We start from the raw sequence: 144,179 nt of genomic DNA on the forward strand, positions 1-144,179 counted from the left end.
TGCCAACTTACAACTAAATCTGATGGGGGTGCGATGGGGAGGTTCCCTTGTCAGCATGTTCGGTCAGAGAGGCGGTGGCCCCTTGTAATAAAAAAAACTGAGTAAATGAATCAACGATCAACTTGAACGGATGCCGTCCGCTCATATCAAACGCAACGAACAACACCGAACAAAATGAAAAAAAAAGTGATTATCGTTCGAGATCCATAAAACGATCGTGTATGAGGCGACGGCTCGAGTCTTGCTCATAATTAAATGCTGATCGACTTTTTTCATCACAGGTCATATTATTTACTTTATATGACATTTGAGATGTAATATAATGAAAAAAAGAAACATCTGTATTTGCATGAAGTTACAATTCATGTTTTCCATGTCTGTATGACAAATCCATCCTGCAACGTGTGATCTCAAGGTTCAAAATCGTTCAAATGGCTCTGAGCACTATGCGACTTAACTTCTGAGGTCATCAGTCCCTTAGAACTTAGAACTAATTAAACATAACTAACCTAAGGACATCACACACATCCATGCCCGAGGCAGGATTCGAACCTGCGGCCGTAGCGGTGGCGCGGTTCCAGACTGAAGCGCCTAGAACCGCTCGGCCACAACGTCCGGCCAGTAAATAGTCAAATAACATACGAAATTGGCTATGACTTCATGAAAATGCACGTCTTTCTTTCATTATATTACCTCTCAAATGTCATACCAAATAAATAATGTGGCGAGGGATGAAAAAAATTGGAATAAAAAGTGAGTAGTAACGAGATTCAAACCGTCGCCTCGACTACGGCCCATTTGCTTCGCGCGTACGCTAACAAGTTTACGTTTTGGGATCGGCACCTACACACAGATACATCACTTGCATAACAGAAGCGTAAAACTTCGATTGCGATTTTCTCTGAACTGCCAGAGTAATGCACCTTACTGCTTGCATAGTATGTTGTTTTTAGGGGACGCAACCATGACCAGCTTAGAGTGAGAAGTGATGACACTTTCTGCAGGACCTGACCATCATTTTGCAGAACAATGCTCAAGCTCGTACAGTGCAACTGTTACTGATTTGTTTGACTGATGGGGCTGCCAAGTGCTACACCACCTACTGCACTCCCCTGAGTTAAGCCGTCGCCAAGTTCAACTCGATTTCTAAACTGAAGGAAACACTTCACGGCATTCGCTTCACAACTGCTACAAATTCGTCGGGCAATAGACCGCGCCGCTCGAACTGTCAACACAACTGGCACTGCTAAGAGTATCCTACGACTTCCACATCGCTGGCAACGGGTTACACACAATGCTGGTGACTATTCTGAAGGTCAGTAAAACTTTGAAACACGTGTCTACGTATTTTGTAAGAGCTGTAAATAAATAGTCGCCACTAATAAAGTTCCAACCCCCGTCGTATTAACTGAGCTACAGTCTTTTTGAAACTTTAGAAGCCGTTCCTGAAAATTTACATTTTCTGTTGCATTTTTCCCTAAATCTCAGAAACCACTTCGAGTAGAAAAAAAAAAAAAAATGATTCAAATGGCTCTGAGCACTACGCGACTTAACTTCTGAGGTCATCAGTCGCCTAGAACTTAGAACTGAACATGACACACATCCATGCCCGAGGCAGGATTCGAACTTGTGACTGGAGCGGTCGCTCAGCTCCAGACTGTAGCGCCTAGAACCGCACGGCCACTCCTGCCGGCTTCCGACTAGGGTATTCAAATTTGCAGGGAGTAATAACATGCATATCCTGAGTCTACTGAACTAAAAGAAGAACATAATGTTATGTATAATTAAGATTATTTAGGTTAACCTATAAAAAAGTACACACAATTTTAACCGTGCAATTAAAAAATTGTATTTCCGAAAGCAGTGGCTGAAATGCAATTATTGTAGTTCAGTAGACTCAGAACATACAGTTTAATGTCCTGTAAAAGTTCCATGTCAATGGCTAGAGTGGTTCCTGAAATACAGGGAAGCCAAGTCACTAAACTTAACATTGGCGGGATAGGACGTTCCAACTCTCCTTAACGGCCCACTGAACATGTACAAAGTTTGAAGTAAATCCGTGATCCCAACGCCGTGGCTTCCCCTTGTTGATACAAACCATATCAGTGACACATCAGCTGTGGTAACAGAGAGGAGGTACGAAGGAAGGAAATTTTCGAGGGAAGGGATATGACATACACACGTAAATCCATCTCGCTATCTATTTCTGTCTCTTTCAGTAGCCGTGCATAGGATACAAATGCTACTCTGGGATGACGAGGTTAGCGCAAGAGAGCAACTGGTGCCGGGCCGCATCCACCAGACAGAAGACTGATGACTCAAAAAAGGAAAAAAAGGAATAGATTCCAGGGGGGGGGGGGGGGCAAACACGCTCCTCTGCCGCCCACCTCCCCCTCCCCCCAACCCAGCCACCCTTGCAAATGTCTGAGGGTGCAGACGAAAACCCGATGATGTACGCGTGACAAAAGCGCATGTGTTGTGGCAGTTGAATGCTCTACCAGCGAGCACTAGGGAAGCAGCTGAAAGCATGCCTGCCGACAGACGTAACCTGCTGCGCAGTAGTTCAGTTCTCGGCTCGCCTCGCCTCGCCTCGGCTCTGCTCGCGTGTGCCCGCCACGTGACGCGACATGCTGCACTGGCGCTCGCTGTGGTCTGTGCCGCCGACTCGAGATATTGATTGCACCCGCTCTCTGGGCATACGGCGCGACCGCTTCGCTCTGATCAGAAAACACTGTCCAATTGAGAGGTGGCCCCGCTGGGGACCGACGCCACGGCGCTGTGCTTTCAGAAGAATCCCAAGTTTGTAACAACCAACTGTCACAAGCAGGGCCGAATTTACAATCTCTGGAGAGACCTCCAAAGATTGAACTTGCGGTGCGGGCTCTATAAGCAGAAACTAATAAACATCCCACGCCGATCCTTTAAACAATCGATCTTAAACAGTCCCATTACCTTACACTTGAGGTAACGCGTTAAATATCTGACGTTAAACACATAAGCGAGAAAAGTTTAGCTACATTACATGACTCCTGTATGGACGACATAGTAACAAGCATACCTGGCGTAGAGAAATAACTGAGAGAAATGAAAGCAAATAAGTCAGCAGGTCTGGGTGGTGACCCAGTTCGATTTTATAAAGAGTACTCTATGGGATTGGCTCCGTATCTAGCTTGCATTTACCGTGAATCTCCGCCCGGCACAAAGTCCGGGCGACTGGAAGACAGCGCACGTGACTCCAGAATGTAAGAAAGGTAAAACAACGGACCCACAAAATTACGGACCAGTATCTCTAATTTCAGTTTGCCGCAGAACCCTTGAACATATTCTCAGTCAGAATATAATAAACTTTCTCGAGACTGAGAAGTTTATGTCTACGAGTCAGCAAGGTTTTAGAAAGCATCGCTCGTGCGAAACTCAGCTTGCCCTTTTCTCACGTGATATACTCAGAACTACGGATGAAGGGTGACAGGCAGTTTCCACTATTTCTAGACTTCCGGAAAGCGTTTGACACGGTGACCCATTGCAGGCTGTCAACGAAGATACGAGCACATGGTACAAGTTCACAGAGCGGCTCGAAGACTTCTTAAATAACAGAACCCATTATGTGAGACCTTAACTTTTCTCGGAGAATTGAATGTTCAAATAACTTACGGGTTTGCTGCCGGGTGACGTCGTCGACCACCGCCGATATTTCGACAGGAGCACACCCTGCCATTCTCAAGGCACAAATGCAAGGAGGAAGAAATATGCAAGGGAATTTAATACCTCGGTTCACAGAGGAGAAACAAGGAAGATACCACACACAGAACAACTGTCAACACAAACAAAGGTAACCAACATCAGAAATATCGATAGTGACTATTAATCAACAGGTGAAGTGGCACTAATTCTGTCCCTCTCTTTTTTGATGAGAGACAGAGGCGGATTCCAAGCAAAATTTAAACAAAATCCACCTTCTCTGTTTATAAGGTTGCTTGATATTTTGATTTCAACATCTTCCTTAATAACACTATCCCAGTAGCTGGACGTGCAAGCCAGAATCTCCGTGTTGTTGTATTCCATAGGATGACCGGTGTCAAGGCAATGTTCTGCAATAGCGGGTTTGCTCGGCTGTTGTAAGCTTGTGTGACGCTTATGTTCAATACACCGATCTTCCACAGTCCTGATTGTCTGACCAATATATGACATGCCACAACTGCAAGGAATACGTCAGACACCAGCCTTACGCAAACCAAGATCATCTTTTACGGACCGCAACAGGGCCTTAATCTTAGAATGTGGTCGAAAACCTGTTGACTAATAGTCACTATCGATATTTCTGATGTTGGTTATCTTTGTTTGTGTTGACACTTGCTCTGTGTGTGGTATCTTCCTTGTTTCTCCTCTGTGAACCGAGGTATTAAATTCCCTTGCACATTTCTTCCTCCTTGTGTTTGTGCCTTGAGAAAGGCAGGGTGTGCTCCTGTCGAAATATCGGCGGTGGTCGACGACGTCACCCGGCAGCAAACCCGTAAGTTATTTGAACAGAACCCATTATGTTGTCCGAAGGCGAGTCTTCATCAGAGACAAAAAGGTGTCGTCAAGAGTGCGCCAGGGAAGTGTGAAAGGACGGTTGTTATTTCTAAATACATCAATGATTTGGCGGACAGTGGGTATCAATCTGCGGTTCTTTGCTGATGATGCCATGATTTACGGTAAGGTGTCGAAGTTGAGTGACTGTTGGAAGACACAAGACGACATAGACAAAATTTCCAATTGGTGTGACGAATGGCAGCTAGCTAGCCCCAAACGTCGAAAAATGTAAGTTATACGGTTGAGTAGGAAGATCAAACCTGTAATGTTCGTATACAGTATTACTTGTGTCCTGCTGGACACAGTCAAGTCGTTTAAATATCTGAGCGTAACGTCGCAAAGCGATATGACGTGGATCGAGCATGAGAGAACTGTGGTAGGGAAGGCTTCGACTTCACTTTACTGGGAGAATTCTAGGAAAGCGTGGTTCATCAGTAAAGGAGACCGCATATAGGGCGCTGGTGCGACCTGTTCTTGAGAACTGCCCGAGTGTTTGGGATCCGTACCAAGTCGGATTGAAGTAATACATCGAAGCAGTTCAGAGGAGTGTTGCTAGATTTGTTACCACTATGTTCGAACAGCACGGAAGTATTACGGAGATGCTTCGGGGACACAAATGGGAATTCCTAGAGGGAAGGCGACGTTCTTTTAGAGAAACACTACTGAGAAAATTTAGAGAATCGGCATTTGAAGCTGACTGGCAAACGACATACACTACTGGCCATTAAAATTGCTACACCACGAAGATGACGTGCTACAGACGCGAAATTTAACCGACAGGAAGAGGATGCTGTGATATGCGAATGATAAGCGTTTCAGAGCATTCACACAAGGTTGGCGCCGGTGGCGACACCTACAACGTGCTGACATGAGGAAATGTTCCAACCGATTTCTCATACACAAAGAGCAGTTGACCGGCGTTGTCTTGTGGAACGTTGTTGTGATGCCTCGTGTAGGAGGAGAAATAAGTACCATCACGTTTCCGACTTTGATAAAGGTCGGATTGTAGCCCATCGCGATTGCAGTTTATCGTATCGCGACGTTGCTGCTCGCATTGGTCGAGATCGAATGACTGTTAGCAGAATACGGAATCGGTGGGTTCAGGAGGGTAATACGGAACGCCGTTTTGGATCCCAACGACCTCGTACCACTAGCAGTCGAGATGACAGGAATCTTATCCGCATGGCTGTAACGGATCGTACAGCCACATCTCGATCCCTGAGTCAACAGATGGGGACGTTTGCAATACAACAACCGTCTGCACGAACACTTCGACGACGTTTGCAGCAGCATGGACTATCAGCTCGGAGACCATGGCTGCGGTTCCCCTTGACGCTGCATCAGAGACAGGAGCGCCTGCGATGGTGTACTCAACGACGAACCTGGGTGCACGAATGGCAAAACGTCATTTTTTCGGATGAATCCAGGTTCTGTTTACAGCATCATGATTGTCGCATGCATGTTTGGCGACATCGCGGTGAACGCACATTGGAAGCGTGTATTCGTCATCGTCATATTGGCGTATCACCCAGCGTGATGGTATGGGGTGCCTCTTGTTCGCATTGACGGCACTTTGAACAGTGGACGTTACATTTCAGATGTGTTACGACCCGTGGCTCTACCCTTCATTCCATTCAATAGGTCCTGTAATTCTTCTTCACTTTCACTAAGGACAGCAATGTCATCACCGAATCTTAACACTGATATCCCTTCACCTTGAATTTAATTCCACACTTGAACCTTTTATTTCCGTGATTTCTTCTTTCACTTATAGATTATTCTCTCTTTGTTCTTTCACATATTATATATCACCCGTCTTTTCCTATAGCTTACTCCTATTTTTGTCATTATTTGGAACATCTTGCACCATTTTAGATTGTCGATGCTGTTTCTATGTTGAGAAATCCCCTGAGCTTGTCTTGATCTTTCTTCAGGCTTGCTTCCCTGATCAATCGCAGCGTCACAGTTGTCTCTATGGTGCCTTTATCTACCCTAAAGCCAAACTCATCGTCATCTGACATATCCTCAGTTTTCTTTCCGAGTCTTCTGTCTGTTGTTCCTAACTTGGATGCATGAGCTGTTAATCTGGCTGTGCGATAGTCTCGCTCTTATTTGTTCTTGTCATCTTCGGGATTCCATGGATGATATTTTCTGAAAGTCATATGGCGTGTCGCCAGTCTCAAGATTCTACATACCAACTTGAATATTCATACGGTTGCCACGTTCCTCAAAGCTTATGGCGATTCCGATGGAATGATATCAATCCCTTTTGCCTTATTTGATCTCAAGTCTTTAAGAGCTCTTTTAAAGTTTGACTAATACTGAGTCCCGCATGTCTTCCACGTCGACTCCAATTTCTCCTCAGACAATCTTCCCTGCCACAGAGGCCTTCAGTGTACTCTCTCCAGGTTTCTGCTCTCCCTCTGCCTTTAGCATTGGCATTTCCATTCCACTTTTAACCTTACCATCCTTGATTTTAATTTCGCCGATCGTTGTTCCAGTTTTCCTATGTGCTGAGTCAGTCCTCCCGAAGATCAATTATTTTTCGATTTTTTACTACTTCCCTGCAGCCATTGTGTCTTGGCTGGCCTGCATGTTCTAATTATTTCATTCCTGTTGGGTTACTTTAGTCCTGTCTTTCCCTGTACATTTTTGTGCTGTCTTCTTTCATTGATCTACTGAAATGTTTCTTCTGTTACCCAAGGTTTCTTCGCAGTTACCTTCCCTGAACCTATGTTTGTCCAACAGTGACTGCCCTTTTTTAGGGATGACCACTCCTCTTCAACTGAACTGCCTACTCTGGTATTCCTTAACGGAATATCCACATCCTTAGCGAACTTCAAATGCATCTCATTATTTCTCAGTAGTTTAGTATCCCACTTCGACTCTGATTCTTCTGGACGATTCTCTTGAACTTCAGTCTGCTCTTCATCGTTACTAAATTGTGATCTGTATCTTGGGTCCATATTTCTTGTTCATTATAGAATTTTCCCGTATTCTACTGAATCGCAGATCTGGCATTTCCAAGTCCGACGAGAACTGCCATTGCTTTTAGCTATCACTATACGACTTGGACTTACTTGTGTGTCAACTTTTCACGAGAGATTATGCCGTTTCGTAGGTGCGGCAGCAGTTTCGGCGCTGTCTTACATTTGCGACTTTACTGCGGATTAAAGTGTCAAACTGAGCGGACAAGGACCTTCCTAGTACAGTCCTAGTTCAAACTGAAAGTGGTTTTGTGTGGTTTTCCTCATTCATCTAGTTGAATACTGCCCCTGGATTATACTTTAAGCAAACACCCGAAACGTAGCTTTCGTATGACGTTATGTTGAATTTTCATGTTGTCTGTCAGCATAAAAAAGTAGAAGGCATCAAAGTAATCCAATAAATTCATTAACATGATCAGAATAAATGTGCTGTAAGCAAAGTCTTCTACATTGTATCAAATTTGTGTTAATTGATATTTTCAGGATTACATCTTGTTTTTCCGTTTTGCAGATTATATTAACCGATGGTACTTTCTGCTTATTGATTTTCTTACATCTAGAAATATTTTTCCTGTTATTGTAACTGTTTTCTATTTATGATTAATAATTTTTAATGTCTGCCTGTGAATATCTTCTGGCATTATTATCTAACCCGAGATGTATGCTTGATATATTCGTATGAGGATGTAGTTTCAGGACATTAACTCAGAAAAAGTGGCATCGATAGTCATATTCATAATACGAGTATATTGTAGTGTCCCAGCCGCTCCCTGCCACCATAGTTGCGGCAGAGTGCCGATCTTCATAATACGAATATATTGCAACATCCCTGCCACCATTGGAAATTTTGCAAATTTGTGGTAAGGTCTTATGGGACCAAACTGCTAAGGTCATAGGTCCCTAAGCTTACACACTACTTAATCTAACTTTAACTTATGCTAAGGACAACATACACACACACGCCCGACGGAGGATCGAACCTCCAACGTGAGGAGCCGCGCGGGGTGTCCGAGCGGTTCTAGGCGCTACAGTCTGGAACCGCGCGACCGCTACGGTCGCAGGTTCCAATCCTGCCTCGGGCATGGTTGTGTGTGATGTCCTTAGGTTAGTTAGGTTTAAGTAGTTATAAGTTCTAGGGGACCTATGACCACAACAGCAGACTGAGATTCATTGGAAGAGTCCTAAGGAAATGCAATCCGAAAACAAAGGAAGTAGGTTACAGTACGCTTGTTCGCCCACTGCTTGAATACCGCTCAGCAGTGTGCGATCCGTACCAGAATGGGTTGATAGAAGAGAGAGAGAAGATCCAACGGAGAGCAGCGCGCTTCGTTACAGGATCATTTAGTAATCGCGAAAGCGTTACGGAGATGATAGATAAACTCCAGTGGAAGACTCTGCAGGAGAGACGCTCAGTAGCTCGGTACGGGCTTTTGTTGAAGTTTCGAGAACATACCTTCACCGAGGAGTCAAGCAGTATATTTGTCCCTCCTACGTATATCTCGCGAAGAGACCATGAGGATAAAATCAGAGAGATTAGAGGCCACACAGAGGCATACCAACAATCCTTCTTTCCACGAACAATACGAGACTGGAATAGAAGGGAGAACCGATAGAGGTACTCAAGGTACCCTCAGCCACACACCGTCAGGTGGCTTGCGGAGTATGGATGTAGATGTAGATGTAGATGCTCAGAGCCATTTGAACTCAGACCGTGGCTTGCGGAGTATGGATGTAGATGTAGACATAGATGTAGACGATCAGAGCCATTTGAACCCAGACCGCGCGGCTACCACGCGGGGCTCCTGCCATCATTGTTGCTGCAGAGTGCTGAGTTGGCATTGTGATCAGAGCGTCGAGTGTAGTGCATGCCCGGAACCGTCAGTAGTACAGCGGTATCTGTTACAACATTTATTGGTCGAGCAGAATTTACAGAGGTATAATGTCTTCAGAGATATAGTCGTCGGCCGAGCACGACAGCAGCGTGCCGTAGATGAGTCCTGATGCCAGTTGTCGAGTTACGACGTCGTTGCCGCAGGTGAGCGCCACGGCCGCATGCTGTATTGGCAGTTGATGGCACGGCGAGGTAGCTGCTGCCTGACGTTTTGCGATGATGCGGTACGCCTACCACCTCAGCGCTCTCAAGGACAGACCGTCATGCGCTCAGATGGAGACTGCCACCTATGGTCCAGGATGCCAGTTGTCGTGTGAAGACTACGCCCTGATCACTCACCATACATCGACCGAGACTGCAGCAGATTCTCGCTAGTTGTCCAGGAGGCTGTGCAGACATGCAGTCACACCCGGCCAGTGTGAAGATGGCAGCTTGCAGATCATCTGTAATGACCCAGTCTTCTCATCCTTGATGACCCAGTGGGCAGCAGTAGCGAACCAAACGGCTGTGCTATGCATCAGGTTGGCTGCCTCTCTGTGTTGGAGTCAGCAGGCAAGTAGCAGACTGGCCGTCATCGATCAGCATGCTGTGGTTTCACTGAAACTCAATAGACAGTCATTCTCGCTGGTTTTTGCGACGTGAACAGAACGGCAACATGACAGAATGTGTTCTTGAGCTTCGAAAGCGTCTCTATTTAACTGGTCGAGACCGCACCTATGAGTACAGAAAAGGAAATGTTGGCAATGACTCTACATCTACATTGATACTCCGCAAATCACACTTAAGTGCTGGCAGGGGATAACACAAGGCAGAGTGTGACACATGTAACAGCGTACTTGTGTTGCTATTTATATACAGGGTGATGAAAAAGTCAGTATAAATTTAAAAACTTAATTAACCACAGAATAATGTAGATAGAGAGGTAAAAATCCACACATGCTTGGAATGACATGGGGTTTTATTAGAACAAAAGAAAAACAAAGTTCACAAAATGTCCGACAGATGGCGCTGGACAGCAAAACTGCTACTGTGATGGGTGAGAGGTACGCCGATATGTTACAGAATCGCATCATCCCCAGCCCGGCTGATAAACACCTGCTGGAACGTACGATGTTATGCAGGATGGCGCTCCACCCCATATTGCTAGACGCGTGAAAGATCTCTTGTGCCCGTCGTTTGGTGATGATCGTGTGGTCAGCCGCCACTTTCGTCATGCTTGGCCTCCCAGGTCCCCAGACCTCAGTCCGTGCGATTATTGGCTTTGGGGTTACCTAAAGTCGCAAATGTATCGTGATCGACCGACATCTCTAGGGATGCTGAAAGACAACATCCGACGCCAATGCCTCACCATAACTCCGGACATGCTTTACAGTGCTGTTCACAACATTATTCCCCGACTACAGCTATTGTTGACGAATGATGGTGAACATATTGAGCATTTCCTGTAAAGAACATCATCTTTGCTTTGTATTACTTTGTTATGCTAATTATTGCTATTTTGATCAGATGAAGCGCCATCTGTCGGACATTTTTTGAACGTTTGTTTTTTTTGGTTATAATAAAACCCCATGTCATTCCAAGCATGTGTGTCAATTTGCACCTCTCTATCTACATTATTCCGTGATTTATTCAGTTTTCAAATTTATACTGACTTTTTGATCACCCGGTAGATGGAAGTTTAAGATAAAACAGACCATGCTTCATTAAAATGATGTATGTGCGCATTTGTCCACATATGTCAGACCCATCAGTGCTCCTTGCCTTGCTGCAGTAATTTCATTACTGGTTTGAGTTACTGAGCTCTGTATTTCCTGTCTAGGTTTGATTTTGAACCAGCACTTGGTTGGTGAAGTTAGATGGTATTATCTCACAGTGCCTTGTCAAGTAGCACAGCAGTGCTTGCAATTCTGTCTACCCCGTTCCAAGGTCTGTTACTTTGGGAGTACACCTTGTTAAAATTACCACTGGCACACCAGTCCAGCATCTACATCTACATCTACATTTATACTCCGCAAGCCACCCAACGGTGTGTGGCGGAGGGCATTTTACGTGCCACTGCATTACCTCCCTTTCCTGTTCCAGTCGCGTATGGTTCGCGGGAAGAACGGCTGCCGGAAAGCCTCCGTGCGCGCTCGAATCTCTCTAATTTTACATTCGTGATCTCCTCGGGAGGTATAAGTAGGGGGAAGCAATATATTCGATACCTCATCCAGATACGCGCCCTCTCGAACCTGGACAGCAAGCCACACCGCGATGCAGAGCGCCTCTCTTGCCGAGTCCGCCACTTAAGTTTGCTAAACATCTCCGTAACGCTATCACGCTTACCAAATAACTCTGTTCTGAATTCGCGTATTAGAACCTTAACGATATTTTAAGACTGCACAATAAACTTATTCTACTGCACAACATCCCTCCCCTATTTCAAAAAATTCGTGTCGAATTTAGCACTTGCATATCCCCTACATTATTTATTAGATCTGCTTGAATTATTGTAATAATTGTATATGGTGCAAAACTTTGTTGCTCTTTGGGACTGGCCTACATGGATCGTTTCCTAATACTGTATCATCATTTTAACATTTGAGCCTCTTTGCACTTGCATTCCATTATCCTATTTTCCTTTACATACAAGTTATACTAACATACAAGTTTGCTATTCTGCATTTCTCGGTTTATGCTAGTTAACCACTCAATGGATCTTTTAGTCTCAAAATCATTTTAATGAAGCGTGGTCTGTACAGATTTTACACTTCGATCTTTATAAATAACAACACAAGTACGCTGTTCCATGTGCCACCCTCTGCCTTGTGTTACCCTCTGCCAGGTACTTCAGTGTGATTTCCAGAGTATCGATGTAGATGTAGATGCAGAGTCACTGCCAACATCTCCTTTTCAATAGTGGAGTAGCTGCGTTCCACTTTGTTCAATTGCCTTGAAGCTTACGCTACTGGATGCCCATGCTCGTCAATGTTCTGGCTAAAAATACAACCAACCGCTCTATTGCTAGCGTCACAGGAGGTGATAAACCCCTTCTCGAAATTAGGAAAGACTGATACCAGATCAAAAATTAATGTTGCTTTCAATGTCTCAAACGCTGTCTCGTATTCTGCTGACCAGTGCAACTTCATGTCCTTCCTCAAGAATCGATTCAAGGGTTCTGTGACCTCTGCAAAATTCAGAAAATATGCACCTACAAACACATCATGTAGAAGCCAGAAAATATCGCCTTTTTTGCTTTGTCCTTAGTATGTAGTTTCCCCTCTACGTGCCAAGTAACATAGAAAACGTATTTACTTGTTACACTACTGGTCATTAAAATTGCTACACCACGAAAATGACGCGCTACAGACGCGAAATTTAACCGACAGGAAGAAGATGCTGTGAAATACAAATGATTAGCTTTTCAGAGCATTCACACAAGGTTGGCGCCGGTGGCGACACCTATAACGTGCAGACGTGAGGAAAGTTTCCAACCGATTTCTCATACACAAACTGCAGTTGACAGGCGTTGCCTGGTGAAACGTTGTTGTGATGCCTCTTGTAACGAGGAGAAATGGGTACCATCACGTTTCCGACTTTGATAAAGGTCGGATTGTAACCTATCGCGATTGCGGTTTATCGTATCGCGACATTGCTGATCGCGTTGGTCGAGATCGAATGACTGTTAGCGGAATATGGAATCGGTGGGTTCAGGAGGGTAATACGGAACGCCATGATGGATCCCAACGGCCTCGTATCACTAGTAGTCGAGATGACAGGCATCTTATCCGTATGGCTGTAACGGATGGTACAGCCACGTCTCGATCCCTGAGGCAACAGGTGGGGACGTTTGCAAGACAACAACCATCTGCACGAACAGTTCGACGACGTTTGTAGCAGCATGAGCTATCAGCTTCGAAGACCATGGCTGCGGTTATCCTTGACGCTGCATCGCAGACAGGAGCGCCTGCGATAGTGCACTCAAGGACGAACCTGGGTGCACGAATGGCAAAACGTCATTTTTTCTGATGAATCCAGGTTTTGTTTACAGCATCAGATGGTCGCATCAGTGTTCGGCGACATCGCAATGAACGCACATTGCAAGCGTGTATTCGTCATCGCCATACTGGCGTATCACCCGGCGTGATGCTATGGGGTGCCATTGGTTACACGCCTCGGTCACCTCTTGTTCGCATAGACGGCACTTTGAACAGTGGACGTTACATTTCAGATGTGTTACGACCCGTGGCTCTACCCTTCATTCGACCCCTGCGAAACCCTAGATTTCAGCAGGATAATGCACGAACGCATGTTGCAGGTCCTATACGGACCTTTCTGGATACAGAAAATGTTCGACTGCTGTTCTGGCCAGCACATTCTCCAGATCTCTCACCAACTGAAAACGTGTGATCAATCGATTTTGACCTGAAAGTCGCTCGTGTAAAACGGTCGTTAAGGTGTATGACAGGACATAACCGACGGAAAAAATGACTACACCAAAAAGTAATTAATGTAGAGTAATGAAATATTGGTATCCATTTGTCTAGATAACATATTTAAGTGATTAATACGGTGTCACCGCCAGACACCACACTTGCTAGGCGATAGCCTTTAAATCGGCCGCGGTCCGTTAATATACGTCGGACCCGCGTGTCGCCACTATCAGTGATTGCAGACCGAGCGCCGCCACACGGCAGGTCTAGTCTAGAGAGACGCTCTAGCACTCGCCCCAGTTGTACAGCCGACTTTGCTAGTGATGGTTCAGTGTCTACATACGCTCTCATTTGCAGAGACGACGGTTTAGCATAGCCTTCAGCTACGTCATTTGCTACGACCTAGCAAGGCGCCATATTCAGTTACTATAATTACTTCAAGAATGTATTCTGAACAGATAATATTGTGAATCATGTACCGTCAAGAGCGACGTTCATCATTAATGGATTAAAGTTAAGTATCAAACTAATTACGTCCGCTTTCTGAATTCTCATTCCTTGTCATGTTCCAGACCTCACATCAGTATAGTTTTTCCCTCCTCACGCCAGCCTGCGTGAGCTAAAACGCGTGCATTTCGGCCTCCACTCGTAACACGGTGTTGGCTCTTCTGCTAACACAAAAATTAACATCGCAAGATCACAGGTTAATGCAAGCGCGATATAAGCCATTGCAAATGTGAAATGCTGGTACGTTAATAATTGATGTAAACGCCAGAAAGTTGAGTGCACGCATGGAAACGTGCACTTGGTCGGTCAATATTGAAACGGTTACTGCTGGTTGTGGATGACGCTGATGATCGAGCAGGCCAAGACGCATTTTGACACACTCTGGAGGCTGTTGGGTTATAACATCGGTATGTGGGCGAGCGTTATCCTGTTGGAAAACACCCTGTGGAATGCTGTTCATGAATGGCAGCACAACATATAGAATCACCAGACTGACATACAAATTTCTAGTTAGAGTGCGTGGGATAGTCACGAGAGTGTCTAGCTGTCATACGAAATCGCACCCCAGACTATGACTCCAGGTATGGGTCCAGCGTGTCTAGCAGGTCCTCAATTGGCCTTCTTCTAGCCAACGCAGAGCCAATACTGGCACCGAGGCAGAACCAGCTTTCATCAGAAAACCCAACAGACCTCCACTCATGAGCTCTCTCTTGACACCATTGAAGCCGCATGTGGCTGGGATTTTGTGTCGGTGGAATGCACGCTACAGGGTTTCCGGCTGAAGCTGTCCTTGAAGTAACCGATTTGCTGCTGAAGATGCGTGATGCGCCAGAGTCGTATGCCGAACACGATGGTCTTCTCTCTCCGTAGTGCCAAGTGACCGTCCGGAATCCGGTCTTCTTGCGACCGTACATTCTGGTGGCCACCGCTGCCAGCAATCATGCACAATGGCTACATTGCTGCCAAGTCTTTCTGCAGTATCGCAGAAGGAATGTCCATCTTCTTGTAGCCCTATTACACGATCTCGTTCAAACTCAGTCAGGTGCTGACAATGGCGTGTTGGTCCCCTTAAAGGCATTCTTGACCAATAGCAATTCACCACGTCCACCCTCAAAGGTACGAACGCTCACGGCCGTTACAGCATGCATTTACAGCCAACCTGGTTTGCTTCCTCATAGCGGCGATACTAGCGCCACTCTTATGCGACTGGCGCGAAATTTGAACAGACATTATATTTCAGATGTAGAAACACGCCTTCCGACTTTCATATATGTCGCTTGACTCCTTCTTGGTTTTGCGACTTTTTCCCGTCAGAGTATTTCTGGTACCCAAACTTATCTTCGATTTCTGTTGTGTTCGGGAATAGTGTGTGGGAAAAACCACTATTGGGGCGCCCATGTGTGATCTTCAGCCGCGCGGGATTAGCCGAGCGGTCTGTGGCGCTGCAGTCATGGACTGTGCGGCTGATCCCGGCGGAGGTTCGAGTCCTCCCTCGGGCATGGGTGTGTGTGTTTGTCCTTAGAATAATTTAGGTTAAGTAGTGGGTAAGCTTAGGGACTGATGACCTCAGCAGTGAAGTCCCATAAGATTTCACACACATTTGAACATTTTTGTGATCTTTAATTCAATAGTTTCCCATCGCCATTTTGAAAGATTCATGTTGGAAGGAGTAATGTCGTATCTGACTCTTTTTACGAGATACACTACGGAATTTCTACAGTAAACCTCTGCGTGCTGGACAACACCTCTCTAGTAGCGTCTGCCACAAGAATTGGTTGACCATGTACGTATCACTCTCGCGGTTATTAAACGGACCTGTGTCGAAATCCGCCGCTGTTCTCTGGATTTTCTCTACCTCATGTAGTAATGCCACCTGGTTATCGACACAGACTGGCGAGCAATACTCAATATTCGGTCTAACGTGCGTTTTGTGAGTCATTTGTTTGATTGCTGAATTAAATGTTCATAGGGCTTTTCGGAATGAAACTCAACATTGCATCTGCTTCTCCTACAACTACTATTAAGTTATCATTCGAGTTTCATAGTACATCTGTACTGATACGTAACGGCATACTCCATGCTCGATCTGCTCAGAGTACATCATGAAACATCAGTTGCACGCACAATTTTAAAACTGTGATTTTTGCGCCATTTGGTTGATACAAATTGACACGTATGAGCTTCTGGCTATGGAACGCGGTGCAGAATTCAAAATTTCAAAGACGAAATACCTCATACATTTGTTACGTCTACAATGACAATATACTAGTAACTTTACTCTGAACCCTCAAGCAGACGTTAAGTATTGCTTGGTTTTGTCTCGAATTTGTTTTTCCGGCAATGATAGTTGCCCGTTAACAGCGATATACAGCCGTATTGGTCGGTTTTTTTTATGAAAAGTTGGCCGATTTGCTCTTCTTGTGTGCGTTAACTGAATGCAGTCTGTATCTACTTGACTACACTGCAATTCACGCATAAGGCCAGGTTCTCATTCACAATGATCGAGAATTCGACTTTTTGTTTATTGCATTTTTAAAAGGTAAATGTGTCTAGGATGGCGGGACGAAAAGACTTTTTAATGCTTCCGTTAAAAAAGTTTTTACAGCCCATTGTTCGAAGCAGTGTCGCAGCCGCCGTATGACGCTCTCAGCCGGAGACGCCCGGCTCAGGTGGAAAACCTGTCGTCCCGTGACGCGCGTTCACAAAATGATTTATACTGCAATATGCATGCAAACATAAGCTGACGAACAAATGTGCAGGATGCCGAACGGAGCATCTCCAGTTCAGCCAGATCGACTTCTATCCTTAACAAGAACGAGGGAATTGCTCTCCAGGAACAATTCAAGTTAGAAGAAGGGTTGATATACGGTTCTGGAATTTCGGACTAAACGTAATTAACGAAAACACTTTCTTTAGTCAAAGTTTGCTCAAAATTTTTGGTCCGCCATATCGGATTACCCATTTTGAATTTTGAAAATCTAACTTCAGAATTGTGTTCAACGACATCAGAAACATATAATAACATGTAGTTTTTATGCAAATTGAACTAATAATACACATTAAGTACTTTTTCTCGAGAAACGATTTTTCAAAACTGCGTGCAACATAAAATAAAAACGGTTCGACCTATCAACATCTATCTTTTGGGAACTTATACCTATAATATATGAAATTTATCAATATAAACTATTTTTTGTAAAGCCGTAAAGAGTAAAACTAATCCCCAAAAATCGAACTCAGAGTTCGAGTTAGTACCATTTCGTTTAATTTAAGGCTATTTCATTGTGTTTAGGTAATAACTCCCATAAATTTAATGTAGTATCGACTGATTTTATCCATTTTTGATTTTAGATAACCCCTGAGGGGTTACACTGCACGCGCATTTTGCCTTTTATTTGAAAATTTAAAATAAAGTTCAAAGTATGAGCAGTCATAATCTCCAAACATATCTTTTATATGTCTTCTCATTGTCTCAAAAAATTTTTGCAAACGTTGCCTATTACTTATTTATTTGGATGAGAACCTGGCTCATAAGTGCCTGCCAGAGCTGTTCCGACAGTAAACACAGATGCGTGCAGGGATGCCAACATTTCGCTCCAACACACCATTGGTTCGAAATTAGGAATGTTTCGGGATGATTTGAACAGAACTCGTACAAGACCACCAATCAAAGTCAGACTAAATACAGCAGAATAACTACATAAATTCGAAGATAAAATGCCAATACAGACACTGTTAGAAAGGGAACAGATGACAGTAGCTTGGTGACCACTCATAAATATCTGACCGAGGCACTCTGTGACAGCTTAACAGCTCACACCTAATATATTGGGAAAAAATCTTAATCACAAACCTCAATCGCTTCACTGTCAGTTGAAATAGAGGGCAGGTCCAGTGGGAACCACAAAATCTGTCCTCAGGTCGTCACATAAAACACCCTCAATTAAAATATGTCGTATCGGCAGCTGTTTTTCACGTCTGTGACACAGAGGGGGGCTCCTCGCAATGTAAGAGAAAGCCCTGTGTCACTGAGAATCGTTCTACACTAAACCTTCTAAGGGCGAGTGGAAATGAAATGGAAATGAGCGTTTGGCGTCAGTGGCCGGGAGGCCCCTCGCGGGGCAGGTCCGGCCGCCATAGCGCAGGTCTTATTACATTCGGCGCCACATTGGGCGACCTGCACGCCGGATGAGGATGAAATGATGATGAACACAACACAACACCCAGTCCCTGAGCGGAGAAAATCTCCGACCCAGCCGGGAATCGAACCCGGGCCCAGAGAACGGCAATCCGTCACGCTGACCACTCAGCTACTGGGGCGGACTAAGGGCGAGTGAGAGAGGACAAGTCGCTCTCTCACTTATTTCCATATTCAGTGCCATTCTTTGATGTTGTTATTACACCCCAGACATTTTCTGTGATCTGGCGACCGCTGCCAATTGGTGGGGCCTTCTGTGACCGTCAAGTGCGATTTCCATTACAAGGTTGCTGTTTTCCCCTGTTGAAATACATTTGGTGAACACAGGTACATTACACTGGCGTGCACATAAGAATTACTGGCGTTAAATACGTTGTAGATTAGTAAATTTTTGTGTGTTGTTTGCTGGTATTTTCATTTATTTGCTGTCATGACTTCTGTGTCCGTTTGTTGATTGTTCCTGACGGATAACGGCGTTGTGTTGAGGCTCATGTATGTTATCGTAGATTAGTATTGGTTTTATTTGAACCGCATTGTCGGGAATTCTGAATAAGTGGCTCGCTAGAGATAATTTCAGGATAGAATTTTGTCGTATTGCAAAGAGTAGCAATTGCAATCTCTCGGGAGTAGGAATTTGAATGCATGCTTACTAGAAGCAGGCACGTTTTATCCAAGGTAGTGAGAGTATTCGAATCTCGTTACAAATGGATCAACGTTGGACCGGTAGCGTTGATCGGGAGAAAATTGCGGAGAATTATCAGTCGAATGTAGTAACTAATCTTGCGGGTATGCAGAACACAGAATTTTCTCATTATGATGAGGTGAAACGTCCCCTTTGAACAATTATACATGACTGTGCTTAAACTGACACACAATATTTTTTAGCGCAACGCAATCTGACTATCAAAAATCCCTACAAAAGAATGGCCCTGACTAACATCAACCTGTACCTTTCACAAATCACTTACCTCACAAAAATCTTCGTTACTCAAGCTACTGCAATACAGCGAGCGCCACTACTGCCAGCTAAATAAAAGATTCAAACTACTGAAGGCACTAACTACTGATAGGCATAGTTAGCAACTGAAAGATGTTAATAGAGAACAAACAATGTATTTACCTTAACAGTCATAATATATATAGTAGCTCATGACATCCAGTGTTACAAATTTCAAAACTCCGCCATCTCTCTCCCCACAGCCACCACTGCTGGCGGCTCACCTCCAATTGCGCAACACTACGCGCTGTTAACATCCAGCTGCCCAACACTACAATGGCAGACAACAATGCTAACTAGCCACAGACTGCACACAGCACAGCCAGTGATTTTCATACAGAGCGCTACGTAACGTTGCCAATAAGAAAATATAAACAGCCTACTTACATAGCCCCCATGCTCCCCACAACAAAGTTTTATAAATTGTTTTGGGCAGTGGCCAATAATGATTTGATAAAATTTTTCATAATTACAATAACAAAGATATGAAATGCACACACTTATTAATACAATGTTGGTCAAAAGCTAAAAATTTCTCACAGTCCACAAAGACAGTCCTGATCATTCATCACAGTAAAACTGCCGTTTCTTTTATCAAAGTCTGAGCAGTAAAAGACAATGCACATGGAAGTCGTGGATGTCCATGCAGTCTTGAAGTAGTGTTGTCCTTCCAACGGAAAGACAGTGCTGACTCTTGACATGCTGACAGGTAATGGGCGACAACAGAGCAAACCCACAGCAGAGTCATTCGACGTTTTGAAGAATATTGGTAGGTAGGTCATCACAGAGCAGACCCACTGTAGTCCTGGTAGAGAATATGGTATTGGTGGGCCACCAGAGGCGCAGACCCACTGCAGTCCTTGTAGAAATAATGGTATTGGTGGGTCATCAAAGGTGCAGACCCACTGTAGTCCTTGTAGAGATGGCCAGCAGCCATCTGTTGTGACTGTGCAGGTGCACAGTCACCATTGAAGAGTCTTGCGGACAATATAGCAAATCCATAACCACCACTTGTGCACTCACAAAGTTTTTGGAATTGTCCTTAGAACCAGCAATGCTGTTATCCAGTCCCTTGCTGAATTATTAACACACGTGTAAACACTAACAGTCCCTACTTCTCACATATTGTCCATATACTATGAACAACAGAAACGTGTGCAGTGAAATGTAACTTACAAGTTACTTAATTTGATGAACTGGTGTCAATTACAATTTTATAACATAAAAATACAATAACAAAGGTACAAAATACATCATTAAAGAACATAACAATACAGATAACATTTGCAGTACAGGCTTTACAAAAGAATCGAACTAACATATACATCAGTGTTACAGGAATTATGACATAAGTAAATACATAAAAGATCAGAGCAACTTTTGAAACATCAACTTTACACATGAGCATTAAAACAAAACAGAATAAATAATGTCTAAGCATATTTACAAGGTAAATAACATATTATTAATGCCAATTATATTTGAGGATAACAGTATTCCTCATCATAGTGAATGTAGCTTAGTATTAGAAGAAGAAAAAATTCTATGAAACTACACAGAGACAGGAAGAAAACAAATACACAAGGGTACACAAACACATAGTGGGATATCACAAAAGGAAATGACAGGGTTCGTTTTCAGTGTAACATTTGGTACTGCAGTCCAACCCAAAACTTCATTCCATAGATCTTTCGTCTTATTTCGATATTTGCTCCAGCCAAAAAAATCCTATCCAAGCATGCTTTCTGTATTTCTCTCGTATAACCTCTCAGTGCATTTCTTCAAATTCATCGCAACTCATTCTCTTATAGGCTACCCCCTCTTAAGCTAACTTAAATCTACTGAGCTCAGATGCTAAACTAAGGGACGAGGCAATGCAGCAGCACAAAACAATTAACACAAACAGCAATGACAAAAAAATTCAAATTGGCAAAGTAAGCAACAATATTACAACTAATATAAGGCAATGAGCAGCAAACAAGAAAAATAAATCAGTAGTAAACTGGCTTAGCAGAGTAACACAAAGTCAAATTCAGTAACACTAAGCCTGGCAAACAGCAGCAGCAAATGAAATAACTTATATCTAAACATGACATAGCTCAAGCAGAAAAAAACATTACACTAAAGACAACAATGCAGACAAGGGAAATGTATATTCACATCTTAATGTCTATGTAATTAAAGTGGTGCACCACAAGAAGTTATTCTACCAAAAAAATTACCAAGTAGTTGAAAAGAAAATTCCGTATGCAATTCCTGTGAAGGGAAATGTCTTTGTGCTCCCCCATTTTTGGGAAATGTTTTACAAAATTAGTATTTACTGGATCTGTAGACAGAAAATATTTATATTAGTACATCTATAAAATTCTATTTTAACCAATTCTGCAGTGCAGCTAGAAACTAGATATTAAAAAAATGAAAATATGTACAAAGGAAGGCATGAAACATCATTCATTAGCCATATGGCATTTCATAAGGTAGTAAAAAATCTCTCAACTATAAAGTCAGTAGTCATAATCAGGTATATAGACATAAAATATTTCTCGTCATTTCATTAGGCATTTCAGTAAATCATAAATTAAGAGCTCCACAGTGTGATCATATGTTTTCAAGTTTGAGCGTGTCGTATTTGGGACGCTTTCTACAAAGGAATGTCAATAGCGAGGATAAGGGCCTCCCTTTTTTTTCTACCTGTGCCTCTGAAAACGCACGCACTAATGGCTTTTTCTCCAGGCGTCTGACGCAGCTGGGTGCCCACGATGCATTACGTGCAGGTGGTCACTTAACTTTCTTACGGAAATATTTACGACAGCAGTTTCCGCTACAGTGACAGTCTCATATACAAAATTTCACGGGTCGAGAATTTGCGTTGCAAATGTGTAGAAACAAAATCTTATGAATATAACAGTGCCAAAAAAATTTTCGCCGGCATTGTGATACATTCACGCATTTACACACATTTCGTAACTCTTAAAGTACGATTCTTGGTTTCCAACATCCTTTTTCACAACTCAGAGTCCCTAACCACTATTCATTACTCCTTACATTATTACACATATAAATATTCGTTGACACGTCAATCTTGCGACGACACTTCAATATTTCATCATAATAAATACATAGCATAATCAAATTCCTCATATAACATCAGCTTATTGATCATAAACATACCGCAACAGCATAATACACATAGTCATCGTAATAATAACATCATAACACCTCAGTCAACTCTCAAAATCGTCGTAGCTTCCTCCAATAATTTCAAAACCTAAAAAAATTCTCTGCTCATGTCAAAAGTGTCATCTGCCTCAAACGTACTTTAAAAATCGTGATCCCATACCAAATATATCATTCAAAGCCCTCATAGTATCACAGTGGTTCTGACAAAATATGAACAGTTCACAAAGTACAGACAAAATACAGTTTCATAAGTGTGAAGTTACCCAACTGTGTAATTACGTAAACATTTGTCACTGATGTAATAAAAAAATGTTTGTTTCTCTGTTAAATAATCAGATAGCTGTGTAATTCTGTGTTAGAGAAATATGGTAACGACGTGTAAAGTTGCAGAAGCAAATGCCATATTAGCTAGCGCTCCTTGTGCTTGCCAAACACATGGTACACAAAGTAGGCGTGTACCCCCTGAGGATTAATGTAATTATACCCTCAGGTGTTACAGATTACAAGAATGGAATGAAATGTATTACGGAAAACCTTTGTATCATTGTACTTCAAATAAAAATAAATGATTTAGTACAAAATTAATCACTCAAATACGTGTCTTGTAGCGCTAAATGTGCGTCTTGCTGTAAGATAATCTCTGTGGAAGTGCCGTAGTTATTGTCCTTCGAAAGCTAAGTTCTGCAGAAGTCAATGTACTTACCTCATAATAAACAAAAGTGTAATGCTTTGCGTATAGATATCTTAGTTATTACGCTTATTGTTGTGATGAAGAAATTACTGTGCTGTAACGTATTGTTGTGCTACGGAAAAGGCTGTCTCATTGTAGCTATACCAAAAAAGTTACTACTAAAACATGTTTTACTTTCCAGAATAATACAGAAAAACTGTGCAGATATGAAACAGAAACACCGCAAAAGCAACATTGTAAATTGTCACTCATTAGTAGCGTCGTGATAAACTCGTGTAGCTGTCACATAAACTAACCACTGTGTCATCTGGTATCTCACAGAAAGTACCTTAAATCCAGAATGTATTTTCAAGTAAACCAAAATGTTGCATTAGAATCTCATTAGCAGTACCAGTATATGTTCTAAGTATGTGAGCCTTACAGTCGTTACGTAATCGTGCAACTAACAAGCAAGAATGTACACACACAATAACACTGTGTCGTCTGTTCGCAATAGCAATGCATTCGTAATTTCTGTTTAAATAAGTTCTCTTGGTTCTTGACTGGAGATTTAACTTCAAACATTGTTGAAATGTTAACAGTTTGTAAGTCTAACGAAGCGTACTAGTAACGTGAAGTGAAAAGTTTTATGGCAAAGACAAAGTTAAAAAGCAGATTATCTTTCAATAAACGGTTTTACATGTGAAATGTGGTGTAACCCTTTGCTCTTCCTAGTACGCAGACTTTCAACTTTAACGCAATTGTCATGTGGTATACATCGGTAAAGGATACTGGAATTTTTCTCAAGGTTAGCGTCTATGTTATTTTTCCCTGCGCCAGCGGGCGCATGTGGCTGCCTGCGGTGTGAGTCATTGTCTGTTTCTTTGTTGGCGCGCGTCGTTACTGGGATTTGGAGACCTAACTTCTACAAATTCACCGTGACGAGAGGAGCCTGCCGTGTTTAAATCCCGCCAGTTCTGATGCAATTCAGGTTTGTCGTTACGATCATATCGTCTGTCGTCATGTCGGTAGATTCCATAGTTTCTTTCTTGTCGGTTAAGTGGTGGAGAATTTCTCCCTGAATCGTAACTGCGCGCTGGACTGTTGCGTCTGAAGTTATTCTGTCTCCCGTGATAATAATAGTTCTGGTTGCCAAATTGTCTGTATCTCTGATTATCTCTGTGATAGTCATTACCGCGGAGAGGTGATCTTTCCCTGTAATTATTACTACTCTGCCAACGGTTGTCATACGGGTGGTGTCTGTTTTGGTCACGATTTACGTTATAAGAATAGCCTTGTCGTGTATTATTTCTGTCATCGCGGAATTGTGACAGATGTGACCTGTAACTGTTGTGCTCCTGTTTTCGCGTTCCGCGATTGTCAGTGTCAATTTCCAGTTCTTGTAACAGTCCCTGGAAAGCTTCAATGTCGTCTTTGCAACGTCCTGCCAAAATAATATGCCGTAACTGTTCAGGTAATTTGATTAAGCAAATGCGGATGAGTTCTGAGGGGCTGTATGGGTTTGACAGGTACTGATTCTTGTGCAACATGTCTTCAAAATATTTCACAAGACTGGAAAATTCAGATTGTTCGAAATGTTTCATCATTATGATGCTATGTTTTACTCGGTCTTGTGTAGCTTGAGACCAATACGCTGAGAGGCAGGCATGATAAAATTCTCCTTCACTGTGACAATCGTGAATGACCGATCGCATTCTTACAGCTGGTTCATTCTCCAAGTAGCCACACATAAATTCTAACCTGTGCTCCAATAACCAGTTGGGAGGAAAACAATGAGGAAATTGATGAAGCCATGCTTGTGAATGAATGTCGTTGTCAGAATTCTTAAATGTTTTGAATTTACGTGTAGTAATGAACAGCTTATAGTCGAAATCATCGTGTCGGCGAGTCGCACATCGCTCATTGTTACTTCGTTTCGGCGGTTCCATCTCAAAATCCAATGCGCCTTGCCAATTTCTTTCATAATTTCCGAAGTGTCCTGTGTTCTTATTTTGTGGTTGTTCCGTATTTCTATGTCCCTCTTCCCGTACTGGAGCGCGAGTGTCCTCTGAAATATGTAATTCTTGTATTACCTGCGTCAACTGACTTTGTACTTCCCGGATTTCTCTTTTGTTCTGTGTATTGATTTGATTTTGATTTTGTTTGAATTTTCTACGCTCGTCGTCACTATTATTTCTCAGTTTACTTTGAAGCCTAGTGTTACGTTTTTCACACGCCATTATTGTCACAATATTTCACACGATAACACAGAAAAGCACAATTTGAAGAGCAAAAATAAGAGAACACATTAACATAGCACTGAAAATAATAAGTAGTTAATTGCAAGCGCAGCTGCGAAATACTTGGTGCAAATCTACATGCATGCCACAACTGTTTTACTGTACAACAATGAAAGACTGCAACTACAAAGGAGATTCTCTCTACAATTACGCACTAGCAATAAACAATAGCTACACTAATTACACAAACTACAAGAAAAAATCAGAAGATTCCAGTGAGGTATCCTCGGCTAAGGGTCGACATATGAAACGTCCCCTTTGAACAATTATACATGACTGTGCTTAAACTGACACACAATATTTTTTAGCGCAACGCAATCTGACTATCAAAAATCCCTACAAAAGAATGGCCCTGACTAACATTAACCAGTACCTTTCACAAATCACTTACCTCACAAAAATCTTCGTTACTCAAGCTATTGCAATACAGCGAGCGCCACTACTGCCAGCTAAATAAAAGATTCAAACTACTGAAGGCACTGACTACTGATAGGCATAGTTAGCAATTGAAAGATGTTAATAGAGAACAAACAATGTATTTACCTTAACAGTCATAATATATATAGTAGCTCATGACATCCAGTGTTACAAATTTCAAAACTCCGCCATCTCTCTCCCCACATCCACCACTGCTGGCGGCTCACCTCCAACTGCGCAACGCTACGCGCTAACATCCAGCTGCCCAACACTACAATGGCAGACAACAATGCTAACTAGCCACAGACTGCACACAGCACAGCCAGTGATTTTCATACAGAGCGCTACGTAACGTTGCCAATAAGAAAATATAAACAGCCTACTTACAGAGGTAATTCAGTCAGGCAATGAGACCGAAGGTGGAACCGCAGCAGCCAGCTGCGGTGGGCGAGCGGTTCTAGGCGCTTCAGTCCGGAACCGCGCTGCTGCTACGGTCGCAAGTTCGAATCCTGCCTCGGTCATGGATGTGTGTGCTGTCCTTAGGATAGTTAGGTTTAAGTAGTTCTCAGTCTAGGGAACTCATGACCTCAGATGTTAAGTCCCATAGTGCTTAGAGCCGTTTTGGAACCGCAGCACTGCGCCATATAGGCTCTGCAACACTGCAAGACGTACGGTTAGTGAAAGTGGCAGATCAGACTCACAAACAAAACGACGCAGAGGCATGGAATCGCGTTCATCAAGTCCTAGAGGTATTAGCGGAGGATCTCAACTTGAGGCCCTCGTGTCCGCAGCTCGTGGTCGTGCGGTAGCGTTCTCGCTTCCCGCGCCCGGGTTCCCGGGCTCGATTCCCGGCGGGGTCAGGGATTTTCTCTGCCTCGTGATGACTGGGTGTTGTGTGATGTCCTTAGGTTAGTTAGGTTTAAGTAGTTCTAAGTTCTAGGGGACTGATGACCATAGATGTTAAGTCCCATAGTGCTCAGAGCCATTTGAACCTTTTTTTGAGGTCCTCGTGCGATTCATGTAGGAAGAGGGGAGGAAGAGGGAGGAGATAGAGAAGATAGCCACGAATGAGATGAAGGAATTAACGACAAAGGAGATGAGGGAATTAGTCACTAAGGAGACGAAGGAGATACGGTTGGTTGCTGAATAGCTTGTTGAAAGTAAGGAGCAGGTTAAGAAAGAAATCGCGAGTGTTGAGGAAGAGGTAGAAAATGTCAAGGAAACGTCAGCACAGATGCGAGAGGTCGCGGACGAGACAATACGCGATGCCAGGGAGGCAAGGTTAGTAGCCCAAGGTGCACGCAAGTATGTTTTATTAGCTAAAGAACAAGTAAAACAGGTGAAACCGGAAATGTACAAAACCAAAAAGGTTCTTGCCACGCTCCAAAATCAGGGAAGAAGGATCAGCCAGTAAATGCAGGAAAAGTTAGCAGGAACGTAAAGCGCATCGACCAGATCGAGGACAAACAGGCAGAAATGTCAGAGGTCGAAGAAGAGCAGACACGGATCACCTAATAGCAAAACGAGCTGGCAAAAGACGTAGAGCAAGCACGTGAGCGCGTTGCGCAGCTAGAATCACAGTCTGGTACAGCAGCACTCCCTCGTTATCGGGTAGGGAGAGAAGAGCATGTATTACGGCATTTCGACATGCATTATTAGGCTACTTCAGCGGCAGAAAGGCGAATGCCGCAGGAGAACTATAAGCCGCCACAGGGAGCACGAAAGGGTGCGTATCATCGGTGATACAAAGTATGGTAGAAAACGAACCAGAACACAATTTTGTTCGTCTTCGGCGAACGGAAACATTAGTCCGTAACGCTATTTTGTCGAAAGTCGACATGTTGAGAAACGTGGCTGTTGTACTAAGGTTTATACACTCCTGGAAATTGAAATAAGAACACCGTGAATTCATTGTCCCAGGAAGGGGAAACTTTATTGACACATTCCTGGGGTCACATACATCACATGATCACACTGACAGAACCACAGGCACATAGACACAGGCAACAGAGCATCCACAATGTCGGCACTAGTACAGTGTATATACACCTTTCGCAGCAATGCAGGCTGCTATTCTCCCATGGAGACGATGGTAGAGATGCTGGATGTAGTCCTGTGGAACGGCTTGCCGTGCCATTTCCACCTGGCGCCCCAGTTGGACCAGCGTTCGTGCTGGACGTGCAGACCGCGTGAGACGATGCTTCATCCAGTCCCAAACATGCTCAATGGGGGACAGATCCGGAGATCTTGCTGGCCAGGGTAGTTGACTTACACCTTCTAGAGCACGTTGGGTGGCACGGGATACATGCGGACGTGCATTGTCCTGTTGGAACAGCAAGTTCCCTTGCCGGTCTAGGAATGGTAGAACGATGGGTTCGATGACGGTTTGGATGTACCGTGCACTATTCAGTGTCCCCTCGACGATCACCAGTGGTGTACGGCCAGTGTAGGAGATCGCTCCCCACACCATGATGCCGGGTGTTGGCCCTGTGTGCCTCGGTCGTATGCAGTCCTGATTGTGGCGCTCACCTGCACGGCGCCAAACACGCATACGACCATCATTGGCACCAAGGCAGAAGCGACTCTCATCGCTGAAGACGACACGTCTCCATTCGTCCCTCCATTCACGCCTGTCGCGATACCACTGGAGGCGGGCTGCACGATGTTGGGGCGTGAGCGGAAGACGGCCTAACGGTGTGCGGGACTGTAGCCCAGCTTCATGGAGACGGTTGCGAATGGTCCTCGCCGATACCCCAGGAGCAACAGTGTCCCTAATTTGCTGGGAAGTGGCGGTGCGGTCCCCTACGGCACTGCGTAGGATCCTACGGTCTTGGTGTGCATCCGTGCGTCGCTGCGGTCCGGTCGCAGGTCGACGGGCACGTGCACCTTCCGCCGACCACTGGCGACAACATCGATGTACTGTGGAGACCTCACGCCCCACGTGTTGAGCAATTCGGCGGTACGTCCACCCGGCCTCCCGCATGCCCACTATACGCCCTCGCTCAAAGTCCGTCAACTGCACATACGGTTCACGTCCACGCTGTCACGGCATGCTACCAGTGTTAAAGACTGCGATGGAGTTCCGTATGCCATGGCAAACTGGCTGACACTGACGGCGGCGGTGCACAAATGCTGCGCAGCTAGCGCCATTCGACGGCCAACACCGCGGTTCCTGGTGTGTCCGCTGTGCCGTGCGTGTGATCATTGCTTGTACAGCCCTCTCGCAGTGTCCGGAGCAAGTATGGTGGGTCTGACACACCGGTGTTAATGTGTTCTTTTTTCCATTTCCAGGAGTGTAATTTATAAAAAACAGCTACCAGCCACATGTATGGTTTAAAAGGTTTATTATCTTCAGACCATGACCGGTTTCGGATTTTTCTTTACTAATCCATCTTCAGATGGCAGTTACAAGCATTCTAAGTTGGACCTAGTTTTGTTTTTGTTATTCGTTTGCTGCATAGCTATGTAGTTCTGCCTGACGAAATATTCGTGCGTTTATGTTTTCGAGCGCAAGCTTAATACACATTTCAATATGCACTATGTGAGTGCTATTCCAGTCAATGGACGTCACTTTTAACCTCATCATCTTAATTACACACGCAGCACACACGAATAACGTTTACAAAACGTGGCCCAGCTTCATATTACAAATATGTAGTGATATGTAGTAACAGCTGGTAGCTGTTTTTTATATATTATAAACATTAGTCCGTGAATCTGACGACACAAGAGGAGGTCCTAACAGTGGACAAGGATCGTTTGGACGCCGATTTGTGGAGACGTGTGCTGCAGAAACGAGCGAAAATTCGTTCGCAGGAAATGTCGAACCATTCGACCGCAAACATTTCTCATTCATTCGAAATTTCCAAGTGTACAAAGAGAATAACAATACATTAAAAGTTGGATAGCTCAGCACGATAAATTGCTACCAGAATCGTGGCCACTGAAATACGAGCTGGAATTTATCAGCGGATTTTTAGAGGGTTTCTATCGCGCAACACATGCGCAGTGTTGCGGAGTGTTGTCGCTCATACAAAGAGTTCAAGAGCAATTACCTTAACACATATTGGTCGCAGGACACGCAAGAAAGAATCAAGCTGGAGATTGTGCTGGGCAAAGGCCTAAAAGCGTCAGTATTCCGTAGTCCGGTGAATTTCTTTGAGTCGCTAGTTTAGAAGAATCGGTTTTTCGACCAGCCGTACAGTCCCAAGGAAATTATGAGGCACTGCTACTTCAGATTACGTCTGACTACCAACAGCTCCTCAACGGACGGTGCAACGATTCCACTGAACCATTCGAGAGCGCGCTAAGCGGATTAGGCTATGTCAGCGAAATACAAGACGCAAGAGACAGGAAGAGAAACAACGACCGCAACCGGCAAGGTTCGTCAGGAAGGAACGACCACAGATGAAATGGGGGAAAATATCGAGTACAGAGAAACAACAACTCGAAATACAGAGGAGAATAACTAGCCGCCGTGGGAGAGCAAAGGCAAACGAGGCAATTACGGCAAAAATTACAACGAATGGCAAAATGGAAACTGGAGAGAACCACAAAATCCAAACCAGTTCCAGCAGGATAATGGAGAACCAAAGCAGCAAAGAAATATCTGGTAGAACGCCAGTCAATGTCAGCAAAATAGTCAACAAGATCAAAATATCCAGATTAGGCCACTTAACCTGTCACGTGGGAGCCGGCCATTGTGGCCAGGCGGTTCTAGGCGCTACGGTCTGGAACCGCGCGACCGCTACGGTCGCAGGTTCGAATTCTGCCTCGGGCATGGATGTGTGTTAGTCAGGTTTAAGTAGTTCTAAGTTCTAGGGGACTGATGACCTTAGAAGTTAAGTCCCATAGTGCTCAGAGCCATTTGAACCATTTTTTTGTCACGGGGGAAATGTATTAGAAGTCTAAACAGAAACTGACGCTCAGCTACTGTGGACACAGCTCTAAACAGGTTCGCAGAAACCATTGGAAAGAACATCAACATGTTAGAAGACACAAGAGAGCTTTTGTGTGAGGAAAAATAAGTCATGGGTTCAAATGGGTCCGAGCACTATGGGACTTGACATCTGAGGTCATCAGTTCCCTAGACTTAGAACTACTTAAACCTAACTAACCTAAGGACATCACACACATCCATGCCCGAGGCAGGATTCGAACCTGCGACCGTAGCGGTCGCGCTGTTCCAGACTGTAGCGACTAGAACCGCTCGGCCACCTCGGCCGGCGAAAATCACTGGTGCACCGAGAGGAAAGCACACAGAGGTGCAGCTACAAACGCGGTGAGTGTTCAGCTGCCATGGGCACACCTTGGAAACGAACTTTCTGGTCGTCCCTTCGTTGGCAATGTAAGAAATATTCGCCATGGATTCCCTGAACCAAAACCAGGCCGTATTGGATGTGGGACGAGGAGAGCTCATATTACAAAAAGATGGCATCATGAAATTACATTTGCTGATCACGCAATAAATGCGCAAATTCCTGCCGAATGCCTCAAATTACACCACAAACCGGAAGATAGAAATCAATCGTGGAGTCATGGGCGTAGTCGCACCGCACAAGAAACAAACAAATTCGACGGGAGGTGCGCTGTGCTACTGATAACACGTTAGGGAACTTCCAACGCAAGATAAGGAGGATCTGGAAGAAACATTACTTGAAAACGCTGACGTATTTCTACCGAAAACAGGATGAGTCCGAGTGCGTGAGCACACAAAATTCTTCGTGCTACCTTACCAAATTCCACTCGCCTACCGCCATAACGTTTTCTTAGGGATCTAGAGGACGCTAAACGACAGCATTGAATCTGTAACCTCCATCTACAACAACTCGCTCACGGTAGTAGAAAAGTACGACGGCTCAGTCCCTTTGGTGCTGGATGTGATGAAAATGCACAGATAAACAAATGATTACAATTTCAGAAAAAATGGATGATTTATTCATGAGAAAGAGCTTCACCAACTGGGCAATCAATAAAACTTTGGTCCACCTCTGGCCTCTACACAAGCGGTTATTCAGCTTGGCATTGATTGATACAATTGTTGGATGTCCTGCTGAAGGACATCATGCCAAATTCTGTCCAATTGGCGAGTTAGATCGTATAAATCTCGAAACAGTTGGACAGCCCTGCGCGTAATGCTCCAAACGTTCTCAACAGGGGAGAGATCCGGCAACCTTGTTTGTGGTAGGGTTTGGCAACCACGAAGACGAGCAGTAGAAACTCCCGCCGTGTGCAGGTGGTTCTTATCTTGTTGAAACGTGTGCCCAAGATAGCTTGCCATGAAGGGCAACAAAACAGGGCGTAGAATATCGTCAACGTAACGCTGTGCGTAATGGTGCCGAGCATGACAACTAAAGGAGTCCAGTTATGAAGAGAAATGATACCCCAGGCGATGGTATCGCACCGCTCTCCGGGACGTCTCCAAATACTTCTTCAGCCTGGAATCTCACCGACTGGAGAAGATCTTCAGCAATGGTCCCGTTTCGAATTGAGCCCTGATGACCAGCGGAAAAGTGGACAAAGGTGTTCCCTCAAATCACTAATTAAATTGTTGTTACTTAGTCTGATTGTTGTTGTGGTCTTCAGTCCTGAGACTGGTTTGATGCAGCTCTCCATGCTACTCTATCCTGTGCAAGCTTCTTCATCTCCCAGTACTTACTACAACCTACATACTTCTGAATCTGCTTAGTGTATTCATCTCTTGGTCTCCCTCTACGATTTTTACCCTCCACACTGCCCTCCAATGCTAAATTTGTGATTTCTTGATGCCTCAGAACATGTCCTACCAACTGGTCCCTTCTTCTTGTCAAGTTGTGCCACAAACTCCTCTCCTCCCCAATTCTATTCAATACCACCTCATTAGTTATGTGATCTACCCATCCAATCCTCAGCATTCTTCTGTAGCATCACATATCGAAAGCTTCTATTCTCTTCTTGTCCAAACTATTTATCACCCATGTTTCACTTCCATACATGGCTACACCCCATACAAATACTTTCAGAAACAACTTCCTGTCACTTAAATCTATACTCGATGTTAACAAATTTCTCTTCTTCAGAAATTCTTTCCTTGCCATTGCCAGTCTACATTTTATATCCTCTCTACTTCGACCTTCATCAGTTATTTTGCTCCCCAAATAGCAAAACTCCTTTACTACTTTAAGAGTCTCATTTCCTAATCTAATTTTCTCAGCATCACCCAACTTAATTATACTACATTCCATTATCCTCGTTTTGCTTTTGTTGATGTTCATCTTATACCCTCCTTTCAAGACACTGTCCATTCCGTTCAAATGCTCTTCCAAGTCCTTTGCTGTCTCTGACAGGATTACAATGTCATCGGCGAACCTCAAAGTTTTTATTTCTTCTCCATGGATTTTAATACCTACTCCGATTTTTTCTTTTGTTTCCTTTACTGCTTGCTCAATATACAGATTGAATAACATCGGGGAGAGGCTACAACCCTGTCTCACTCCCTTCCCAACCACTGCTTCCCTCTCATGTCCCTCGACTCTTATAACTGCCATCTGGTTTCTGTACAAATTGTAAATAGCCTTTCGCTCCCTGTATTTTACCCCTGCCACCTTTAGTATTTGAAAGAGAGTATTCCAGTCAACATTGTCAAAAGCTTTCTCTAAGTCTACAAATGCTAGAAACATAGGTTTGCCTTTCCTTAATCTTTCTTCTAAGATAAGTCGTAAGGTCAGTATTGCCTCACATGTTCCAATATTTCTACGGAATCCAAACTGATCTTCCCCAAGGTCGGCTTCTACTAGTTTTTCCATTCGTCTGTAAAGAATTCGCGTTAGTATTTTGCAGCTGTGGCTTATTAATCTGATTGTTCGGTAATTTTCACATCTATCAACACCTGCTTTCTTTGGGACTGGAATTATTATACTCTTCTTGGAGTCTGAGGGTATTTCGCCTGTCTCATACATCTTGCTCACCAGATGGTAGAGTTTTGTTAGGACTCGCTCTCCCAAGGCCGTCAGTAGTTCTAATGGAATGTAGTCTACTCCCAATTACTTTCAAGCAACTAAACTTTTTTTTGTCAAAACGAGACCTTACGTTGCTCAATTTGATACCTCAATTGTTCATGTATCCTTCTTCGTTTAGCTATAAGAAATTGGACAAAAATCATTTGAGTATTTTGAGCGAGTCTTATTTTCACTCCTCTCTAACATTTAACTAAAATGTGGTCAGTTATTTCTTTAGCCAGGACGATTTTTTTCGAAGCGTGAGAGTGAAATTTATGTCTCATTTGGAAGCTGTTATTTTTTCTGACTGAAATTTCAGCTTCCAGTTTGGTTCACGGCTTATTTTTGTGTGTTTTATTGTTCACGAGAGGTACGTCTGTCCTCCAACACGACACTGAGAAAGGAAGTTAACGATGTTGACTTCCTGCTGTCAAATGCTTTTGTTATAGGGGAAATGGCTGTCGTCGGTTCCGGGAAGTCAGTAATACCATCTGCGGCTATGATTCAGTTTCGTCACTTCACTGCAGGCCATTTAAGTCGCTGGAGTTATCGGTGAACGGCTACGGTTGCGCAGCAAACTGCAGTCCTGACATACAGCTCTGAAATATACGTCCACTTACTAACACAGCTGTTTCCAACTACGCTCGGACACCTCAGCCCTTATCAGTCCTCAACCTTGAGCTAATCAAATCAGAAGTTACAGGGACTGTACATTTTTTAAAAATAATAACTCAAAACTCAGTTTTGCATTCACGTCGAGCTAACTGCGTTTCGAATTAACGCATATAAACGTAAAATGTGTATTCGAAGTGGACTGTGCTGAGTATTCGGTGAATTATCATATTTAAGCAATTTTTGTTATCGCTTTAGAGCTTCACGATGTATTGTAATATTCACATTCTTAAGACTGAGTGGTTAGGTCTAGTGACAAGGGCGCTAGACGTATATTCAAAGTTCAAAATCACCCTGCGGATCTTCCAGATTCGTGGCACTAAAAGACACATCTTCAGGTGAACATATGATTATCCAATAGTAAAGGACTAAATACAGCTGAGTCGTTATTGATATCCAAGATGACTACTCATAGCTGTGGTTGCCCTGCCTCCAAAGTTGTCTGCTTCCAGATTACCTTAATACTTTGAGGTGAATGCCGGGAAGGTCGCTGCAAGTCTCCTGCTCCATCAGCGTCTGATCCTAGCTTTCCACCAGCATCATCGAAAGTCCATTATATTCATAATTCTGATTAGAAATCTTTGAGTTTTTAACCTTAGTATCCAGGATTTTCAAGTCCCTTTTCGGGCGCAAATTATATAACGAATATTTCGAAGGCCATGTTTGTAACTATCGAGAATAAAATCTGTCACCTGATAAAATAGTATCGATGGAAAGATACTCGACACTGAAGTAGTTTGCATCGTATTGTTCGCGTCCTCAAGATCTGAGGTTCGTCTCCTTCCAACTGTATACGACGCTTTGCATTTAGATGCTGCAAATGAAGCTGTACAGTACCCACTTTGCTAAAGATATTGTGCTTTCCACTCACTAACCTCTGATAACGGCGCACACTACAACAGCCGTGCTGACTCACTTTTGTGTTGTGAAGGCTAAGCTGGCTTGCGTATTTTTAAAAATTACGTCGGCCGAGTCTTATGCTCATAAGACTGTTCGGCATTTAACAACTCTACACCCCTCTATGTCTTTGTTACCATACCGTGTATCTACAGTATGTCATCATCATCATCATCGTTGTCATCACCACCACCACTCAGCTTAAGACCTGTTTCACTGTTCCTTCTTCGAGGGCAATTATCCTCCCGTCTGATGGCTTTTACTCTAGTAAAATCCTTGAAATTTTAGATAATTGTCCAGGAGTGATATAAAAACTCAGCACAAAACGATATCAACAGGAAGATTCGCCCATGACACTGCTATCGTCGGTAGAGATGAGGGAGACATATGGGATAAGCTGAGAGGAATGAAAGGCATAATAAAATAGACTGACAGTAAACTGAAGAAAGACGAAAGTAGAGACAAACTTACCAACGTTGGGATCATGAAGTAGAAAAACTGAAAGAATTCTGCTAGCTTGGGAGCAAAATAAGAAGAAGTAAGGGGAATACTGGAGCTGACCAGGATGGGCAAACAAGCCACTTATCGCCAAAAGGAACTATTAGTATCAACCATTGAGATCTTATAAGAGAAAGGAACTTCTGAGAATGTGCGGCTGCAGCATAGCGTTGTATGAAAGTGAATCATGGACAGCCAGAAAATCTGAAATGAAGAGAATTGGTGATGTGGTGTTACAGAAGTGCGCTGAGAATTAAGTGGCTGTAAGACAGAAAAGAGGAAGTCCTACGCAGGAAAGAAATAAATGGAAAACAACGACGAGGAGGAAACAGAATGAGTGAAAAGTGACATAAGTCACGGAAATAACTTGCATGGTACTAGGGCAGAAACGCTATGGGAAGACACAGGCTGATTTTTTATTTATTTTTTTTTTATTTTTTTGAGTAATCAGTCTTCTAACTAGACTGGAATGAGATTTTCACTCTGCAGCGGAGTGTTCGCTGATATGAAACTTCCTGGCAGATTAAAACTGTGTGCCCGCGAAAGGCAAAAGTCCCGAGTTCGAGTCTCAGTCAGGCTCTAAGTTTTAATCTGCCAGGAACTTTCAGTCTTCTGACTAGTTTGATGTGGCCCACCACGAATTTCTATCCTGTGACAACCTCTTTATCTCAGAGTAGAAATTGCACCATACATCCTCAGTTTTTATCTGGATGTATTGCAGTGTCTGCCTTCCCCTACAGTTTTTGCACTCTACAGTTCCGTGTAGTACCAAGGAAGGTGTCCTATCATGCTGACTCCTTCTCCTTGTCACTGTTTTCATATGTGCCTTTCTTCGCCGATGCTGCGGAGAAGCTCCTCATTCCTTGCCTTATCAGTACATTGCATTTTCGAGATTCTTCCGTAGCACCACATCTCAAATCCTTCGATTCTCTATTCTTTCAATTTTCCCACTTGTAATGACTCACTACGGTACAGTTCTGAGCTCCAAACGTACGTCAGAAATTTCTTCCTCAACTTAAGCCCTATGTCTGACACCAGTAATGGGCAGGAATGACCTCTTTGCCTCTACTAGTCTGCATTTTACGTCTTCCTTGCTTCGTTCTTTATGGGTTATTTTGCTTCCAACGTGGCAGAATTACTTACCTACGTCTACTTTGTGACCATCAATTTTAATATTAATTTTCTCAGTATTCTCATTTCTGCTATTTCTCATTACTTTTGTCTTTATCCAATTTATTCTCAATCCATTAAACATGTCGTATAATTCGTCTTCACTTTCGCTGAGGACAGCACCTTTGTCAATGAATCTTATCATTGATATCCTTTGACCCTGAATTTTATTCGCACTCTCAACCTTTGTGTTACTTCCATCATAGCTTATTCCATGTACATATTGAACAGGAGGGGAGAAAGACTGAATCCCTGCCTTATACCCTTTTTAATTCGAGTACTTAGTTCTTGGTTTTCCAGTCTTATTGTTACCTCTTAGTTCTTGTACATGTTGCACATCGCCCGTCTCTCCATATAAGCCGTCCGGAGTGGCCGTGCGGCTCTAGGCGCTACAGTCTGGAGCCGCGTGATCGCTACGGTCGCAGGTTCGAATCCTGCCTCGAGCATGGATGTGTGCGATGTCCTTAGGTTAGTTAGGTTTAAGTAGTTCTAAGTTCTAGGGGACTGATGACCTCAGAATTTAAGTCCCATAGTGCTCAGAGCCATTTGAACCATCTCAATATAGCTTACTCCTGTTCATCTCAGAATTTCGAATACCTTGCACCATTTTACATTGACTAGGTCGACAGTTCCTATAAACGTGTCTTTGGATATAGCAATGCAAGCAATCGAGAACTTTGGGTGTAACTGCTATCTGAGTTGAAGAGGTTCGGACAGAAGAGGAAACAGTGGCAGGTCGCATCGAACCAGTCAGAAGACTGATGACTCAGAATAAGTTTTGTATTTTATTATCATTACTGGAAGCATGTAGTTCCTTCCACGTATTGTTACTTCATTTTTTTCACTACAAGTAGCCTGCCTCAGGTCTTAATTCAAATGTTATCTCCCACATAAGCACATAGTCTTCGTTTTTATTACGAAAACCTTTACTTTAAAATATTTGGCTGTGTTTTCACTCGCTTTCGCTGAGGACAACAATGTCATCGGTGAATACTATCATTGATATTGTTTCATAGGGACAGACGGGTAATATACAATATGTAGAAGAGCCCCGAGAGAGTAATAACAGTGGACTACCAAGAACGAAGTGCCGGAATTAAAAAGAGTGTAAGACAGGGATGTAATCTTTCGCCCCTACATTTCAATCTGTACCTCGATGAAGCAATGATGGAAACAAAGGAGTGGATTTAAAATTCAAGGCGAAAGAATATCAATGATAAGATTCGCTGATGACATTCGCCATCCTGAATGAAAGTGAAGAAGAATTACATGATCTGGTGAATGGAATGAACAGTCTAATGAGGACAGAATAAGCATTGATAGTAAATCGAAGAAAGACGAAAATATTGAGAAGTAGCAGAAATTAGAAGAGCCAGAAACTTAACACCAGGATTGATGGTCACGAAGTAGATGAAGTTAAGGAATTCTACTACCTAGGCAGCAAGATAACCCATGACGGACGGAGCAAGGAAGACGTCAAAAGGAGACTCGCACTGGCAAAAAGGGCATTCTTGGCCAAGAGAAGTCGACTAGTATCAACTTGAGAAAGAAATTTCTGAGAATGTACATTTGGGGCACAGCATTGGGTGGTAGTGAAACACGGACTGCGGGAAAACCAGAACAGAGGAGAATCGAAGCATTTGAAATGTGGTGCTGCAGACGAATGTTGAAAATTATGTGGACTGATAAGGTAAGGTGCTCGACAAACACAGCAACAGTTGGATGCAATGGAACAAAATCTAAAACAGTCACAGCAACAAATGGAACAAAATCAGAAACAAATTAAAGAAACACTTCAACAAACAGGTGAAGATTTAACTACTGAGTTACATAACATCGATTCGAAATGTCAAAAAGTCTGTAATGACGTAAAAAACACAAATTTGTGAGCATTTTCAACCTATTTTTTCGCGGCATGAAAATGCTTTAGAGAATCACGAAGCACCCACAAAAGAACTGCAAACTATTGTTCATGAAAATCATGAGACCTTGCGGGCTAAAATTGACTCAGTTGCATCTGCCAATTCGGTTACGCTACTTGTAAAAACTTAGGAAAGCTTAAAGGACGCAGTAGATACTCTGAAAATTGGTTCAGAAAGACACATGGAGGGAATTAATTCATTATCAGATAAAGTAGGCGAACTTTCGAATCAGGTAAATAATTTCTCTACGAGGGCAGGTGATAATCTGAATGACACAAGACCGGTAATCTTTAATGACACTGAGGAGTACGAACGAATTAGGAAATTCAAACAAAACCAGAATCAGATTAATACCCAACACAAAAGAGAAATCCGGCAAGTACAAGAACAGTTGGCACAAGTAATACAAGAATAACGTATTTCAGAGGAGACTCGCGCTCCAAGACGAGAAGAGGAACTTAGAAATACGTAAAAGCCACAAAATAATAACACAGGGCATTTCGGAAATTATGAAAGAAATTGGCAAGGTGCGCCGAATTTTGAGATGGAACCGCCGACACGACGTAACAATGACAGATGTGCGACTCGCCGACACGAAGACTTTGACTATAAGCTGTTCATTACTACACGTAAATTCAAAACATTTAAGAATTCTGGCAACGACATTCATCCACAAGCGTAGCTTCATCAATTCTCTCATTGTTTTCCTCCCAACTGGTCATTAGAGCACTTATTAGAATTTATGTGTGGCTATTTAGAGAATGAACCAGCTGTAAGAATGCGATCCGTCATTCACGACTGTCACACTGAAGCAGAATTTTATCATGCCTTCCTCTCAGTATATTGGTCTCAAGCTACTCAATATCGTGTAAAACATAGCATCATAATGATGAAACATTTCGAACAATCTGAATTTTCCAGTCTCGTCAAATATTTTGAAGACATGTTGCACAAGAATCAGTATCTGTCAAACCCATACAGCCCCTCAGAACTTATTCGCATTTGCTTAATCAAATTGCCTGAACATTTAAGACATATTATTTTGGCAGGACGTTGCAAAGACTACATTGAAGCTTTTCAGCGACTGTTACAAGAACTGGAAATTGACACTGACAATCGTGGGACGCGAAAACAGGAAAATAATCATTACAGGTCACATCCGTCACAATTCCGTGACGACAGAAACAATAACTGGACACGACAAGGCTATTCTTACAACGCAAATCGTGACCAAAACAGACACCACCCATATGACAATCACTGGCAGAGTAATAATAATCACAGGGAAAGATCACCGGTCAGCAGGAATGACGATGACAGAGATACTCAAAGAAACAGACAATATGGGAACCAAAATAATTATTATCAAGGGAGACAGAATAACTTCAGACGCAACGGTCCACCGCGCAGTTACGATTCCGGGAGAAATTCTCCACCATATGACCGACAAAAAAGAAACTATGGAAACTACAGACATAACGGCACACCTGAATGTCATCAGGGCAGGGCCCTCTCGACAAGATGAATTTGTAGAAGTTAGATCTCCAAATCCCAATAACGAGGCGCGCCAACAAAGAGACAGTAGGCAATGACTCACACCGCTGGCAACCACAAAACGTACTTATGAAGCTGACGACATAAGCTCCCGAGGCTAGTAATTACGTAAAGATGGAAGACATTAGGGACATCTTACTCCAGGAACACGACGTAAAACATAACAACATTGCATATCCTGTAATTCACATTATAGTAAATGACGTAAAATTTACGGCAGTACTTGACTCTGGCAGTCCCATTTCAGTAATTAGTGAAACAGCCTTTAGCAAATGCAACAAATCGAACGATTGCCCCACACTTCCGTTACGTAAGATTAAATTACAAGGCGCAGTCGTTGGAAAAAGTGTAGATGCACGCCAACAAGCCAACTTAATTTGTCAAAGCTACAGTTTCTCTATGAACTTTCTTGTTGTTTCATTACTGTATTATTATATTGGGAGTAAACTTTTTGAATGAATACAAAGCAATCTTAAACTTTCACGATGCTGAAATAAGTTTAGAGAAAGAATGTAAGTCAATAGCTTTGAAATTTGAAGATTGGCTCTCAAACCATGACGAGGAAATTAATCGGCTTTTCCTTCTGTTAGACAACAGTTCGGAATTTTCGACGTAACTTGACACTAACAATCACTCTGCAAGTATTGACAGGGATGATATCGACGGCGTATTTGTTACTAATGAGTTCATTCAGAATAAAAATCAAACAATTGATAATTGTAATGACACTGATAGGCAGGACCTTATTGAGATTTTACAAGCACATTCCACAGTTTTTACTCACAAAACAGGAACAATCAAGGGATTTCAATACCAATTTCGTGTTCGTGAGCATACTAAATTTTGTGTTAGACCATACGTAATTCCGGCATATTATAGGGACCGTGTTAGAACAGAAATACAATCTACGCTTGACGAGGGCATTATTGAGCCTGCAGTAAGCTCATACAACAATCCATTTCATGTTGTTGAGAAGAAAAATGGATCGATCAGGCTTGTCTTAGATTCGAGACAAATCAATACCATCATTATTCCTGAAACAGACAGGCCGCAAACGTTGGAAGAACTTCTTCAAAATTTTAATGGTGTAAAAGTGTTGTCTTCCATTGATCTCAGATCCAGCTTTTATCAGATCGAACTTCATCCAGAATGTAGAAAATACACAACTTTTTTTTGTTTCGGCGTTTGCTCTCAATTTCGAAAACTTCCTTTTGGTTTGAACATTTCTTCGGCAGCATTCATTCGTGGGCTAAATTCCATATTACCTGAGTTCTTAAAACGTCACATCACCTTACATGTGGACGATATTCTGATAGCAGAAGCCTCATGGGAACAACATAATCGCATCCTCAACAGTGTGTTACGTATTTTTGCAGAATCTGGAATTACAGTTAACTTGGAAATGTCTGAATTCGGTAGGACAAAGGTGAAGTTTTTGGGACACATTATTTCTTCTGAAGGCATTCAGCCGGATCCTGAACAGTTAGAAGCAATCAGAGCCATTCCAGTTCCATCCACAAAAAAACAAGTCCGCAGTTATCTAGGTCTCGTAAATTTTTACCGTCGTTTTCTGAATATGCAAATTCTAGTACCACCAAAACTTTGTTCTCTCATTGGACAAAATACTATTTGGAACTGGTACGAACAGGCTCAGTTGGAATTCTATTCTTTGAAAGAATCGCTACTTAACGCGCCAATACTAGCTCATCCAGATCTGTCACAAGATATCTGCCTTAGCACGGATTCTTCTACAGTCGGTCTTGGTGCCCATTTATTTCAAGAAGCCATAGAAAATGACACTACTGTTCAGAAAACCATTGCTTTTGCTAGCCGATTGCTAACAAAATCTGAAAAAAATTATTCCGTTACTGAATTAGAAGCTTTAGCTATCGTTTGGGCATTTAACAAGTTCCGTTTCTTTCTTTCTGGTAAGCACGTGAAAGCATACCGTGATCATCGCACATTACAATTTCTTATGTCTTCAAAATTAAATCATGAGGTTAAAACGTTGGGCATTGTTTCTGCAAGAGTTCCACTTCACAATAGTCTATACTCCCGGCAAGGAGAACATTGTTGCGGACGCACTGTCACGCGCACCGGCTGGGCTTGAGAAAAGTAACACAGAAGGCAACCTCGAGAAAAATTTCAGTATTCTTTACATCCAGGAAGTCGCCTTGGAAAACTTCATCACCACATCTTTAAAGGACATTGCTCATGAACAAGATTAAGATCCTATTTGTAAAGACATCAAAAGTAAATGGCATGAAAAGACACACACAGATTCGGCATTATTATCTGCTTAGAAACAACATACTCTTCAAATGCTGCACTGTTGATGACAAGCTATGGGTACTTTGCATTCCTGACGAATTTGTTAATAAGCTCGTCTGGTGCATTCATTTCAGCTACGCACATTTTGGTCCAAGAAAATGTTATCATATTCTTGTTATTTTAACGCTATGGAAAAGAGCATTCGAAGAGTCTTGTCTATTTGTAAACTTTGTCAAAAAGCTAAACCATCTACCATCTCACATCGTGCTCCGTTGTTTCCTATCATTCCTTCTAAATTAAAAGAACGTGCTGCTGTTGATCTCTTGGGACCCCTTGTCAGAACATCGAATGGATTTTCGTACGTTCTAGTCGCTGTTGAACTTACTTCCAAATTTGTTTCCTTCGCACCGTTACGTAAAGCCATGGGACGGTCTGTATCCAACGCCTTTGTTAAAAATTTCTTACGTGAAGTTGGACACGTTAGTAAAGTCATTTCAGATAACGGACCGCAATTCAGATCTGCTGTTTGGTCACTCATGCTTCGGAATCATAAAATCAAACCTGTTTTCATTTCATTGTACTCACCACATTGTAACCTGTATGAACGGATTATGAAAGAAATCAATAAGCTATGTAGACTTTATTGTCACAGAAAGCATCAGTATAGGGACAGATATTTACACTTATTTCAAAACGTGCTGAATGAAATGCCTCATGACTCCACTGCTTCACCACCTATTCTTGTTCTGAAGAATGAAGAACCACCGAACAGAATCAGAGAGCTTGTGCCTTTTCCGAATACACATAAACTTCGACACAAAGACATAATTGATTTGGCTATTAAAAATTTAAATTCTGCTGCAGACAAAACGAGAAAACCACACGGTAAAGCAAATGTAAAGAAACTATATATTGGTCAGAAAGTTCTCATTAAAGCCCATTCATTGTCACATGAGAAGAAACACTTGAGTCATAAATTCTTTCTGGTTTACAATGGACCTTACAGAATCCGACATATACCACATGATAATTGCGTTGAAGTTGAAACTCTGCGTACTAGGAAGAGTAAAGGTTTACACCATATTTCACATGTAAAACCGTTTATTGAAAGATAATCTGCTTTTTAACTTAGTCTTTGCCATAAAATTTTTCACTTCATGTTACTAATACGCTTTGTCAGACTTACAAACTGTTAACATGCAACAATGTTTGAAGTTAACTATCCAGTCAAGAACCAAGAGAACTTGTTTAAACAGTAATTACGAATGCATTGCTATAGTGAACAGATGGCACAGTGTTGTTATTTGTACATTCTTGCTTGTTAGTTGCACGATTACGTAAGGAATATACGGCTTACATACTTAAGAGCATATACTGGTGATGAGATTTTAATGCAACGTTTTGGTTTACTTGAAAAGACATTCTTTATTTGAAGTACTCTCTGTGAGATTAAAGATGACTTAGCATTTGGTTTCTTTGACAGCTACACGATTATATCACGACGCCACTAACGTGTGACACAATTTACATTGTTGCTTTTGCGGTGTATCTCTTTTATATCTGCACAGTTTTTCTGCATTATTCTGGAAAGTAAAACATGTTTTAGTAGTAACTTTGTGGTATAGCTACAATGAGACAGCCTTTTCCGTAGCACAACAATACATTACAGTAAAGTACTTACTTCGTCATGGCAATAAGCGTAATGACTACGTTATCTATACGCAAAACATTTCACTTTTGTTTATGATGAGGTAAGTAAATTGACTTCTGCTTACGGTGGACAATAACTACGACACTTCCACAGAATTATCTTACAGCAAGACTCACATGTAGCGCTAAAGGACACGCATTTGAGTGATTAATTTTTGTACTTAAAACATTTATTTTTAAAAATTTTTTAATCACAAAGATGCAAAGGAAGTTTTCGGTGATACATTTCATTCGATTGATGTAATCTGTGACACCTGAGGGTATAATTACATTAATCCTCAGGGGGGTCCACGATTACTTTGTGTACCATGTGTGTGGCAAGCACAAGGAGCCCTAGCTAACACGGTATTTGCTTATACAACTTTACACAACTGTACCATATTTCTCTAACACATAATTACACAGCTATCTGAACATTTAGCTGAGAGAGACAAACATTTTTTTACTACGTCAGTGACACATGTTTACGCAATTACACAGTTGGATAACTTCACACTTATGAAATTGTATTTTGTCTGTACTTTGTGAACTCTTCATATTTTTTCAGAACCATTGTGACACTATGAGAGCTTTGAATGTCATATTTGGTAAGGGATCATGATTTTTGAAGTACGTTTGAGGTAGATGACTTTATTGAAGGTTTTGACTTTATTGAAAGAAGCTGCGACGATTTTGAGTTGTGATTGATCTGTTATGATATTATTACGACGACAATGTGTATTATGCTGTTGAGGTATGTTTATGATCAATAAGCAGATGCTATATGAGGAATTTGATTATGCTACGTATTTATTATGATGAAATATTGAAGAAGTGTCGACGAATATGTATATGTGTAATAAAGCAAGGAATAATGAGTAGTGGTTAGGGACTCTGATTTGTGAAAAAGGATGTTGGAAACCAAGAATCGTACTTTAAGAGTTATGAAACGTGTGTACATGTGTGAATGCATCACAATGCCAGCGAAAATTTTTTGGACACTGTTATATTTATAGGATTTTGTTTCTGCACATTTGTACCGCAAATTCTCGATGTGTGAAATTTTTTTATATGAGACTGTCACTGTAGTGCAAACTGCTGTCGTAAATATTTCGGTAAGAAAGCTAAGTGACCTTGACGTAATGTGTTGTGGGCGCCCAGCTCCGCCAGTCGCCTGGAAAAAAAGCCATTAGGTGAAAAAAAAGGAGATTATTAACCTCCCTTATGACATTCCTTTGTAAAAAGCATTGCAAATATGACACTCTATTGCTTGGAAACATATGATTATACTGTGGAGCTCGTACTTTGTGCTACTCACTGAAATGCTTATGAATTGATGGGAAATATTCTTACATCTGCACACCTGATTATGACAAGTGTCTTTCTGCGAGAGATGAGAGAATGTCTACTGACTTATGAAATGCCACATGGCTATTGAATGATGTTTTTATACTTTGCTTTGTACATAGTTGCTTATTTCATTTGTATCTGGTTTCCAGCTATGTTGCAGCATTGCTTTTATAAAATTAAATTAAATGCATTTGCTAATGTGAATACTTTCTGTCAACAGATCTATTAAATAATAATTTGATGATCCACATTCTTAAAAAACGAAGCACTTGGAAAGGAAAGAACAATAAGAAGGGACTAATAACAGTAACTGCATACATAATTTTCTTTTCAACTACTTGGTAATTGTTTTGTAGAATAGGTTGTTGTGGTGCACCACTTTAATGACATAGACATTAAGATGTGAATAGACATTTCCATTATCCCCATTGTTGTCTTCAGTGTACTATTTTTTCTGCTTTTGGGTTTGTCATATTTAGATATAAGTGATTGCATTTGCTGCTACTAATTGCCAGGCATAGTGCTACTGAATTTCACTTTGTATTACTCTGTTAAGCCAGTTTTACCACTGATTTATTTTTCTTGTTTGCTGCACATTGCCTTATATTAGTTGTAATATTGCATTTACTTTGCTAATTTAGATATACTGCTGCTTGCTTTGCCAACTTGCATTTTTTTGTCATTGCTGTTTGTGTTAATTTTTTTTTGCTGCTGCATTGCATCGTCCCTCAGTATATATATCTGAGCTCAGGAGATTTAAGTTAACTTAAGAGGGGGTAGTCTATATAAGAGATTGAGTTATGAAGAATAGGAAAAGAATCCATTGAGAAGTTATACGAAAAAAATTTGGGCCAAAATGAGTATTGCACAATGAGAAATAATTATTTTGAAAGAGGATATGAACAAAACAGTAGGCTTTAGGGACAACAGGTTTGGATAGGATTTTTTTTTCAGGAACAAATGTTGAAATCAGAGGAAAGATTTGGGTTGGACTGCAGCACCAAATGTTAAACTGAAAAAGAACCCTGTCCTTTCCTTTTGTGTTTGTGTACCCTTGTGTATTTGTGTTTTTCCTGTCTTTATGTGTTTAGCTAATAAGATTTATGTTGTATAATTTTCTAATACTAAGCTACATTCACTATGTGAGGAATACTGTTATCCTCAAATATAATTTGCACTAATAAAATGTTATTTACTTTGTAAAGATGTTTAGACACTATTTATTCTGTTTTGTTTTAATGCTCATGTGTGAAGTTGATGTTACAAAAGTTATTCTGATCTTTTATGTATTTACTTATGTCATAACTCCTGTAACACTGATGTATATGTTATTTAGATTCTTTTGTAAAGCCTGTATTACTACAAATTTTATCTGTATTGTTATGTTCTTTAATGATGTATTTTGTACCTTTGTAATTGTATTCTTATGTCGTAAATTTATAATTGTATAGAGCCAGTTCTTCAAATTAAGTTTCATTTCAATGCACACGTTTCTGTTTGTCATAGTATATGCACAATATGTGAAAAGAAAGGGGCTGTTAGTGCTTGGACGTGTGTTGATAATTCAGCAAGAGACTGGTTAACAGCATTGCTGGTTCGAACGACATACCAAAAATTTTGTGAGTGCACAAGCGGTCGTTTATGGACTTGCTATATTGTCTGCAAGACTCTTTAATGGTGATTGTGCATCCGCACAGTCGCAACAGATGGCTGCTGGCCATCTCTAAAAGGGCTACAGTGGGTCTACACCTTTGATGACCCACCAATACCATTATTGCTACAAGGACTAAAAACTTCGACTCACTCTGCTGTGGGTTTGCTCTGTTGTGGCCCATTACCTGTCTGCATGTCAAGAGTTAGCACTGTCTTTCCATTGGAAGGACAACACTACACCTTCAAGACTGCATGGAAATCCACTACCTCCGCGTGCATTTCCTTTTACTGCTCAGACTTCGCGAAAAAAAACTGCAATTACTACTGTGATGAATGATCAGGGCTATCTTTATGGACTGTGAGAAAATTTTAGCTTTTGACCAACACTGTATCAATAAGTGCGTGCATTTGATATCTGTGTTACTGTGTTATCAAATCATTATTGGCCACTACCCAAAACAATTTGTAAAATTTTTTGTGTGGAGCAGGGGGCTATGTAAGTAGGCTGTTAAGGTTTTTATGTTGGTAACGCCACGTAGCGCTCTGTATGAAAATGACTGACTGTGCTGTTTGAAGTCTGTGGCTGGTTTGCATTCTTGGAATATTTGCTATTGTAGTGTTGGGCAGGTGGATGTGAACAGCGCGTAGCGTTGCGCAGTTGGAGGTGAACAGCCAGCAGTGGAGGATGTGGGGAGAGAGATGGCAGAATTTTGAGAGCGGACGATCTGGACGTGTGTCCATCAGAAGGAGTAAATTTGTAATACTGGATATCATGAACGGATATATATAGTAATAATCTTTTTTTAGCTGGCAGTATTGGCGCTCGCTGTATTGCAGTAGTTCGAGTAACGAAGGTTTTTGTGAGGTAAGTGCTTCATATAAGATATATGTTTTTGTTAGTCAGGGCCATTTTTTGTAGGGATTATTGAAAGTCAGATTGCATTGCGCTAAAAATATTGTGTGTCAGTTTAGTATTGATCAGAATAAGTAAAGAGAGAAATGTCTGAGTACATTCAGTTCTGCTCAGCTGTTTGAAAATCAAATAACGTAAGAGGTTTATCAGGACAGTAATTCATAAATTTTTCTAAGGAGAGGTTTCAAGGAAAAGAGGAGGATCTGTGCAGAATCGGAGAGGAAAGGGATCTGTGGAAAACACTGAAAAGAGGAAGGGACAGGATGATAAGACATCTCTTAAGACTTCTGTGAATGACTTCCATGGTACTAGAGGGAACTGTAAAGGGCAAAAAGTGCAGAGGAAGACAGAGATTGGAATACATCCAGCAGATAATTGAGGATGTAGGTTGCAAGTGCTACTCTGAGATGAAGAGGTTGGCACAGGGCAAGAATTCGTGGCGGGCGGCATAAATCCAGTCAGAATACTGCTGACTCAACAAAAATTTCATTCTGAATGTTAATACCACTTCTGGACAATAAATTAAACTGGAGAGAGCATGTTTAGCGTGCGGTCAATAACAGAATTCCGAAGATTTTGCTGGAATGTAAGGCCCTAGGACTACACATAGTGAGAGGGGCCCAACCAGCCGGCGCCACAATTTCCCGTGAAGAAGGAAGACGCCAACAGGCCTAAACCTCAGTGATGGCGACATGCTGTAGTTAACACTATGCGATAACAAAGACTTCCAGTGGTGAAGCGTAAACTGGATGCGGAACAGGCAAACCTACCCCATACGACTCGGTCGAAGTAATTAATTCTTGCAAATGCACGGCCGGTAGCAAGTTCTTTGGCTCGCCTTAGAATATACTGGAATGTGGTTAATCACCGAGGAATGCATCAAGCAGCAACCCGTCTCCAGACAAGAATACTGTTCGTTCTCAGCTTGCGAAAGACTTAGAACTTTTCTCAGGTACGCCTTGAATATCCAGTATCCATGTCCATATCTAACTAAATTTATAAATGCGAAAATACCTCTGTCTGTTACGCTTGATATGGAGATAAGTTGAACGCTAAGGAAGAACATAGGCTACATTAGAAAGTGTGTAGTACAATATATTTATTGATCTGAAGAACATAACGCGAAACATGGGATAACAATTACCCTTTGAAAGAGTTATTTACTCTTTGACTTTTGAACTTCGTTATATTTGTGAAAATGCTTTTATTGTTTGATCCGTTCTACATAATACGATTCAACGTAATGAATACAACGTTTATACACACCTCTACATGTTTAATCCATACTGCCATACATATATCAGACAAAAACACGTCAAAATTTAGCCACTGAGCGTCAAGCGTCCTTCTTTGTTGCGTTCAAATCTCTGTTTACTGCTCGAGGTCATGCTGTTAGCGTTGCTGTTCAACGATTGTGGGTCCTGGGTTCAACACCCACCCGGTTCGGTTTTTTCCTGCACGCGTCTGGATGTGTGCGTAGTCCTCGTCATTATTTTACCATCATCGACGTGCAAGTCAGAGAAGTGCCGTCGTACAAAAAGACTTGCACCAAGCTTCCCAGCCGGCCGGAGTGGCCGAGCGGTTAAAGGAGCTACAGTCTGGAACCGCACGACAGCTACGGTCGCAGGTTCGAATCCTGCCTCGGGCATGGATGTGTGTGATGTCCTTAGGTTAGTTAGGTTTAAGTAGTTCTAAGTTCTAGGGGACTTATGACCACAGCAGTTGTGTCCCATAGTGTTCAGAGCCATTTTGAACCAAGCTTCCCAGTCAACAAAGCCATACGCACATTTCATTTCGTTCTGCAGACACACGAGCGCCGCCTTGGGTAACAGCTAGAATGCAATGCTTTATACAATCCTCGACATGTTTAAAACGTGCCAATTCATACTTCCATACTAACGTTATAAACGCGATAGTGACTCTGTCTGTTACGTTTTCACGACTAAACCGCTGAACCGATATCCCTGATGAGCAACACAGGCAGCTTTACAAAGTGTGTAATACAAGACATTTATTGATCTGAAGAGCATAACACGAAATGTGGAACAATAATTACTCTTAGAAAAAGTTTTTACTCTTTTACTTTTGAACTGTATCGTATTTGTGAAAATGCTTTTGTTGTTTAACATGTCCTACGTAATACGGTTAACGTAATGAATATAAAGTTTAGACTCCGCGAAGTGTTAGTCCGTACTTCCACACAAGCCTGTTTCGTTTTAACCGCTAAGGGTAAGGCATCTGACACGCTTGAAGAACCACATTTAAATACTGCACCATGGAGATACGCTGTACTTTTACATGTAGAACGTGGTAGGCTTTTAATGAGGCTGGATTTGATTATGATATGCGAGCGTAACCGCTGATAACAGGCACACACGTGAGAACAGATGACGCCAGAGCACGTACCAATATTAGACAGAGCGATTTTGTTCCACCCTATGCGAACTCTAGGGATTGATCGATGAGAGGATACGGAACAAAAAAGGTCTAATGAAGTTATGTCCGGAAATGCATGGTTTCCATGCTAGAGACCATTTATTCAACCATACTTTGTTACAGAGACTGTGGTCTAATATGCGCTGTACCATGCCAAAAATGGCTCTGAGCACTATGGGACTTAACTTCTGAGGTCATCAGTCCCCTAGAACTTAAAACTACTTAAACCTAACTAACCTAAGGACATCACACACATCCATGCCCGAGGCAGGATTCGAACCTGAGACCGTAGCGGTCGCGCTGTTCCAGACTATAGCGCCTAGAACCCCTCGGCCACCCCGGCCGGCTACCATGCCAGTTAGAGCATGTGCTGAAACTGGTTTCCATGTGCCTCAACGCATGCGTGTACGCGGTGCAGCATGTTCTGTCTCACATGTTCACATCGGCCAGGCTTCATCCGAACAGTGTCAAAAGCAGCATGAATACGCTGCTCCAATGTCTCCACATCTGGAATGGGCTCTGCATACATCATACTTTTGAGATGTATCCATAGCCAGAAACCGCACGGGTTGAGATCCGGTGAACGAGCAGGCCATGCAACTGCAGTCCCTCTTCCGATCTATCGACTACGGAAGTTACGATTGAGATGCGTCCGGACGTTAACGGCGATGTGGGCTGGAGCACCATCACGTAGCAGCGACATAACCCTTCGAATCATCAATGGCACTTCTTCCGGCATGGGAGACAAAGTCACCCGCAAGAAACGTCGATAGTTCCGGCCCTTTAGGCGACGTGGCAGGAAGACTGGTCCCAAAATACCGTCGCCAATTACCCCGGGTCACACATTCCATCTGCACCGATGCTGAAGATTCGCTGTCACCATACCATGGAGGTTCTGCATACTATTCCACAGATGACTGTTATGAAAGCTGAAGATACCACTCCGCGTAAAGATGGCCTCATCTGTGAATACGATGCAGGACACACATCCCAGAATCGTGGTTGGCTGTTGAAGAAGCCAGTGGCAAAACTGCTCCCGATGTGGAAAGTCTGTCGTTAGTAATCACTTCACACGCTAAAATGATAAGGGTAGCAACAGTTGTGAGAATGTTCCACACGGCCGTCTGGCTTACCCTGTACTGGCGGGGCAACTGCATGGTACTCACACGGCAGTCGCCTTCCACTGTGTTAGTCACATTTTCCTCCAAGTCTGGTTCAGAGCATTTCGGCTACGTTCTTCATGATTTCCTGCTTCCTGAAACGACCCTGTCTTGAGACAAACGGCGAAAGATTTTGCAAACATTGAATGCTGTGGTGGTTGTCGGCAGGGATATGTCTCCTGATACCCCCCCCCTCCCCCCCTGCCCCAGTTGCCATTTGCCTTTCCGTAAGTAAATACCATTTCTTTCGGCAAGCTCTCGATTCGAATGCGAAACCATTGTGTACAACGCTGTGTCACATCCCCTACAAGATGAGTCAGCAAGAGAAGTGAATGGGACATAACACTACCAGTTACTATGGCAGAAGAGGGTGCTAAGCATGACATATGAGGAACAGTACCACCTTCTACGAGGAAACCATGCATACTGTAACTGTGGTTGCATGGTACTGTGCATATTAGCCCGCAGTCTCTGTAACAAAGTACAATTGAATAAATGGTCTGTAGCATGAAAACCATGCATTTGTGGACATAATTTCATTAGACCTTTTTTGTTCCGTTTCCTCCCACCGAACAATCCCTAGAGTTTGTAGATGGTAGAAAAAACCACCCACTGAAAATTGCGCTGCACCGAACCAGAAATTGCGTATTTTCTTTCTTCGTCGACTTAGTATGTTTCTAACTCCTTCACACGGAAGCAGCTGGACGGATTTGAATGAACTTTGGAAATGAGATCGCCTATACCCTCGATTAACACATAGACTACCTTTTATTGCAAAAAAATCTCTGTTCCCATGGCATGGTCAACGAGACTACGGTTCCCATGGGATGAGTAACGTGACTTAAGTCATCCATGAAAGTTAACCATCCGCAGAATGCATTGAGCTTAGAGCAGAGATTAGTTTTTGACTGTTTTTGCAAGTGAAATACGTAAGTATATAAATGTAGGAGAGCAAGAAATATCATTGGTGAAAGCGTATGCACATGAAAATATGTCATAGCACATGGATGCACCAAGATTGTGCAGTGACGCTATGTTAAGTATCACAGAGCTGAGAAGACATATCGTGCAGGGCACCATCATCACCGGCGGAGGGAGCCAAAGGAGAGACGGTATTGCTATCATGAACTATCATCCGAACAAACTTGTCTTTCCAGTTCAGAAGCATGCAGTTCCCTTTCAAAGTGGATGTTTTTCACACGGACAGCTCTAAGTGGGCTGTTCGCGTGCACCGAGAGCCATGAATCTCTACATAATTGGAGAAAACAAGAAATATCGGTATAATCATCTTGATGTTGAAGCTCTTTCGTCTGTGTTTGCTTTAACAGTGACATATGTTTTTGAGTGGGGTCCGCCATCTTGTTTTCACACCTTCTACTGTTCCACTGTCCGCCATCTTGTTATCACAGCTGATAGTGACAGTTACAACTCAAAACACTGAACTTGGCAATGAAGAAGATGACGAAAAAAGAAACTGTAAGTGAAACATAGTGTATACAGACACACACACACACACACACACACACACACACACACACACACACACTTACACACACACACACACACACACACACACACAAACAAACTTTCACATAAATTATTAATCTCAGGCATAGCCACAACAGTTTAGAAATCGTAATTTTGTGTAAATATTTTTCCTACATTAAATTGTATACAGTTGCAGGTGACAAACTGTAAAGTAAAACAGACACTATAAAAACGTAATACAGCAGGAAAACCACACCACGTGCTAAGAAGGTATGAATGCACACTTTTATGTGCTCCTCAAAAACCTGTAATTACTATTTAGAAACTAGTATTTGTATTTATTTAGACAGTAAAGAACATTCCTTATCTTTAACAGTCATAACAATAAAAAAAGCACTGATGATGTTGCAACTGCAGTGGGACAAAAACAAAATAGTGTTTTACTAAAGGTGGACCCCACTCAAAAACATATGTTAAAGAAGTATCGGAACGTTGTCTACAGAGACGTCTTACAGCACATTTCTGGCTCTCGCTACACACCAAGGTAATTATGATCTTTTCCGCGCTAGGCATCTCGCAGACAGTCTTGAAATGATTTACTCCCTTCCCTGCCACGTTTTTTAATTCACTACTCAGTTGCGTAAAACTGTTTCCCTTAAGTAAACCAGCAAGTTGTGAGAAACACGTATCTTCTCCCTTCGTCTCAAAATTGGTGCTTTACTAATATTTTCGTTGTCGCGCGGTTTGCTAGGCCACAAGGGTCTCGCTCCTCATTTCCTCCAGGAGATAACTTCTGTGATAACGCATACGCGTGGATGGTGAGTTTCGGCATTAATAGTTCTTTGTAATTAACTGTTTAAACACGGGTAACATCGCGGGGCGCAGCCAGTGTTTTATAAGGTCGTCGGTCTGGAGTGGATTAAAACTATTCATTGTCAGTCCCTGATTTGGACGGTCTCTCTATTTACGAAACTCTGTAAGTGACCTCTTTACCACAACGAATGTCGGCGGCAGTTTCTTTTTCTGCCATGAAATGACCCAACCACCTGTTGTGACGTTTCTGGTCACTTTGTTTTGGAACTGTGTTTCGAAACGAGACTGAGACTCGGACCTTACTCTTCGCGGGCAATGCTCTGATCTTCTATCTGGGAACGACTCACGACCCGTTCCAAAACAGTCCATTCGCCAGTGTCTCCCTCCCTCCCTCCCTCCCACTCTCTCTCTCTCGCTCTTTCTCTCTCTCTCTCACCCTCACCACCTAAACGTCACGGAAACTTTCCTGGTACACCTTTTTGTACTATCCTTCCTGGAAGAAAGTATATTGCTGAGAATTGGCTTAGCAGTAGAATAGGAGGTTGTTTCCAGACTTATACATTCTGTTTTGTTCATCTAGTCTGCCTCATAACTTGCTCAGATACTGTCGTGTGCTCTCTAGCACTGGCGGCAGTTCCCATTATCACGAGACAGCTTCCCACATCCTATGTCATGGAAACAGGAAGACCTTCACGTGGGATAGCTCTTCACGTATCAGCACCGACTAGTAGATGTAATGTGAGGATAATTTGAGTTCCAAACCTGTGTACTTCACATGGTCATTACACTGTCAACTCATAACTGCCTCCAGCAACTCTAATTGGGGAAGTAATCTTCAAAATTAACAATTATGAAAGTGTCTTAACTGAAATACAAATGGAATTTGAGACGGGGTTACCTCAAGAAGATACAAAATTCAACAGAAACACTCATCGATCATAGAGGTTACAAATACTTTCTGTAATGTTAACATAAAAAAAACCATGAACCATAGACCTTGCCGTTTGTGGGGAGGTTTGCGTGCCTCAGCGATACAGATAGCCGTACCGTAGGTGCAACCACAACGGAGGGGTATCTGTTGAGAGGCCAGACAAACATGTGGTTCCTGAAGAGGGGCAGCAGCCTTTTCAGTAGTTGCAGGGGCAACAGTCTGGATGATTGACTCATCTGGCTTTGTAACACTAACCAAAACGGCCTTGCTGTGCTGGTACTGCGAACGGCTGAAAGCAAGAGGAAACTACGGCCGTAATTTTTCCCGAGGGCATGCAACTTTACTGTATGGATAAATGATGATGGCGTCCTCTTGGGTAAAATATTCCGGAGGTAAAATAGTCCCCCATTCGGATCTCCGGCTGGGGACTACTCAAGAAGGACGTCGTTATCAGGAGAAAGAAAACTGGCGTTCTACGGATCGGAGCGTGGAATGTCAGATCTCTTAATCGGGCAGGTGGGTTAGAAAATTCAAAAAGGGAAATAGATGGTTAAAGTTAGATATAGTGGGAATTAGTGAAGTCGGGTGGCAGGAGGAACAAGACTTTTGGTCAGGTGAATACAGGGTTATAAATACAAAATCAAATAGGGGTAATGCAGGTGTAGGTTTAATAATGAATAAAACAATAGGAATGCGGGTAAGCTACTACAAACAGCACAGCGAACGCATTGTTGTGGCCAAGATAGACACAAAGCCCACGCCTACGACAGTAGCACAAGTCTATATGCCAACTAGCTCTGCAGATGGTGAAGAAATTGAAGAAATGTATGATGAAATAAAAGAAATTATTCAGATAGTGAAGGGAGACGAAAATTTAATAGTCATGGGTGACTGGAATTCAGTAGTAGGAAAAGGGAGAGAAGGAAACGTAGTAGGTGAATATGGATTGGGGATAAGAAATGAAAGACGAAGCCGCCTGGTGGAATTTTGCACAGAGCACAACTTATCATAGCTAACACTTGGTTCAAGAATAATAAAAGAAGGATGTATACATGGAAGAATCCTGGAGATACTGACAGGTTTCAGATAGATTACATAATGGTGAGACAGAGATTTAGGAACCAGGTTTTAAATTGTAAGACATTTCCAGGGGCAGATGTGGACTCTGACCACAATCTATTGGTAATGAACTGTAGATTAAAACTGAAGAAACTGCAAAAAGGTGGGAATTTAAGGAGATGGGACCTGGATAAACTGAAAGAACCAGAGGTTGTACAGAGTTTCAGGGAGAGCATAGGGGAACAATTGACAAGAATGGGGGAAAGAAATACAGTAGAAGAAGAATGGGTACTTTTGAGGGATGAAGTAGTGAAGGCAGCAGAGGATCAAGAAGGTAAAAAGACGAGGGCTAGTAGAAATCCTTGGGTGAGAGAATAAATATTGAATTTAATTGATGAAAGAAGAAAATATAAAAATGCAGTAAATGAAGCAGGCAAGAAGGAATACAAATGTATCAAAAATGAGATCGACAGGAAGTGCAAAATGGGTAAGCAGGCATGGCTAGAGGACAAATGGAAGGATGTAGAGGCTTATCTCACTAGGGGTAAGATAGATACGACCTACAGGAAAATTAAAGAGACCTATGGAGAAAGAGAACCACTTGCATGAATATCAAGAGCTCAGATGGAAACCCAGTTCTAAGCAAAGAAGGGAAAGCAGAAAGGTGGAAGGAGTATATAGAGGGTCTATACAATGGAGATGTACTTGAGGACAATGTTATAGAGATGGGAGAGGATGTAGACGAAGATGAAATGGGAGTTATGATACTGTGAAGCGTCTGATAAAGCACTGAAAGACCTAAGTGGAAACAATGCCCCGGGAGTAGACAACATCCCATTAGAACTAATGATAGCCTTGGGAGAGCCAGGCCTAACAAAACTCTACCATCTAGTGAGCAAGATGTATGAGACAGGCGAAATACCCTCGGGCTTCAAGAAAAATATAATAATTCCAATCCCAAAGAAAGCAGGTGTGGACAGGTGTGAAAATTACCGAACTATCAGTTTAATAAGCCACGGCTGCAAAATACTAACACGAATTCTTTACAGACGAATGGAAAAACTGGTTGAAGCCGACCTCGGGGAAGATCAGTTTGGATTCCGTAGAAATATTGGAACACGTGAGGCGATACTGACCCTACGACTTATCTTAGAAAATAGAGTAAGGAAAGGCAAACCTACGTCTCTAGCATTTGTAGACTTAGAGAAAGCTTTTGACAATGTTGACTGGAATACTCTCTTGCAAATTCTGAAGGTGTCGGGGGTAAAATACAGGGAGCGAAAGGCTACTAACAATTTGTACAGAAACCAGATGGCAGTTATAAGAGTCGAGGGGCATGAAAGGGAAGCAGTGGCTGGGAAGGGAATGAGACAGGGTTGTAGCCTCTCCCCGATGCTATTCAATCTGTATATTGAGAAAGCAGTAAAGACAACAAAAGAAAAATCGGAGTAGGTATTAAAATCCATAGAGTAGAAATAAAAACTTTGAGGTTCGCCGATGACATTGTAATTCTGTCAGAGACAGCAAAGGACTTGGAAGAGCAGTTGAACGGAATGGAGGGTATAAGATGAACCTCAACAAAAGCAAAACAAGGATGATGGAATGTAGTCGAATTCAGTCTGGTGATGCTGAGGGAATTAGATTAGGAAATGAGACACTTAAAGAAGTAAAGGAGTTTTATATTTGGGGAGCAAAATAACTGATGATGGTCGAAGAAGGGAGGATATAAAATGTAGACTGGCAATGGCAAGGAAAGCGTTTCTGAAGAAGAGAAATTTGTTAACATCGAGTATTGATTTAAGTGTCAGGAAGTCGTTTCTGAAAGTATTTGTGTAGAGCGTAGCCATGTATGGAAGTGAAACATGGACGATAATTAGTTAAGACAAGAAGAGAATAGAAGCTTTCTAAATGTGGTGCTACAGAAGAATGCTGAAGATTAGATGGTAGATGACATAACTAATGAGGAGGTATTGAATAGGATTGGGGAGATGAGGAGTTTGTGGCACAACTTGACTAGAGGAAGGGATCGGTTGGCAGGACATGTTCTGAGGCATCAAGGGATGACCAATTTACTGCTACGGTCGCAGGTTCGAATCCTGTCTCGGGCATGGATGTGTGTGATGTCCTTAGGTTAGTTAGGTGTAAGTAGTTCTAAGTTCTAGGGGACTGATGACCATAGATGTTAAGTCCTATAGCGCTCAGAGCCATTTTTTTAATCACCAATTTAGTATTGGAGGGCAGCGTGGAGGGTAAAAATCGTAGAGGGAGACCAAGAGATGAATACACTAAGCAGATTCAGAGGGATGTAGTACGTACTGGGAGATGAAGAAGCTAGCACAGGATAGAGTAGCGTGGAGAGCTGCTTCAAACCAGTCTCAGGACTGAAGACCACAACAACAACAACAACAACATAACAAAGGGATTATTCAGTACATTAGAAGGGACGCTCTGAGAAACGTGTACCATCGCTGTCCTAGATTTAAATGGTAAATTAATACAGTCTGTGTTGACAAATAGAGGGCCCGAAGAAGGTTCGGTGTTCCATCTACTCTTTTGAGGGCGATGCAATGTGATAGTAAGACTCCCTTCGCGGATGGCGTCACGCTTTTAGCCTGATGATCTACAAAAAGGAATTTTCTTGTTGAAAGGGATATGTAAATAATACATTACTTAAAGACATCAAAAAGAGAAACTAGAAATGTGACTTTTAAGGGAACAGGCCTCATAGAAACAATATGTTTTATTGATAATGGAAGAGAATAGGGTAAATTTAACTGTCTAAATTGTGACATTATAGCCGACCGTTATGGCCAAGCGGTTCTAGGCGCTTCAGTTCGGAACCGCGCTGCTGTTACGGTCACAGGTTCGAATCCTGCCTCGGGCATGGGTGTGTGTGATGTCAAAATGGTTCAAATGGCTCTAAGCACTATGGGACTTGACATCTGAGGTCATCAGTTCCCTAGACTTAGAACTACTTCAACCTAACTAACCTAAGGACATCACACACATCCATGCCCGAGGCAGGATTCGAAACTGCGACCGCAGCAGCAGCGCGGTTCCGGACTGAAGCGCCTAGAACAGCTCGGCCACAGCGGCCAGCATGTGTGATGTCCTTAGGTTAGTTAGGTTTAAGTAGTTCTAAGTCTAGGGGCTGATGACCTTTGATGTTAAGTCCCATAGTGCTTAGAGCCATTTGAACCATTTTTGTGACATTATATTTACGAATCGTAAAGATACAGAGAAACGCCAACTAAAATTCACAAATAAACTGGAGAATAAAAAGTTTTCTGCCATTGTCATAAATTTTATGCTTTATGTGTGTAGTTTTCTCATAAGCAGCCTTTTTCGCTATACTGTTTTGATCAGGACAGACCCACCTTGTGTTCTCCTCTTTGCCAATGACCCAGTGGCTAAGGGGTGGAAATAGGAACTATTGTACGAGCCAAATGTAACACACTTGTCATGAGAATGAGAAAAAAATGTATCTGTGTTTGTACATAACTGAGAAGGTATTCTAATAGCACAGAATTATGCTACTTGCCGCGTCACCGCAAAAAATAATGAGACGAATTAGAAAATCAGTGCTTTATTAAGAACGTTCGAAGTGCCTTACCAGGAAACTGAATGGTCCTAAGTGCCAATAAGAAAGATATACAAGATGATTCTTGCAAAGAAGGGAAAAGCTACTAGCGACTGCTAATAACGCTGTTTATTTACACAAATAGTACTCTTACCGGTTTCGAACAGGCAGATTGGCTCTGAGCACTATGGGACTTAACATCTATGGTCATCAGTCCCCTAGAACTTAGAACTACTTAAACCTAACTAACCTAAGGACATCACACAACACCCAGTCATCACGAGGCAGAGAAAATCCCTGACCCCGCCGGGAATCGAACCCGGGAACCCGGGCGTGGGAAGCGAGAACGCTACTGCACGACCACGAGCTGCGGACGAACAGGCAGATTCATATTAAGGCGGTTGTTGACATCTATGATAAACTTGGTGTTGTTTACATTTGTCAGTGGCTGTTTTTTTCGTAACAACGAACAGGAAGAAAATTTTTGTTCCAAGTGTTATTAATACTGACGCACATCTGTATCCAACGGTCGTAGGCCCAACAGACCTCGCGCTGCTTCCACAAACTGCCTCCATTCCTTTCTGTTTTGTGTCCGGTCTCTCCAGGAGTCTTCAACCAGAGCTGCCAGGGTCTTTGCCGCGTCGTCCATCCAGCTCTGCGTTGGTCGTGCTATGGGGCGTCTGGTGTTTGGTTTGCAAAAAATGGTTCAAATGGCTCTGAGCACTATGCGACTTAACTTCTGAGGTCATCAGTCGCCTAGAACTTAGAACTTCTTAAACCTAACTAACCTAAGCACATCACACACATCCATGCCCGAGGCAGGATTCGAACCTGCGACCGTAGCGGTTGCTCGGTTCCAGACTGTAGCGCCTAGAACCGCACGGCCACTCCGGCCGGCTGTTTGGTTTCCACTCAAGTGCTTTCTTCATCTGCCTTTCTTCTGAAATACGGGCTACACGGCACATGGCTCATCCATTTGATTCTTTTACGTTTCAGCTTTTGTAGGATCGTTGATTGCTGCATCAAGAGGTAGATTTCCTCATTCTTCCTCATTCTCCATTCCCGTTTATCAGAGATCGGTTCCCCATGTCTTCCTCATTACTCTTCTTTCAAATATATATTTTTTTTCCTTTTCTTGTTTAGTCATGCTCTAGGTTCCTGAACCGTACGTGACTTCTGGGCATATCACTGCTTTACATACTCTCATCGTAGTGTCCGCTCATACTGATTCTGTGCTGACGGTCTCCCTGAGGGAATACATGCATCTCATTCCCACTGCCATTTTTTCGGTCATGTCCGTTTATATGCTGTTGTTGCTGTTAAACCAAAATCCAAAATATTTGAAGTCATGAACTCTCTTGAACTTCATGCAGTCCATCTCAACAAATTCTTGCTGCTCTTGTCTTCTTCGTAATTGCATGAACTCTGTTTTGTCTTGGTTTATCTTTAGCCAAAACTTCTGTGCGTAGACCGGCCGGGGTGGTCGAGTGGTTCTAGGTGCTACAGTCTGGAACCGTGCGACCTCTACGGTCGCAGGTTCGAATCCTGCCTCGGGCATGGATGTGTGTGATGCCCTTAGGTTAGTTAGGTTTAAGTAGTTCTCTGTTCTAGGGAACTGATGACCTCAGAAATTAAGTCCCATCGTGCTCAGAGCCATTTGAACCATTTTCTCTGTGCGTAGTTGTCCATTTTTTGGTACATTTCATTCAGCTCGTTAATACTGAAGTAGTACGTTTTATCTGAGACAATACAAGCACAGAAATACAGCATTAAGTTTTTAACTGGTAGAACTGTAGTCAACAAAAACCATTTTTCATATCTTTTACATATTGGAACTCCAATGAGAAGCACAGCTCAGCGCAAGGGCCATGCGCCATTTACTAACGCATGTTTGAAAGATATCGCCGATGGTTTGGCCCCTGGATCTAGCGACATACAACAGAGTGACGAGAACACAGAATTTCTGAAAATGCGTTTTATAAAAAAAATGGCACTTAGAATGTTCCCCATTTCAATTACTTGAAAACAGAAAATGACCTCCAGTTTGCAATACATCGCCTAAATGAAATTCGTAAGAATTATCATCTAAAATTTTCAGTAGATCAAAGGAAAATACAATCAGTAGGACAAGCGTCACATTTCCACCTGTTAGACTGCGAAATGAAAACGTCATCACTGATGAACTAAGTCAGTTTCAATTGATATGTGGAACAATCTGCAGAACTGGCTGACAAGGAAGGATGCAAAGCTAATATTTTGGAAAGTAGTGGCTGTTCTAAAATGTGCAAGCCAATCTTGGACATTAACAAAGAAAGACAGAGGAAGAATACACTCGGCTGAAACGACATTTTAAAGGGATATTGAAGGTTGTGTCCTCAGACATCAACTACAAAACTGTATTATAAGAGAAGAACGTAGTATTTAATTTATCGGGTGGGCGAGAAGTCCCCGTACTCCTAGTATCGAATGCTAATTCATCTGATTTGTTTTAACCCAAATACTTTCTTACGGGTTAAGTGTCCAGTATGTACGTATGTCCCCATCATGCTGTTAACACATTTCCATTCGCCTCCATGTTCTTTTTGACATATTTTTCAGCATGTCCTGTGTTACGGTGCGAAATGCATCTTCAACAGCATTGCGCCGTTCTTCGTTCCTAACATAACGCCGTGCAGATGCTTGCGCATTAATGACTCCCCATGTCGAGTTGTCACGTGTGGTGAGGCCAGGACCTCTTGGTGGCCATTTCAAGGGAGTTGGTGTTGCTGATGAACCACGACACATCTTCCGTCCTGCAAAGAGTTCATTTAGGAGCTCGTGCACTGCAAGACGTAGTGAGGAGACCCTCCGTCTTGCTGCAACCGTATGCATCTGTGAGGCCCCTTTCCTCGGGCTGAGGTAGTAACCATGTTTGTAACATATGTAAACAATTTACGCCATTCACAGTCCCTTCAAAAAAGTACCATCGAAGCAGATAATCTCAGCGCTGCCTATATCATTACGTGAGACGGGTTCCTTTCTAACTAGTGTGTGTAATGAGGATTCTCTTTGGTCCATACGACAATATTTCTAGAATGTGAGCTGCGATAAATGGCATGTCCATCTGGAAATATAGCCCTGACACGGTTCACTGCATTTGGAAATTGAGTTAACAAACCACAGCATGCTAAAACGCGTTCATTCCGGTCTGTACCGGATAACTCGTTTATGAATGTGGGTCTGACCTCAAAGCCTTTTCTTTCATGTGATCTCGTAATTTTGTCCTCGGTATACCGAGTTCAGAACCACGCTTACGTGCCGATTTCAAAGAAGATAGTTCAATCGAAGTAGAGACTCTGACACATGTTTGCCGGCCGGTGCGACCGAGCGGTTCTAGGCGCTTCAGTCTGGAACCGCGCGACCGCTACGGTAGCAGGTTCGAATACTGCCTCGGGCATGGATGTGTGTGATGTCCTTAGGGTAGTTATGTTTAAATAGTTCTAAGTTCTAGGGGACTGATGACCTCAGATATTAAGTCCCATAGTGCTCAGAGCCATTTGAACCATCTGACACATGTTTCTTCTCGTGTCTTCTTCGTTCCACTCCGTGTCCTGTCTTTAACATAACCAAAAGCAAAAGCACGTCTTTGCCAATTCAGAAGTGTTGCTTTTCGCGGTGGAGCCTTATTAAATCTATCCTGAAGTGGTTCCATAATGCAGGCCGAAGTGGCCGTGCGGTTAAAGGCGCTGCAGTCAGGAACCGCAAGACCACTACGGTCGCAGGTTCGAATCCTGCTTCGGGCATGGATGTTTATGATGTCCTTAGGTTAGTTAGGTTTAACTAGTTCTAAGTTCTAGGGGACTAATGACCTCAGCAGTTGAGTCCCATAGTGCTCAGAGCCATTTGAACCATTTTTTTGGTTCCATAATCTGTCTCATTCTATGCCCTCTGTGTTGTCGTTCGTGCATCCACATACTTTTCACTAAACGCTGCTCAGTTATGCAACTATGACCGCTCACATCTGCCACGGCTACAAATTAAAGCTCAACTGCGACTGCGAAAACATGTAAACATGAAGGTATAGGTTTCTTGAAATTACTGCAAGCAGCCGCCTTTTGTTTTGTTCTTCAGTTTTTTTATTTATATTTTTTATTATTATCGCTGTATTTTATTATAATCACTGTAAGAAAAGCAACAAAATCTATCTCATAAAGTGAATAATTCTCGCCACACTCAGCGCTTACATGTTTGGTTTATACATCTTGTCACAGCTACATGACTCCCACACTGCTGCAGGCAATTAATGATGATGAAGCGCTAGGCGGTTCGAAACCGGTTATGGAACAATACAAACAAACTGAAGAACAAAGCAAAAGGCGACTGGTTGCAGTAATTTCAAGAAAACTTTATTCCACACAGTTGCAGTGTTCCTCATCCATAAGGGATAAAAGCTTTATGTAAACACGAATTCTAACAATTGATTTCAACAATTGATAAGAAGTAACATAACTGCCAACGTGCGTAATAACACCTGATACAAACTAGCGGCTACAGCGGAACGGGGACTTCTCGTCCACCCTGTATAAATGAAAAACTCTTCAAGGATGCGTAGGATGGAAACAACATGTCATTAGAATACTGTAAGACAGATTAGTTAAACAAGTAATTAATTATAAATCAACATCAAAGACGTGTAGGATGAACGACAAACAGATGGCTTCAGTGAAAAAATGTTCAAATGTGTGTGAAATCTTATGGGACTTAACTGCTAAGATCATCAGTCCCTAAGCTTACGCACTACTTAATCTAAATTATCCTAAGGACAAACACATACACCCATGCCCGAGGGAGGACTCGAACCTCCGCCGGGACCAGCCGCACAGTCCATGACTGCAGCGCCCAAGACCGCTCGGCTAATCCCGCGCGGTTGGCTTCAGTGAAGACGGAACTGGCTGTTGGCCTACTCCATGAAGTGGAGAAGAAGACTCTTTTGACCACAGGGAATTCCTGCATACAGACAGCTGCACAATGGACCTTAAAGAAAACCTGCATTCTCACTGCGTTTCAGCCGAGCGCAGCCTCTCCAACTGTGGGCGAGACAATGCGGCTAGTCTGCGAACATGCCCCGGCGGGGCGTTTCAGGTGTAGGCCGTGCGCGCAGGAAAAAGGTCGTCAGCGCGGAAAATTGGCCTTGACTTCCATCACAGCGGCGACAGTCGAGAGTTTCATCGGCTCTTTTGTGCCGCAAAACACTGAAGACATTCCTAGCAGCGGTTGCTGGGGTTCAACATTACCAGCTGACGAATGCTAGCTCCAGGTAATGGCCCGTAGTTACGCCAAGCAGTGTGGAACAGGGAACTGCGTCCTGTCCATTGTAGGAAAAAGGGACGGCTATGTCGTCCCAGACAATATGAAACAACCTCCACAAGACGAATTAGTCCTCTAGGCAGCCATTACGAAGAATGGGACAATTTCATTACAGTAATGTTGCGAGTAGTTGTCAATGAAAACCGAGGTGTGCTCTTTCCCCAGTCCTCCGCTGTCATGAGCGTGCGGCTAATCTGTGATGACGTCCCTGCTAACGTCACAAGCGAGACGAAAACAGGAAGACACCGCACAGTGACGTAGTCCTCCGAGTAATCGCCATTAAAGAGAAACCCCGGGGCGAGAGTGTCCGTCCTTGCACCAGCTGACGCCTTTCTGACAGTCAGCTGACTGCGGCCGACCTTGACTCTAGCTGCGGCAATCGATGGCAGGCCGCGAGGCGCGCGTGCGTGGGTGGAGGCCGCCGGCAGCGCCGGTATGGATCGCAGCCGCGGCACGGATTGCCGCTGCTGTACTCGCTTTCAAAACACTTCTCCTAGTAAGACTACATCTACATCTACATCCATACTCCGCAAGCCACCTGACAGTGTGTGGCGGAGGGTACCTTGAGTACCTCTATCGGTTCTCCCTTCTATTCCAGTCTCGTATTGTTCGTCGAAAGAAGGATTGTCGGTATGCCTCTGTGTGGGCTCTAATATCTCTGATTTTATCCTCATGGTCTCTTCGCGAGATATACGTAGGAGGGAGCAATATACTGCTTGACTCCTCGGTGAAGGTATGTTCTCGAAACTTCAACAAAAGCCCGTACCGAGCTACTGAGCGTCTCTCCTGCAGAGTCTTCCACTGGAGTTTATGTGTCATCTCCGTAACGCTTTCGCGATTAGTAAATGATCCTGTAACGAAGCGCGCTGCTCTCCGTTGGATCTTCTCTATCTCTTCTATCAACCCTATCTGGTACGGATCCCACACTGCTGAGCAGTATTCAAGCAGTGGGCGAACAAGCGTACTGTAACCTACTTCCTTTGTTTTCGGTTTGCATTTCCTTAGGATTCTGCCAATGAATCTCAGTCTGGCATCTGCTTTACCGACAATCAACTTTATATGATCATTCCATTTTAAATCACTCCTCATGCCTACTCCCAGATAATTTATGCAATTAACTGTTTCCAGTTGCTGACCTGCTATATTGTAGCTAAATGATAAGGGATCTTTCTTTCTATGTATTCGCAGCACATTACACTTGTCTACATTGAGATTCAATGGCCATTCCCTGCACCATGCGGCAATTCGCTGCAGATCCTCCTGCATTTCAGTACAATTATCCATTGTTACAACCTCTCAATATACTACAGCATCATCCGCAAAAAGCCACAGTCAACTTCCGATGTCATCCACAAGGTCATTTATGTATATTGTGAATAGCAACGGTCCTACGACACTCCCCTGCGGCTGCTCCCCAAAACATCCATGATACCGAAAACATCGGTCACCAAAGTCCCAACTCGCACTTTCCTAGCATGACATCTGGGGAAGCCACGCAACAAGGCTATGAGGTGGACGCATATCTCGATGTCGGGAGAGGATCTAACTCGGCACCGCACCAATGCTTATTGGAAAATGTACTATCATAATATACTCTCTAAGACAAAAAAGGCGACGGACCACGAACGAATTATCCGAATGAGACGGAAATGGGTAGTTGTGATGTACACGTACAGGCAAATAAATGATTAAAATTTCAGAAAAATCTGATGATTTATTCAAGAGAAAAAGCTTCATTATAATGCGTTTGTCCACCTCTGGCCCTTATGCAAACAGTTATTCGGCTTGGCATTGATTGACAGCCCTGCTGGATGTCCTCCTGAGGGCTATCGTGTCACATTCTGTCCAATTTGCGCCTTAGATTGTCTAAATCCCGGGCTGGTTGGAGGGTCCCGCCCATAGTCCTCCAAAGTTTTCATTTGGGGAGAGATCCGGTGATCTTGCCGACAAAGGCAGGGTTTGGCAAGCAAGAATACAAAAATGGTTCAAATGGCTCTAAGCACTATGGGACTTAACATCTGAAGTCATTAGAACTACTTAAACCTAACTAACGTAAGGGCAACACACACATCCACGCCCGAGGCAGGATTCGAACCTGCGACCGTAGCAGCAGTGCAGTTCCGGAATGAAGCGCCTAGTGCCGCTCGGTCACAGCGGCCGGCAAGAAGACATGTAGTAGAAACTCTTGCCGAGTGCAGGCCGGCATTATCTTGCTTAAAGGTAAGCCGAGGATGGCTAGCTATGAAGGACAACAAAGCGCGGTGTAAAACACTATCGGTGTACCACTGTGTTGTAAGGGTACCACGGATGGCAACCAAAGGTGTCCTGCTATGAAAAGGAATGGCGCCCGAGGCCATCACTCCTGCTTGTCGGGCTATATGGCGTGCGACAGTCATGTTGGTATTCCAACACTGTCCAGGCCGTCTCCAGACACGTGTTCGGCCTGGAATCTCATTGGCGGAATCTCATTCACTGGAGTAGGATTGACTTCAGTGATGATTCCCGCTTCGAACTGAGCCCCAATGACCAGGCACCAGTCACCCTTATAGCACAGTGGTGTGATGACGATATCCTGCCCCCTGTTTTGTTGCCCTTTCCAGACCCTATCTTGGCCAGCAAACTCGCCGGATCTGTCCCCAATTGAGAATGTTTGAAGCATTATGGACAGGGCCCTCTAACTAATTAGGGACTTTGACGATCTAACGCGCCCCGTCGGACAGAATTTGGACGATATTCCTCATTAGAACATTCAACAACTCTATCAATGAATGCCAAGCCGAACGGCTGCTAGCATTAGGGCGAGAAGTGGATCATCACATTATTGACTTGCTCAATTTGTGAAGCACTTATTCTTGAATGAATCATCCAATTTTTCTAAAACTGTGATCATTTGTTTGTCTGTATATGCACACCACATTTACATATTTCCGTCTGATTCCTATACTTCCTTCAAATGGCTCTGAGCACTATTGGACTTAAGATCTGAGGTCATCAGTCCCCTACGCTTAGAACTATTTGAACCTAACTAACCTAAGGACATCACACACCTCCATGCCCGAGACAGAATTCGAACCTGTGACCGCAGCAGCAGCGTGGTTCCGTACTGAAGCGCCTAGAACCGCGCGGCCACAACGGCCGGCGTATACTTCCTTCGTGGTGCATTTTTTGTGTTAGAGTGTGTTGTAGAGCACAAAAAACTTGTAACTAGATTGAGTATGTAAAGACGGTCCTTAACGTACTCCCAACAAGGGGTTACATCAGGCGGCCTATTGGACCGTGGGAACAGAGCCACTACGCCCAATCCAGCGATGCGGAAAAAAACGGCTCACACAACTTTGTCTGTGCCACTGCACAGAAACATTAACCTTCGGCGAATCTCGTTCTAGAGTCAATATTTCATGAAGGATTTTCACCGCACCGTCTCTCACATTGTGGCAATTAACCTTTCCAGATAAATAGAAGGTTGCTTCTTCGCTGAATATCTGCTTGGAGGCGAAATGTTCGTTCTCAAGGGCTTTTGCATTGTGATGCAAAATTGAACTCACCGGCATAATATTCCGGTTTTTAATTGTTGCACGAGCTGCGAACTTTACTGTCTGAAATGTAATCGTTGACGCAAAACCTTCCACACTGTTTCCTGCGGTATTTCAAGTTCGAGTCTTGTGCAGACCGCTGATTTTTTTGGACTGCGCACGAAGCTTTTCCTCACCGTCTCCACGGTTGCAGCTGGCACACTTGGTCGGCCGCTACTTTCCTGTCTGCAGAGACAAGCAGTGTCCATAAACAGTCGATACCAACGTACAACGCTCTGTTTACTAGAAGGTTGTCCTCCACAATTCCTTCCGAATGTACGCTGCATTGTTGCAATAGATCTCGCACATTCCAAAACACAACAACTCTTTTCTTGTTTCGTAGCCATTTTGTCAAGGCACTGTACTCATAGCGCCAGCTGGTGAACGCAATGCAAACTCGTCGATTACGAACTCGATTAATTGATCTGTCACGTTTGTACATGTAATCGCTGCTTTGGAAAATACAGAACTCCGAAAACGAATGACTCATTTATTGTAGCCGTGTAAAACTGGACCGGAAAGTATTTCGCATTCCTCGAGATAGGAAACTCAATTTACATAATCTGCACCTGGGCGTGGACGGTGTAAATTGGATAGCCTGAGTATTGGGCAAAGTTGCTCTCACGCAACTTAAAAATTACTATTTTCTGCGACATTTTTCAAAATTCGACCTTGGATGGCCACTCTCCTACTCAGCCGTTTTCTGCTCTTTCTGGGCCGGCCGGAGTGGCCGAGCGGTTCTAGGCGCTTCAGTCTGGAACCGACGGTCGCAGGTTCGAATCCTGCCTCGACTATGGATGTGTGTGATGTCCTTAGGTTAGTTAGGTTTAAGTAGTTCTAAGTTCTAGCGGACTGATGACCTCAGATGTTAAAAGTCCCGTGGTGCTCAGAGCCATTTGAACCATTTTGTTCTTACTGGTGTAAAATTTCTGGATAGTTTACATCATTGGTAGACACCGTGCTAGGTTATGTGAGCATCAGTTAGTGTTCTAGCAGTCTCTTTCGATTTTGTACGGTTTTTTTTTATCCTGTGTAACGAAAACTGCTTACAAACAAAAGAGGAAGTCTCGACGCTGAGCTGTTTTACAAATGTATCAGTGAATTCTTACCTGGAGCATTGGAAATCGACTGATAATTCATGGGAAGGCTGGACAGACAAACAGTCCAGAAGAATAAGAGAACAGAAGATGCTGTGCCAGTGAATGACGTACGAAGTGACAGTTTTGGTCACGGACAGAGTAGGGGCCAAATGGGAGGTGTAGGCTTTGTCCTCAGTGGTATTCGACTGGAAAATGTGGAACGTTCTGCACTTTGTACCACATGACATACTGTAGAATGCTACCTTTTTTTCCGCCGCATGAGCAAGAGTGTACTATTTCATGTTAGAGCACTCACGCGCCTTTTACGGCAATGTTGATTGCAGGCAACATACCGTGTTTTGAAAAAAAAATGTATTAAAATTGTTCACATGACCAAAACAGTAGTGTGCAAGTTACTTACTATATGTGCGAACATATAGTAACTTAATGAATGTTAATGAGTAATGTGGCCTCCGTTTACTGTACTAAGCTTCTGAACACGTTGTGGCATAAATTCGACCAAAAACAAACAAACACCTACCGAAGAGGCCTCCAAAGCCCAACATACAGACCGGCCGCCATGTCATCCTCCGTCCATAGGACTCACATGCGGATACAGAGGAGCATGTTGTCAGCACACCGGTCTCCCGGCAGAATGTTTCGTAGTTCGTCGTCATGAAACCACACTTTTACCACGTTTGCTAACATGCATTCTTTTGCTGAACAGTCCATTTTACCAAGATGCCACTTCATAAAATTCCACAAATTCTCGATGGTCTTTAAGTCTGATGAATTACCAGATCATTGAAGCGCTAGTGTTACTAGTGTTGTCTTCTTCCATGAATGTCTTGACTGATTTAGAAGTGTAACACGGGGGTAGATCATACTGAAATGTTCCTCCACCATCTGTAAAGGTCTGTAGGAATGGCACAGTCCTGCGCCTAAGGATTTCCATGGATTTGTTTCCGTTCGTCACGGCATCAACTGGAACTAGTGCCCTAGGGCCACTTGCAGTGAAGAAATCTCAAAGCATTTTTTTTTTTTTTTTTTTTTTGGGAGGGTATTTTACAGTCTGTTCACGATGCTCAGCTCTCATTGCCCTAGGGGAGCTTCGCCTGACAACCCTTGCTTTGTACTTCTTAAGTAATAGAACCCAGTACGTTGTCCTCGGTGGTGAGTGTTCATGGGAGGTGAGGGTATCATCTGGAGTGCCCCAGGGAAGTGGGGTAGGTCCGCTGTTGTTTTCTATCTATATAAATGATCTTTTGGATAGGGTGGATAGCAATGTGCGGCTGTTTGCTGATGATGCTGTGGTGTACGGGAAGATGTCGTCGTTGAGTGACTGTAGGTGAACACAAGATGACTTGGACAGGATTTGTGATTGGTGTAAAGAATGGCAGCTAACTCTAAATATAGATAAATGTAAATTAATGCAGATGAATAGGAAAAAGAATCCCGTAATGTTTGAATACTCAATTAGTAGTGTAGCGCTTGACACAGTCACATCGATTAAATATTTGGGCGTAACACTGCAGAGCGATATGAAGTGGGACAAGCATGTAATGGCAGTTGTGAGGAAGGCGGATAGTCGTCTTCGGTTCATTGGTAGAATTTTGGGAAGATGTGGTTCATCTGTAAAGGACACCGCTTATAAAATACTAATACGACCTATTCTTGAGTACTGCTCGAGCGTTTGGGATCCCTATCAGGTCGGATTGAGGGAGGACATAGAAGCAATTCAGGGGCGGGCCGCTAGATTTGTTACTGGTAGGTTTGATCATCACGCGAGTGTTACGGAAATGTTTCAGGAACTCGGGTGGGAGTCTCTAGAGGAAAGGAGGCGTTCTTTTCGTGAATCGCTACTGAGGAAATTTAGAGAACCAGAATTTGAGGCTGACTGCAGTACAATTTTACTGCCGCCAACTTACATTTCGCGGAAAGACCACAAAGATAAGATAAGAGAGATTAGGGCTCGTACAGAGGAATATAGGCAGTCATTTTTCCCTCGTTCTGTTTGGGATTGGAACAGGGAGAGAAGATGCTAGTTGTTGTACGAGGTACCCTCCGCCATGCACCGTATGTTGGATTGCGGAGTATGTATGTAGATTTGGATATCCTTGAACAATGAAATGTGACTCATCACCGAAAATTACATGTTTCCAGTCATTGGAGGTCCAAGATTTATCCATATTGGCTCATGCGAACCCTTTTTTGTTCATGGCAGGTGTTAACAACTGCTCGTTTATTGGATTTTGTGCCTGCCGCCCACAATCAAGAAACGTACGCCATATCGTTGAAGAGTCGATTTCAACCCCAGTAGCCAATAAATCTCTCTATCTCTCTGAAGGTCTTTACTTGTCTTTTGAGGATGAATTCTACTGTTCCTAAGTAGGGTTTTTTCCGTCATGCTGGTGCTTACTGGTTTTCACCAAATCTGCCTTTTCTATTTGGAAACAATGAAACAGAATCACTATATGCGATAGTAAGTCTGGAAACACCAGATTTTCCCACACCAACAACAGAGGCTATTCTCCTGTAGTCGTAGATATGCGCTCATGTAGAGCAATTATTTTCGCCCACTTCTTAGGTGAATTCTCCTTTTAAACACCAAGTTTTCCTGTCGAGAACACAGAAACAACACACCCTGTTGCTACACGTACACTGATCAGCCACAACATTATGACCACCTACCTAATAGCCCTTACGTCCACCTTTGGCACGGATAACAACGGCGACGCGTCGGGGCATGGAAGTAATAAGGCACTGGGAGGTCTCTGGAGGGAGTTGCCCCAATCTGCACACGCAAGTCACCTAATTCCCGTTAATTCACGGGAGGGGGGCGATGAGCTTTGATGCCACGTTCAGTCACAACCCACATGTGGTGGATCGGATTAAGATCTGACGAACTGGGGGGCCAACACACGAATCAGAACTCACCACTGTGTTCTTCGAAACACGCTATCACACCCTGGCCTTGTGACATGGCGCCTTACCTTGCTGAAAAATGACACTGCCGTCGCAAAACATGATCCTCATGAAGGGGTGCACGTGGTCTGTAACTAATGTACGATACTCGTTGGCCATCGTGATGCCTTGCACGAGCTCCACAGGACCCACTGATACCTATGTTTATGTTCCCCAGAACATAATGGAGCCAGCTTGTCTCAAGCAGCAGTCCCCCTCCCATCGGCATGACGAAGAAGGTATCGTGATTCATCAGATCATGCAACGCTCTGCCATTGCGCCAACGTCCAGTGCCAATGGTCATGTGTCTATTTCAGTCGTATTTGCCAATGTCGTGGTGTTAACATTGGCACATGAATGGGTTGTCGGCTGCGGAGGCCCATCGTTATGAGCGTTCGGCCCCCCTTGCGATCAGACGCACTTGTACTCTGCCCAGTATTACGAGGTGCATTCAAGTTCTAAGGCCTCCGATTTCTTTTCTCCGGACTGGAAAGAGATAGAAACATGCGCATTGTTTTAAAATGAGGCCGTGTTCATTGTCAATATGTCCCAGAGGTGACAGCACCGTACGGCAGATGGAATTTTACCGCCAGCGGCGAGAATGAGAACTGTTTTAAATACTTAAAATGGCGACGTTTTCCTTACTTGACAGCGTGCAATCATTCGTTTTCTGAATTTGCGTGGTGTGAAACCAATTGAAATTCATCGACAGTTGAAGGAGACATGTGGTGATGGAGTTATGGATGTGTCGAAAGTGCGTTCGTGGGTGCGACAGTTTAATGAAGGCAGAACATCGTGTGACAACAAACCGAAACAACCTCGGGCTCGCACAAGCCTGTCTGACGACACGATCGAGAAAGTGGAGAGAATTGTTTTGGGGGATCGCCGAATGGCTGTTGAACAGATCGCCTCCAGAGTTGGCATTTCTGTGGGTTCTGTGCACACAATCCTGCATGACGACCTGAAAATGCGAAAAGTGTCATCCAGGTGAGTGCCACGAATGCTGACGGACGACCACACGGCTGCCCGTGTGGCATGTTGCCAAGCAATGTTGACGCGCAACGACAGCATGAATGGGACTTTCTTTTCGTCGGTTGTGACAATGGATGAGACGTGGATGCCATTTTTCAATCCAGAAACAAAGTGCCAGTCAGCTCAATGGAAGCACACAGATTCACCGCCACCAAAAAAATTTCGGGTAACCGCCAGTGCTGAAAAAATGATGGTGTCCATGTTCTGGGACAGCGAGGGCGTAATCCTTACCCATTGCGTTCCAAAGGGCACTACGGTAACAGGTGCATCCTACTAAAATGTTTTGAAGAACAAATTCCTTCCTGCACTGCAACAAAAACGTCCGGGAAGGGCTGGGCGTGTGCTGTTTCACCAAGACAACGCACCCGCACATCGAGCTAACGTTACGCAACAGTTTCTTCGTGATAACAACTTTGAAGTGATTCCTAATTCTCCCTACTCACCTGACCTGGCTCCTAGTGACTTTTGGCTTTTTCCAACAATGAAAGACACTCTCCGTGGCCGCACATTCACCAGCCGTGCTGCTATTGCCTCAGCGATTTTCCAGTGGTCAAAACAGACTCCTAAAGAAGCCTTCGCCGCTGCCATGGAATCATGGCGTCAGAGTTGTGAAAAATGTCTATGTCTGCAGAGCGACTACGTCGAGAAGTAACGCCAGTTTCATCGATTTCGGGTGAGTAGTTAATTAGAAAAAAAAAATCGGAGGCCTTAGAACTTGAATGCACCTCGTACAGTCTGATGTTAGTTCTTCCACAGTTCGCCGCCTGTCCTTTTTTACCATTCTGCCCAGCCTACGACGCCCGACATATGTAATGCCCTACCTCACGACGTCTGGATGTGGTTTCAACTTGGTTTCGCCACGTGTTGAAGACACTCACCACAGCATTCCTCGAACACCCGACATGTCACGCAGTTCGTTCCATTTCCGAAATGCTCGTGCCGAGCCTCCGGACCATCACTATCTATCTTCGATCAAACTCAGATAGCTCGCGCGCGTTCCCCATTCCATACAGACACCACGCTCATAGATGCACCGTGCGTATGTCGGACTAGCAGTCATTCCTCGTCAGGTGATACTGCTATCGCCTGGACGGGATTTATAGATGGTAGGTCGGTGGTCATAATGCTCTGGCTGATGAGTGTAAAAGCACTCAGCTGAACTGCAGGGGACCAACAATTGTTTTTCATAGTCCAGGCAACAATGGTCTACCTAGAGTCCAGCAACTGGGCGTATAAAATTCGTTGCAGTTAACCAACTTCAGTTCCTTGTAAAATATAAACCTGTCCCAGTAAATTTGCACACTTCTGTAAATATTTTTCCTTCATAACTTTTCAGTGTCTGCCAAATCAAGGGTTAATGTGATGAAATATTTTACTCAACAGTTTTATTTTGACCACCCTGTAGCATTTGTAGACTTAGAGAAAGCTTTTGACGATGTTGAGTGGAATACTCTTGCGGATCACTTGCATCGCATCATGCTTGAAGTCTCCCCCTATGGCATCTTCCAGCAGGATAACTGTCGGTGTTACAAGGTTAGAATGGTGCTACAGTGGTTTGATGGACGTTATAGTGAACTCACACTGATGTCTTGGCCAACAAATGTCCCTGATCTGTACCCACTGGAACACACATTGGGCGCCATCTGTGTGCCTGTAAACCACCATCCCATAATTACCGAGAATTCCTTGAGCTGTACATGGACATGTGGGGCCATACACTATGTGGTCAAAAGTATCCGGACACCTGGCTAAAAATGGCTTACAAGTTCGTGGTGCCCTCCATCCCTAATGCTGGAATTCAGTATGGTGTTGGCCAACCCTTAGCCTTGATGAATGTTCCACACTCGCAAGCATACGTTCAATCACGTGCTGGAACGCTTCTTGGGGAATGGCAGCCCATTCTTCACGGTGAGCTGCACTCAGGAGATGTATCGATGTCGGTCGGTGAGGCCTGGCACGAAGTCGGCGTTTCAAAACATCCCAAAGGTGTCCTATTGGATTCAGGTCCGGAGTCTGTGCAGGCCAGTCCATTACAGGAATGTTACTGCCGTGTAACAACTCCGCCACAGGCCGTGCATTATGGACAGGTGCTCGATCGTGTTGAAAGACGCAATAGCCATCCCCGAATTGCTCTTCAGCAGTGATAAGCAAGACGGTGCTTAAATATCAATGGAAATGAAAATGTCGTGTGGCTAGGGCCTCCCGTCGGGTAGACCGTTCGCCTGGTGCAGGTCTTTCGATTTGACGCCACTTCGGCGACCTGCGCGTCGATGGGGATGAAATGATGATGATTAGGACAACACAACACCCAGTCCCTGAGCAGAGAAAATCTCCGACCCAGCCGGGAATCGAACCCGGGCCCTTAGGATTGACAGTCTGTCACGCTGACCACTCAGCTACCGGGGCGGACAAAACATCAATGTAGGCCTGTGCTGTGATAGTACCACGCAAAAAATAAAACAAGGGGTGAAAGCCCCCTCTATGAAAAACACGACCACACCATAACACCAGCGCCTCCTAATTTTACTGTTGGCACTACACACCCTAGCAGATGACGTTCACCGGGCATTCGCCATACCCACACCCTGTCATCGGATCGCCACAGTGTGTACCATGATTCGTCACTCCACGAACGTTTTTCCACTGTGCAATCGTCCAATGTTTACTCTCCTTACACCAAGCGAGGCGTCGTTTGGCATTTACCGGCGTGTGTGTGGCTTATGAGCAGCCGCTCGAGCATAAAAGCCGTTTTCACACGTCCCCCCCCCCCCCCCCCCCGCCCCCTAGCTGTCATAGTATTTGCAGTTGATCCTGATTCAGTTTGGAATTCCTGTGTGATGGTCTGGATATATGTCTGCCTATTACACTTAATGACCGTCTTCAAATGTCGGCGGTCTCTGTCAGTCAACAGACGAGGTCGGCCTGTACGCTTTGGTGCTGTACGTGCCTCTTCACATTTCCTAGGGATGGACCTAGGGATGTTTAGGAGTGTGGAAATCTCGCGTACAGACGTATGACACAAGTGACACCCAATCAACTGACCGTGAGTTCCGCGGAGCGCCCCATTCTGCTCTCTCACCATGTCTAGTGACTTCTGAGGTCGCTGATATGGAGTACCTGGCAGTGGGTGGCAGCACGATGCACCTAATATGAAAAAAATGTATGTTTTTGGGGGCGTCCGGATACTTTTAATCACACAATGTAACTCTGGAATCCTGCCAAGGACTTGTAGAATCTAACCCAAACAGCATCTCAGTTGTGCTGTGTTTGGAAAGTGGAGCAATACGCTATTGAACAGGTGGTTATAATGTTTTGGCTCATCGGTGTATATGTATTAGATTTGGTTGAAGTCTTTCCAGGGATTTAGGACGAACTTTTTACCGGTGGCTTTGCCCACATACACGAATATATTTCACGTATATTTAAAATATTTTACATGTATTTGTACACATATATCACCTGTATCTCTAGCGAATTTCCCCCTGCAGTTTCATTTTCATGAATCTCAATGTTTACGGCGGCGTATCTCCTGAACTGTATGCTCTACAATGATATAATTTTGCAGGTACATCCAGTGCTACATGTTCCTGCTGTCTCCGAATGTGTTGTGAGTAAAGTTAGTAGTAAAGAAGTCGCTAATTGAAACGTCTTGCATGGTGCGGCAGCTTTTCGCTCTTCTCAGCGTTCATGACGTCGTATCTCCTGAACTAAGTGTACATTTTCTGGTACACTCAGTGGTATACATGGACATTATCTGCAATATGTGTCACGAATACAATTAGTAGTACACAAGTAACAAATTAAAAAGTCATGCTTTATGTGCCAGATTTACTGCATGAACAGCGGAAAGGCAATAGGTGGTAAAGTTTTTTCCGTTCATCAGTTTGTGACGGTGTCAGCGAAAAAGTCTCGCAAATGTTTGAAATTAAGTGGCGATCTTCTTGAGGACAATATTATAGAAATGGAAGAGAATGTAGATGAAGATGAAATGGGAGATATGATACTGCGTGAAGAGTTTGACAGAGCACTGAAAGAACTGAGTCGAAACAAGGCCCCGGGAGTAGACGCCATGCCATTAGAACTAATCATAGCCTAGGGAGAGCCAGGCCTAACAAAACTCTACCATCTAGTGAGCAAGATGTATGAGACAGGCGAAATACCCTCAGACTTCAAGACTAATATAATAATTCCAATCCCAAAGAAAGCAGGTGATGATAGGTGTGAAAATTACCGAACTGTCAGTTTAATAAGCCACGGCTGCAAAATACTAACACGAATATTTTACAGACGAATGGAAAACCTGGTAGAAGCCGACCTCTGGGAAGATCAGTTTGGATTCCGTAGAAATATTGGAACACGCGAGGCAATACTGACCCTACGACTTGTCTTAGAAAATAGATTAAGGAAAGACAAACCTACATTTCTACCATTTGTACACTTAGAAAAAACTTTTTGCAATGTTGACTGGAATAGTCTCTTTCAAATACTGAGGGTGGCAGGGATAAAATACAGGGAGCGAAAGGCTATTTACAATTTGTACAGAAACCAGATGGCAGTTATAAGAGTCGAGGGGCATGAGAGGGAAGCAGTGGTTGGGAAGGGAGTGAGAAAGGGTTGTAGCGTATCCCCGATGTTATTCAATCGGTATTAAAATGGTTCAAATGGCTCTGAGCATTATGGGACTTAACATCTGTGGTCATCAGTCCCCTAGAACTTAGAACTACTTAAACCTAACTAACCTAAGGACATCACACACATCCATGCCCGAGGCAGGATTCGAACCTGCGACCGTAGCAGTCGCGCGGTTCCGGACTGCGCGCCTAGAACCGCTAGACCACCGCGGCCGGCTTCAATCGCTATATTGAGCAAGCAGTAAAGGAAAGAAAAGAAAAATTTGGAGTAGGTATTAAAATCCATGGAGAAGAAATAAAAACTTTGAGGTTCGCCGACGACATTGTAATTCTGTCAGAGACAACAAAGGACCTGGAAGAGCAGCTGAACGGCATGGACAGAATCTTGAAAGTAGGATATAAGATGAACATCAACAAAAGCAAAACGAGGATAATGGAATGTAGTTGAATTAAATCGAGTGATGCTGCCGGAATTAGATTAGGAAATGAGACACTTAAAGTAGTAAAGGAGTTTTGCTATTTGGGGAGCAAAGTAACTGATGATGGTCGAAGTAGAGAGGATATAAAATGTAGACTGGCAATGGCAAGGATAGCGTTTCTGAAGAAGAGAAAATTGTTAACATCGAGTATAGATTTAAGTGTCAGGAAGTCGTTTCTGAAAGTATTTGTATGGAGTGTAGCCATGTATGGAAGTGAAACGTGGACGATAAATAGTTTAGACAAGGAGGGAATATAAGCTTTCGAAATGTAGTGCTACAGAAGACTGCTGAAGATTAGATGGGTAGATCACATAACTAATGAGGTGGTATTGAATAGAATTGGGGAGAAGTGGAGTTAGTGGCACAACTTGACAAGAAGAAGGGACCGGTTGGTAGGACATGTTCTGAGGCATCAAGGGGTCACAAATTCAGCATTGGAGGGCAGCGTGGAGGGTACAAATCGTAGAGGGAGACCAAGGGATGAATACACTAAGCAGATTCAGAAGGATGTACGTTGCAGTAGGTACTGGGAGACGAAGAAGCTTGCACAGGATAGACTAGCATGGAGAGCTACATCAAACCAGTCTCAGGACTGAAGACCACAATAACAACATTTGTTGCAAGTCTCTAAGTGCTCATAATATCAAACACTGTACGAATAAAAGTACGGGTATTATCGCGTCGTGTGTTACACTGCCTTTTCACCCCTGCAGAGGTGATTTCCAGACAGTAAGTGATACATGTATCAAGTGCTGCGGAAATTGGTTCAGTGGTTTAGTAGGAGATATGGAACATAGACACACACATATTAATGTACCTCCACTTTCATTATATGTATGGATCCCCAATTCTTCCCGGACGTGGTCGTTTTCTATGTGGTCCCTCCTTGATCAAATTCTGACAGTTCTTAAAAAACTCATTTTTGCTGACTGTGTGCTATTGTTATTTCTCCTCTCTCGATCCAATATTCGCTGCCATAGAATAGTATAGTCACTGCAATTTTTTATTAGTTTCAATTATGTATTTTTTATAACTTTGTTTTTTAAAGTTCTCTTCATAGTTCCAGATATCTGTTGAAACTTGTGGTTTTCTTTTCTATGTCTTTGTCTATATCCAGACTTATGTCACTCCCTAAATACACTCCAGGACAAAAAATAAAAGGCATACCACAAAGAAATTATACGAACGGGTTGCAAATCGGTATATGTGATGTACATGTACGGACAAACAAATGATTACAATTTCAGAAAAATTGGATGATTTATTCAACAGAAAGAGCTTCACAAATCGAGCAATTCAGTTACGGGGGGGTTGGGTTGGGTTGTTTGGGGAAGGAGACCAGACAGCGAGGTCATCGGTCTCATCGGATTAGGGAAGGATGGGGAAGGAAGTCGGCCGTGCCCTTTCAGAGGAACCATCCCGGCATTTGCCTGGCGTGATAAAGGGAAATCACGGAAAACCTAAATCAGGATAACCGGACGCGGGATTGAACCGTCGTCCTCCCGAATGCGAGTCCAGTGTGCTAACCACAAGTCAGTTATGCTTTGGTCCACCTCTGGCTCTTATGCAAACAGTTATCCAACCTGACACTGATTGACAGAATTTCTAGGTATCCTATTGGCGGAGATCACGCCAAATTCTGTCTAGTTGGTGCGTTATACAATCAAAATCCCGAGCTGGTTGGACGGCCCTGCCCATAATGTTATAAACGTTCTCAATTGGGGAGAGAGAATCGGCAATTTTCCTGGCCAATGTATGGTTTGGCATGAACGAAGACACGCCGTGTGTGATTGGGCATTGTCTTGCTCATGTAAATCGAGCATGGCTTGCCATGATGGGCAACAAAACGGATATAGAATATCGAGAGTTTCTACTTCTTGTCCTCGTTCTTGCCAAACCCTATCTTGGCCAGCAAGATCGCCATATCTCTCCTCAGTTGAGAACGTTTGGAGCGTTATGGGCAGTGCACTCCAACCAGATGATCTAACGCACCAGTTGAACAGAATTTGGCATCATATCCCTGAGGGGGACATTCAACAACTCTATCAGTCAATGTCAAACCGAATAATTGATTGCACAAGGGTTGGACCAACGCTCTATTGACTTGCTCAATTTTTAGAGCTCTTTCTCTTGAATAAATCACACATTTTTTCTGAAATTGTAATAATTTGTTTGCACATGTACATCGCATCTGCCGATATCCGTCCCATTCTGATAATTCGTTTGTGCTGCAAGCTCTTTTTTTTTTTTTTTTTTTTTTTTTGTTTTAGAGTGTATCTGAAACTGGACACCTGCTCAAGTACCTTGTTTTCGATAACAATCGTAGATCGAACTGGGAATTTTCGGTAGTGGGCTATAACTTTTGTTTTAGTAGCAGATATTTTTAGATTGTAATGTTTTTCCCAACTCATATAGCTTATGCACAGAGTACAATATTGTTAAGGCTTTCGTGGCCAGTTGTTGACAAACTGCCTGTTGGCTTCTGTCTCGAGTTGTTTGGCCGACGTTCATCAAATGATTTTACTTACGTTTCGCCAGCACGAGTGGCTGGCATTGTCAAAGCTTCACCCTCCATTGCCAGTGGTGACGCTTTGACAATACCAGCCACTCGTGCTGGCGAAACGTAAGTAAAATCATTAGATAAACGTCAGCCGAAGAACCCGAGACAGAAACCGATAGGCAGTTTGTTATACACAGAGTGTTCGAAGTTTACCTCTGTATTTTCTGATACAGTTACATCATCTGCATACAGCACTGCATTTACATAGATGATCCTTTTCAGCTGTATGTCTTCGTGGACTCCATTCTTCCAGTTTCTTATTAGATCTTCAATATCGATGTTAAAGAGAGCCAGTGACATACTAAATCCCTGCGTTGACACGTTGGTTTACTATTACCTTAGCTGTTTTTGAAGTGACTATATTTATAATTATTTTGGTGTCTTGACATATGATTATTATTACCTGTATAAGATGCACGATGTATCCTCGCTTGTGCATTATTCTTGGAGACATGCATGATACACACGGTGCTGTCTTACGATGAATTTATTCACTATCGATTTCGATCCACAGTGGAAAAATATCTACTATGACAACTTCACATATCATGCATGCTTTTTAACCAGTTACAAGTTTTCATGTTTTCAATGTTTTCTGCTTGCTTACACTGGTGTTATAACGTGAAGTATCATTTTCTGTCGTTCTCAAGTCAGCAATGGCATATAATTTTCTGGTTAAATAGCGTGTATGACATGTGAAGTTCTTACAACAGATATTGTCACTATGAAGAAAGTCCACGATCGAAATCGGTTGTGAATAAATACGTTGTAAGACCCCACAGTGTGCGGCATGCATTTCTCCAAGTATATCGATAGTTTTGACAGTCGCCTGAAAAAAATGTTTGTCCATTATTGTCCATAGTCTATTTCTAATGACGAGAGTCAAAAGCTTGTTCGAAGTCAATGAAAACAACGTGGTTTTCTAAATTGGCTTCTCGTCATTAATCTAAAATTCTCTTGGTGCTAAAAATATTTCCGCTATGCGTGCGTCATTTCCTAAACCCGCTAAGCTATTTCACCAAACATGCATGTGTTATTACGTTCTAGCGATTGGTTATTATTTCTGAGTAAATTTTATCTACTGTATTCGAGAGACTTATCACCCTGTAATTGTCACGCGCATTTCTTTGGCTTTTATAAAAACTGAACTTACTTCAAGAGTAAAGAAAATTTAAAATTGTCAATAACTTGTCAATAAATTGCTACCGTTAAGCCTCCAAACGGATGATAGCCTGTACAGCAGTGACTCAACCTAAATTATGCAGATGAATTTCATCACCTCATCACAGTTTCCAGGTCCAGGCTGAGTGTTTTTGGAACACAAGTCTCGCCACCCAGTCCTGTTTTCCCACCATCTTTCTGTGTTCTCTCTGGTCCAGTCATCGCCTCTTTTTTCAACACCCTCCTCCACACCTTTCAGCCACCTATCCCTCGCTCTTACTCTCGGTCGTTCCCTTCGCATCTCCAGTTCATGCATCCTATTGGGACTCCTCTTGTTTTCCATTCTCTTTACGTGCTTTGATGTTTCTATTCTGCTCTGCTAGGGTTTCTCTTTCACTATTTCCCTTACCCTTTCACTCCTCAATCTATCTCTCCTTGTTACTCCTATCCTACTTCTCAGGAACTTTATTTCACATGTCTGCAAACTATTTGCATCTTTTTTCTTCATTACCCACGTTTCAGAAGCATAGGTCAGTATTGGGATGTAGTAACTTTTCTATGTATTACTTCTTTGCTTTTTTTGTAGGACGTCTTTGTTCCACACCTGACTCATAGCACTTCGCAGAACTGCTCTGCCTATCTAACACGTTCCCTGATCTCTTTCTCATTTCTTTTGTTTTCCTCTGTTACTGTTCCCGAGTACCTGACACTTTCCACCTTCTTTAATTGTCCACCTCCAATCTTTATTCCGCTAGTTGGTCTATATTTCTTTCCACTTTCTACTTCATTCACACCTACTGCAGTCCCTCCTTCCATGTTGTCCAGTGCTATTTCGTTTTCTTTCTGTGTCAGGTCCCCCCGTATATCTACCTCCTTTTAGTCTATTATCCTCATCTCCAACTACGTTCGGATTTAGGAAGTGCTCAAGATACTCCTTCCACATTATCTTCAGCCTCTCTTTGGTATTACCCTTTTCTCATTTTTATCCATCATTGTCGCATCTTCTCTCTTCTAAGCTTCATCATAATTGTAATTCTGAATCGAAAGAGGAGTGTGGAATGAAGATTCTTTGAAACCAATACCATTCTCAGCAGCTCTTTACAAAATTTTCAACTATTTAAACCGGGAAGACGAAGAAGGAGTCATACCGGAGCTATTTTCGTTTTGTTAGTGGCAGTGTGAATGCGATAGAATTTAATTGACCAGTTCAGAAACTAAGACTGGAAATCAGGTATTGTTTACGAGTACATCTTCTGGCCATCGCTCAGAACACTAGTTGTAACTAGACGTTTAAACGAAGCAGTGGTTTAGAAGGGAGTGCGACAACCTACCCCATGATATTCACTCTGTAGAACGAGCAAGCAGTAACGGAATTTGGAGAGGGAATTAAAGTTCAGTCTCAAGAAATAAAAACTGTGAGGTTAGGTAACGACAATGTAATTCTATCAGAGATGGAAGAGTAGACGAATGGAATGGAGAGTATCTGGGAAAGACGTTATACAATGAAGAGCTCCCGCGAGCACGCAAAAGTGCCGCAACACAACCTGGTATAAACTCGACTTATGTCTGAAGGAGTGCTGGAGGGAACTGATACCATGAATCCTGCAGGGCTGTCCATAAATCCGTAGGAGTACGAGGGGGTGGAAATGTCTTCTGAATTGCACGTTGCAAGGCATCCCAGATATGCTCAATAATATTCATTTCTGGGGAGTTTGGTGGCCAGTGGAAGTGTTTAAAACTCAGAAGAGTGTTTCTGGAGCCACTCTGTAGCAATTCTAGATGTTTGGGATTCACATTGTCCTGCTGGAATTGCTCAAGTCCGTCGAAATGCACAATGGACATGAATGGATGCAGGTGATCAGACAGGATGCTTACGTACGGGTCACCTGTCAGAGTCGTATCCAGACGTTATAGGGGTCCCACACCTCTCCAACTGCACACACCCCACACCATTACAGAGCCTCCATCAGCTTGAAAGTCCTCTGCTGACATGAAGGATCCATGGATTAATGACGTTGTCTCTATACCTGTACACATCCAACCACTCGATTCAATTTTAAACGAGCCTCGTCCGACCAGGCAACATTTCCAGTCATCAACAGTCTAATGATGGTGCTGATGGGCGCAGGCGAGGCGTAACGCTTTGTGTCGTGCAGTCATCAAGGGTATACGAGTGGGCCTTCGACTCTGAAATCCCATATTGATGATGTTTCGTTGAATGGTTCGGATGCTGACACTTGTTGATGGCCCAGCAATGAAATCTGCAGCAATTTGCGGAAGGGTTGCACTTCTGTCACGTTGAACGATTCTCTTCAGTCGTCGTTGGTCGCTTTATTGCAGGATCTTTTTCCACCAGCAGCGATGTCGGAGATTTGATGTTTTACCGTATTCCTGATATTCACGGTACACTCGTGAAATGGTTGTACGGGGAAATCCCCACTTCATCGGTGCCTCGGAGATGCTGTGTCTCATGGCTCGTGCGCCGTTTCTAACACCACATTCAAACTCACTTAAATCTTGATAACCTGCCATTGTAACAGCAGTAACCGATTTAACAACGCCGCCAGACGCTTGTTGTCTTATATAGGCGTTGCGAACCGCGGCGCCGTATTCTGCCTGCTATTTTGGCAGCAGAATAATACGTGATAGTCGAAGCAAACAGGATATAAAACACGGAATGGCTATAGTACGATATGTATTTGTGAAAAACAGGAATTTGTTAACATCTAATATACGAGGTGCGGCTAGAAAAAAACCGGACTGATGCTGGAAAAAACATTTATTTACAATTATTTACAATTTCATGTTATCTCCTTCAATGTACTCTCCTCCTCGGTTTCTACACCGCTCCATACGAATTTTCCACTGTTCATAGCAATGCTGCAGATCATTTTCGGTAAGTCCATACATTACTTCCGTCGCTTTTTCTTTTACTGCTTCAACAGTCTCAAATCTAGTTCCTTTCAAAGCTGACTTGACTTTAGGGAAAAGAAAAAAGTCACAGGGGGCCAAATCAGGTGAGTAGGGTGGATGATCTAAGATGGGAATGTTGTGTTTTGCCAAAAACGTCTTCACTGACAACGCACTGTGAGCTGGGGCATTGTCTTGGTGAAGGATCCATGACTTTTTTCTCCACAAATCGTTCCGTTTTCTCCGTACTCGCTCACGTAGGGTAGCCAGGACGCTAATGTAGTAATGCTGATTCACTGTTTGTCCCTCTGGTACCCAATCAATGTGCACAATCCCTTTGATGTCAAAAAAAACAATCATCATTGCCTTGAATTTCGATTTTGACATTCGTGCTTTTTTTTGTCGTGGAGAACCAGGAGTTTTCCAGTGCATCGATTGGCGTTTAGTTTCGGGATCGTAAGTAAAAAACCGCGATTCATCGCGAGTAATAACATTTTGTAAGAAGGTGGGATCACTTTCAATGTTTTCCAGGATGTCAGAACAAATCATTCTTCGGCGTTCCTTCTGTTCAATTGTGAGACACTTTGGAACCATTTTTGAACACACTTTGTTCATGTTGAAACTTTCATGAAGAATCTGCCTAACACTTTCCTTGTCAACTCCTGTTAACTCAGACACTACTCTGATTGTTAAATGGCGATCTTGTCGAACAAGTTTACCGATTTTTTCAATGTTTGCATCAGTTTTTGCTGACAATGGTCTGCCAGTGCGAGTGTCATCACTGGTGTCTTCGCGGCCATCTTTAAATCGTTTAAACCACTCAAACACTTGTGTTCGCGATAAACAATCATCGCCGTACACTTGTTGTAACATTACAAACGTTTCACTTGCAGATTTTCCTAGTTTGAAACAAAATTTGATGTTAACACGCTGTTCTTTCTGTACACTCAACATTTTCCGACGCACAGACAAAACGTCAACTACTTAAAACAGACGCCACGGGCAGACTGAGTGCAGGAGGCAGATGAAACTCGAGCAGTAGGCGGAGCGAGAGTCACGTGACAGGCCACACGACTTTCAGCCTTATTGCATTCGTTTTATTGTTTCACCAGTACTAGTCCGGTTTTTTTCTAGCCACACCTCGTAAATTTAAGTGTTGGAACGACATGTGTCCAAATGGTTCGAATGGCTCTAAGCACTATGGGACTTAACATCTGAGGTCATCAGTCCCTTAGAGTTAGAACTACTTAAACCTAACTAACCTAAGGACATCACACACATCCATGCCCGAGGCAGGATTCGAATCTGCGACCGTAGCAGCAGCGCGGTTTCAGACTGAAGCGCCTAGAACCGCTCGGCCACAGCGGCCGGCTCTGAATGTGTGTTTCTGTAGTGTAGCCTTGTACAGAAGTGAAATGTGGGCGACAAGCAATCCACGCAAGAATAAAGTACAGGCTTTTTAAATGTCTTGCTATGGAAGAATGCTGAAGATTAGCTGGATAGAACTGACTGCTAATGTGGAGGTACTGAATAGTATTTGGCAGAAAAAATATTATGGCACACTTTGATTAAAAGAAGAGATCGGTTGATAGGGGACATCCTGAGATACCAAGGAATCGTCGTTTTTGTACTAGAGAGAAGTCAGAGGGGAAAAAATTATAGAGGGAGACTTAGCTTGAATATGCTGAGGTGACAAAAGTCACGTGATACCTTCCGATATCGTGTCGGACCTCCTTTTGCCCAGCATAGTGCAGCAGCTCGACGTGGCATGGACTCAATAAGTCGTTGGAAGTCCCTTCATAAATAGTGAGCCGTGCTGCCCCTACAGCCGTCCATAATTACTAAAGCGTTGCCGGTGCAAGGTTTTCTGCACGAACCACCTCTCGATTATGTCCCATAAATATTCAGTGTGATTCACGTCAGGCGGTCTGGATGACCAAATCATTCTGTCGAATTGTCCAGAATGCTCTTCAAACCAGTCGCGAACAACTGTGGGCCGGTAACATAGAGCATTGTCATCCGTAAGAACACCATTGTTGTTTGCGAACATGACGTCCAAGAATGACTGCAGATGGTCTCCAAGTAGCCAGATTTAACCATTTCCATTCAATGACCGGTTCAGTTGGACCAGAGAAAAGTCCATTCCAAGTAAACACAGCCTACACCATTATGGAACCACCACCAGCTTGCACAGTGCCTTACTGACAAAAAATGGTTCAAATGACGCTGAGCACTATGCGACTTATGAAGTCATCAGTCGCCTAGAACTTAGAACTAATTAAACCTAACTAACCTAAGGACATCACACACATCCATGCCCGAGGCAGGATTCGAACCTGCGACCGTAGCGGTCGCTCTGTTCCAGACTGTAGCGCCTAGAACCGCACGGCCACTGCCGGCCGGTGTGGCCGTGCGGTTCTAAGCGCTTCAGTTTGGAACCGCGTGACCGCTACGGTCGCAGGTTCGCATCCTGCCTCGGGCATGGATGTGTGTGATGTCCTTAGGTTATTTAGGTTTAAGTAGTTCTAAGTTCTAGGGGACTGATGACCACAGAAGTTAAGTCCCATAGTGCTCAAAGCCATTTGAACCATTTGAACCAACACGGCCACTCCGGCCGGCCCTTGCTGACAACTTGGGCCCACGGCCTCATGGAATCTGCGTCACACTGGAATCCTTCCATCAGCTCTTACCAGCTGAAATCGTGTCTCATCTGGCCAGGCCACTGTTTCCCAGTCGTCTGGAATCTAATCGATACGGGCCACGGGCCCAGCCGAGACGCTGCGATGTCGTGCTGTTAACAAAGGATTCGTGTCGATCGTTTGCTACCATAGCCCATTAACGCCAAATTCGCCGTACAGTCCTAACGGATACGTTCGCCGTGCGCCCCACATTGATTTCTGCGGTTATTTCACGCAGTGTTGCTAGTCTATTGGCACCGACGACTCTACGTAAACACTAATGCTCTCGGTCGTTAAATGAAGGCCGTCAGTCACTACATTGTCCGTGGTGAGAGGTAATGCCTTAAATTTGGTATTCTCGGCATACTCTTAACACTTTGAATCTGGGAATATTGAATTCCCCAGCGATTTCCGAATTGTAATTATCCATACGTCCATAATCACGTCGGAAACATTTCATGTAAACCATCTGAGTACGAATGACAGCTCCGCCAGTGCACTGCCCTTTTATACCTTTTGTGAGAGGTAAGACAGATACTGCCTATAGGAAAATGAAAGAGACCTTTGGAGAAAGGAGAACCACTTGCATGAATATCAAGAGCTTTGATGGAAACCCAGTTCTAAGCAAAGAAGGGAAAGCAGAAAGGTGGAAGGAGTATATAGAGGGTCTATACAAGGGCGATGTTCTTGATGGCAATGTTATGGAAATGGAAGAGGAGGTAGATGAAGATGAAATGGGAGATATGACACAGCGTGAAGAGTTTGACAGAACACTGAAAGACCTAAGTCGAAATAACGCCCCAGGAGTAGACAACAATCCATTACAACTACTGACAGCCTTGGGAGAGCCAGCCGTGACAAAACTCTACCATCTGGTGAGCAAGATGTATCAGAGAGGCGAAATTCCCTCAGACTTCAAGAAGAATGTAATAATTCCAATCCCAAAGAAACCAGGTATTGACAGATGTGAAAATTACCGAATTATCAGTTTAATAAGTCACAGCCGCAAACTACTAGCGCGAATTCTTTACAGACGAATGGAAAAACTGCTATTGGATCTGTATCTTGAGCAAGCAGTAAAGGAAACAATAGAAAAATTCGGAGTAGGTATTAAAATCCATGGGGAAAAAATAAAAACTTTCAAGTTCGCCGATAACATTGTCAGAGACAGCAAAGGACTTGGAAGAGCAGTTGAACGGAATGCACAGTGTCTTGAAAGGAGTGTATAAGATGAACATCAACAAAAGTAAAACGAGGGTAATGGAATGTAGTCGAATTAAGTCGGGTGATGCTGCGGGAATTAGATTAGGAAATGAGACACTTAAAGTAGAAAAGGAGTTTTGCTATTTGGGGAGCAAAATAACTGATAAGGGGCGAAGTAGAGAGGATATAAAATGTAGACTAGCAATGGCAAGGAAAGCGTTTCTGAAGAAGAGAAACTTGTAACATCGAGTATAGATTTGTCAGGTCTTTTCTGAAAGTACTTGTAGGGAGTGTAGCCATGTATGGATGTGAAACGTGGACGATAAATCGGCTAGACAAGAAGATAATAGAAGCTTTCGAAATGTGGTGCTACAGAAGAATGCTGAAGATTAGATGGGTAGATCACGTAACTAATGAGGAGGTATTGAATAGGATTGGCGAGAAGAGAAGTTTGTGGCACAACTTGACTAGAAGAAGGGATCGGTTGGTAGGACATGTTTTGAGGCATCAAGGAATCACAAATTTGGTACTGGAGGGCAGCGTGGAGAGTAAAAATCGTAGAGGGAGACCAAGGGATGAGTACACTAAACAGACTCGGAAGGATGTAGGGTGCATTAGGTACTGGGAGATAAAGAAGCTTGCACAGGATAGAGTAGCATGGAGAGCTGCATCAAACCAGTCTCAGGACTGAAGACCACAACAACAACAACGCGATACTACCGCCATTGCATGACTTTTGTGAGCTCAGTATACTGTAAGTAGGTTCACACGGATGTAGGTTGCAATAGTTATGCAGAGACGAAGACGTTTGCACGGGGCAGATTAACGTGGAAAGCTGTATCAGTTCGAAGTTTCGGATTGAAGACCACAAGAGTAACAACACTGATTACTGTCGGACCTTCGTTAACACGTATAAAGCCTTTGTCGTGACTACTTTTCCTAGCCTAGTCCCACTGAATAAGTCATTTACACTCCTTTCCCTGCCGATACTGATGCCCCTAGTTGACACTCTGGCAGCTGTTCGTGTTTCGATCTCTGACCGACGTTCTGACCTCCTCATTCCAAACGTCCGCTGCGACGCTGCCGACACCGGCCCTGTGAACCATATAAAACTCGGCCCACCCACTGGGAGCCCCAGCCGCTATCAGCGTGCCGCAGAGGTGTGTGTGCCAACTGCGATCACACAGCACGCCAAGCCTGCCCACGACGCTGGCCGCAGTTCCCAAGCCGTGGCATATGGCGGCCACACATCATACGCTCTGTATCCACGCAGCAGCTCTTCCCCTGGGTCTTCATCTGAATTAGTTTTCATATTTCTGTTCACCACTTTCTGACGTCACAACCCTCACTATCACGGCTCACTCATTTCTGTATAGATACACAAAATACACTCACGGAATAAAAATCGCAACACCAAAAAATAATTAATGTAGATCGATGAAATTTCGGAAATACATTAGTCTAGGTAGCAAATGTAAGTGATTAACATTGCAAGATCACTTGTAAGCCCGAGGTAAGCAATTGCAAATGTGAAATACATTAATAACTGGTGTAACCGCCAGAACGTTGAAAGCATTGTGTTTTACAGGTGCCGGATTTCGGATTGTGGGATGGAGTTCCATGACCGTTGCACTTGGTCGGTCAACACAGCGACTGTTAATGCTGTTTGTGGATGACCCCGGAGTTGTCATCCGACGATGACCCATACGGGCTCGATTGGAGACAGATCTGGTGATCGAGCTGAACAAGGCAACATGTCGATGCTGTGTAGGGCGTGTTGGGTCACAACAGCGGTGTGTGGGCGAGCGTTATCCTGTTGGAGAACACCCCCTGGAATGCTGTTCACAACTGGCAGCACAACTGGTCGAACCACAGATTGACGTACAAATTTAGAATAAGAGTGCGTGGGATAGCCACCAGAGTGCCCCTGTTGTCATACGAAATCGCATCCCCGACCGAACTCCAGATGTACGTCCAATGTGTCTAGCCCGAAAACAGGTTGGCTGCAGGTCATCGGAGTGGCCGAGCGGTTCAAGGCGCTACAGCCTGGAGCCGCGCGACCGCTGCGGTCGCAGGTTCGAATCCTGCCTCGGGCATGGATGTGTGTGATGTCCTTAGGTTAGTTAGGCTTAAGTAGTTCTAAGTTCTAGGGGACTGATGACCTCAGAAGTTAAGTCCCATAGTGCTCAGAACCATTTGAACCATTTTTTTGCAGGTCATCAACTGATCTCTTCTTAACCAACACACGACCATCACTGGCACCGAGACAGAACCAGATTTCATCGGAAAACACAACAGACCTCCACCCTGCCCTCCAATGAGCACTCGCTTGACATCATGGCGGCGGTTTTGGGTCAGTCGAATGCACTCTACAGAGTGTCTGGCTTTAAGCTGTCCTTGAAGTAACCGATTTGTAACAGTTCGTTGTGTCACTGTCGTGCCTACTACCCCTCATATTGCTGCTGCACATGCAGTACCCCGGACACGATGGTCCTTCCTCTCGGTAGTACCACTTGGCAGTCCAGAACCCGGTCTTGTTGTTGTTGTTGTTGTTGTTGTTGTGGTCTTCAGTCCTGAGACTGGTTTGATGTAGCTCTCCATGCTACTCTATCCTGTGCAAGCTTCTTCATCTCCCAGTACCTACTGCAGCCTACATCCTTCTGAATCTGCTTAGTGTATTCATCTCTTGGTCTCCCTCTACGATTTTTACCCTCCACGCTGCCTTCCAATACTAAATTGGTGATCCCCTGATGCCTCAGAACATGTCCTACCAACCGATACCTTCTTCTAGTCAAGTTGTGCCACAAACTCATCTTCTCCCCAATCCTATTCAGTAACTCCTCATTGGTTATGTGATCTACCCATCTAATCTTCAGCATTCTTCTGTAGCACCACATTTCGAAAGCTTCTACTCTCTTCTTGTCCAAACTATTTATCGTCCATGTTTTACTTCCATACATGGCTACACTCCATAGAAATACTTTCAGAAACGACTTCCTGACACTTAAATCTATACTCGATGTTAACAAATTTCTCTTCTTCAGAAACGGTTTTCTTGCCATTGCCAGTCTACAGTTTATATCCTCTCTATTTCGACCATCATCAGTTATTTTGCTCCCCAAATAGCAAAACTCATTTACTACTTTAAGTGTCTCATTTCCCAATCTAATTCCCTCAGCATCGCCCGACTTAATTCGACTACCTTCCATTATCCTCGTTTTGCTTTTGTTGATGTTCATCTTATATCCTCCTTTCAAGACACTGTCCATTCCGTTCAACTGCTCTTCCAAGTCCTTTGCTGTCTCTGACAGTATTACAATGTCATCGGCGAACCTTAAAGTTTTTATTTCATCTCTATGGATTTTAATGCCTACTCCGAATTTTTCTTTTGTTTCCTTTACTGCTTGCTCAATATACAGATTGAACAACATCGGGGAGAGGCTACAACCGTGTCTCACTCCCTTCCCAACCACTGCTTCCCTTTCATGCCCAACGACTCTTATAACTGCCATCTGGTTTCTGTACAAATTGTAAATAGCCTTTCGCTCCCTGTATTTTACCCCCGCCACCTTCAGAATTTGAAAGAGTGTATTCCAGTCAACATTGCCAAAAGCTTTCTCTAAGTCTACAAATGCTAGAAACGTAGGTTTGCCTTTTATTAATCTAGCTTTCTAAAATAAGTCGTAGGGTCAGTATTGCCTCACGCGTTCCCATATTTCTACCGACCGTATATTCTCTTGACCACAGCTACCAGCAATCATGTACAGTGGCTAAATTCCTGCCAAATCTTTCTGCGGTGTCGCAGAAGGAACATCCAGCTCCTCATAGGCCTATTACACTCAGTAAAGGGTGTCTTTCTCGCCTTAAAGGCGTCCTTCACTAAAATCAATTCCGCACGTCCAGTCGCAAAGGTACCCAACTCTCACGACATCTACAGCGTGTGTTTAAAAGAAATCCGATTTGCCTCCTCATAGTTGCACCACTAGTGACACTCTTATGCGACTGGAGCGAAATTTGAATAGACGTCATATTTCAAATGTAGATGCACACCTATCATCTTTCGTTTATGTTGCACAACTGCTTGGTGCTGCGATTTTTTTTTTTCCCGTAAGTGTATATTTACATGCGTAGAGTGCCACCACAAATTACACTTTGTCCAGAAACTAAACAAAACTAAACAAGTAAGTGTTGCTTAGCTACTAGCGAGATGTTAACAACCACGACTGCCAGTCCTGTAACTATGTCCGTTACGAAGATATGAAGAACGAAGATACGTCTTTTTTCAAAGGGTACCCTACCGTCTTCATTTGGAAATCCAAGTTGTCCCCTCAAGACCTGCTCAAAAACGTATCACAAAGTACCGTTCACGCAAATATGACGGTATTGAAATCGTAACAAAACAAGGACTTTGACTCTCTTCTAGAGTACACAGTGCAGTACGTAACATCCTCTTGCTGGAGCTGACAGCAAACAAATAGAAATAAAAGGAAATTGCACGCCATTCATTTAAACTCATTTATCTTGACCGTACCAAATGAGCAGCATTTCTCTCTCTTCTTCGTGGGAGTACATCATACTCACACATACCTTCAACTGGAGACGGTTGGCTGAATGACTGGTGTACATTTTCCTCTTGTTTTCATTCGTTTACTGTCAGCTGCAGCAACTGGGAGAGTTACGGTACTATCGATAACTGTACTACCCCCTAATAAGACAGCGACAGAATCTTAAGCATGGCTGAGGCAGCAACTGTGCAAATGTAATATGTGGGTTAAATACACCATCCAGTTGCGGAAGGTAGTAGTCTTCTTCAGAAGTCTTATAGCGTTTTAAATGCTGATCGTGATGTGTCGCCAATAGGCTTAATCATAATTAAAATTGACAAGAAGGCTGTTTTTACGACTTTCAGTTTTAATTATAACTAAGCCAATTGGCGGCTCATCATGATCAGCAAGTAAAACGTAATAAGAATTCTGAAGAAGGCCCATTCACATGGGTTGAAACCGATGTCAAGAACTATGGACTACTACCTCTCGCAACTGGAGGCTGTCTTTGTTCCATATATTATAGTGGTAGTTAATTTTGTGTGACATAATGTTTACGTGAATGGTACACTGTGATACGTTGTTGAGCACGTCTTGAGGAGGTGCATCACCAAATAAAAAAATACAGGGTTCTGTTAAAAAAAAAAAAAACACGTACTGCTGTTCATATCTTTTTAAATGAACAAAGTTATGAGAAAATAAATCATGCTCGACAATATTCTCCTGGTAGCTAAACAACATTTGGTTGATTTTTTTTCAGAATACAGGACAAATAATTATTTGGGGTGGTTAAGACAATTGGGACACATTATATTTAAAGGGTGTAGCAGGTATAAGTGCAGATATTTTGATACGTAGTACCTTAATGTGTACACACATCAGTGTGTCGGTTGTTATTCTCTGCGACGAATAGTCTTCCCACAAACGCGTCACATAACTTACGACCTGATGTTTTCCGCACGGTCGTAACGGCACCGCTGAGTGGAGTGCGCCTCTCACCATGAACTAACTAATCTGCGTCCACACTTCAATACCTGACCCGCTGCAATAAGCATTAATGGCTTCCTCGTGTCACGCGTATGTAGGGGTAGTATCCAACCTAAAAACATAAGACTTGTAATACCCATAATTATTATTAGCCTGCAAATGAAATAAATACTGATGTAATGTTGTTCAGTACACCTTGCTCAGACATCAACGGAAATATCTACACTTACCCGTAACACCTTGTACGAGGATTGGAACTTTAATAGTAGCTCGTAGGTTATGTTCCAAAGATTAACAGCATAGAGACAGAAGTTATGACACTGGAGGACCTGACCATCATTTTACGGAACGATGATCAGGCACGTACAGTGCAAGCTGTTACTGATTTGTTTGACTGATGGGGCTGCTAAGTGCTATACCACTTACTGCACTCCCCTGACTTAAGCCCTCGTAAGTTCAACTCGATTTCTAAACTGAAGGAAACAGTTCACGGCATTCGCTTCTGAACTGCTACAAATTCGCCGGGCAATAGACCGCGCCGCTCGAACTGTCAACACAACTGGCACTGCTAAGAGTATCCTACGACTTCCACATCGCTGGCAACGGGTTATACACAATTCTGGTGACTACTTCGAAGGTCAGTAAAACTTTGAAAAGCCGGCCGAAGTGGCCGTGCGGTTAAAGGCGCTGCAGTCTGGAACCGCAAGACCGCAACGGTCGCAGGTTCGAATCCTGTCTCGGGCATGAATGTTTGTGATGTCCTTAGGTTAGTTAGTTTAACTAGTTCTAAGTTCTAAGGGACTAATGACCTCAGCAGTTGAGTCCCATAGTGCTCAGAGCCATTTGAACCATTTTTTGAAACTTTGAAACAAATATCTGTGTTGTACGAGCTGTAAATAAATAGTTGCCACTATTGAAGTTCCAACCCTCGTATATTCACTGCCTGACAAAAAACCTGAAGCACGCAGAAGACATTGTCGTGTGCCAGTGTAACTTGGTACATGTACACACCATCAGCGGATACGTAACTGATTAGAACTGCAGCTCTGTGTGACGGGTAGAATGACCACCAGACTGGATTAGTACTGTACATGTTTAGTGTTGTTACTGGGTCTGGTAGGGTATGCATTGGGTGGGAATAGAACCCGCATCTCGTGGTCGTGAGGTAGCGTTCTCGCTTCCCACGCCCGGGTTCCCGGGTTCGATTCCCGGCTGGGTCAGGGATTTTCTCTGCCTCGAGATGGCTGGGTGTTGTGTGCTGTCCTTAGGTTAGTTAGGTTTAAGTAGTTCTAAGTTCTAGGGGACTGATGACCATATATGTTAAGTCCCATAGTGCTCAGAGCCATTTGAACCATTTTGGTGGGAATAGCATCAAGTCCTCGGTGATCAAAGTGAAGGACACGGAGATGCCACATACTCGTGTGTAAGAGCGATTTCAGCATCTGACAGTGTTTGGAAAGGCTCTGATTATGGGTCTCCATTTGGTCAGATTGGTGACTCTAGCAATATCCTGACTTGTTGGGCATTTGGATGTGACAGTAGCCCGCTGTTGGACTGCATGGGAACGCGAAGGCAGGCATACTCGTCATCAACGTTCTGGTCGACCACTTCAGACTACTCTTTAAAAACTCGCTCAGTGAGCAGGCCAGACCTCAAAATATTTTCAAGAGGACATGTAACCCGTTCGCATCTGTCTCTGCCAGCGGAAAACATGTAATGGAGTTTCTGTTACATTCTGTACCATCCTGTGCCATTGGTTAGAAACTAGCAGCAACCTGACCGGAGAATTACCGTCTCTTGTGTAGACTGCCGTTAACATCGCAACACAAACGGCTGCGTCTGGAATGGTGCAGTAATCAGAGAGGATGGACTGCCGATGAATGGCGCTGCACTATGTCTAGCTACTAATCGAGGTTATGCACTACCACAGATGACCATCGTTGGGGGAGAGGTCTCACTCTTCCAATGTTTTGGAGAGGCACAGCACTGTTTCTCCCGGCGTCGTGGTGTAGCGAGCAATCGGTTATGGCTTCAAGCCACGGCTGGTAGTGACTGAGTGAAACCTGATGGCACGAACATCCTGCGTCTTGATACGTTACTTCTCATATGACAGTATCGTGTTGCAATTTTTCAGCAGCACAGTGCTCGCTCAATCATAGCACGTATCTCTAAGAACTGTCTGCGCGATGTACAGACACTCTCGTGGTGAGCAAGATCCACAGATCCGTCCCCAAGAAAAGATGTGCATGGCCGGCTTTGGCGCAAACTCCGTACCAGAGCGAGTATGCAGGACATGAAGTTGTGTTGTGGCCAACTCGCCTAGGAGAGGATACAAGGGGCTTATGACACTCTCCCCAACTGAATCAGTGCACACATTCGGGCCAGACAGGGTACAGTGCCATACTGATAAATTGGTTCGTATTGTAATCACTGAAATGATATCACACACTTCTCAATTCGACAAGTTTCATTTCGTAACCTCCTCCAGTTCTGAGTGCTTCACATTTTTGCTAGACACAGCTTATTTAGGGTGTCTTGGAAGAAACGATCAGCATTCAAGGATATGACAGGTAAAATCATTTGGAGCAGAACAGCCTAGTAAACATAGGCTCTCAGATGCATACCAAGAGCTATTCATTTTCGATACCGTGAAACATTGTTGTTCTTAGCTTCCAAATAATACGCTACGCGCACTGTCAAAATATCCCACTGATACAAGTAAGCAAAGATTGTTGTTGTTGTGGTCTTCATTCCAGAGACTGGTTTGATGCAGCTCTCCATGCTACTCTATCCTGTGCAAGCTTCTTCATCTCCCAGTACCTACTGCAACCTACATCCTTCTGAGCCTGTTTAGTGTACTCATCCCTTGGTCTCCCTTTACGATTTTTACCCTCCACGCTGCCCTCCAATACTAAATTGGTGATCCCTTGATGCCTCGGAATATGCCCTACCAAGCGATACCTTCTTCTAGTCAAGTTGTGCCACAAATTTCTCTTCTCTCCAATTCTATTCAGTACCTCCTCATTAGTTATGTGATCCACCCATCTAATCTCCAGCATTCTTCTGTAGCATCACATTTCGAAAGCTTATATTCTCTACTATTTATTGCCCGCGTTTCACTTCCATGCATGGCTACACGCCATACAAATACTTTAAGAAACGACTTGCTGACACTTAAATCTATACTCGGTGATAACAAATTTCTCTTCTCCAGAAAAGCTTTCGTTGCCATTGTCAGTCTACATTTTATATCCTCTCTACTTCGACCATCATCAGTTATTTTGCTCCCCGAATTTCCAAAACTCCTTTAGTGCTTTAAGTGTCTCATTTCCTAATCTAATTCCGGCAGCATCACCCGATTTAATTCAACTGCATTCCATTATCCTCGTTTTGCTTTTGTTGATGTTTATCTTATATCCTCCTTTCAAGACACTGTCCATTCCGTTCAACTGCTCTTCCAAGTCCTTTGCTGTCTCTGACAGAATTACAATGCCATCGGCGAACCTTAAAGTTTTTATTTCATCTCTATGGATTTTAATGCCTACTCCGAATTTTTCTTTTGTTTCCTTTACTGCTTGCTCTATATACAGATTGAACAACATCGGGGAGAGGCTACAACCGTGTCTCACTCCCTTCCCAACCACTGCTTCCCTTTCATGCCCCTCGACTCTTATAACTGCCATCTGGCTTCTGTACAAATTGTAAATAGCCTTTCGCTCCCTGTATTTTACCCCTGACACCTTCAGAATTTGAAAGAGAGTAATCCAGTCAACATTGTCAAAAGCTTTCTCTAAGTCTACAAATGCTAGAAACGTCGGTTTGTCTGTCCTTAATCTATTTTCTAAGATAAGTCGTAGGGTCAGTATTGCCTCACGTGTTCCAACATTTCTACGAAATCCAAACTGATCTTCCCCGAGGTCGGCTTCTACCAGTTTTTCCATTCGGACGTGATTGAGTACGTGAATCAGCTCACTACTCTCCAGAAATGCTAGTGCCGTGCGACAATTGACGAGCAATTTTTAAATTAAGTGCGCACAATAACATTATCTTTTTCTTTTTTGGCTATAGAAGACACTTCCCAGTGTTTTTCTAACGGCAACAGTAGGCTCCGCCGACCATGGTTATTTTCTTCTCAGCCGTAACAGCAGTTTGCAGTGTCAATAATCTTCCGTGTAGTGTGCCTACTCCACAGCGCTCATTTGCGTCATCGCTTCAAATGTCCGCTACGCTTGTACATTACAGTCTTCTTATGGTCCATTTGTGCAGAAAGACTTACCACCCTAACCACGGGTCATGAGTCACCAAAAAGCAATAGATTTGGTAAGGCAATTTAGACTGCTGCAGAAGATAGTCTGTGTTTGGATAAATGCAGCAAGGACAGGGTGCTGCACCAGCATTAGAGCGAGACCATCGCTTTGTGAAGGACGTGAAAGGGAGAGAACTGCAACTCCTGTGGAGCAGCGGCGTGTAACTGAAGGGACTCGCCGCATTAAAGACAATGGATTTGTTTGGGAATAATCTTTCTGCTCCCAGTCACGATTTTCTTTTATTCGTATTTTACACGTCGCGTTTCGGGAAATGATTCCCATTTTCAAGTGTGTATTTCTTTGTACTATGCCTTTTTCATGTAATGTTTTCGAAATGTGAGGTTCTGGTTTGATGCTGTTGATTTTCTTGCAGTATTTAAAAAACGCTCAATTTTTGGTTCGTTATCGATTTTTTATGTATAGTTTGTTGCGAAATTTGGAAGAACTTGTACTTACAGTTTCCTTATGGTCCATTTGTGCAGTCTCACACATGTTAAACTTCACTCACAACTTTAGAGCACAATATTCGTCGAAAATAACTTACATAAATTTTCACGTACAGGGTGGTCCATTGATAGTGACCGGGCCAAATATCTCACGAAATAAGCATCAAACGAAAAAACTACAAAGAACGAAACTTGTCTAGCTTGAAGGGGGAAACCAGAAGGCGCTATGGTTGGCCCGCTAGATGGCGCTGCCATAGGTCAAACGGATATCAATTGCGTTACTTTAAATAGAAACCCCCGTTTTTTATTACATATTCGTGTAGTGCCTAAAGAAATATGGATGTTTTAGTTGGACCACTTTTTTCGCTTTGTGATAGATGGCGCTTTAATAGTCACAATCATATGGCTCACAATTTTAGACGAACAGTTGGTAACAGGTAGGTTTTCTAAATTAAAATACAGAACGTAGGTACGTTTGAACATTTTATTTCGGTTGTTCCAATGTGATACATGTACCTTTGTGAACTTATCACTTCTGAGAACGCATTCTGTTACAGCGTGATTACCTGTGAATTCCACATTAATGCAATTAATGCTCAAAATGATGTCCGTCAACCTCAATGCATTTGGCAATACGTGTAACGACATTCCTCCCAACAGCGAGTAGTTCGCCGTCCGTAATGTTCGCACATGCATTGACAATGCGCTGACGCATGTCGTCAGGCGTTGTCGGTGGATCACGGCATAGAACAAAGAGATAAACACTTGAAAATGGAAATCGTTCTCCGAAACGCGTCTTGTGAAATATGAATAAGATAAAATCGTGACTGGTAGCAGGTAAGTCATTATAAACAAACCCAATATTTTCACAGTCGCAGGCTAAAAAAAAATATATGACGGACAAAATCGCATTACAGACAGCTGTGATCAGCAGACTCAGAACAATAAGAGGACGAGTTTTGCGGACACAACCAGAACATTGTGTAGCTCTGTTCGTTACCATACAAAAGACAATAACAGCAAGTCACAGTGCGGATCAGTGGTAGGAGCTGACCTCGATACGACAGAGCACGTCCGAAGAGTCTTCCGACCTCTATCCAGTGCTGTGACGCAGTAGTTACGCCACTAGGCTAGGGTCTAGGACGAACGCGGCACCATATAGCCGTCCTGTCATCCCGCCTTTACGTTTTACGTGGTTTCCCTCGATTACTTCTATTGAGTGCTGAGACAGTTCCTTCGAAGCAGCCGCGTACAATTTCTGTGTCCTTCCTTTCTCCCTCAGGCCTCGTATGTTTGCCCTAATGACGTCGCTGTCGACGGGACTTTGAGCGTTATAGTACAGCGGCACTGCCGGCTCCGGTATTAGGAATGCCTCCGTAGACGGACGATGTTGGCTTCTATTACTATTTTTGTAGCGTCAAAATTCATTGTAATTGGTAAATTAAACCCGCCCTCGTTCGTATTATTATGCTTACTTCACAAGTCTGCGATACGTTAAATATGATACTACATACACTATCTGATTAAAAGTAAACGGACAACTGTTGCTGGATATCCTTCGCCATTATAACGGCTTGGACTTTGCTGGGGACGCTTTCAATGAGACGTCTGAGGTGTCTATGAAGGAACGGCAGACCACTCTTCCTCAGGAGCCGAAACTGGAGAAGGTAGTGATGTTAGACTGTGAGCTTTGGAGCGAAATCGACGCTCTAACTCATCCTTAAGATGTTGCCTTGGGTTCATGTAGGGACTCTGGGCAAGCCATTCCTTTTCAAGAATGTTATTGTCACAAACCATTGCCCTACAAGTGCTGCTTTATGACAGGGTGCATTATCATACTAATACAGTCATCGCCTCTGAACGGTTCCCCTGCTGTACGCAGTTCACGACGTTGTAAAATGTACCCACATCCTTCCGCAGATAGTGTTTTCTTAAGCGCAATAATGGGGGCCACATTCTAACCACGAAAAACACCCTCAACCGTAACACCACTTCCTCTGAACTTACTTTTCTTTAAGCTACCAGTTTCGGCACTTCACTGCCGCCATCCTCAGACCACTGTACCTTACAACATCAACAAGTATACACTGACAAGCCAAAACATTATGACCACTGTACACCGCGACGCTGGATGCCGCGTGGTGACGCTGCGGGCTCGTGACACGGCAACAAAAGTGTGAAAGCGGAGCAGACACGGACGGGGGATCGCCAGAGCGAAGATATGGGCCGAGTCCATTGAGATAATAACTCTGACAAAGGGCAGATTATTATTACGCGGAGCCTGTGAGCGAGTATCTTGCAAGCGGCGAAGCCAGTCTAATGTTCACGTGAAAATGGCGTGAGCATCTACGGAAAGAGGTACGAGGACAGTGAAACTACCAATACGCGCTATTTTGTTGGACGTCCGCGACTCTTCACATAACGTGGGGTTCGAAGGCTTGTGTGCTCTGTAAAGTACACTACTGGCCATCAAAATTGCTACACCACGACGACGACGTGCTACAGACGTGAAATTTAACCGACGAGAAGAAGATACTGTGATATGCAAATGATTAGCTTCTCAGAGCATTCACACAAGCTTGGCGCCGGTGGCGACACCTACAACGTGCTGTCATGAGCCAAGTTTCCAACCGATTTCTCATACACAAACAGCAGTTGACTGGCGTTGCCTGGTAAAACGTTGTTGTGATGCCTCGCGTAAGGAGGAGAAATACGTATCATCACGTTTCCGACTTTGATAAAGGTCGGATTGTAGCCTATCGCGATTGCGGTTTATCGTATCGCGACATTGCTGCTCGCGTTGGTCGAGATCCAATGACTGTTAGCAGAATATGGAATCGGTGGATTCAGGAGGGTAATACGGAACGCCGTGCTGGATCCCAACGGCCTTGTATCACTAGCAGTCGAGATGACATGCATCTTATCCGCATGGCTGTAACGGATCGTGCAGCCACGTCTCGATCCCTGAGTCAACAGATGGGGATGTTTGCAGGATAACAACCATCTGCACGAACAGTTCGACGACGTTTGCACCAGCAAGGACTATCAGCTCGGGGACCATGGCTGTGGTTACCCTTGACGCTCCATCACAGACAGGAGCGCCTGCGATGCTGTACTCAATGACGAACCTGGGTGCACAAATGGCGAAACTCCATTTTTTCGGATGAATCCAGGTTATGATTACAGCATCATGACGATCACATCCGTGTTTGGCGACGTCGCGGTGAACTCACATTGGAAGCGTGTATTCGTCATCGCCATACTGGCGTATCACCCGGCGTGATGGTATGGGGTGCCACTGGTTACACGTCCCGGTCACCTCTTGTTCGCATTGACAGCGCTTTGAACAGTGGCTCTACCCTTCATTCGATCCCTGCGAAACCCTACATTTCAGCAGGATAATGCACGACCGCATGTTGCAGGTCCTGTACGGGCCTTTCTGCATACAGAAAATGTTCGACTGCTGCCCTGGCCAGCACATTCTCCAGATCTCTCACCAATTGAAAACGTCTGGTCAATGGTGGGCGAGCAACTGGCTCGTTACAATATGCCAGTCACTATTCTTGATGAACTGTGGTATCGTGTTGAAGCTGCATGGGCAGCTGTACGTGTATACGCCATCCAAGCTCTGTTTGACTCAATGCCCAGGCGTATCAAGGCCGTTATTACGGCCAGAGGTGGTTATTCTGGGTACTGATTTCTCAGAATCTATGCACCCAAACTGCGTGAAAATGTAATCACATGTGCCGGCCGCGGTGGTCTAGCGGTTCTAGGCGCTCAGTCCGGAACCGCGCGACTGCTACGGTCGCAGGTTCGAATCCTGCCTCGGGCATGGATGTGTGTGATGTCCTTAGGTTAGTTAGGTTTAAATAGTTCTAAGTTCTTGGGGACTGATGACCACAGATGTTAAGTCCCATAGTGCTCAGAGCTATTTGAACCATTTTTTTGTAATCGCATGTCAGTTCTAGTATAATATATTTGTCCAATGAGTACCCGTTTATCATCTTCATTTCTTCTTGGTGTAGCAATTTTAATGGCCAGTAGTGTAGGATAGACGTTGATGTGTGACATATCTTCGAAAGAACACAATGCTGATGCACGCTCAAGTGTTTCGGAGCACACCTTTCATCGTACATTGTTGAACAAAGAGCTCCGCAGCAGACCACCCCTACGTGTTCATATCGTCCATTACGATTGCAGTAGGCGCGGAACGAACGGCATTCGACCGTCGATCAAAGGAAATCAACATGTCGATGGTCGTCTCCACAAACGCTGTCATCGAGGTGAACGGCGGCTCGAAAAGTGCGGAGCGTCACGGACACAGGCTGCTGGGAGCAGCAATATGATGTGGGAGGCATTCTCCTGCACTTGCGTGGGACCTGCGGTGGTAATCGAAGACACGCTGACAGTTGAGGATCTCCTGCATCGTTTCATGCTTGATGTCATCTTTCAGAAGTATAATTTTCCGTGTCTCGGAGCCCGAACCGTGCTACAGTGGTTTGAGGAGCATTACTGTGAACTCACGTTGATGTCTCGGCGGCCAAATTAGCCTGATGTAAATCCTATGGAAACCATCTGGGTCGCTATCGGGCGCCATCATCGCGTAAGCATATCAGCAGCCCGTTATTTACGCGAATTACATGACCTGGGCGTAGAGGTGTAATGTCACTTGCATCCACAAACCTACGAACGAACAGCCGGATCCCTGGTACACAGATCGTGTGGCAGTAAAACTTGATATATATTCTAATGCGTTAATGCGGAACAGATTTACGTCGGAAAAAATTAGTTCCAGTTTTGGCCACCAAGTGCAAAACTGGCGCTGTGAATGCAAGAAAGACGTATAGATATGCTTCCACATGTAATGGATCACGAACGGGACATGGGCACAAAACATCAAACAAGTGCCCGTTTTCACAGTTCGTTCAGTATGAGCACTATAGACGTCGGCGAGATGCTGCATTGTAAAATGTACACTTTCACTGCCGGAACTGTCGCAATTGATAAAAACATTCTGGGCTATTATGGCGTAGTCGAAGTGATTACACTTTAAAACTCGACGTTTCGTCCCCATTATGAAGGACATTTTCAATGGGAATCGTAGCTTTGTTGAATGTCCGATTGACACCCTGGATCGCTACTGAGTGAAATCCCTTCCACCGCGGCATGATAGCTCAGAAAATTTTATTAATTGTGAGATGCTACGTTGTAAAACGACGGGATTACCACTTACTCACAGCAGTTCTGGTGGAATCTGAACAACGTTCTCCTGCACACTGGCCTTCACATCAGGTGGAGACCAAAGGTCTCCCTAGTAAAGGCGTTCGGTTAGATATCCCCAGAACCAAAACTCACACCGGTTCATATCAGACGATCTTGGAGGCCATGCATCTGGAAAACCTCTAGAGATAAAACATTCGTGGATGATATCATTAAACAGACCTTTCACTTCGCGAGCGACGTGAGGCTTGCCCAATCTTGCATGAAACCAGTGGTTCCCACACAGTTGCGCTCTTCCAAAGCAAGAATCACATTTTATACTACGAGGTATCATTAACGTGGAGACGTCACGGAACACCTTACAGCCCCTCTTGGTGTATTCTCTTCAAAGAAGGATGGACCGAGAATGAAGGTGCTTGTGAATCTACATCCCATAGTCACATACTATGATGGCAATGGCTTATCGTGCAGAACACGCAGTTTAACAGTACCTCAAATTCGGCAGTTCTGTGTATTCACTACACCCTGTAGTGTAAAACGTGCTTTGTCAATCTATAGAATATCGACCTTCCGAATGTCAACAACTTCGGTAGATGCCAGAAAAAAAGAGGTACTTCAGAACGTTGCTGCGGATAATAGCGTTTGAGTTGCTACAAAATGGTTCAAATGGCTCTGAGCACTATGCGACTTAACTTCTGAGGTCATCAGTCGCCTAGAACTTAGAACTAATTAAACCTAACTAACCTAAGGACATCACACACATCCATTCCCGAGGCAGGATTCGAACCTGCGACCGTAGCGGTCGCTCGGCTCCAGACTGTAGCGCCTAGAACCGCACGGCCACTCCGGCCGGCTGAGTTGCTACATCTTCTGGATTTTGTACAAGTAAGCATACGGTACTAGCGTAAAATGGACAGCAAAATTTTCCGTACTGTTGACCGTGGGATGAACAGTTCTCGTGATAGTGCAAGGGCATTAGCGCTACCCGGGGCTCATGCTGGATGGTCAGTTACAGCAACAACGACCTCGTCAGTAACTTCCATAGGTATAGGACGCTTCCTTCTTGTAGCTACCACACCAAGCTCACCTGTGTTTTCAGATTTCAGTTTAAACCATTTAATGACATCGTATGCCTGCTCAGCCTATCAGCTGGCGATAGCACTGTAATTGCTACTGTTCACATAAAACAGTTTCACTAACAGCGCACTGTCTATTTTCTTGAAAGCCATACTGATCACTCATGCTATGGCTTGTCAAATGACAGCGTGCATATCATACCGTCATACAGACAGTGTACAGCGCCAGATTTGCATCTGGTGGCCACAACTGAAACTAATTTATTTTCCAGCGTAAATCGATTCCGCATTAACTCATTAGCATATCTACCAAGTTTCGCTGTCATAGAGAATTAAAACCTTCACTGGACCACCATGAGCAGCTGCACTTTAATTGTAATCACTCGACGCAAAAAAAATGGTTCAAATGGCTCTGAGCACTATGGGACTCAACTGCTGAGGTCATTAGTCCCCTAGAACTTAGAACTAGTTAAACCTAACTAACCTAAGGACATCACAAACATCCATGCCCGAGGCAGGATTCGAACCTGCGACCGTAGCGGTCATGCGGTTCCAGACTGCAGCGCCTTTAACCGCACGGCCACTTCGGCCGGCCACTCGACGCATGAAGAAGCTAATGCCTAAGTTACCGTAAGGACTGGAAGCTGTAAGGGCGGGGAGGCAGTGGGTGACCGTACAGAAAGAGCAGACAGCACCAGTGTTTCATATCTGGAACGATTCGGGGGTTAGGAATGGCAAGGTTTTCACATAAAAATGATTGAAAACGACCGACATTACTGTCGAATCCACAGCGTTTGGGTTCGCAAGACTGCCAGGTGATGGCCCTCACGGCAGTGAAGTCTACGTTTAATTGAAATGAACTCCGTAGATCCCGCGAGAACTGACGTTCCGGCACTTTTATGCTCCTTGCGCCATTAATATGAGCGGCGTTCAATAAGTAATGCAACACCTTTTTGTGAAAGTATGTTGGTTTCATTCAGGATTCAAATACACCACATTATTCCCCACTCTTTTGGTTACAAAACCCTATTTATCTAAACAATCTCTCTTTTTTTTTCAAAACAAAAAAAAAATGGTTCAAATGGCTCTGAGCACTATGGGACTTAACCGCTGAGGTCATCAGTCCCCTAGAACTTAGAACTACTTAAACCTAACTAACCTAAGGACATCATGCCCGAGGCAGGATTCGAACCTGCGACCGCAGCGGTCGCGCGGTTCCAGACTGTAGCGCCTAGAACCGCTCGGCCACACCGGCCGGCTTTTCAAAACAATCTCATTTCAATGCGACGGCCTTAAGACACCTTACTGGGAGGGTCTGTATGCACACGTGGTACCACTTTACTGGTCGACGACAAAGCCAACGTGCTGCTGCGTCAATAAACTCCCCACCATCCAAGTAACTGCTTCCTCCAGGGTGCATCCTTCGTTGGGCCAAAGAGATGGAATCCGGACGGTACAAGACCCGGACAATAGGGTGGATGAGAAACGACAGTTCAGTGAAGTTTTATGAGCTCCTGTCAGATGCGTGGACTTGTGTGAGGACACTCCTTGGCTCCACTCCAAGGATTGCTGTCTTGTTTCCAGTTCAAAGTGATGTCCCATCGCCTGTAACGATGTTCGACAAAACATTGTCACGATCAGCCTCGTAATGCGCAAGTCATTCTGCACAAATGATGCTCCATTGCTCTTCATGACCAGTTATTAGTCAGCGAGGAATCCAGCGGGCAAACACCTTGCGTACCCTGTAACGTGTCAAGCAAATCCAACACCTTCCATGAAAACCCTGATATGATAGCAAATCCGGCAATATGTCACATAGCTCCGAATGAATCCTGACATTAAATTAACCAAAGTAATACGATCAACGAGTGAGCAAATGGAATACCACAGACTAACACAAGAACGCCTAAATGCATGTCATACCTTCCCACTGTGAAACAGATGCAGTTCCGAGGGGAGAAACGAGAACAGAAGCTGAGAGCAGAGCTGTGTAGGCTAGAAGGTCCTACAATAAGGGACACCCACATCGCCGGCCGATCGCCGGGAGGTCCACCCCCCCAGCCCATGTTAAAAGATAGAGCCCTCCAGAAGAACAGTATAGATCTACGATAACACTAAAAGGGCCACACCAGCTGCAAGTTTTAGAGTGACACTATACACGTCTCTGTTACGTAGCAGACATTAAAAACATTGCCCCAGAATGAAAAGTATAACGTTTCTCATTGGATAGGTAGAATTTTTGTAGGCGGAGCTTAAGGTTAACATTGAGACCCTGATTGGTCAGTTGAAAACACAGCCAGTTACCTTTTCTTAAACCAACTTGGGTAAATTGTAGTAAGGAGAAGCTCGAGGAAGTTGCTACCGAGATGGCGAGGTGTGTGGAGCTTCGCCGACCGCCGCCCATGACGCTGCCTAACCACCGACAAGGTAATGAACGCACGCAATGCCGCATAAGAGCGCATAAGGCTTCACTCAGAACTGCAGAAGTCTCTTCTGTTACATCCCCTTTTTACGTAATACTAGTGTCGATCGTCAATTAAACTTCGTGGTATTCACATTTGCTACTTGAAATTAAAATCTGAAACGCGAAGATTTTTCTGTTATATAATTATTGGGAAGCCACTTCAGCCACTGTAATTTACAACAAGTTAGATAAGTATTTAAAGATAATTGAGGGTCACTGTAGACCATTTTGATAGTTTTCTGTTTTATGAAACTTAGCTTAAACCTAGATTATAGATGTGATATGGCAAAGGTCATCCTGCGGTACTTTATAGAACTTGGAAACCCATTCAGGGATTATTCGTTTACATTTTTGTTGAACGCAGTTGGTTTTTACCATCCTGTATTAAAACATTTCCTTTTATCAATAGTGCAATTTATAAATAATGTTTTGTGAGTAGAATAAAATTTCCAATGGTAAACTTAACTGCTTTTTCGACGTTATTTTACCAGCTAACTAAAAATAGGAAAGCCTTGGACCCCTTCCACTAAATATTGTTAGTATTAAGATTCTTTTACAGGGAGTGCAGTGGAGCTGACTCTGAAATCATTAAGTATTTGATTATATCATCGCTAGTCTCACTGAACTCTTCTGAACTCTACATGTCATGTGTGGTCTGGCGTCTCCTTACCAGCAACAGGTCCCAGGTTCAAACTAGTCAATTTCCTAAAAAATACGCTCAGAGCGTCGTTGCGCGAAAGTGGTAGGGAGACACGACTTAGGACAAACAGACACCACGCAGATTGTTAGAACCCTCACCGCTGGACAAGTATGCCAGCACTACCAACAGGGACGTCCAGTTGTGCAGCGAGGTGTTTTGATTGCGATCCGTCGACCACCTCGAATGAGAGTGTCCACACGTTCCGACATTGCAGGCGTCACATCCGCGTGCGGGCGGCCGGCACGCGATAGATCGAACAGATCTGCGGGACCGCGTTGCGATGATGACACCTCGCCCAACGACTCACCGTGATTTTGTTCACTGCCAGGTCTCGGTAGACATGAATATCTGCGACGCTCTGGTTTTACACCACAAGAAACTCAATGTCAGCTCTCTGTTTGGAACGCATCTTTGCTAAAGACCCCATTTTGAAGGCTACGTATAGCCCTGCCCCGCATCGGAATTTCATGAAACTATAGGGACTGAAGCCGGAATATTCCACGACGTTCGACAACGAATTCTACACTTTTTCAAACTAAACTGGTCGACAAAAGTGTTGTATTACTTAGTGGATGCCCCTCGTATCACGTCATTACTAATCCTTAACGGTTTAAGCACAGCTTGGATTACTTACACACGTATCCCCTCACCACTGTCCTTGCATGCATGTTAGCGTTTCTACAGATCAAAGTTTTGGAAACGCTACTAACGCGACTTTCAAGATGGCGATAGTTGAAATTACCCGTACAGGAGCACGAGCAGTACCGGGAATCGAACCCGAGTCATCCGCATGACATTTGGTGCAGTAAACTTTATTATAACAACAATCAATATACGATCAGGAAGTATAACCGTAGATCAAACACCGTCTTTGTTAACCACTCAGCTACAGAGGCGGAAAAAACAAAGGTTAGCCATGGGTATATTTTAGGTTTTGTTCTGCACACTGATACCATTGCTGAGTTTCTCTTCGAATAAATTACGCTGCTATGGCATTGCGAAACAATGGCTTTCATGTGAGCCAAAGTGAACAGTCTTGAAAAACTTAGAATCTGGAGCAATGACATGCAGCAGATTAGCGATTTAACACACACTGAAATATTTTAGGGAAGTAATTCTTGAGTTTTTACTTTGCAGTACAATCTTTGTTCATACTTAATGGGACTATAAATACAATGGTCAACAAATAAAAACTTTTTATCAGGTTCCTAGATAAACACGCTGTATTCGATGCGTTGTACTTCACCGAATACGGAAAAAGTACTAAAATTATTTAGTGGTTCTTATTTTTGTGATATAGCCATTTTCTTGTAAGTGTATACACATTACACACATCCTGCATGTACTTAATACTTATTTTCTGTTTGTTTGTTTTCTGTGTGTGGCACTTCCATATACCTATGTATATGCACGTAACTTCAGTGTATTTATTACGGACATAATTTCCATGTATATCTATGCACATTTACAAACAAACAAACACACACACACACACACATACACACACACACACACACACACACACATATATATATATATATATATATATATATATATATATATATATATATATATATATATATAATTGTCCAGCTGTAGTTTGCTAACATTTTAGTATTTCGTTTTCCCTGGTAGCGCTTCTCCATTGTATATATCCGATGATGGAACCTCTCCCACTGTTCATTTCTAACAGCACCGAGATACTCTGCAAAGAAGTTTAGGTGTAAGTGTAAGTAGTGCAGCTTAAGAAACATGTGACACTCGATGTTTTGGAAACATGTTACCATAGTCTGCACTAATTCCACATAATTTTCTGCTTTCTGTTTCCAAGGAAATTAATGATCACGTCTTTTTTTTCCTTTTCGTCCGTTAGTTCAGTGAAATGATTGCTCTTCGTGACTGTCCTATTTTGTGGACCGATAAATACACATTCCCTTAGTTTATCATCTGTCATGTAAGGAAACATCTCTTAGAGGCACTCATAGGCTGCTCTCTTCTTATTCATGTTATGTACGAAAATCAAAAACCGAGTTGGATGTGGAGTGGTGGCAGCGGAATCTGTTCCCTATGGACAAGAGAATTATACAGTACATTCTTCTTCTCCGGTTCTGGTTCTGGGTTGCTTCGCTTTGGCCATTGGTATATCCCAACCGCATACCTCGGAGGAACGCTACAATCTTGGGAGCAGCACAGATTTTCCACTTAAAGGCAGGTTATTGTAGACAGTGTAGAATATGCTTCATTGAGTTGTATGGCCACTTCATCTCTGCAGCATGCACAACAGGAATGGAGCTTTTCTCGTTCCCATTATGGAGGAGCACACATTTCAGGCTCACCTTTGAGACATCTATGAAAAGCCTCCATTCTTGTGGGTTGTGTTCATTTCCTAATGCTGCCACAAACCCATCAATATTGTTGCAGGAACAGACGGTTCCATCCACTGCTAAAAATCTTCAAATACCTTGTGCCGCTGTCGATAGGAGATACTAATGCCGTAGGAATTATATTCCACTCTTTCAGCCGGGAACCCGGAAGTTGTGCTTTGGGCTTGCTAAGTTCTAGATCCAGAGCAAGATCGTCGAGTTCTTCCTGTGTAGGACGACGAATCTGTGACTCATTAACTGTAAAATCTTCATCTTGTATCTCAGGTTCAGCAGGGGATAATAAAATGTTCTCCTTCGCCGGTAGTCCAGTGTACAGGTGGTTGAGGTACGGACAACTCTGGGCTGTGGGAAATAGGCCAAAGTGATGCTGATAAGTTTGGATACGTAATCCAACTTTTATTTGCCATTGTCATGCCTCTTATCGATGGAGTTGCACAAAAATAACAGTCGTCGGATGGTTCTTTGGTTCCCACCAAACCACGGACACTGCAAATCGCTAGATGTTTGTTTCCCATTCAGTCACTCCCCTAGAAGCATAGCACAGCTATTACAGCAGAAATGAGCAGCCCATCCATTTTCCTGATCACCCACCTTGTATCCAAAGTAAAGTTGATCAGCTTTGCAGACAACAGGCGTCAGCTTCCTCTTCTGTGTATTAATTATGAACTCGCCACAAATATAATAGAAATTGTCACTATTATTCACACACGAGCATTGCGAAAGTGATCATTGGCTCAGACGGGATGCTGCAAACCTGAAACGAAAAAAAGTTTTATTTATATAATATAAAAGAACGTTTGATGTCTCATTGTAAGAGTAACTAACCTAACATAACGTGATATCTAAGAAACTAGAACCAGTTAGTGATTTTTACTGGTATTTTTAAAATCAGGATACTAGATTTAGTTGATATTTATTACTTCCATGTAGGAACCAAATACATTGTTGACCAATGATATTAATCGCACATAATCATCCGCTACGCCAAGGGATTTTTATGATTATTGTAAAATAATCACGATGGCTTGGAAAACTGAATAACAATGACAGACAGTCACGCTGATGGACATAGCTCGACATGTATACACATCCAACGGATTGAGTGACAGCACATCTACATACAATCGTATTTATCCAGCACTTGTCCCACAAATAGATGGCCACACAATCAATTAAACTGTGAAGCGCTTGTTGAGCGGTGCTCTCATGCTCATTATTACTGAGGTATTATTGTGTAAATACGAGTATATCGCTCGGCATGCGAGGCAACAAAAGACTCAGTAACTCCGTGCAATATTTATGTCCTGGAAGCGTCAGAACTCCGACTTCATAGAGAACATGAAGTCGCTCGGCGACGTGGAATTCGCATGTATTGATATTGAATGTTTGTCTCGCTACACAAAAGCGGAAACAAAGCACAACGGTTGAAATAATCTGAAAAGCTACCAGTCAAGATCTCAATGGACCAGGGGCTCATTCACGGCAGCGTAGGTTTTGACACCTCTATAACAACTAATTACAAATCAAACAAATGAACTGCGCGATTTATCGCGTACGTGTGCTGTTTTCTATGTATTTCTCCACTGTAACGACTTTTACAAACGAAGTAAATAATTATTGACTTATTACTGACTGAAAGCTTACGCTATCTTATGTCTGCTCTGTGAAACCATGCATGCTCAATGGACAGCAGCACTGTCCTTATTTGTCAATTCTGAGAACCTTTACAAGTAAAATAAACATATATACTTACTGTAATAACACCATGATCTTCAGTTTCCTCTGCTATTACGGACAACGAGGTATCTAGCGTTTCCTGATCGATAGCAAAATTCATTTCTCATACACACCTTCCAGTCCACTTCCTGATCTGTCATACATTTTTTTTTCAGTTCTTTGCGGAAATTCGTTCGCAGCCAATTGAACTGCCGTGTATTGCGCAGTACCATTCTTACGTGGTACAATATACTGCACAACAGATTTGAGCGAGAGCCAATACCTTTTACAGCTCTGCAGTTTTCTTCAGTATTACGCAAACCGTCAATACCAATTTCAGACGGTCAAAGTTACTGCGCAGTACTCGATATCACGCAATAAATATTGAGCGAGAGAGGGGCCCTTTTACTAGTATAATGACTATAATTGGGCCTTTGTAGCACTTGTCAATAAAATGTAAGTTTCCTTCCTTTGGCATCGTTCAGTTTATATCAGTAAGAGCCACAAATATTCGCCTTTGCCGTCACTAATAAATAAATGTTTAAAACTGTGGCAAGTAAGTGTAACAGTAAAGCTCGATCTTGGTGTAAAGTGTAAACAATAGCGATATTCCAACGCTACACAACTATTTCAGTTTGACGTTGGCTGCATCCGCATTACACTACGATTATTCCGTAAATATTCCTCCTTGATGGTCAAATATGTTGTAACATCTTTGTAATATCATATGACACATAAAATTACTGACAAAAGTGCCTAAGCATGATCAGTGCTTTCTAGCCACTAAAATGAGTGAACTTTTCTGTTGCCGAACAGGTATGTGCAGTAGTTAATAATAGAACATCTTTATCCCAAAAAATTGACATAAATGAAATTGTAGGAGATTTTTTAAAGTAGAGTTACGCATAGGCTATGGCGGAGAAAACAATAGCACGCGAAGTCCAAAAATCACTTGTACCATTGTACGTCACCTGAAGATTATAAAGACTGACACCGAAACGCCTTGTAATACACTGATACAGGGAAAACTTTCATCTTCTCCGTTACTATCAGTTTTAATCAATAGCCAGAGCTACAAGAACATGGCTACGAGTATGTACATCAAATGAATTCGCAATTGCGAATAAGGTCTACCATCAGTTGTAGAATGGAACGACGACAATGAAAATTTGTGCTGGACGGGGACTAGAACCCGCATTTCCCGCTTATCGCGAACGGTCGCCTTACCATTTTTTTAAATCTCATTTTGTTCTATATTGTTCGTTGAATTTGTTAGGGGCGGATGTCCGATGACGCCCATTTAGGTTCTTCGTTGAACCATTCACTCAGTTCTTTTGTTAGAGAGGGTAGCTGAGCTACCGTGCCGTGTACTATTTGGCTACCCGTGCAAGAGTCACGGCCAGACCCAAACTTCCATATGTCGTCAACCATGCGTCTACGACCTGTACTCGTACATCCATTACGCATATTGCCGTACAGCTCAGACGTTGTACTGCCCGGTGTCGGCAGGTAAGGCCGGTATTACACTATCAAATTTCTTTGTCCAATATCTTTGTCAAAGATATTTGATAGTATAATAGGGACTTTGTCAAATGTCGTCCAATATTTGATCAAATCTAGGGCCTCGCTGTATATTTGATCAAAGAAACCGCTTGTCTCCTGTTCACTGCAATGTGACATGTTACCACATGGAGCTGCAGCGTTCTGTCGTCTGTAGTGTTTTTATAACCATTGCCGGTAAATACAATTGGTGTGTGTCGACAACTACAAAATTAATAGAGATGTCTGAAGCTGATGAGGCGCTTTACAACGTGAGGCACCCTGAATACAAAAATAGATTAAGAAGATTGGAGACCTAACCTAACATAACCCTCTCCTGTAGCAAGGAATCGGAGTGTTATAGTGAGCCTGTCTTCTGAAGATGTAGCAGTTCTTAAGTGAATATTGTGCTTTGTGATATGAGGATACACTTCATTGAGCACATACAGAAATGTATGGTCATCCATTCTTAAGTAATTGATGTACGACTTGACATCTTCCACTGTAAGCTCACGTAACAAGTTTTATTGAATGCTTTTATCGTGTCGTCGTAAAACCCACGTCTTCACCCAGATTAGATTAGTTTTTCGTTCCATAGATCCGTGCTGAGGAGATCCTCGTGGATGTGGAACATGTCGATTTTTTTAAGCAGAAATAACAATACTAATAGTATGAATAAGTACAATACATCATTTGTTTCTTTTAAAAATTTCGCCAATGGAGTAGAAGGAGTTGGCCAGTAGTAAGTCTTTCAGGCTCCTTTTAAACTGATCTTTATTTCTAACTAAATTTTTTATGTTTCCTGGCAAATTATTGAAGGTGAGTCTTCCTGAGTAGTGGACCACTTTTTGAAGTAAAGTAAGTGCTTTTAAGTTCTTGTGCAGATCATTTTTGTTCCCGGTATTGTATGTATGAACTGAGTTGTTTGTTGGAAAAAGAGATATTATTTACGACAAATTTCATTAAGAAGTAAATATACTGAGAGGCAGTAGTTAGTATACCCAGTTCTTTGAAGAGGTTTCTGCAGGAGGTCCGTGAATTTACTCCACAAATAATACGTATTACACGCTTTTGGACCTTGAAAACTTTTGTTTGACTTCAAGATTTACCCGAAAATATTATCCCATATGACATTATGGAATGAAAGTATGCAAGCTTTTTCATTTTTATGTTGCCTATGTCTGCTAAACACTCGAATTGCAAATACAGATTTGTTAAGGCCTTTCTGCAGTTCTGTGGTGTGCTCCTCCCAACTGAATTTATTATCAAGTTGTAATCCCAGGACTTTTAAGACTGTCAACCTCGTATGTATGGTTCCATTCCCCTCCCCCCCCACTTCTTTTCCGCATGTGCACACAACGCAATTGGAGTACGTAGAACTGCTGCGGTTAATAACAAGTTGTTGTCAGCCATCTTGAACTTTGACGAAAAATTTGATGACAGTGTAATACCCCTTCTAGCGCTACGTCAAAGATCTTTGTCAAATACGAGGGCGGTTCAGAAAGTAACCTCCGATTGGTCACAGTGCGGGTTGTGGGGGGAGTAGCGACGCCATCTGTGTGTTCACGCACTCAACAGGTCAGTCGGCATCAAGCCGTGATCGAGTGAACGTCGTACCTGCGCTAGTTTAGTTTTTGTGGCAGTTTGAAATGTGTGCTGCAATAGAAAACCCCGCCAAATGTGAAGTGCGTGCTGTCATAAGGTTTTTTACAGCCAAAGGATATTCTGCAGCAGCTATTCATCGTGAGCTTTGTGCCGTGTACGGACCAAGAGTTATGAGTGAAGGAGTTGTCCGTGAATGGGTACGTTTATTTAAAAGTGGACGAGAAAACGTTCATGATGAAGAGAGGAGTGGTAGACCATCATTGGTGACTGACGGACTCGTTCAGACAGTTGATGCAAAAGTTCGTGAAAATTGACGTTTCTCAATGTCGGAGTTATCTACTGGTTTTCCACAGATTTCTAAGACTCTCTTGTACGAGATAGTGACAGCAAGATTGGGTTACCGTAAGTTCTGTGCACGATGGGTGCCCAAAATTCTTACCGACCACCACAAAACTCAAAGAATGGCCTCTGCATTAGACTTTCTGTTACGTTAAGAGGACGAAGGAGAACCATTGTTAAACAGAATCGTGACCGGTGACGAAACCTGGATTAAGTACGTGAACCCTGAGACAAAAGAACAATCAAAGATGTGAGCACATTCAAATTCGCCTACCAAACCAAGAAAAGCCTCGCAAGATTTTTCTGCCAGAAAACTGATGGCAACGGTGTTTTGGGATGCCAAAGGGGTGTTGTTGGTTGAATTTATGGAACGTGGTACGACCATTAATCAAGACGTGTACTGTGAAACAATAAAAAAGTTACAACGGGCTATACAGAACAAACGCTGTGGTATGCTGACTTCCGGTATCGTTTTTTTGCACGATAACGCCCGTCCTCACTCTGCTTGCAGAACAACGGCCCTTCTTGAGTCCTTCAAGTGGGACGTTATCAACCATCCACCTTACAGCCCAGACCTCGCACCAAGTGATTATCACCTCTTCATGCATTTGAAGAAATGGCTCGGGTCACAGCGGTTTGATGACGACGAAGAGCTCAAAGATGCGGTCACAGGCTGGCTCCAGGCACAAGTGGGTGATTTTTATGCAGAAGGAATTTCAAAGCTTGTGAAGAGATACGATAAGTGCCTCAATCGCTATGGAGACTATGTAGAAAAATAGTGCAAAGATGTAGTTGTAAGATGTATATATTAAAATGTTTTTATTTAACTTGGTGTATTTTTTTAAATCAACCGGAGGTTACTTTCTGAACGGCCCTCGTATATTGGACGGAATATTGGATCACATCTTTGATCAAATCTTTGACAAAGAATTTGATAGTGTAATACCGGCCTAAGTACGATACTGCAGTGCCTGTGTTACTCTGATTACGAAGCAAGCACATCCAAAGGAACTTTGCATAGGAATCCGAATAACACAGGCACTGCAATATCGCGCTGTGAGTATGTATTTAAAAACATTCTGCTTTGACCGAGCTCAATTTTTTTTTTTTCTTTTTCGTCTGTGTATGTTCCAGTGAATTCTCATTATCAATGGGTTCCCTTCATTCTTCTTGTCATCTGAATTTGTTTTTCGGTTTCCACGTTTCATTACTCTGAAATGTTACTAGCAAACACACATTGACTCATTGTTTATGAAACATTCAACAGTAAACGGTTCGTAACAGTGATTCAGAATGTTTCTGCGAGTACAGTTTCACAGTCACACCAAAGTGGAAATCAAAAAACTGAAGACGAAAAAACTGTACCAAAATGATAAATGTAGTGCAGATGACAGACATCTACATCAACTGCAGTGTGTGCTGTTAACAAACTGAAGGGAACGCACTGATGATGAAACTTCACTGAAACATGTATAGGTGAAAAAAAAACGAAAATCGTGCTTGCACACGACAGAATCCTTTTTAAAAAAACTGACAGCAAACACATGTACAAATAGCGAACTTTTGCTTCAAAACGAACATGGCGATTACTTTAATCGCTGATGACGCCGACGTTGGCTAGATATTAAACTTTGTCCTCCCATTCATTGAGATATTCTCTCGTCTGCACCCCACTTTCAGTGCTTTTTCAACTGAAAACATTGTACGTTACGGGCTGTACAGTCTTCAAATTTATTTGCTATTGGCCAATGTCGCCTTTTTAATCATCATCAAGCAACGACAAAAAGGTAAAAATTGGGCAATAGCAATTTAATTAGAAAAATTATACAGCCCGTAACGGAGATCTGAGAAAAATATCGAAGCTGTGGGCCTACAGTAGTTGCAACAAAACTTTCAGTAGTGTCATATCTGTTCTCCCATGTCCACTGCTGTTATTGAATCGGATCTCTTCTACAGAATATCTAACGGCGTTGAGTTTCTGGCAGCAGTACTGGTGAGTAACATGTAAGAGACAAGACGTTACGTTCGAAACGCGCCGTGAGAAAAACAGATTTTAGTGAGTGGTTAGGGACAGAGCCTTCACTGATGCTGTCCGTCCTCTTTTGGAGTACTGCTGCTCAGTGTGGGATCCTTACCATATAGGAATAACGGAGTACATTGAGAAAGTTCGAAGAAGGGTAGCACATTTTGTATTATCGAGAAATACGGTAGAGAGCGTCACGGATTTGACACGGGATATGGGGTGCAAATCATTAAAACAAAGGCGTTTTTCGTAGCGGCAGGATCTTCCCACGAAATTTCAATCACCAACTTTCTCCTCCGAATGCGAAAATATATTGTTGACGCCGACCTTCAAATGGTTGAAATGGCTCTGAGCACTATGGGACTTAACAGCGGAGGTCATCAGTCCCCTAGAACTTAGAACTACTTAAACCTAACTAACCTAAGGACAGCACACACATCCAAGCCTGAGGCAGGATTCGAACCTGCGGCCGTAGCGGTCGCTCGGTTCCAGACTGAAGCGCGCTCGGTTCCAGACTGAAACGCCTAGAACTGCTCGGCCACTCTGACCGACGCCGACTTACATAGCGACAATGATGTTGTGGTCTTCAGTCCTGAGACTGGTTTGATGCAGCTCTCCACGCTACTCTATCCTGTGCAAGCTTCTTCATCTCCCAGTACGTACTGCAGCCTACATCCTTCTGAATCTGCTTAGTGTATTCATCTCTTGGTCTCCCTCTACGATTTTTACCCTCCACGCTGCCCTCCAATACTAAATTTGTGATCCCTTGATGCCTCAGAATGTGTCCTACCAACCGATACCTTCTTCTAGTCAAGTTTTGCCACAAACTCCTCTTCTCCCCAATCCTATCCAGTACCTCCTCATTAGTTATGTGATCTACCCATCTAATCTTCAGCATTCTTCTGTAACGCCACATTTCGAAAGCTTCTATTCTCTTCTTGTCCAAACTATTTATCGTCCACGTTTCACTTCCATGGAGAGTAACTCCATACAAATACTTTCAGAAACGACTTCCTGACACTTAAATCTATACTCGATGTTAACAAATTTCTCTTCTTCAGAAACGCTATCCTTGCCATTGCCAGTCTACATTTTATATCCTCTCTACTTCGACCATCATCAGTTATTTTGCTCCCCAAATAGCAAAACTCCTTTACTACTTTAAGTGTCTCATTTCCTAATCTAATTCCCTCAGCATCACCCGACTTAATTCGACTACATTCCATTATCCTCGTTTTGCTTTTGTTGATGTTCATCTTATATCTTCCTTTCAAGATACTGTCCATTCCGTTCAACTGCTCTTCCAAGTCCTTTGCTGTCTCTGATAGAATTACAATGTCATCGGCGAACCTTAAAGTTTTTATTTCTTCTCCATGGATTTTAATACCTACTCCGAATTTTTCTTTTGTTTCCTTTACTGCTTGCTCAATATACAGATTGAACAACATCGGGGAGAGGCTACAACCTTGTCTCACTCCCTTCCCAACTACTGCTTCCCTTTCATGCCCCTCGACTCTTATAACTGCCATCTGGTTTCTGTACAAATTGTAAATAAAGGGAGAAATGAAAAAAATTGAAATGATCGTATGGTATTGTCGGCCGGGAGGCCCCATTCGGGGGAGTTCGGCCGCCATATTGCAAGTCCTTTTTTAGGTGACGCCACATCGGCGACTTGCGAGTCAGTGATGATGAAAATGATGGTGAAGGACACACGACAGCCGGCCGCAGTGGTCTCGCGGTTAAAGCGCTCGGTCCGGAACCGCGCGACTGCTACGGTCGCAGGTTCGAATCCTGCCTCGGGCATGGATGTGTGTGATGTCCTTCGGTTCGTTAGGTTTAAGTAGTTCTAAGTTCTAGGGGACTGATGACCACAGAAGTTAAGTCCCATAGTGCTCAGAGCCATTTGAACCATTTTTTTTGACACACGACACCCAGTCCCCTGCCGGGAATCGATTCCGGGCCCCCTGCGTGGTAGGCGGTAACGTTACCGCTGCGCTACGGAGGCGGACATAGGGAGAAATAATAATCGTAATAAAATCAGGGAAATTAGACCTCTCAAAGAAAGGTACAGGTGCTCTTTCTCTCGCGTGCTGTTCGAGAGTGGAATATTAGAGAATTACTGTGAACGAGGTTCGATTAACCCTCCGCCAGGCACTTAAGTGTGAGTTGCAGATTAGCCAAGTAGATGCAGATGTAGATGCAAAACTAGATATGCTGCAGGGAATAACGTTATATGTACTATCTGCTCGCGAACCATTGCAACGTGGCTTGCGCGTACATGTACTATCTGGCCGCATCTCGTGGTCGTGCGGTAGCGTTCTCGCTTCCCACGCCCGGGTTCCCGGGTTCGATTCCCGGCGGGGTCAGGGATTTTCTCTGCCTCGTGATGGCTGGGTGTTGTGTGATGTCCTTAGGTTAGTTAGGTTTAAGTAGTTCTAAGTTCTAGGGGACTGATGACCATAGCTGTTAAGTCCCATAGTGCTCAGAGCCATTTGAACCATTTGAACCATGTACTATCTGCTCACGAACCATTTCAACTGCAGTTTAGTTTTGGTCGATTCTAATGCAAGCTCTTCGTGTTTAGTTTCACATTAACAACGAATAAGAACCGGAAAGAATCACCTCACCCAGTGCCTGCACTAGTCATATGTGACAGGCTGGGTCACGAGTAGCGTGTTGTGGCTCGAACGCCATGTTGATACGCCGCAAGAAGCATTTCATTGGCGGCCACCACTTTACGTAACTGCGCGCCACAGCAGTTCGATACCAGTGGCAATGACAGAGCGGACAACAGCGCTGCGCAGAAGGGCACGGAGAACGTGCCGTTGCATTCCGTTTCCTGTCCGCCGCCGAGCTGCCGTTTGAAAGGGGCAGGCGGGCCGTGACGTCATTGGCGCGCCCAGACCGGACTGGCGGCGTTGCCAGGCGACCCCCTATGCCGCTGTGTTTACATCCGGTGCAGCTCAGCCCGCGCCCGTAATGCAGCATCACCTGCCCAGCGTCAAGCCGAGCTGTTTCCAATACGGCTCTCTCGCGACTAAACGTCTTTTCGCAATGTGCACTCTTCTCCCACTGTTTTTCTTGTTTTTCCCAGTCCTTCTGCACATCACGTATTTTCTGACAGAATATTTGGAAGCCACTGACTGCTAACAAGTTACTTGATTGTGTCACAGTAAACAAGTTACCAAACACTGTATGTTCTCGCACTCTTCAGCTACACATGTACTCAGCTCCTTTCAGGATTATCAGATTCAATACTGAATTTGCGGCTGACCTTCTTCTATCTGTCGTAAGCCCTTCGGAAAAAAAACGCGCTGAGTTGTCGCGCGGTTTGAAGCGCCATGCCACGGATAGCGCGGCCGCTTCCGCCGGAGGTTCGAGTCCTCCCTAGGGCATGGGTGTGTGTGTTGTTCTTAGCATAAGTTAGTTTAAGTAGTGTGTAAGTCTAGGGACCGATGACCTCAGCAGTTTGGTCCCTTTGGAATTCAAACACATTTCAACATTTCTGAACAAGAAATCTTGTCCAGCTCTTGGAAACAAGAGCAAGTTACTCACACCCCACTACAGTAAGAGCCGTAGAAGTGATCCACAGTACGTCTATTCGTTGTAGAATCTTAGAACATATTCTGAGCTCAAACATAAGGAGGGATCTCGAACAAAATGCCAACCAGCGTGCATTCCGGACACATCGATCATGTAACACCCAGCTAGCATTTTTCTCACATGACACACTGAAAGCTTTGGATCAAAGCTGTCAGGTTGATGTCCAAAAACATTTCAACTAGTATCACACTTACGCTTCTTGTGAAAAGTACGATTGTATGGGGTATCAAGTGAAATTTGTGACTGGACGGAGGACATTTTTTTAAGGGAGAACTCAGCATGGTATCCTGGATGGAGAGTCATCATCAGATGTAGAAGTATCCCGGATGTGCCCAAGGGAAGTGTGTTCGGATTCTTGCTGTTCACGTTGTTTGTTAATGACATTGCAGAGAAATTTTTTGAACATAATGCAGTTCACTACAACGAAGTACTATTTGAAAGAAACTGCACAAATACTGAGTCAGATCTTGATAAGATTTAAAGTGGTGCAAAGACTGGCAACTTGCATTAAATATTCAAAAACGTAAAATTGTGCGCTTCACAAAACGAAAAAACGTAGTATCCTGTGGCTATAGCATCAATGAGACACTGTTAGAATCGGCCAACACGTGCAAATACCTGAGTGTGGCTCTTTGTAGAAATATGAAGTGGAATAATCCCATAGGGACAGCCGTGGGTAAAGCAGACGGTAGACTTCGGTTTATTTGTAGAATACTGGGGAAGTGCAGCTACGAGGGGTTTCCTATCGTGGGGTTTCCTACAAGGGTGCAGCAGGTAGCGAAGCTGTCCCGAGCAACCGGTTCCCTAACGAGGTGTTTGCGAACTGAGCCTCCCCCAATGCCTGTCTACCCCAGGCGCCCACTCTCAGTGCAAGTGTTGTCACCGTTTCTCAGACAGTGTCGTCGTCGATAGCTTTCGTTCCGTGCGTTTTCCTATACGACATCTGTTCTATGCAGTGTACACGATGGAAGTGATAACAACAAAAAAAGGGAGGCCGTGTCTTACCAAGGATGGTCATCGATACCGTACTTATAGAAAAAAATGAAGAATATACGAACTGTATGTGCGTCAATTATGAACGGGGAAGGTGCAAAGGCCGTTTAAAAATTGCAAATGGTTAAATCGTTGCTCAACAGCAACATTCTTGTCCACCTGACAAAACAGATGTGGAGATAAAGAAAAGACTACATAATTGCAGAAAAAGAGTTCGTGAAGAAAATACAGTGCCTGTAGTCCAAATTTTTAAGCAGGTATTTAAAGATTTGAAAGATAAAGGATTAGAATTCGTGGCATATATTCCGAATTATGACAGCTCCAAGTGAAACGTCCCCTTTGAACAATTTTTACATACTGTGCTTAAACTGACTCACAATATTTTTTAGCGCAACGCAATCTGACTTTCAAAATCCCTACAAAAGAATGGCTCTGACTAACATTAATCTATACGTTTCACAAATCACTTACCTCACGCCGGCCGAAGTGGCCAAGCGGTTCTAGGCGCTACAGTCTGGAGCCGCGCGACCGCTACGGTCGCAGGTTCGAATCCTGCCTCGGGCATGGATGTGTGTGATGTCGTAGGTTAGTTAGGTTTAAGTGGTTCTAAGTTCTAGGGGACTGATGACCATAGATGTTAAGTCCCATAGTGCTCAGAGCCAAGCCACTTACCTCACAAAAATCTTCGTTACTCGAACTACTGCAATACAGCGAGCGCCACTACTGCCAGCTAAATAAAAGATTCAAACTACTGAAGGCACTAACTGCTGATAGGTGTAGTTAGCAAATGAAAGATTTTGATAGAGAACAAACAATGTATTTACCTTAATAGTGTTGAAAAGTCATAATATACATAGCAGTTCATGACATCCAGTCTTACAAATTTTAAAACTACGCCATCTCTCTCACCACATCCACCACTGCTGGCGGCTCACCTCCAACTGCCGAACGCTATGCGCTGTTAACATCCAGCTGCCCAACACTACAATGGCAGACAACAATGCAAACTAACCACAGACTGCACACAGCACAGCCAGTGATTTTCATACAGAGCGCTACGTGGCGTTACCAATAAGAAAACCTAAACAGCCTACTTACACAAGACTCAACTGTATAAGGCGAGAGGAGCTATTGGGACAACCCAGAACCCTGGCTCTAGTTCGGAAATTCACCTTAGCGAAGACCTTTTGAAATTAACGGAAGGTAATAGTTTTTTGAAGACTGATGACGGTCCAGGCAAGAGACTTCTAGTATTTGCTTGTGAAGAAGCAGAGAAAATCCTTTGTGACAACTGAACTGTGCTTATGGATGGGACATTTGAAAGCTGTTCGAAACAAACAATTGTACACAATCAATGTCAACATCGGAAGTACGGAAGAGTCAACTAAGATATTTCTTGTTTTATTTCCTTTGCTGCCAGACAAAAGTCAAAACTTTTTTTCTGGATTGAAATCTAAGATGCCTGGGTGGTCACCAAAAACTGCAGTGCTAGATTTTGAAATGGCTACAATTAAAGCAATGAATTCAGTGTTCCCTGAAACACAACTTCCCTGTTGTAATTTTAACTTTAACCAGTGTCTGTGGAAGAAGATACAGGGACTGGCATTAACGGAAGACTACAGGGATAGGGAGGAAGTCCGATTGTTTTGTTGCATGTGTGCTGCAGTATCACATCTTCCACTTAAGACTGTCGATGAAGTGTGGATTTTAATAATGGAACAAATGCCCAGTGGAGAGAAGATCATAGCATTTGCAGACTATATAGTTGTTCATAGATGGAAAATCCTAATATACTTATTAAAATGTGGAATGTTTTTAACCAACGACACGGAACGACGAATGCTGTCGAAAGTTGGCATAGAAAACTGAGCTCCTCAATAAATCAGAAACATCCAAACGTGTACTTTATGATTCAAAAGTTGAAGAAGGAGGCAGTGAATGCTAGTTTTGAAATTAAAAATGGTTCAGTTGGTCTGCCTCTTCAAAAAAGAAAGAAATGGTACATAGATCTTGACAAAAGGTTAAAAGACATTATGAAAACATATGAAGACTCTGGAGATTTAAAAAGGTGTTTAAAATCTCTAGCCTTTTTACAAAAAATTTAATAAGATAGTACGACTGATAAGAAAAAAAGGTTATCAATTTGTTACTGTAATGTTGAACAACAACAATAACAACAAAAACAACAACAAAAATAGACAACAACAAAAACAACAAAAAATAAGTAAAAATAAATAAAATGAAAATATTTAAACATGCCTATGTACTACGTGCAGTCATTACGTATTAAGAAATTAACATTTATAACACAGAATGTAGAAAGACATACAGTAACAATCACTACAAAAAAAGTTCTTAGTGAGTACAAGGAATTTATGGTTTTGTGGATTCCACACTGCAATCATATTTCTTCGAAGATGAAATTTCATTCAGCAACGCAGGTTTGCCTAATAGGTATGAATAGAAGTCAGTGCAACTGTATTTGCTGAGGTTTAAACAGGTCAGTAAAATACACTTAATGCTCCTCACCGTAAATCTATTCCTCTCATCTGTCCACTGTGACGATAGTAAGCTGAAAACTCTTTCAACATTTGCATTGTGGGCAGGGTGTGAAAAAAAGTACTGCGCTATATTAAGCGATTCTCTGAACCAGGGCTTCCCAACGTGTGGTCTGCGGACCCCTTAGGGGTCCGCCGGCTCTTTCTAGGGGGTCCGCGGCCACCTTTCACCAGATCGTGTAAAATAATGAGTAAAATTATTGAATGAAAATGTGAAAGTCAAATTCATCACTATTTTTTTTTTAAATCATGTGTATAGCACTCGAAACTTGGCAATAACATTCTAGCTTTGGCAATACAAACCAAAACATTGGTGCGGCTCCCACTGTCGGAGGTTCGAGCCCTCCCTCGGGCGTGTGTGTGTGTGTGTGTGTGTGTGTGTGTGTGTGTGTGTATGTGTGTGTGTGTGTGTGTGTGTGTGTAGTCCTTAGCGGAAGTTAAACTTAGGTTAATAGTGTGTGAGACTAGGGACTGATGACCTCAGCAGTTAAGTCCCATAGACTTTACATACATTTGAACATTTTCTTCGGATTTCACGAAAAACCACACACACACACACGACTGTTAAGAAATATGCCTGCTCCTTACACAACAGTTGCCAAACAGTGGAGGTGAACAGACCACAGGCGGCAGCTTGTCAACAGCGAACAGTTTGGACGTGACGTCGACTGCTCTTGGAGGAAGGCAGCTCCAACGTGTGAAATGTCAATTACCAAGTAATATTAATCAGGCTATAGTGTGTTGAACAAAGGGAGTAAATCCACTAGTAAGTGTCTGGATACAGTGGGAATTCAAATTGGATCGTTAATTTCAAGTTGTTTTCATTCATCTCTAAACTAAAGACTATTGATACTTCGGGGGGGGGGGGGGGGGAGGAGAAGGGGGGTCATTGGGAACACCTTGCATTAAGAAGCTTTCAGTTCGCATGGGTTTTGCTACACCATTTTCATGTGCCATCAACTGATTCCATTGTTCACTGTCTGTATCCACTTGTTGTTTTACAAATGACTGTATATGAACTATTTCATCAAATAAGAGGCTGTCATTTACTAGAATGCCCTTTCCATTTAGCCACAAGAAAAGTATTTTCAACTACTGACCATTCTGGTGGTTCTGTGAGTATCTTCCATGAGAATACAGAAATCTCAGCTATTCCTTGTAACAATGAGGATAAATAGTCTACTGAAGCATCATAAAACGTTGATACTGCTATGTCAAATTTCTTAACAGACTGGTCATCACAATCATTCAGCAGTTTTTTTTACACTTAGTGATACAAAATGTTCATGTTTCCTTGAATTTAGACCAGTCAAAGCTTTATTTAAGACTTCTAATACTTCACATATGGAATTATTATGTTTCTCAATGCTCAGAATGGATTGTTGGAAAACACTCATTTGTGAATGTACAAAAAGTAAATAACATTCATTTATTGGATCACTGAAAAAACTCTTTAAGATTGCAGGGCACTTTGAGTTAGACTGTGACAAAAAGTAAGATTTCAAAGGTTCATACATTTTCAATATCCTTTCTATGGCTGGCAACAATGAAAGCCACCTTGTTTTGGAAAAGGAAAGTAAATTTTTGTAAGTGACACCAACAAATTCACAGAATTCAGTGAGTTCTGCAACACGAATAGAAAAAATATGAAAATGGTTGTACAACTTCATGACAATGCAGTCAATATCAACAGGTAAAACATCACAAGCACTTTGAAGTGTGTTATGAACAACATGTGTTGGACAACCTATGCCAACAATATTAGAGTTTTTTAATTTTTCTTTCAGATGTGTGAAAACATTATTACCCTCTTTCTTCATTAACCCCCCAAAATTACAGTTAGTATTGTCTGCACCAAATGCAATACACTTTGAGATGATACTGAATGTATAACATGAGAAAGATAATTGGAAATTGTTTCGGACTTTTCGTTCTGAAATTCATCAAGATCAAGCAATTTCGTCTGCAGTCCACCCTCACTTACAGAAAAATACTGAACTATCATAGGAAAAATTTTCTGATGCCCATGGTTGCCAACATCAGTAGATATTGAAAAGTATTTTGCACTGTTTACAGCAGCTATTAGCTGTTTCTGGGAATGCGGAGCTATAAAATTGTTGATAATTGCTTCACACTTTGTTCTTCCACACGAAACATTTTCTGCAATCTTAGAATCAGGAAAAAAATTTTTTTTTGTTGAAAACTGCAGTCATTAGAACGATAGCTTTGGTAGTGTTTAACAACATGGAATAACAGGGTTCCTTCTGCTGCAGCTACTTTTTTCTCTTCCTGTGTATTTCAGGTTACAAAATATCTCGTCATTTTTGCGAGGATCCTGCCGATTGAAGATTCTTCTTGTGTGTCTCTGATTCCATATGATGCTTGAGATCTGCAGCACCACCAAGAGACACGGATACAGCACAGTTACATCCGTTACATTTTGCTGAACAGTCATTGTCTGTAGCAGTGAAGCAAGGAAATTTCCTCTGAAGCTCTTCCAAACACTTTGATTTTCGTTTCGGCATCGCCACGACGTGCTAGCACTTCACGAAACTGATACTGAGTGCTGACAACAATGGCAAGCAAAAGCAAAGAAAATAAGAGTACGCAACAATTATAGTGCTTAAGCTGTTCATTATCAGGGGGTACCAACGTACGGAATGTCAGTTTCAATTGATAGTTTATAAAATCGACACTCAAAAAATATTTTAACCACTTTGAAAATGTCTGAAAATAAATCTTGAAAATCGGGACAACTTGCTTGTTAAAAAAAAAAGTCGGGACAAATTTTTGAGCCTCAAAGTACGGGACAATCCCGATTAATCGGAACGTATGGTCACCCTACTTCAGCATTCTTCTGCACCACATTTCGAAAGCTTCCATTCTCTTCTTGTCTGAACTATTTATCGTCGCTGTAGCGGTGTAACCGCTACACTCCATACAAATACTTTCAGAAAAGACTTCCTGACACTTAAATCCATACTCGATGTTAACAAATTTCTCTTCTTCAGAAAAGCTTTTCTTACCATAGCCAGACTACATTTTATATCCTCATACTTCGACCACCATCAGTTATTCTGTTCCCCAAATAGCAAAACTCATTTACTACTTTCAGTGTCTCATTTCCTAATCTAATTCCCTCAGCATCACCTAATGTAATTCGGCTACATTCCATTATCCTCGTTTTGCTTTTGTTCATGTTGATCTTATATCCTCCTTTCAAGACCTTGTCCATTCCGTTCAGCTGCTTTTCCAGGTCCTTTGCTGTCTCTGACAAAATTGCAATGTCATCGGCAAACCTCAAAGTTTTTATTTCTTCTCCCTGAAGTTTAATTCCTACTCCAAATTTTATTTTGGTTTCCTTAAATGCTTGTTCAGTGTGCAGATTGAATAACATCAGGGATACATTACAACTCTGTCTCACCCTGTTCTCAACCATTGCTTCCCTTTCATACCCTTCGAGTCTTGTAAGTGCTGTCTGGTTTCTGTACAAGTTGTAATAAGCCTTTCACTCGCTGTATTTTAACCCAGCTACTTTCAGAATTTCAAAGAGAGTATTCCAGTCAACACTGTAAAAAGCTCTCTTTAAGTCTACAAATGCTAGAAAGGTACGTTTGCCTTTCCTTAATTTATCTTCTAAGATACGTCGTAGGGTCAGTATTGCCTTCGTGTTCCAACATTTCTACGGAATCCAAACTGATCTTCCGCGAGTCTGGCTTCTACCAGTTTTTCCATTCGTTTGACCGCGTTGCTTTTCAATTTTAGTGCCGTTCTCGGACTCTTTTCTGAAACGTTTCAACGTTAATACTAACAAGCGCTGTACGACTGTAATTTATCTTTCCAAGAGCTACTGAATGCAGTTATGAAAAGTATACTGTTTCACTAAGAAAACCATACTTATTTAAATCTCTCGGTTGAACCACAGTTCAGAGCATTATCCGTACAAAACATTACACGGCCTTCAGCAAACTATCAATTGCTGAAAAGCTCCTTTCGATATCTGGAACCGTCCAGGAAATAAATGGGGCGTTATGTCTTACGTGACTCGCCCTCTATGTACCAGCTTCCGAAAAACGTAATTTCAGTGATGGGAAAAAATTGCAACATAAAAAAAGTAATTAATGTAGAGAAATAAAACTTCGGGAATACATTTGTATACGTAACACATTTCAGTGATTAAGATTTCAAGTCCACAGGTTAATGTAAGCTCGAGATAAGCCACTGAACATGTAAAATGCTGGTACATCAATAACCGGTGAAATTGCCAAATGCTGGTACATCAATAAGAGGCGTAACCGCCAGAATGTTCAATGCAAGTGTGCAAACGTGTATCCATTGTGTTGTACGGATGCCGAATGTCAGTTTGTGGGATTCAGTTCCATCTTTCTTGCACTCGGTCGCCAATAGAGGGACGGTCAACGCTCTTTGTGGATGATGCTGGAGCTGCCGACCGATAATGTCCCACATGTGCTCGACTGCAGGCAGATCTGATGTCGACACTCTGTAACAGGGGTCTCCAAACTACGGCCCGCGTTAGCTGGCCGGTCATCCCCGGTATCCGGCCCGCCAAATATTTGAGGTGGTACCTATACTGCCAACAATTGAGTTTTGAGGCCTACTGCGACCAATACGATAGATGGCGTTTCAGAGACTCATACATTTCTAATCGTTCCCATCCTTTAAACTTGGAGTAATTCTGAGAGTGCTTAGTCTCATAATGACGTTTCATATCGTATTCTTTGAAGACTGATATTTCTTCATTGCAAATAATACACATTGGTTTGTTGCTTGACTCCACCACGAAATATTGACATCCCCACTGCTCTTCGGCCGCGGTGGTCTCGCGGTTCTAGGCGCGCAGTCCGAAACCGTGTTGACTGCTACGGTCGCAGGTTCGAATCCTGCCTCGGGCATGGATGTGTGTGATGTCCTTAGGTTAGTTAGGTTTAAGTAGTTCTAAGTTCTAGGAGACTGATGACCACAGCTGTCAAGTCCCATAGTGCTCAGAGCCATTTGAACCATTTAGCCCACTGCTCTTTAAATTTCTACATTCACTGTCAACCTTTCGTATCTTTTCCATATTTCTACAGAACTTCACAAAAGATTGTACCCTGAAAATAAAATTATGCTATTTAATACTAATAAAACTAGGGAGTAGTCTGCCTAAACAAAGTGCAATGAATATATTTTAAGGTACTTTAATTACTAAATTAAATACTCACAATTACTCTGTAGTTCCACTAAAAATACAGTTAAAAAAATACTCAAGTCGTGCTATACGTATTTAGATTTTCAGATTTTCCTTGTCTGTTCGAATTCAGACTTTGAATTGTCCCACACTTCGTCGTCTCACCTACTAGTACAGCGCATAAAACACTAAAAAAATTCGTGAGACACTCGCAACATAGACACAATCACGCAACAGAACTATCAAATATATGCTCTAGTTCTGCTACTCGCTACAAGACTACATAACTAAACTTATTGTTGCGCCGCTTGAAATAACAATGCATTGACATACTCTACCTCTGTTACGTCTTGCAGTAATAGTGCTGCTAACAATGATTTTGAGATTTCGTTAACTTTGCAGGTCGCTTTCGTGAAAAATGTGCAGTGACATACTTTTTTGTCGGTGAAATTCGCCAGAATAAAATACGCCAGAATTTCGGTCAGGTACGTCCACCAATCAAAATTACGTAATTAAATAAAAATCGTAGTTCGTTTCAGTGCAAGCTATTCCCACAACCTTAGATTTTTGCGATTTCATGTTTCCTTAAGCCTTACATTACGGTGATCATGGAGTGATAAGGTGCTTTAATCCCACTAGATAGATCTTGGCCCTTATGACTTCGTGGAGGAGTCAATGTGGCCCGCGGACTAAAACGTTTGGAGGCCCCTGCTGTAGAGCATGTTGGGTTCCAACAGTGGTATGTGGGCGGGCGTTGTCCTGTTGAGAAACCATCCTGGAATGGCAGCACAGCCAGTCGAATTACCAGACTTGGAGTGAGGGTGCGTGAGATAAGTACGAGAGTGCTCCTGCTGTCATACGAAATCGCACTCCAGACAATAATTCCAGGTGTAGGTCCAGTGTGTCCAGCACGCAGACAGGTTGGTTGCACGCCCTCAACTGGCCACATCCTAACCAAGCATTGCCATCACTGGCCTGCCATCCAGTGAGCTCTCGCTTGACACCACCGAAGTCGAACATGGGTCAGTGGAATGCACGCTTCAGGGCGTACCCGATTTGTAATAGTTCATTGTTTCGCTGTGGTGCCAACTGCAGCTCAGGCTGTTGCTGCAGACGCAGTGCGATGCGACAGAGCTATAAGCTGAACACCATGGTCTCGCAGGATGGAACATCCAGCTATTGGACGACCTCGTTAAAATTCAGTGAGGTGCTGATACTGGCGTCTTTGTCGCCTTAAAAGCACTATTGACTAACATCAACTCGTCACGTCTAGTCGCGAAGATAACTAACGCTCACGACCGTTACGGCGTATATTTAAAGCAAACCTGATTTGAATCCTCATAGTGGCGCTAGTACCACCACTCTTATGCGACTGGCGCCAAATTTGAATAGATATCATCTTCCAAATGTGAAAATTACCGAGCTATCAGTTTAATAAGTCACAGCTGCAAAATACTAACACGAATTGTTTACAGACGAATGGAAAATCTGGTAGAAGCCGACCTCGGGGAAGATCAGTTTGGATCCCGTAAAAATGTTGGAACACGTGAGGCAATACTGACCCTACGACTTATTTTAGAAAATAGAGTAAGGAAAGGCAAACCTACGTCTCTAGCATTTGTACACTTAGAGAAAGCTTTTGACAATGTTGACTGGAATACTCTCTTGCAAATTCTGAAGGTGTCAGGGGTAAGATACAGGGAGCGAAAGGCTATTAACAATTTGTACAGAAACCAGATGGCAGTTATAAGAGTCGAGGGGCATGAAAGGGAAGCAGTGGTTGGGAAGGGAGTGAGACAGGGTTGTAGCCTCTCCCCGGTGCTATTCAATCTGTATATTGAGCAAGCAGTAAAGACAACAAAAGAAAAGTTCGGAGTAGGCATTAAAATCCATGGAGAAGAAATAAAAACTTTGAGGTTCGTTGATGACATTGTAATTCTGTCAGAGACAGCAAATGACTTGGAAGAGCAGTTGAATGGAATGGGGGGTATAAGATGAACATCAACAAAAGCAAAACAAGGATGATGGAATGTAGTCGAATTCAGTCGGTTGATGCTGACGGAATTAGATTAGGAAATGAGACATTTAAAGTAGTAATGGAGTTTTGCTGTTTGGGGAGCAAAATAACTGATGATGGTTGAAGTAGAGAAGATATAAAATGTAGACTGGCAATGGCAAGAAAAGCGTTTCTGAAGAAGAGAAATTTGTTAACTTCGAGTATAGATTTAAGTGTCAGGAAGTCGTTTCTTAAAGTATTTGTATGGAGTGTAGCCATGTATGGAAGTGAAACGCGGGCAATAAATAGTTTAGACAAGAAGAGAATAGAAGCTTTCGAAATGTGATGCTACAGAAGAATGCTGGAGATTAGATGGGTAGATCACATAACTAATGAGGAGGTATTGAATAGGATTGGGGAGAAGAGAAGTTTGTGGCACAACTTGACTAGAAGAAGGGATCGGTTGGTAGGACATGTTCTGAGGCTTCAAGGGATCACCAATTTAGTATTGGAGGGCAGCGTGGAGGGTAAAAATCGTAGAGGGAAACCAAGAGATGAATACACTAAGCAGATTCAGAAGGATGTAGGTTGCAGTAGGTACTGGGAGATGAAGAAGCTTGCACAGGATAGAGTAGCGTGGAGAGCTGCATCAAACCAGTGTCAGGACTGAAGGCCACAACAACAACATTGAAGAAAACTGCCTTATTTTTCTTTTCAGAATTTCCTGTCGATTCCCGAGATTATTTAGATCAGAATATCGAGAAGGCTTTTTAATAACTTCAAGTTAGCTGAGAAACAGGCACAAATGCTCATGTACGCCTATTATTTTGAGAGACTTTGAATGTAGATCGGCTGCCCTGTTTTTCAGATTTAGTCGTTGCGCTCACAGCCCTAATTTTTGATAATCCCTATCATCTTTAATATCAAACTGGAAAACATTAACATTATTTTCTCAGTCTAGGAGGACTAACGCACGATAACCTAAAGTGATTGTACATGCACCGACAGTTTACAGGAGTGCATGATCATTTCTCAATAGCCTACTGAAATATCAGAAAGCTCAAATATAAGAAAGCTCTTTCATTTGTATCTGAGAAAGAAAATCGTATAAACACTTCAAATTTCAGTTGATTACATCGCTGTCGTCTTGCAAGGTCTTTCTCAGGAAAGCTCGCGGCACTTGGTTGGTTGGGAGGGAGGGGGCCAAACTGCGAAGTCCCGAATGCGAGTCCAATGTGCTAACCACTGCGCCACCTCGCACGGTGATTTCCTGCGCTGTTTTAGGCATGGTAGTGTGTTGTGTTTCTGCCGTTTCCGTGTTTTTGCCCAATCCCTGTACCCTGGCCGCGTGCAGAGAAATGCAGTGCTTTCCATTCCCTTCGCCTACTGTCTGATCGACACACACCATCCCCCATATCTCTCTTTGATGTCAAAGCTCATGTCTGCACAACGCAGCAGAATGACTCGTTTTAGAAAAATCATTTCTGCCACACTTCGCCACACGCCCGTCAGCTCTAAACCCTTTTCGGTAGCAGGCTTTAGAATAACATTCCTCGCCATATCATAGAACTAATCGATGTCTCCGGCTTCAAAACGTAGCTAATGACCTATCTAGCTTGACAGCAGTATGCCTGCCTCTATTGTTGTACACTTCCGATGTCCCATCACCAATGCACACCATCCTTTCCCATAAGATGTTCTACGATTTACCGGAGTCTCTAGCTGGGGTAGTCTAACTGAATTTCTTTAGAACTCGGTATGTTATAATATCTCACCGTTGCACACCCACCAATACGTTTTATGTTCCGGTAGTTTCGCTCGCGTAGACTTTATGGTAAGCCGAGATATTCTTTGTTTTTCTTTACTCATATTTTTATGTTGTTCACAAATTGTAATACCTAAACTTTTCACGCTAACTAAGGCCATAGAAGCATTATCTTTTTCGAATATATCTTGGATAGAAATGCCATTCTGGTAGCTGGAATACAAGGTTCTTGTTAATCATGCCTTTTGCTTTCTTGGTGTGATATTTCGATAGAAACTTTCATCGCCAAAGATATGTTTCTTTGGAAGTCAAATACGAGTTTTTCGTAGATTTAGTTTTAAAAATGTTTTAATGTAATGAAATATTTTCATAAAATTTTTATCCCCTATTTCACCCACTTAGGGGTTGAATTTCCAAAAAACACAGAAACACATATTGTTTTATTTTTACCCAAGATGGTAAATACAATTTTGCTGATATTTAATTTCAAAAAATGCGTTTGGAATAAAATATTTCCAAAATGCTTTCATGTGGTAATGAGATATTTTCATCCACTCCTTAGTGGTCGAATTTTCGAAAGACAATGAAACCCGTATTTTTTTAAATTTGTAATCAAAAGGTCAAACACCAGTTTTCATAGACGTAACTTGAAAAATGCTTTAGTAGTTCTTTAATAATTATATGTTGTAAGTAGGCTGTTCAGGTTTTTATATTGGTAACGGCACGTAGCGCTCTGTATGAAAATCACTGGCTGTGCTGTGTGCAGTCTGTGGCTGGTTTGCATTGTTGTTGGCTATTGTAGTGTTGGGCAGCTGGATGTTAACAGCGCGTAGCGTTGCGCAGTTGGAGGTGAGCCGCCAGCAGTGGTGGATGTGGGGAGAGAGATGGCGGAGTTTTGAAATTTCTAAGACTGGATGTCATGAACTGCTATATACATTATGACTTTTGAACACTATCAAGGTAAATACATTGTTTGTTCTCTATTAATATCTTTCATTTGCTAACTATCCCTATCAGTAGTTAGTGCCTTCAGTAGTTTGAATCTTTAATTTAGCTGGCAGTAGTGGCGCTCGCTGTATTGCAGTAGTTCGAATAACGAAAATTTTTGGTGAGGTAAGTGTTTTGTGAAAGGTACAGGTTAATGTTAGTCAGGGCCATTCTTTTGTAGGGATTTTTGAAAGTCAGATTGCGTTGCGCTGAAAATATTGTGTGTCAGTTTAAGCACAGTCCTGTATAATTGTTCCCCTTTGAACAATTATACAGGACTGTGCTTTTCGTAGTGCTAGCTACAAAATTTGCTGTATAGCGACATATTTTCAAAAAATCTTTCGTTCCCCATTTAACTCCCTCAAGAGTGGAATTGGCAAAAATCCTTTCTTAAACGACACGTAGTGCATAAGATAGACAACATCTCCAAATTTCAAGTGTCTATCCTTAGCGGTTTGGCCTGGGTAATGACGAGTCAGTCAGGTTTTTTCCTTTTATATACAGCGACTGTCGCAACTATTATCATTACTATTATTAACTGTACTAGTAGTAGTAGTAGTATTTGTATTATTATTCTTATTATTGCTGTTAAGTCTTTGTTAGTACTGTTATTCAAAGGGGCCTTAGGTACGCAAATCTTGTTTCAGAGCACCTTTTCACTTCTATAACTGCCGCCACTATTATTATTTATAATATTATTATCATTATTTTGGCTGTGATGCAGAAAATCATATATTCTTCAAACCTTGTGTTGATGTAAGTGTGAGCATGAAGGCTCTAATCTGATCGGAATAAACAGACGAATAAATAAAAAATATATAACACAATACACGTTTAAGTATAAAACAGACCAGGGGAAAAATGCTTCTATCGGAACACAAAAAAGGCGAATATACTCCTGTTTATTAAAAGGCTCTGACTGATAAACGAGATACCAGCTATCTCATTTCACCTTCCTCAGGACCTTTAAAAATCCTCCCAAAAGGTTTGGTATGCTCTCTCTTTTACCATGCAACTCTGCTCCCACAATGTCCCGTAACTAACTCACTCACACCCAGTAGCCCATCGCTGTCAGTCGTTCAGACCCATCTTCTCGCAGTTGCCCATTCTCACTCACTTATTCAGCCTAACCCACTGTCATTAACTGACTGTGTCTCCCTGTCATTGTCTTCTGCGTCACAGCCACGGTCCTCTTTCGTTCTGTCCTACCACCACAGACTTATTTCGCTGTCACTCTCTACCTCTTGCTCTCTCTTCCTGCTACTGTCTCATTCAGTCCTTCCCACAGCTGCTGTCTCTTCTCACTGTCGTTACCTCTCTCTTTGTCTCTCATTATCACTGGCTGTCACTATGACAGCGCCATCTATCACAAAGCGAAAAAAGTGGTCCAACTAAAACAGTCATATTTCTTTGCGTACTACACGGATATGTAATAAAAAATGGGGGTTCCTATTTTTAAAAAATGCAGTTGATATCCGTTTGACCCATGGCAGCGCCATCTAGCGGGCCCACCATAGCGCCATCTGGTTTCCCCCTCCAAGCTAGACGAGCTTCGTTCTTTGTAGTTTTTTCGTTTGACGCTTCCTTCGTGAGATATTTGGCCCGGCCACTATCAATGGGCCACCCTGTATACTCAGAAGAGAATGGTGGACAGACGTTCTGCATACCTTCCGCCATGGACTGTACAGTGGCTTGCGGAGTATGTATGAAGATGTAGATATGAAATATTAAGTTCAGAGCAATGCGCCGAGACCTGCAGCACTTCCAGAAAATGCAAGATTGTGGAAAAGGTGTGACATTTGATGCTTTCAGTAATACATGCATTAGCAGGAACTGTGGTGATCAGGTTACGTAGGATAAAGGAGCTAGAATAGGCAGTGTGCTCCGAATACTGAGAACTCTAAGAATGCTAGACGGAGCAGCATTAAGAGCCGCCGTGCAATTGAGGGGGCGCTGCGAGCGTGTGACACGAGCTGCGTGCGAAGACAGCTAATTAAAGCCGCATGCTGTGTGACGAAGCCGGCGCTCCTGGTGACGTCACTGGGCGGTGACCCGCCGACAAGGGCGGTCTGGCGTGATGCCAGCGCTTCGCTGCCTTCTGGCCTTGATGCAACGCAAGATCTCGCTCCTCTGCCCCACTTCTTCAGCAGCTTCGCCTTGCTGAGCGTGAGATCCGTGTCCGTGCGGCTCCCCTGTACCTACACCAACATAGTTGCCAACCCTTCCGACATCCAGAACGGACGAGGAATTCGTAAGCTATTTAACCTACACTATGTGGTCAAAAGTATCTGGACACCCCCAAAACATACGTTTTTCATATTAGGTGCATTGCGCTGCCATCTACTGCCAGAAACTCCATATCGGCGACCTCATTAGTCAGTAGACATGATGAGAGAGCAAATGGGGCGCTCCGCGGAACTCACGGACTTCCAACGTGGTCAGGTGATGTCAATTGTGTCATACGTCTGTCGCGAGATTTCCACAGACCTAAACATCCCTAGGTCCACTGTTTCCGATGTGAGAGTGAAGTGGAAACGTGAAGGGACACGTAAAGCACAAAAGCGTACAGGCCGACCTCGTCTGTTGACTGATAGAGACCGCCAACAGCTGAAGAGGGTCGTAATGTGTAATAGGCAGACATCTATCCAGACCATCACACAGGAATTCCAAACTGCATCAGGATGAACTGCAAGTGCTATGACAATTACGCTGAAGGTGAGAAAACTTGGATTTCATGATAGAGCAGCTGCTCATAAGCCACAATCACGCCATTAAATGCAAAACGACGCCTCGCTTGGTGTAAGGAGCGAAAACATTGGACGATTAAACAGTGGAGAAACTTTCTGTGTAGTGACGAATCACGGTACACAATGTGTCGATCCGAGGCAGAGTGTGGGTGGCAAATGCCCGGTGAATGTCATTTGCCAGCGTGTGTAGTGCCGACAGTAAAATTCAGAGGCGGCGGTGTTATGGTGTGGTCTCGTTTTTCATGAAGGGGGCTTTCACCCCTTGTTTTTTTGCGTGGCATTATCACAGCACAGGCCTACATTGATGTTTTAAGCACCTTCTTGCTTCCCACTGTTGAAGAGAAATTTGGGGATGGCGATTGCATCTTTCTACACGATCGACCACGGCCTGTGGCGGAGTGGTTACACGACAATAACAACCCCGTAATGGACTGGCCTGCACCGAATCCTGACCTGAATCCTAAAGAACACCATTGGGATCTTTGGAACGCCGACTTCATGCCAGGCCTCACCGACCGACAACGATACCTCTCCTCAATGCAGCACTCGGTGAAGAATGGGCTGCCATGGCCCAAGAAACCTTCCAGCACCTGATTCTACATCGACATCTACATCTACATACATACTCCGCAATCCAACATACGGTGCGTGGCGGAGGGTACCTCGTACAACAACTAGCATCTTCTCTCCCTGTTCCAATCCCAAACAGAACGAGGGAAAAATGACTGCCTATATGCCTCTGTACGAGCCCTAATCTCTCTTATCTTATCTTTGTGGTCTTTCCTCGAAATGTAAGTTGGCGGCAGTAAAATTGTACTGCAGTCAGCCTCAAGTGCTGATTCTCTAAATTTCCTCAGTGGTGATTCACGAAGAGAACGCCTCCTTTCCTCTAGAGACTCCCACCCGAGTTCCTGAAGCATTTCCGTAACACTCGCGTGATGATCAAACCTACCAGTAACAAATCTAGCAGCCCGCCTCTGAATTGCTTCTATGTCCTCCCTCAATCCGATCTGATAGGGATTCCAAACGCTCGAGCAGTACTCAAGAATAGTCGTATAAGTGTTTTATAAACGGTCTCCTTTACAGATGAACCACATCTTCCCAAAATTCTACCAATGAACCGAAGACGACTATCCGCCTTCCCCACAACTGCCATTACAAGCTTGTCCCACTTCATACCGCTCTGCAATGTTACGCCCAAATATTTAATCGACGTGACTGTGTGAAGCGGTACAATACTAATGGAGTATTCAAACATTACGGGATTCTTTTTCCTATTCATCTGCATTAATTTACATTTATCTATATTTAGAGTTAGCTGCCATTCTGTACAACAATAACAAATCCTGTCCAAGTCATCTTGTATCCTCCTACAGTCACTCAACGACGACACCTTCCCGTACACCACAGCATCATCAGCAAACAGCCGCACATTGCTATCCACCCTATCCAAAAGATCATTTATGTAGATAGAAAACAACAGCGGACCTACCACACTTCCCTGGGGCACTCCAGATGATACCCTCACCTCCGATGAACACTCACCATTGAGGACAACGTACTGGGTAATATTACTTAAGAAGTCTTCGAGCCACTCACATACTTGGGAACCAATCCCATATGCTCGTACCTTAGTTAGGAGTCAGCAGTGGAGCACCGAGTCAAACGCTTTCCGGAAGTCAAGGAATATGGCATCCGTCTGATACCCTTCATCCATGGTTCGCAAGATATCATGTGAAAAAAGGGCGAGTTGCGTTTCGCAGGAGCGATGCTTTCTAAAGCCATGCTGATGCATGGACAGCAACTTCTCTATCTCAAGGAAATTCATTATATTCGAACTGAGAATATGTTCGAGAATCCTGCAACAAACCGATGTTAAGGATATTGGTCTGTAATTTTGAGGATCCGTCCTTCTACCCTTCTTATATACAGGAGTCACCTGCGCTTTTTTCCAGTCGCTCGGGACTTTACTTTGTGCAGGAGATTCGCTATAAATGCAAGCTAAGTAAGGAGCCAATGCAGTAGAGTACTCTCTGTAACACCGAATTGGAATCCCATCAGGACCTGGCGATTTTTTTTTTTTAACGTATGCCTGCGAGAGTGGAAGCTGTCATCTAGGCTAGGGGTGAGCCAATACCATATTGAGTTCCAGCATTACCGATGGAGCGCGCCACAATCTTGTAAGTCATTTTCAGACAGGTGTCCGGATACTTTTGGTCACATAGTGTATGCAACATCTCCCCTTTTGCCAATGGCTTGAGTACGATTTTCGTGTCTTACGGCGCACTCGCCCATGATGATGTCATTGCATACATTGATGGCCATAAAAGTTAATAAGGTTTTGTCTAAAGTAATATTTATAATGGGTAGTGAAATGACACATGCAAAAAAGTTAATAAACCCTTTATTATTTCGAGAGTGAGATAAGACAGTCAAAGCCTTCATGGCTACGAAACAATGACTTTACCCTGGCGTGTACCTCTTCGTCCACGAATCTACATCTACATCTACATCTACATGGATACTCTGCAAATCACACTTAAGTGCCTGGCAGAGGGTTCATCGAACCACCTTCACAATTCTTTATTATTCCAATCTCGTACAGTGCGCGGAAAGAACGAACATGTATATTTTTCCGTACGAGTTCTGATTTCCCGTATTTTATTATGGTGATCGTTTCTCCCTATGTAGTTCGGCATCAAAAAAGATTTTCGCATTCGGACGAGAAAGTCGGTGATTGGAATTTCGTGAGACGATTCCTCCGAATCGAAAAACGCCTTTGTTTTAATTATGTCCATCCCAAATCCTGTATCATTTCAGTAACACTCTCCCTTATTTCACAATAATACAAAACGTGCTGCCCTTCTTTGAACTTTTTCGATGTACTCCGTCAATCCTATGTGGTAAGGATCCCTCACCACGCAGCAGTATTCTAAAAGAGGACGGACAAGCGTAGTGTAGGCAGTCTCCTTAGTAGATCTGTTACCTTATCTAAGTGACCTGCCACTAAAATGCAGTCTTTTGTTAGCCTTCCCCACAACATTTTCTATGTGTTCCTTCCAATTTAAGTTGTTCGTAATTGTAATTCCTAAATATTTAGTTGAATTTACAGCCTTTAGATTTGACTGATATATCGTGTAACCGAAGTTTAACGAGTTCCTTTTAGCACTCATGCGGATGACCTCACACTTTTCGTTACTTAGGGTCAACTGCCAATTTTCGCACCATTCAGATATCTTTTCTAAATCGTTTTGCAATTGGTTTTGATCTTCTGATGAATTTATTAGTCGATAAACGACAGCGTCATCTGCAAACAACCGAAGACGTCTGCTCAGATTGTCTCCCAAATCGTTTATATAGATAAGGAACAGTAAAGGCCCTATAACACTACCTTGGGGAACGCCAAAAATGACTTCTGTTTTACTCGATGACTTTCCGTCAATTACTACAAACTGTGACTTCTCTGGCAGGAAATCTCAAATCCAGTCACATAACTGTGACGATATTCCATAAACACGAAATTTCACTACAAAATGTCTTTCTTCAGGGCTCCAAAAATATGGTAATCGCATGGAGAGAGATAGGGACCGTATGGAGGATGTGTAAGGGCCCACCAGCGAAACTTCTGCTGCTTACATGCGGGCGGGCACATTGGTTTCCAAGGTTGTTTCGCCTATGCTGCAGAACTTTCGTTGGAAGCCCTCACTGGTCCTCCATACAGTCCCTATGTCTCCCCACATGATTTCCATGTCTTTGGATCCCCGAAGATAGACATCTGTGGTTTTGTTCTAGTGGTGGCGTTATTGCTTGAATATGGCCATTAAAAATTTGAAACAGCGATAAGCAGCAAATTTTTTGCTCCCTGACGAGTGCTCCTTCAGGTTTATGAACAAACTTTCAGTTTAAAATAAATTCTGTTCAAAATTTCAATGCAATGATTGCTTTAGTCTATTACAGCAGACAACATACTCGTACGTAATTGCACATATTTTGGTACTGATATATATTAAATAGTTTTTCACGTTCGGCAATAAATTAAGAGTTCACTACGATTGTTACAGAGCACATTTGCATACATTTGTCTTGCCATTGTACTCTGCCGGCATTGTCTGTAAATACTGTTAACCGAACTCCTTCCTTGCGTTGATGGAATTTTATTGCCCATATTACATAGCCGCTGTATGCTTAAGGTTGGTTGGTTGGTTTGGGGAAGGAGACCAGACAGAGAGGTCATCGGTCTCATCGGATTAGGGAAGGACGGGGAAGGAAGTCGGCCGTGCCCTTTGAAAGGAACCATCCCGGCATTTGCCTGGAGCGATTTAGGGAAATCACGGAAAACCTAAATCAGAATGGCCGGACGCGGGATATGCTTAAGATGTATTCCATGTTGATCGGCAATAGTTGTGAAGGACACAGCAGCATTCGATAATACTAACAGTAGAGTTAAGCTTAATATTGACTAATCTCTGAGATATTCCCCATTTATTCGTTGGAATTCTGAATGCACACCCTACATATCTCGGCGAACGATTTATACGGTAGTTAAAGGTCCGTTTCTAGGAGAGGGAAATTCCGTTGTACGGTCTCATCGCAGAATTAGATTAGGCGGTAGTGAAAGTCTAATCACATAGTCCTTGATTGTGATGGGCGATTGCAATTTTGCTGTTAATTCGTCAGAGTATTGTACAGTCATTCCAAAATAAAGAATTTACTTTCGTCTTTTCGTGAATCTATAAAAAGTGAAATGAACACTCCTTTCAATCGTAGTGCTAATTGAGACACCGAAAATGTCCACACATTGATTCTGTATCGTGCAAATTATTATTCTTGTGAGTTATGCTCAACCGATGTGTTGAGCATTAATGTAAACTGTTTATTATTATTGCATTAAATTATATATATATATATTTTATTGTTATTAAACCTCAAGCAACTGTAGTACTTTACAATTAAGGGCGACAGTAAACTACATCGACTGGGTGGGAAGGGATATGATACACTCCTGGAAATTGAAATAAGAACACCGTGAATTCATTGTCCCAGGAAGGGGAAACTTTATTGACACATTCCTGGGGTCAGATACATCACATGATCACACTGACAGAACCACAGGCACATAGACACAGGCAACAGAGCATGCACAATGTCGGCACTAGTACAGTGTATATCCACCTTTCGCAGCAATGCAGGCTGCTATTCTCCCATGGAGACGAT

This window comes from Schistocerca piceifrons, chromosome 8 (genome assembly GCF_021461385.2).
Source record: "Schistocerca piceifrons isolate TAMUIC-IGC-003096 chromosome 8, iqSchPice1.1, whole genome shotgun sequence".
Classification (NCBI taxonomy): domain Eukaryota; kingdom Metazoa; phylum Arthropoda; class Insecta; order Orthoptera; family Acrididae; genus Schistocerca; species Schistocerca piceifrons.